At 39.5% G+C, this 138,892-nt stretch overlaps 15 protein-coding genes, 1 long non-coding RNA gene, 1 other non-coding gene and 2 pseudogenes across 24 annotated transcripts in view; 7 read left to right on the forward strand and 12 right to left on the reverse strand.

The window, feature by feature from the left end:
* Positions 1-1,384: 1,384 nt before the first annotated feature.
* Positions 1,385-8,268, reverse strand: LOC110051722 (uncharacterized). Its single transcript, XM_020757783.2, has 5 exons — positions 8,095-8,268; positions 7,493-7,548; positions 3,461-4,675; positions 2,507-2,756; positions 1,385-1,854 (listed from the first exon to the last, which is right to left on the reverse strand). The coding sequence occupies exons 2-5, from the start codon at positions 7,536-7,538 to the stop codon at positions 1,593-1,595; spliced, it is 1,773 nt and encodes a 590-aa protein (XP_020613442.2). The 5' UTR covers positions 7,539-7,548; positions 8,095-8,268; the 3' UTR covers positions 1,385-1,592.
* Positions 8,269-10,616: 2,348 nt separating this feature from the next.
* Positions 10,617-16,849, reverse strand: LOC110051783 (uncharacterized). Its single transcript, XM_020757855.2, has 5 exons — positions 16,525-16,849; positions 16,341-16,418; positions 12,465-15,980; positions 11,697-11,946; positions 10,617-11,442 (listed from the first exon to the last, which is right to left on the reverse strand). Exons 2-5 carry the CDS (start codon positions 16,387-16,389, stop codon positions 11,187-11,189), a joined length of 4,071 nt encoding a protein of 1,356 aa, XP_020613514.2. The 5' UTR covers positions 16,390-16,418; positions 16,525-16,849; the 3' UTR covers positions 10,617-11,186.
* Positions 16,850-18,573: 1,724 nt separating this feature from the next.
* Positions 18,574-21,985, reverse strand: LOC110051674 (chymotrypsinogen 2-like). Its single transcript, XM_020757732.2, has 6 exons — positions 21,865-21,985; positions 21,746-21,766; positions 21,299-21,613; positions 20,157-20,264; positions 19,403-19,743; positions 18,574-18,678 (listed from the first exon to the last, which is right to left on the reverse strand). The coding sequence occupies exons 1-5, from the start codon at positions 21,905-21,907 to the stop codon at positions 19,403-19,405; spliced, it is 828 nt and encodes a 275-aa protein (XP_020613391.1). The 5' UTR covers positions 21,908-21,985; the 3' UTR covers positions 18,574-18,678.
* Positions 21,986-23,206: 1,221 nt separating this feature from the next.
* Positions 23,207-25,992, reverse strand: LOC149106380 (uncharacterized). Its single transcript, XR_016209592.1, has 4 exons — positions 25,151-25,992; positions 24,203-24,313; positions 23,819-23,959; positions 23,207-23,339 (listed from the first exon to the last, which is right to left on the reverse strand). It is a non-coding gene; the product is annotated as an uncharacterized LOC149106380 (long non-coding RNA).
* An 83-nt stretch (positions 25,993-26,075) lies between these two features.
* On the reverse strand, positions 26,076-36,971 carry LOC110051704 (casein kinase II subunit alpha-like). Its single transcript, XM_020757764.2, has 13 exons — positions 36,462-36,971; positions 34,683-34,800; positions 33,518-33,619; positions 32,729-32,779; positions 32,334-32,393; positions 32,141-32,224; positions 31,535-31,645; positions 30,961-31,014; positions 30,492-30,539; positions 30,041-30,141; positions 29,230-29,335; positions 28,360-28,402; positions 26,076-27,828 (listed from the first exon to the last, which is right to left on the reverse strand). Exons 1-13 carry the CDS (start codon positions 36,554-36,556, stop codon positions 27,680-27,682), a joined length of 1,122 nt encoding a protein of 373 aa, XP_020613423.1. The 5' UTR covers positions 36,557-36,971; the 3' UTR covers positions 26,076-27,679.
* Positions 36,972-37,001: 30 nt separating this feature from the next.
* LOC110051705 (schlafen-like protein 2) lies at positions 37,002-42,123 on the forward strand. Its single transcript, XM_020757765.2, has 8 exons — positions 37,002-37,221; positions 37,809-37,908; positions 38,609-38,683; positions 39,058-39,128; positions 39,899-39,995; positions 40,184-40,342; positions 40,671-40,741; positions 41,592-42,123. Exons 1-8 carry the CDS (start codon positions 37,049-37,051, stop codon positions 41,641-41,643), a joined length of 798 nt encoding a protein of 265 aa, XP_020613424.1. The 5' UTR covers positions 37,002-37,048; the 3' UTR covers positions 41,644-42,123.
* Positions 42,124-42,573: 450 nt separating this feature from the next.
* LOC149106381 (bolA-like protein 3) lies at positions 42,574-45,892 on the reverse strand. Of its 2 annotated transcripts, XM_089297333.1 has the most exons (4): positions 45,806-45,892; positions 44,009-44,135; positions 43,391-43,479; positions 42,574-42,749 (listed from the first exon to the last, which is right to left on the reverse strand). In XM_089297333.1, the coding sequence occupies exons 1-4, from the start codon at positions 45,890-45,892 to the stop codon at positions 42,681-42,683; spliced, it is 372 nt and encodes a 123-aa protein (XP_089153459.1). In that variant the 3' UTR covers positions 42,574-42,680. The 2 variants fall into 2 exon arrangements, with proteins under 2 accessions (XP_089153459.1, XP_089153458.1); XM_089297332.1 differs by lacking the exon at positions 42,574-42,749 and having other exon boundaries at positions 43,277-43,479.
* A 41-nt stretch (positions 45,893-45,933) lies between these two features.
* LOC110051739 (UDP-GalNAc:beta-1,3-N-acetylgalactosaminyltransferase 2-like) lies at positions 45,934-55,899 on the forward strand. 2 transcript variants are annotated; one of them, XM_089297330.1, is made up of 14 exons: positions 45,934-46,048; positions 46,606-46,735; positions 47,008-47,108; positions 47,268-47,356; positions 47,632-47,733; positions 48,194-48,289; positions 48,671-48,784; positions 49,312-49,417; positions 49,767-49,968; positions 50,529-50,607; positions 52,531-52,580; positions 54,102-54,261; positions 54,350-54,406; positions 55,031-55,899. In XM_089297330.1, exons 1-14 carry the CDS (start codon positions 45,940-45,942, stop codon positions 55,157-55,159), a joined length of 1,524 nt encoding a protein of 507 aa, XP_089153456.1. In that variant the 5' UTR covers positions 45,934-45,939; the 3' UTR covers positions 55,160-55,899. The 2 variants fall into 2 exon arrangements, with proteins under 2 accessions (XP_089153456.1, XP_089153457.1); XM_089297331.1 differs by having other exon boundaries at positions 47,659-47,733.
* Trnaa-ggc (transfer RNA alanine (anticodon GGC)) lies at positions 49,556-49,628 on the forward strand. The gene has a single exon. It is a non-coding gene; the product is annotated as a tRNA-Ala (tRNA).
* A 206-nt stretch (positions 55,900-56,105) lies between the features above and the next one.
* LOC110051738 (uncharacterized) lies at positions 56,106-58,467 on the forward strand (annotated as a pseudogene). The gene is made up of 3 exons (XR_016209594.1): positions 56,106-56,145; positions 56,442-57,820; positions 58,234-58,467. The product of XR_016209594.1 is annotated as an uncharacterized LOC110051738 (transcript).
* Positions 58,468-59,238: 771 nt separating this feature from the next.
* LOC110051695 (putative G protein-coupled receptor CG31760) lies at positions 59,239-71,721 on the reverse strand. The gene is made up of 10 exons (XM_089298348.1): positions 70,597-71,721; positions 66,751-66,913; positions 65,717-66,055; positions 64,946-65,014; positions 64,729-64,838; positions 63,724-63,938; positions 63,151-63,289; positions 62,656-62,761; positions 61,677-61,823; positions 59,239-60,997 (listed from the first exon to the last, which is right to left on the reverse strand). Exons 1-10 carry the CDS (start codon positions 71,391-71,393, stop codon positions 60,629-60,631), a joined length of 2,454 nt encoding a protein of 817 aa, XP_089154474.1. The 5' UTR covers positions 71,394-71,721; the 3' UTR covers positions 59,239-60,628.
* A 4,060-nt stretch (positions 71,722-75,781) lies between these two features.
* Positions 75,782-76,876, reverse strand: LOC149106382 (beta-2 adrenergic receptor-like). Its single transcript, XM_089298626.1, has one exon. The coding sequence runs from the start codon at positions 76,827-76,829 to the stop codon at positions 75,930-75,932; it is 900 nt and encodes a 299-aa protein (XP_089154752.1). The 5' UTR covers positions 76,830-76,876; the 3' UTR covers positions 75,782-75,929.
* Positions 76,877-79,135: 2,259 nt separating this feature from the next.
* On the reverse strand, positions 79,136-80,378 carry LOC149106383 (uncharacterized protein KIAA1958-like; annotated as a pseudogene).
* A 940-nt stretch (positions 80,379-81,318) lies between these two features.
* On the reverse strand, positions 81,319-83,406 carry LOC149106384 (melanocyte-stimulating hormone receptor-like). The gene has a single exon (XM_089298043.1). It carries the CDS (start codon positions 82,554-82,556, stop codon positions 81,642-81,644), a length of 915 nt encoding a protein of 304 aa, XP_089154169.1. The 5' UTR covers positions 82,557-83,406; the 3' UTR covers positions 81,319-81,641.
* Positions 83,407-83,483: 77 nt separating this feature from the next.
* LOC110049675 (putative G protein-coupled receptor CG31760) lies at positions 83,484-96,238 on the reverse strand. The gene is made up of 10 exons (XM_089298042.1): positions 94,963-96,238; positions 91,926-92,103; positions 90,506-90,844; positions 89,370-89,438; positions 88,701-88,810; positions 88,077-88,288; positions 87,087-87,225; positions 86,123-86,228; positions 85,366-85,503; positions 83,484-84,636 (listed from the first exon to the last, which is right to left on the reverse strand). Exons 1-10 carry the CDS (start codon positions 95,778-95,780, stop codon positions 84,442-84,444), a joined length of 2,304 nt encoding a protein of 767 aa, XP_089154168.1. The 5' UTR covers positions 95,781-96,238; the 3' UTR covers positions 83,484-84,441.
* Positions 96,239-98,324: 2,086 nt separating this feature from the next.
* On the forward strand, positions 98,325-100,972 carry LOC149106385 (uncharacterized). The gene is made up of 2 exons (XM_089297356.1): positions 98,325-100,512; positions 100,911-100,972. The coding sequence occupies exons 1-2, from the start codon at positions 98,325-98,327 to the stop codon at positions 100,970-100,972; spliced, it is 2,250 nt and encodes a 749-aa protein (XP_089153482.1).
* A 1,644-nt stretch (positions 100,973-102,616) lies between these two features.
* On the forward strand, positions 102,617-113,921 carry LOC110049706 (calretinin-like). Its single transcript, XM_020755520.2, has 11 exons — positions 102,617-102,759; positions 106,314-106,387; positions 107,491-107,583; positions 108,042-108,125; positions 108,585-108,641; positions 109,113-109,190; positions 110,489-110,544; positions 111,136-111,169; positions 111,279-111,326; positions 111,987-112,058; positions 113,665-113,921. The coding sequence occupies exons 1-11, from the start codon at positions 102,654-102,656 to the stop codon at positions 113,788-113,790; spliced, it is 828 nt and encodes a 275-aa protein (XP_020611179.2). The 5' UTR covers positions 102,617-102,653; the 3' UTR covers positions 113,791-113,921.
* Positions 113,922-115,593: 1,672 nt separating this feature from the next.
* On the forward strand, positions 115,594-124,219 carry LOC110049689 (calretinin-like). Its single transcript, XM_020755498.2, has 11 exons — positions 115,594-115,845; positions 116,616-116,683; positions 117,910-117,999; positions 118,111-118,194; positions 118,677-118,733; positions 119,147-119,224; positions 121,565-121,620; positions 122,205-122,244; positions 122,330-122,386; positions 122,824-122,895; positions 123,358-124,219. Exons 1-11 carry the CDS (start codon positions 115,737-115,739, stop codon positions 123,625-123,627), a joined length of 981 nt encoding a protein of 326 aa, XP_020611157.1. The 5' UTR covers positions 115,594-115,736; the 3' UTR covers positions 123,628-124,219.
* Positions 124,220-125,044: 825 nt separating this feature from the next.
* Positions 125,045-138,892, reverse strand: part of LOC110049688 (putative ATP-dependent RNA helicase DDX27) — a 21,138-nt gene continuing 7,290 nt past the window's right edge. For 3 of the 5 annotated variants that reach the window (XM_089297583.1, XM_089297581.1, XM_089297585.1), the window contains 17 exons: positions 137,762-137,867; positions 135,403-135,515; positions 134,548-134,608; positions 133,919-134,069; positions 133,193-133,292; positions 132,314-132,455; positions 130,822-130,958; positions 130,207-130,305; positions 129,531-129,613; positions 128,545-128,639; positions 128,261-128,346; positions 127,124-127,244; positions 126,924-127,006; positions 126,147-126,264; positions 125,898-126,012; positions 125,667-125,729; positions 125,045-125,178 (listed from right to left, as the gene is read on the reverse strand). In XM_089297583.1, the coding sequence (XP_089153709.1) occupies positions 125,163-125,178; positions 125,667-125,729; positions 125,898-126,012; positions 126,147-126,264; positions 126,924-127,006; positions 127,124-127,244; positions 128,261-128,346; positions 128,545-128,639; positions 129,531-129,613; positions 130,207-130,305; positions 130,822-130,958; positions 132,314-132,455; positions 133,193-133,292; positions 133,919-134,069; positions 134,548-134,608; positions 135,403-135,515; positions 137,762-137,867 (1,689 nt within the window). In that variant the 3' untranslated portion in view covers positions 125,045-125,162. The remainder of the gene's footprint in view (positions 125,179-125,666; positions 125,730-125,897; positions 126,013-126,146; positions 126,265-126,923; positions 127,007-127,123; positions 127,245-128,260; positions 128,347-128,544; positions 128,640-129,530; positions 129,614-130,206; positions 130,306-130,821; positions 130,959-132,313; positions 132,456-133,192; positions 133,293-133,918; positions 134,070-134,547; positions 134,609-135,402; positions 135,516-137,761; positions 137,868-138,892) is intronic. The other 2 variants (XM_089297584.1, XM_089297582.1) reach the window with 1 other exon arrangement.

The following is a 138,892-nucleotide window of genomic DNA, read 5'->3' on the forward strand; positions in this document are numbered from 1 at the left end:
CGTTCACCCAAGAAAGTCATCGTGATAATCTCCTCGGGTCGACAAGCCTTGAAATGTTCACAGCGGGTGTTCTTGGCATCTAACAGTATATGTAACTGAGCGCTATAATTCTCTTGTTAGCAACCGACGGTCTAGGGTAAGAGAATTGGTTTTAACTTTGATCACAGGTATCTTGGAGGATACCAATAGGTTTTTGAGTGCAGTTCTGAGAATAAAATCTTTGAAAATGTAAAAAATAAATCACTGGTCAATTTTCTTATAGCCAAGGACACTGCATGTAAGAAAATACATGAACAATTGTTTATCTTGCCAAATTAAAGACTAACATTCGCCGAAATCATTTTCATTCTGGCAAGGTCATTACCTTGGCTTTAAATTATTGCCAATTCTAGCGTACCGCGTGTTAAAATGTCGTTTCACCCTTGACAATTAAATAAATTGAGGGTACAGTGTTACAGTTGTTAGTGGTTGCGTCTTGAGACCTGATATTTGATGGTTCGAGCTCTGGTTTCATGCCAATATGTCTTCGGGCAAGACAAACAATAGCGCTGCTGAGGAATGGCTGTCAGAGAAACACATGAAAAGTCTTAAACTCAGCACTTCACCCACATGTAGTAACGTTTGGCTACACAAATCATACGCTGAATTTAAAGGTTGTTACGCTCATAAAGATTAACAAAACTGGTGCCGTTCTGTTCGGTTATTCTGATCTTGAAACGCCCTCATTAACGATTCTGTCATGGAGACGGAATCATGTAAATTAACTCATTTGATCTAAAGTTAAGCTTGCCGTGAAAACAGGTCAGTGCAGAATATGCTTAAGCAACGAGATCTTGAAGTAAAAGAGTTTGGGCGAAATTAAATATAACCAGTCGCCATTCACGAGACGAACATCACTACAAGACTGTACGCTCTGCCTTATGCGCCTGCTGACGGGCAGAGAATTGATGATGACTTTCTGCTTAGTTAGGTTCTAAAATTCCAGTGTCGTTGAATATGTGCAAGAGTGAACCGAGGGATTCTTCTGCAGGCTTTCTATCCTCTCATCTGTGCCTCCCAGTATCATCTAGTTTCTGCCAGCGCGAAAAAAAAGAAAAACACAAATGAGTGGCGAGAAATCATCTTAAATTTTCTGAATTCCTCCGTTTTTCGTGCGTACCTTCGCCTCGAGCTTAATACTGTTAAGATCACCCTATATGGGCAAAATTGCCTCGGAGCTGTGCCGGTCGCAAAATTCCTATTAAGCTTATTTGGAAAACAAGGTAGTTCATACTTTTTGAAAAAGTTTAAAACGCTTATAAAACTCTCTCATAGGACTCTCTCACGCAGAACTTGTTTTATTTGCTCCCATATTCATAGTTACTATGGAAAAAGCAGAGACTAATTAAAATTTACACAGCTTTAATAATGGGTCTACAGATTTAACGAGTTTACATTGAAGCGATCGATGTTTTTAAAAGTTATGGCTCAATATTCGAGCCCTTCTTACGTTTAGCGGTAATACACGATTACATTCTTTTTTTTTTTTTTTACTCTCATCGACTTGTTAATTAAACGCAGACATGTTAATATTGGCGAGGTGGTCTTGGGTCCTACAATAGCTTTTTGTCTCGAAGTTTATCGCAGTAGCTCGGGTCAAAAGTCCCTTTAAACACATTCTTCTTGTACTCTCCCTTGTAATTTCCAGACGGCTTAAAGCGTCCCACAACGAAGACGCAGGGCATTCCGTTTTGCTGACCAGGTGCCATTCCTATCCCGAACTCGGTGCTGTCAGACCACACCAATTGAGTGAAATGCCCTGTTGACATGCTAAACTCTCCTCGATTGAAGTCATAAGCGCATACCTCATTATACCTGAATAGAGACAAAGAGAAAAGATATAGTGGCTGAGCCAGATACATCACGAAAAATGCAATTCCTGATGGCACGATGGAGATGCTCGCGGGGTGTCATGGCACGTTTAGAGAGTATGTAGGCTTTTGGTGGGAGATTTAAGTCATTCTGAGTCGATCTAACAGTCTTAGCAAGCTTTGTTTTAACATCTTGTATGCATATATGACAGTAAATTGTTCTTCCTTAATAATTTTGTTCCCTTTCGTTGGTGTCTCGCGCTGCTGCAATAGACTAGTAATACGTTTTCACATAGTTTTTGGTTGCCACATCTAAAGGGTGGTTTTTAGTGTTTTTATTTTTGGATCTGGTGTAACACAGGTTCAAACTGTTAGACTAACCGATAGTTGTAATATGCAAGAATACAGATTATGGTATTAGACAGAATACATCTACGTCAGATGTCTGACTGACGCATCCTCTATTTAAATTAAATGTCTCGTCTTAGGGTAGTCAGAATAACTTGATGGTACATCATGAGGCGTAAAAGGAAGCGGGCTACAGAACTAGACTGAATTTGACCCACGGCACGAAAGGAGCACTCCTCTCGGTAACATTTTTTTTTTGATAGTCAGGAGAAAGAAGAGAAAATACATTACAGTAAAAATGTTATCACCAGTTCGTTATGGCCTCCTTTGCAGTAAGAGGTACTCCATATTGCTTGCAGCCCATGGCAAGGTTCTCTCCTTCGTCCAGGTGTTTCACAGCAACATAGTCATGTTGAAGTGATCCCATGCTGGCGATCTTCTCGGCATACTTTTTAGCTTGAAGACTAAGCTCGGGGCTTAACTTCATTGGGAGTGCTCGATGTATCTTACGGAAAGCGTTGGTTGTGGTAACTGCGTCATCTTCAAACTCCTTATCACCTAAAAATATATGTATAATTATGTGATTATATCATACCAAATGACGTCATAATATTTCAAAACTCAAGTGGAACCACGAGCGACAAGCGACCTTGCATCTATTGTCTATAGGATTTTAGGGCATGGACCGAAAAATGTGGTCACAATAACACCAAAAATTTACCAGGGCGCGCTGTAGTTCTTGAGATCACTTTTTTCGCTTGAAGACGACGAGTTTCTCGAAAATTCCGCGCCAAATTTCCCAGTTGGCATTTCAGAACTTGACGGTTCCGGTTTCTTGGAACGTTTGCGGCATTTTGTAAGTTCTCAGTCCCTTGAATTGCGTCATAGGTTAAATCATGTTCGTGTTCTGTACTATCATGGACCACAGCTCTCGACCAGTTAGCCCCCAAGAACGTTCCAATTAACGTAAACTATGAGTACTTTAAGACTAAGCCGTCAGAATATTTTTTAATTGGCCAAAGAAAGTATTTGTTTTGCCATTCTGTAACTTTCAGTTCAGGTCAGCTAGCAAAGCAAAAACTCAGCCATGACTTGGTTAGTTCGCCAGTTGGGTTTCAGGGTTTTACAACTTCAGAGTCGTTGCCTGTTTTGGCCTCGAGCCCTAATTGGCTTATTGGCTGATTTGATGGCTTTAGTTTGGAATTATGACTATCATTATTTTTATAACCAGTGTTTACCAAGCGTTCTCATCATTCGCTTACTTTGCAACTGCATTTCCTTTTCCCCTCCTTCAGCCTTCATGGGTGAAGTAAGTAATTTGGCACTCGTTTGTTTACTTCCGAATCGTTCTGCTTGTCCCGGCTTCTGGCCTACTTCTTCCAAGCCTCCTTTGTTGCCAGCCTCGGGTTTATGGAACTCCCCGGAGCAAGCTACAGATGTAATAACAGCACCGTTCGCTCCTTTAGTGGTTTTCCAGTGACAATTGGGCCCGAGATTTTCGTGGAGCCCCAGTTTCGTTTGTTTATCAGTTATCAGTTTCGAAGCTTCAGCCACTTTGCTGTCGTTTTTCCCGTTTCCGTAATTTCGTATTCCAGGTATGTTGAAAGGGAAATGTCCAACGTCAATGTTTTGATTTTCCGACTCAGGCTTTATGTTCGAGGCCACGGAGATGTCAGTCTGGTTTTCTTTTGGACTGGTAGTTTTGTAATTCGTCCCAACATTTTGCCCATTCACTGCGATTGTGACGATTTTGTTGGGGGCATTTTCTTCAGTAGGGTTCTCTTGGTCACCGTTGGCCAAAGAGTTATTTCCCAGGCCTATCGTTACTCCGCTGGGTGAGGTAGGTCTAGCAGGAGTTTTTACTGTTATGGCTACACCTGGCGCCTTAGAAATGGTGCCGTTGGTCAGCTTTTCTTGGTCTTTCCCTTGGTTGAGACCTTCTTTCATCTTTTGCGGCAGCTCCTGAGATAACGCTAGTTGTGCGTTAGAAGATTCTTCTGATTCACTCATTGGATGTTGCTCCGTACCGTTGACTTGCTTCTGTTCAGTTTTAAGCAGGTCAGTAGTACCAACCGATTCTTGATGTTGTTGGATGGCTTCCCCTTGCTGATTGGACAATGGCTCTGGTCCCTGTAACTTGGTAATCGTTTGATTGACAGCTGCCTCTTTTTCTTGAGTTCCTTGGGGGGCTTTCTGATCCGTGGCTCCCACAGCTGTAGCATCTGTGATGTTGGCTTTAATATCGCTTGCTCTGGGTCGTTCATGAAACAGAGGACTTCCGCTCAAGAGAACAAAATCTTGAAGTGGAGTGGGGACCGTTTCTCGCTGTGCACCGGTTGCTACAACATGCGTTGGTGAGTGGTGTCTTGCACACGGCTTATGCTGGTGTTTAGAACCATGTGCAGTACTTCTGTCACCGAGTAAGTCGTTCTTCTTGTGGTGGTGTCCTTTGTGAGGTAGGGTTAAGCCCTCGATCACTACAAGGCCCAAAACAGAACCAAAATACTAATATTAGAAGGTATAGACAAAAGGGTAGGGAAATATTCTTTAAACAAAATGTGTATAAGAATTTACTGAGTAAATGCTTTGTTAAAATACTGTACAGATATGTTTCTTCGCCTGCATTAACAAGATGATAACATGCTTACAACATAACAGCAAAGCGCCTTAGTAAAGTCGTGCTGTCAAACTCATGGCGTGAAGTAAGTTATCTTCTCTCCGCGAAGGAAATTTATTTCCATTGGTAATTTTATGAAAGAGCTGAGTCATAGCTTTAGCTTTGCATCATCGACATTTATAATGCCCTTAGATAGCTAGAGGGACTCGAACAACTCGATGATGCACGCAAAAGCGTGAAAGAATTGTTAGTTAACCAAAGATTACTAGCTCGGCTTTGTCTTATCAACGACTAAACTGTTCTAGACCTTAATTTAAGGGGGTAGGATACCCTCAAATGGACCAAAAAGTTTGTTTAAATATGGTGAAGAAAGATCAATTGTGTGCTATTGCGCTCAAGAAGAGAAATTAAATTTCTAGAGTTTTACTCAAAAGCGTTGCTATGGAAACCAGCCACAGCCTTTTGAGGTAGTGTTTTATAGTATTGACGCCAACACTTCCTGCTCTTTTACAAAACAAGATTTGACTGTCAAATAAGCATATCGTGTAAGTTTCTGTTTTGTTCTGTGCAATGAACCTAAGTTTTGACAGTTAACTCTTATCTTCAGTGCTTTTACAGGCTTTATTTGGAAATAACCTTATTTTTTACCACACCCAGTGGAAAAATCATGTCATGTCACGTGACAGACCTTAAAATGTTACGATTTTTTTGGTTTGTAACATCACGACACTGTTGGTCTTTGATGAGCCCAAGTTTCGGGAATTCTACTTAAAAACCTTGCAAAGTAGAAATGTTGGCGCGAAGTCAGTCGATACAAAAGTAAACTTTTGAGAAAAATGCACTTTAAGTTTCTTACACGAAGTATTAAGCATTTAACGAGCCACAAATAGCGGGGGGGTGCAGATTGGATCTCGGGGGAGGGGGTGCAATGGTTGTTCTATTTTGTAAAAAGTTACCGCAGTTGTGGGAAATATTCCTTTTCATAAGGGAAATGAATGAGCCTGTGATGGCAATTTCAGGCAAAGCTTTTCACAAATAAATATACCAATCGAGTTGTGCATGTCTTAAAAGTTTTTTCTAAATAGTCTCGTTCATATAAGTTAAAAATAATCTATTTTTTTGGTCACGTTCTTATAGTAAACAGTCGTTGCTATGGCCGTTGCTACGTGAAAAACTTATACCACTGTGTACTTTCCTTAAATTTCACACTCATATGGAAGGAAATTCGGCAAGACCGTTTCAGAGTTTTTTTTGACAAGTCCTCAAGGGTCTTAAGCCTGGTATTTCCAAGAAATTGAATTTTTCATGAACATCGCCATAATGTAAGGTATCCTACCCCCTTAAGGAAAACGGAGAAGCGATATTATTCAGACAGCTACATAGCCTGTGTGTGGGTATTACATCTGTACTTATTCCCGTCAGATTTGTCTTGTCCAATACTCTTCACGGTCTACACAGTTTGAAACAAAATTTAAAGTCCCGGGAAAGCTCGTATTCTGATTTACTGTGCATCTTTTATTATTGCGTTCTTTCTAATCGGGTAATGCAGAAAAATTTTGTTATTTATCTTTCTGTGGACACCAATTTGCCCCCCCCCCCCCCCAAAAAAAATTATTCAGGGACGAATGACGTCATCTCAATGCTCGTCCGTGTGCTTTCTTTCGAGTTTTATGCAATATTGCGAACTTTCGTGCGTCGAAGCAGTTTATTGTACCTTACTGTAGCGGATAAGTTGTTTATTTAAAGTTCGAAGTCTGTGTTAATGGAATTTAAAACCGTTGCAGACATGGCTTCACGAAATTTGTACGACTTCTCGTACGAACAGAAAGCTGTAGTTTGGCTGCATGTTGTGTACCCTCTTCTCTTTTCAATTCGACCAAAACCAACGCTGCTTTCTGCTGAGTAGATCAAAGGAGGAACTGTGTAGTTTCACTTCGCTGGCCTAGATTTCTGTGCGCAAATTAAAGTGTTTACATAGGAAAAGTGTTCAACTCCCACAGGATTGTGTTGGTACACAAACATGTTCTAAGTTTCATTGTTTCGGAAACAAAAATGCCCTGTAGGTGTTCCCCAAAGCCAAGGCGAATCAAGGTCGTGTTCGTAAACAGAATAATCGTCCTAGTTTTGGTAATAAAAGCACGTCGTCTCGCATACCGACGGAACAGGAATCGTTTGTGTCGATTTACACGGTCAGTATAAATTATGGACTGTGGGTTGGGGACTGCGGACTACGGACTAGGTATAAAACATGGACTCAGGTTTAAAACGCGGACTGCGGACTAAATGCGGCCTACCAGCTGCAGTCCGTGTTTTTTTGCTGACCGGTCCTAACTAATATTACGTAATACATGTATAAACGAGAACAAACCCTCTTGAATGCACGTGCTTTGCGATCAATTCATTTGTTTTCGCTCCTGCTGGAGGGAGGCCAATTTCAGTCTACCTAGCAGCTCAGGCACAAAATGCTGTTCCTAGATTTTTTGCTTTTATAACATACCAAACCTACCAAAATTCGAACGCACTCTTTAGTCTGCGATTACTACAAGTCCAAAACATATTCTTTTATGTCGTTTTCCTAGGCAATCGCTATATATGCAAATTCAAGGGACGTTGTCTATTTCCTATTTGGCTGTAAAACAACACATATAAGTTTCAGATCAAATGATGTAACACTCACCGCACTGCAAAAGTATAAACGCTGCTATGGATCTCAAACAGCTCATTTCGTTAACTCTGCAGTGAGAAGATATCAATAAAATTGAATCTTTTATAAAGCTTTTAGCTAGACAAAATGCAGCTTAAATTACTATTAAGCAGCACTCCCTTCTGCTCAGTCAAAAGGGCTCTAAGATGAATCTGGTCCTATGAGAGACCGAAAGGTCAGTTTACGAAATATCGGCTTGTGGCGACCGCGATAATGTGGAGAACAGCAAGAATTTCCGATCGACACTTCGCTACGATCAGCGTGCGTGTTAGAATTGCAAGAGTTGATATTATCCGCTGGTTATCGAAATTGTTTGTTGATCAAAAAGCTCAGCGAGATCAACTTTGTTACATGTATCGTTTCACCGCCCGTCTCATGACCGGAAAGTAATGCTGGAAATACGTTCATAAGTTCAATTCTTCAGTTCGAGTTAGGATACAAAGTGCCGATGAACAAAAAAAGATAAAGGATTTAGTTTCTAATTTAGACAACGTTAAGAAAGGAAAAACCAAAGTACTGTTTCCTAATACAAATAAATGGTATTGCCTCAGTAAACAGTTTCTTGCAGTACAAACCTGTGAATGTCAGCGAGTAAACACGGCCTTGTTTACAACTGGCAGTGAAGTATAAACGGTCGTTCACGTCCTCCTATTGTTTCCTTTCTACTTTTCTGAAAAATTTTCCGAGGGTTAGGATTATTTTTCAACAGTAATATAAAATATGCATCGTACTAGATGCAAAACTCTTGAAGACCTACAAGTTGAAACAATTATCTCATGCCTAGACTAACAAGATACGGGTATGTCAAGGACTTTTTAACGCTTGAAGAATTCTGGTACTTTTCAAACCTGCCAATTTATCCTGTTTAACACTCAAGCAGTTTATTCCAGTGATATTGCAGGACGAGTCAAAAATTGGCCACACAAAATGAAGGAGAAAAAAGAAAACACATGATATACCATACAAATCTGACAATACACGGACCTTGTGCTTCTTTTTTTTTAGATGGCGAAGAAATTATTATCGTAAGGGATTTTAATTTTAAAAAGAATATGGGATGCTGCGTTTACAAAGGCACTTATGGTCGGGGTACATTTAAAGTATATCCCATGATTTCTGACTATCTACGAAATGTGAAAGAACTTATTGAAGAGGTTCTGTGTGAAAAAAACAGGAGTAGTCCGACAGTTGTCATATATGATCCAAGTCTCTCAAGATAGGGGGCTTTATTATGACTAAAATGACAACGCATAAGTCTATATCCGTGATACGGTTAAATATGGCGGGAGTTTATTAAAATTTGATCGTTGGATTTTACTGTGCAGTTATTCTCCAAACTGGCGCTAGTGGTCGGGGGTACTCTACAAAGTTTTGTACTGGGAGGCTCCGCCCCAGAGTCAAACCCTTTACCCTTTTGTATAAAACTTTGAATTTTATACAGCAAAGGTACCCCTTTCACCTAGCTAAAGAACACTGCAGCCTTTCTCCAAACCCTTGGAATGAATTTAATAAACAATACTACAGGAAAACATCAAACATTGCCAGAAGAGATGTTAACCATTATTAAAGGACAAGTACCATTTACTCAGTTCCCCTACCCTGTTGTATACCTCAACTGGTGAATTCCCTACTCTTTTATATACCTCAAGTTCGAAAAAGGTGCCCCTTTCAGGCGGGGTCTCCCCGTGTAGTCTATTATAGGGAGAAACAAGCGATTGGCACGAGACCATTTTCATTTCGATTTCAAGTTTCTTAACCAATCATATGAACAAATTCAACTAAATCATCACTAGTCCTGGCTCTCCTCTGGGAGAATAGGGCCATAAAATTCAACTCGGAAAAGCCATGCCTTTAATGGCTTTAAAGTTACTAGCGTTCAAAGTTGGTGGGTCTCTCAGTCCCCCTCCCCCCATCACCACCGGCCTGAACTGATACTTCCAAATCCAACTTCAATTCGACCAACGATAGCTCGTGACTTTATGGCGGATGTGTGTTGCTGAGAAAAAAAAAAACTTCAATTGACCTGGGCGTGTGGAGAAGACTTTCTGTTGCGGCTTAATTGACTATACTACGAGGTCGAGGGAAAGCAAGATGTGACTTGATGCTGCGTCAAGACGAGGTACGGGCAATATGGCAAAAAAGCAAGATGGATAAAACCTGCATTACGAGCGGATGATTAATAACGTGAACCAGGGTTCAGGATATCAGTGGTAGAAAAAAATACATAAACCGGAGAAATATGTGACAGTCAGTAAGAGTAAAATGATTCACACCGAGAAATTAATTTTCTGGTGAAAAAGGACTAACCTTGAGTGAAATTAAAATTATGTCCTGTGGAGTTGCTCCTCCAGCGACCTAATCAGGACAGGTGGTCGTGTACGAGTGTCGGGGCTAGTGTATGAGATAAACAACTACGAAATTGCTACTGAATCAGTTCTTAAAAACTGGCGGCGTCCACACTACGCCGGAGAAAATTGATAACGCAGCTTTATTTCTACGGTTAGGCCTATCGTCCACAATAATCCGTCACGAAAACGGAGCTTTTCGAAAACGCTGTTCAAGGAAGAGAAATTTGAAAACGATGGCTTTTTCGCTGTCGTGTCGACGGAAAACATTTTGAAAACGGAGCTTTTCGAAAAGAATGTAGTCATGATTATCAAGTGATCTCCTTACCCCAGTTTTCCTCAAACGCAAATCGAAAATAACCTGTGATTGTTGCATTTTTAAATTCCTCCAGCGAAGCTGAGGACGGGTCCGTCCTTAGAGTCTTTATGCATTATCCTTTACACGTGCTTGTTTGGGGATAATAAAGCCTCGTGCCTGCTCATGCGATCACCGCACACTCGCGCAGTTCTTTTTTCTTTTTTTTGGGGGGGGGGGGGGGGGCGGAGGACTAACAGGCAATTCCCTCTATGAGACCGGCGAGCCGCAGGGAATCATGGTAGTTGTATTCCTGAAAAAGAAATACCCAATCCAAAAAGATGAATACAACTACCATGATTCCCTCCAGGCACGTCTCATGGTGGGAATTGTCCATTATGGTACAAGGATTGTAATAACAACTTCTGCTTCCGTAAGAATATCACAACAGTCACTATACCTTTCATCTCCAATATTTATTATAAAGCAAATTTATTCATTTCATTTCTTTTACATTTATTTATAACAATATTTCTTTACACTGATTAAGAACAGGTTTGAGCCACTCAGAAAAAAATACAGTTTTCTCATAATTGTACTGCAGGCTGCAGATTTACAGATTGCATCTGGATTAAGCATCAAACTGGAAAACATTTTTGGATTTTTAAGATTCTGATAAGCAGCACTCAATTTCAAAATGACTATTTAAAATAAAAGTACCGCGAAAAGAAACAAATAAATAAATATCTCCAAAGCAGGCCTAATGTCATTAGGTGCAGCGCCCGCTACGGAGAAACTTCAACTGACCACAAAATTTGTTTAATTACAGTTATTTTTAAATTTACACATTTCCTTATTAGTCTTTTCAGGCAGCCTGGGAAATAATGCATAAGAAGGTGATTTAAAACCTCTAAAATGAGTCAATCTCAATCATTCTATCTGCTGAAAGCGATCTTACGTTCTTACGACTAGATGCAAATTTATGGCAAACTTAAATTTTCAGCTATGAACACAGATGTTGTTATAGCTACTTCTTAACGTTATTGCAATATTCTTCGTTGAAGTTTCCTCTTAGCACTTGGTCCCGAAATTCCCCCATCATATTACCCGCGATTTCATAACGCCCGACAACATAGATACATGGCATGCCATTCTGTGTTGCCTTTCCCTGTCCTATGCCAAGCTTAGTGCTGTCCTTCCATACCACCTGGGTAAAGTGGCCAGTGCCAGAACTGAATCCGCCATCAGGAAATCTGTAACCAGGTTTGCAGACCTCGTCGTACCTTAATGTGGCATAACAAAACAAGTCTTCGTTAGAAAATAATGCTGAAGTATATGAACAGTTACACTCTGAAGCCCCTCTGCGAATGTCTTAATGTATTTTACTTCTAGAGTCTGTGCATGTGGTGTACTAGCTATCGCTCAAGGTACTGCGTTCTGTATAATCATCGTTAATTTAACCTGGCAGAAGTGCTGGTAAAGTAATCTTGACTAGTATCAAAGAACTGAAAAATACTATAAATGTTTCAGAACATACCACATCTTAGTCGCAGATTCTCCTGTCAGGGGAGTGCCATTAGAAGAGCACGCGTATGCCAAATTTTCGCCGACTGACTCTCCTCTTTCTGCCCGAGAGGAATGCAGTAGCTGTCCCATATTTGCAATCTTCTGTGCATATGCCTTAGCTTGGTTAGAAAGATCTCGACTTAAAGACATGTCTGGAACTCCATGTGTCTTGCGATATTTGTTGTGCGTCTTTAAAGCTTCTTCCTCAAAATCTGAATCACCTATTTTGAAAGACATGAATAAATGTGTAATGATTATTACCCTTACATCACTAGTTCACATGAATTCTGATTTCCTGGTACACTATAGTTCCTGAAATAAATTGATTTTAAAATGCCGAATAAGGAAACGAATTACTAGATAAATAATATGTACTAAACAACAGTCTTAAAGATCACACGAAAAAACATAAATTGGATGGAAAATGCCTAAATGAGACGAACGAACATTTACATGCACAATCACATAAATTTAAGGGTTTTTGTAAAACTTCTGTTGTTTTCATTCTTGTCCAAACTGTTAATTCCACGACAATCATCAAATGAACCAGTCTGGTAACAATGAGCAGCTCAGGCTGGTCGAGGTCATTCCTCGCTACATGGCGATGGTTTCCTCTTTTTTCCTCGCTTTTTTTTTTCTTTTTTTTTTTTTTTTTTCATTTTAGTTCGATAACGTGCACACATTTTATATTATCTCTAACTACAGTTATGGGAGAATGAGGGAAATGGAAAATGCTTACCCTGTGGCTCGTTAGAATTGGTACTGCTTCCACCAAGGGCGCCGCCTCCACCAATCGATGGGCTAGGGGATGGACTAGGTTGGGCAAGTGTTGGTCTATACCTATACCTTGGCCGTCGTCCTTGCCTTGGTCTTCTAAGCCTTTGTCCCCATGCTGGTCTATTAGGACGTCTCAGGTTATATTGCCAGCTCCAAGGATATCTTCTCCGACCATTCACTTCAGGTCCCCTTTCCGGGGTGCTATCTATTCTGTGCTCCACGTAATGGGTCGTTTTTCGACTGTTCAAAAGTGGAATACCCTTTGCCATCTTTAAAAAATAAACAATCTTTTGATTTCTGTTGTCGTGTTCATTTTCTTTATTTAGTTGGCTGTTCTGCCTTTCTTCAGAAGGTTCTCTTGTGTCGTTTCTTATTCCCAAAAAAGGCATTAGTTTCTGCCCTTCGATTAATTCTTTAGAATTGTCCGCTACCGGCATCACGTTACCTTCTTCTGGGGTTCCAACATTAACTTCATGTGGCTTATAACCTAATCCAGTTGGTCTTGGCGAGTTTTGTGAGCTTTCTACTGGTTTTTCACTTGTATTAGGCCTACTTTGGGCATCACTTGGCGATATTTCCATACTTTGTTCTTCTTGGTGTAAACTTGCATCGTTGATGAACCTGTCTTCATGATCAGGTTTGTTATCGACTTTATTCGATGAAAGCATGTGATCTGATGTTTCACTTTGCGTTGTTGAATCCATGTTACTACTACTCAAAGGCCTAACTCTATTTGACTCTGAGACGGGCGGCAATGCTTCATCTGACTGCTGTCTCTGTTCTTTTTCTAACGACTCATTTTGATCTGACGTGTCACTAGAACCAAAATTAGTCGCAGTTTGATGTTCCGTGCTACTTTGCAATGAGTCTACGGGCTGTTGTTCTTGGTTCAGGTTTGCACCGTTGTCTGAATCTGTTGAAGACACCCCGTTTGATGTATCTTTCTGCTTTGTTCCTTCCATTTGGCTGCTTCTCAAGGGAAAATCTTCTCCTGCCTCACTACCTGCCTCAGAGCTTGATATAGATGCCTCGACTGGCTGTTGCTCTACGTTCTGTTGCAATTCCCCATTTTCATGGCCAAACATCTTCGGATTACTACCCTCCCGATCGGAAAGCGAAGACTGCTCCTCTTTATCACCTTCTCTTTGGTTTTCTGTGTGTCCTTGTGACTTGACTGAACTGTCACTCGACGCAACGTTTGTGTCAACCCCAGGCGCAATGCTACTTTCTAGCGCCTCCTGTGGTTGAGGCGAGTCAACTCCGTTTGCAAATGTACTTTCATGATCCGGCAGTTTATCAAGTGTTCCTTTCTGTCTCATTGCCTCAGATTCTTCAGAGCTGCGGTCATTTGGTAATTCCTTATTCTGATGACTAAAAGCCGTCGAAATGCTTCCTTCCCCGTATGGACGTGAAGACGATATCTCATTAGTAGCTCCATTTGGAATAGACGCTTGTCCTAGAGAGTTGATTGAACTGGCGCTCGATTCTTCATTTTTATTACGTTCATGTTCAACACTACTTTGTGATGTTTCCTCCTGTTCCTTTTGTGGGAAAGAATCATTCGTAGAGGTATCTTCGTGTTGCGGTGGGGCGTCCACTGCACTCGCCGGGAACATTTGTTGTGATATATCTTGCTGTGTTTCTATTTCATTGTGGTTAGTATTTGAAGCCTCAGGGTTGGTACGCGATCCTTCAACTGACTGTTCTCTCTGGTCTTTGGTCAAGTCCTCATTCCGATTACTTGACTCTGCTGGGCTACTACCCTCTCGAAATGGAAGTGAAGGTGGTGTTATATTTGATGAATCATGTTCTTCTGATTTTTCAACAGAAAATGTATTATCAGGAATAGCACTTTGCATAGGAGTTGCATGGTTACTTTCTCCTTGCGATGGTCCTGTCGTTATCTTGCGCGTGAGCTCCTGATCAAATGAACTTTCTATTATCTTATGGGGTCGCAGTTGATTGATAAATTCGTCTACTCGAGAATCCCCTTCATTTTGAGTAGAACTCTGTAAGGGCATTGTCATGGATTCATTCGTTTTCTCAATCGGTATTTTCCTTGACTCAAGAGCGACGCGAGAGTTCTGATCCCCTATGTTAGCGTGATTATTCATATTCGGTGGCCCACTTGCCCCTTCCGTGTGCTCATGATTTTGATGTAAAGGTTGCCGACCAAGTTGTTCGTACGAGGTATCTACTTTGCCGTTTTCAGCGTCTATGGCAGTTGAAGTTGGGATGAATTCACTCTGTAACTGTATGTTTTTATTTCCGAGTTTGGAAATTTCTTCGTTGGTCCCGAAACCATTTGATAAAGCAGGAGAGGTCCCTGACTCTTTTTCAGATGGTTCCACACCTTTGGGAAGTTCATCCATGCTTGGTTGGTGTAATGAATTCGCTGGCCTCTCATATTCAGTAGGTCCAGTTGTAATATTTGAATGAAATTCGTGGTGTTGTTGCCCGCCAACGCGATATCCCTGCTTTTCTACAAATCGTCCTTGATTATAAACACTTGAAACTAACAGGTTTGACTCCTCGTCATACGATTTGACATTAATTTTGTCGGACAGTTTGTTGTTAACTTGCTCTTCCCCAGCAAACGGACCAGTACCATCTACGTTACCAGCAAAATTCTCTTGCGTTTTACCTGTTACCAAGATTTGGTGCACTTGTTCCACAGGACGATCACTAAGTGGATTCTCGGCGGATTTCCCCCTATGTTGATAATGGTTATTTGCTTCTTTGTAATTTCCAGATAAAGGGGTCGCCTTGAGATGTTTCATTTGCGACAAATCTCCTGATACTTCGTGTATTTGTGTGTATTTTGCATTTTCCAATCTTTCACTTTTTGAGTTGTAGGGGGATGCATTCGAAGAAGATTGTTGATTTGCATCATAATTCTCTGTATTTTTCTGCACTTCTTTTCCTACCTCACTTGATGGAGATGTTTGAAAGTGCTGATTCTCCTTTGGTTTCTCGTTAACAGCAATTCCCACCACACCCTCCCCTGTATGAACTTCCTTTTGAATTTGGACACTGTCTTCCTCCTTGGTGTGGTCATTGCTCTTATCGGCTTGCAGCTTGGCGAAACCTGTACCCTTATTTCGGTCACGCTCTTGGGTCCTATCAGACTCCGAAACTGGTGTACCGTTCAAGAGCGGAGCCCCAGTGAATAGTGCCTCGGTGTAGCTATAACCGTCATCCGATGGATATCCTTCCGAAGATGTTTGCAGCGTTGCCGCAAGATCAGTGCCTGGTTTATTATGATGATGATGGTGGTGGTGGGTTCCTTTGGAAGGCTCGCCGTTTAGTTTGTCTGATTCGCCTCTGAGCTTAGAGGAAAGAATCATGCCCAGCCCCTTGCGATTATGCTCATCCTCGATGGGGTTTCCCATAAGTAGTACATAGTGAGACTTATATTTCGGTATAGACTCCTTTTTGCTGTGCTTCTTCTTTATGGACTTAGAGAGTGTATTTTTCGCTGCAAGTGTAAAGCAAACGCACCCACTGAGAATCATACATTTTGCTACATTATGGTCAGGGTCGAAATTACACTTTATTAAGAATTTTAAAAATTAAAACCAAACGTTGACGTAACCTAAGGGAAAAAGATAACAACGTCCTTTTCTGTGAGTTCGCAAAATAACGATGCATTGTAAATAAGTAAATATTTGGACAATATAGATAGCTTGACGATGGCAGTCAACTTTAAAGACGATGCCTTAATTATTTTTATGCTACTTATTAGCCACCAAACCATTTGCTTATGTAACAAGAGGAAGTAACTTTTCTCCTATTTCCCTTGAGGAAGAAGTACTCCCTGATTACTTTAGAAACTTACCAAGAACGAGAGCCATAAGAGCGAACGCAAGTTTCAGCCTAAACATCATGGTACTTTTGAGTACTGACTGCAAGGAAACTGTGAGTAAACTGCTGTTAAAAAGCTTTCATCGCATATAAAAGCAAGAATCAGAACACAACTCTCGAACATTTCTACGGCTCGAAAATAATTCTTCCGAACTCACCGTCCAACGCAAATGAGGGAGAAATGTAGATTAGAGAGTTATCATGGGGAGTTGTCTTTTTCAGCCTTGTGTCACCTGAAGTGCCTCAAGCTGTGAACTTCAGTTTTGTTGAAAAAGAAGAAGAACTATTTTCTTATTTCTTGTGTTCGTTTTCGTTAGACAAGACACCTAAAATCGACAAACGACAAACAAAAGCTATCAGCGAATTTTTTTCACGGTAGCTTCCTCTGCGTGTATTACTTCATGTTTTGTTTAATTTCAAAACAGGTAAGGTCACAAAACTCAAGTACTGCCATTAACCTTGACAGCTTGACAATTCCTTGCTCTTTTCTGACAGGGCACTCTCGCGGCGAGTTTGTTACATTTCTCGTCACAGAGGTCCTAAAAGTAAGATTGACACCTTCCCTCGTAAGCGAATGTCCCTAGCTTGAACATCAAGATGAAAATATAAAGCGAATTGCTGAAGGACAGAAAATTTTAACTGGCTTTAAGACACGACGACAACATCTGAAAACGTCTACCCGACTTTTTCAACTTGACATCACGTGCACGAGTAACCAATCACGGCAACGCTCTTCAGTTTCATGGCTTCACTGCACTTGCAATCCTCGACAACACTAAACTATTGTATTTAGGGTTTCAATTACTGAAAAAAGTCCTTTGGGTTTTGACTTAAAAAGTTAATCAATGCTTACACTATTAATTTCATTTTGATAAGTCAAGTTACGTTTTTTTAATCAAAGAGCAAAGTGTTGGTTTGAATCGACGAAACAAAACACGTATTGATGTCCATAATATTAATTCGCTTTGATTTTAAAAATACTTACAAGGCTAAAAAAGTTCATCGTAAAAACAGAACTTTTTCGACAGTAGGTCATCTTCAGAGTAATATGATCTCGTGTCGAAAACGTTCGATTTTTACTTTTAACTTTTTTAGCCTTGTAAATAGAAATTATTTTCCAAACACGTATCGTTTAATGATAATGGATGTTAAAAATAATGAAAACCGATTTTGACGAGGATATAAAGTATGTGTGACCACCGAACATATCTAGAGTGGACTTAAAGAAATATCGTACCCATTCTCTTTTACGACAAATGTGCAATCAACGCCTCGTGAACTGATTAGAACCATGCATAGGAATAGGTCAGAAGTGGATGAAATTCAAACTATCAAACTATCTTAGCAGGCATGACGGGGGATTGCAATTAGAGGAACATTGCTTCTGCAGATACCATCCTCAATTGCGTAATGGTTACCTGAGTTCATTTAACGTAATCTTGTACCCTTATAAAATAATAACTTGTTACCTCGTTACCCTGAGTTACCTTGTTATTTTGTTATCCGGTAAAACCGTTACGCTGATACCTTATTACCTGTCTTATTCTGTTACCTTGTTACATTGTTACTTTGTTACCTTATTACCTTAGCGAAATGTTACCCTCTGGTTACCTAATTGCCTTGTAACCTTGTACTGTTACCCTGTCACTTTGTTACTCTGGTACCTTGCAGTACCTTGCTACCCTTTTAGCCTGTTTCCTTGTCACCTTGGCCCTTCCAGACTTTGCTACTTTGTTCCTTGTCACCTTGTTCCTTTGATGCCTTCTAGCTTTGTTACTTTGTTATTTTGTTACCTTGTTATTTTGTTGCCTTGTTAAAAGAGGCAAGGGCGGCAAACGTTGGCAAGGCAGGTAAGGTCTTGGGATACACCTAATACTATTCTCATTTTAATATGTAGCCGGGAAGCTCTGGCCTAGTTTAAAGACTGATATATTCTAGTGGTCGAAAAATTAATGTTCCCATCAAACCTTCGTCGATCATTCAGCCTTACGATGAACAAGACTTTGAACAAGGCAATATGAACGAGAAAAGCCCAAGCAAAACGAGCAAAACGTTCTACTCGATGTGTGTCATGGGGAGATTATGGAATTTATGCTGAAAGTCCCCCTGAGAGCAAACTTCAGAAGCTTCATAACCGTGATATCAGATTTAGGAATGCTGAAACGGAAGTAAGCACGTGCCCGAAAATAACAACTGCATGACGCATCTTATTATTATTTTGTTATTTTATTCTCTATTACATCATTCTGAAGTGAACATTCCGCTACTCGATATGACGTTTCAAATCTCCAGGCTTTTTGTCTATGGATTAGCTGAAATTCAAAATACAAAAACGGTAAACGCATTGACACAATAAATTCACAATACTATTCACTACCTACTTTGAGACAACGTCTCCACTTACAAGCTCGAGTTAATAATATTTCAACATTGGCTATTGATAAAAAGTCCCTTTTGGTTTTATAAACAATCCTAAATAATCGAACTTGACCTTTTCATTGCGCAATATCTCTCTTTTATTATATTAATCATTTGCAACATTTTTGGTTGTACTATCTAGGAGATACGCAGCTAAACAAAGAACGATTGAAACACTTCCTATACACAAGCTACTCTGCACACTACAAGTCACGTGATCTACCCTTAAGCCATCGGTGACTTACTCTCTGGTAGATAGACTGGTCTGCAAGGGGCAGCGGTTTGATTAATGCTTAAGTCGAGAGAAGTCAACTTTCTTAGAACCATCTAACTTTTTCATCTAATTTGTACGATTCTTTCTTATTCTTTTCAGTGACTATCATTTATTCTACAAAAGGAAAGAAGTCTACATAACACAAACTGGCAAGGACGGCAACATGGAGTCATTAGCTACTTTAATACTAGGTATGAATCTACAGAGGTTAACACTGAAATCATGGCCAGTGCACTTTGTAAGCAATACGCCAAGACCTTCCACAGTGGTAAGACATTAAATTTATCATTGCGACAGCATAAGAGCATGGGAAGCTTTGAGACCTTCCTTACTCCCTCCCTTACTTAGCTGCTGATGTAGCTGTTTATCCAGCCAGTAAACTTGCTGACTCTAGCGTTAACAGAGTAATGTCCCGGATGACAACCACCTGAACCCCAGCTGACCACACCCTGTAAGATCCATCTGCCTCTAGAATCCTTGCACACTATTGGTCCACCGCTGTCAGTGTTGCAAGTGCTGATGGGGCTTGAGCCGCCATGGCCCGTACAGAACATGGCGTTGGTTACAGGAATACCAGAATCTTTGTTGTCTTCCTCGCACTCTGATTGGCTAACTGTGGGAAGCATGGCTTGTTTAAGAGTGTCAGCTTGACTGTTCCAGTCCTCAGGGATTGTCAAGCCCCACCCTGCGAAAACAAGAACAACAACAACAACAACAATTTGCGGTATACTAACAGAATACACTGACCGTTCGTACAACTGACACTACAGTAATATAGGACAAATGTAATGGCAAATATCTCGACTATGGAACTAGTCTTCTACATCGGAACACAGCTAGCTAGAGTGAAATGAACTCTAAAGCGCACAGAATTTAGCTAGAGTAAGAGAAATCTAATGGCTTCTTCAATTTGAATTCGCAAAAAAAAAAATAAGCGCAAAAAGTGCACTTTGGGGGCACTTACTCGTGGAGATGTATTATGAATTGTTATTATCTCATCACTTAATTATAAAACAAAGCGACAAGGGGAGATTACCACGTAACTTGTCACGCTCTCATTGAACGATCAGTTGCTTAGCAAATTAAAGTAATATTTACCAGTGGCATAGCACTTCTTTCCAGCCGGAATGTTGTAGCCTTGATAAGGAAGGCAAACTAAGCCCACTTGACGATTCAAAATGGCGGGACGGTTGAGCTTGATCAATGCTAATTAGAAACAAAGATATATAATAGAATTGAAAAAAGCGTTTTGCAATGGTCATGAATGCTCTTGTTCTGAAAAGTCGTTTTCAACTCCGCGAGAAGAAAGAAGAGGTGAGAGAAAAAAGCAGATTTTTTTCGAGTATAAGTACAAGATGGAATACTATACAAGTACGACTTTTCAATTCTTGTTTGCAGGCTTTATATTATCAGGTCACCTATCCAACTCATCCCACGAGTAACCCTCTCTACTTAAAACCAACATGAAGAGTGAGGGCTCTAGAAACGTCACTAGTTTGAATTCGAAAATCGTATCCTTACTCAATCTCTTACACGTAGTCCAATCTAAAGGTGCCTAATCGAGAGCTGGAGAGACAAGCCGTGCGTGGGAATTGGAAGAACTAACTCCGCTCACACTGGGGATCTCACTCATTCATCCACTCATCCATCCATCCATTCATTCATTCATTCATTCATTCATTCGTTCGTTCGTTCGTTCGTTCGTTCATCTTCCATTCAGTCAGTCATTCATTCATTCATTCATTCATTCATTCATTCATTCATTCATTCATTCATTCATTCATCCATTCATTCATTCAGTCATTCCTTTGTTCGTTCTTGCATTCGTTCACCTTTTCATTTGTTCATTGGTTGATTGATTGATTGATTGACTGATTGATTGATTGATTGACTGATTGATTGATTGACTGACTGACTGACTGACTGATTGATTGATTGATTGATTGATTGATTGATTGATTGATTGATGGATGGATTGATTCTCTCATTCATTCATTTTTTTGCTCGTTCGTCGGTTTTTTTTTTGTTTTTTTTTTTTTCAGAATATACTTCCGCTAGCTAGGTGACGAGTTTGATTTTTTTGTTAACCTGATTCTCTAACATCTTCAGTTTACTACGATATCAACATTTCCCACTGCATAGAAATTTAGCCATCAACCAGATACCAGAATACATTACTTCTATTAGCGACTAGAAAAACTCGATATGTTGTCATAAAACTAGCTACTGGCTTCACTTACCGATATCATTATTCACCATGGAAGGTTTATCGTACTGTGGGTGTACAACGATGTTTGCCACGTCAAACACCTGCTCGTATCCTTCTCGTGTGCTTCTTCGGTGCTCGCCGAGAGTTATTTTAAATTCACGGTAATTTTCCGGCTTCTGAGCATGGTTTACACAGTGTGCCGCGGTTACAATCCACTGGGGGCTCACCAAGGCGCCTCCACAGTGATGTCCTCCAAGGTGATTTATCTGGACCATCCAGGGCCATGAGTTGGGGAGCGCATTATGACCACTAATGATCCTGGTCTTTGGGCGGACCCCACAAGTGGCTGAGGAAAGTATTTAGTCTTATATATTTCCCTTTGTTTTCATTAACAGTCATATACAGCCATAACATAAGGAATATTTTGAGGAAAGGACAACAAAACTGAACGACATGACAGAAAAAAGGAATTTTGTACCTTCGATGCTGGTTAGAAGTCCTGGATAAAGGAAAAGATAAACATATGTAAAGAAATAAAGAGAAAATTAATATTTACAACTGAAACAGTAAATGTGTGCATCTTTAGACTCGTTATACCTGAGCCACACAGCAATACAGCAACACCAACAACACCAAACATCTTTTCATTCACGTTTTTGTTCCTACAAGAACGCCGCGCCGTGCAAAGGTTTTGCTAAATGTTCTTTAACTGGGAAACGTTTCTTCGGTTTTGATACAAACGGTTTAAACAGCTTAACAGCTTATAAAAACATCATTTCATTGGTGTTGGTAGGCTGATTGTAAAAGAAATTAAAAATCTGTTGGCGGGTTGTCAAATATCATGACATGATAAAACAATTTTATTACATGACTGAGACAATCACTTCATTGTGATTGGCCTAGAGCGGGTCAATTTATAGTTAATTACGATTTGAAATTCTAAGAATTTTTAAAACTCCAAGTCACGTATTGTATTGTTTTGCAGCATGTTCTATACCGCATGTTCTATGTTGTGTCTGTGTCAAAAAATCTAATTCTAGGTAGCTGGCATGTAGTACAAGCAGAAATGTTGGTGTTTAGACCAGCTGGAAAATCATGTAAAAATTGTTTGCAAGGAAAACTAAATAGAATGAAATTAATAAAAAAAAATGTAATCCCAGCGTTTATTTGGGATAAGTCTGGGATACCTAAGGCGGCGGAAACTAGGAACAGAGGAAAGGATTTTCCGGCATGACGAAACCTTTTACAAAAGAAAAAAGACATATTCAAAGAGGTGGCGTCACTAAGACGATCTTTTAATTCATAGCTGAGAGTTAAGAGTGCCTTTAAGGCTCCCTATTACGGTACCATGAATTTTTGTCACCGAGGAGATAAAATCTCAATATATATCGTTATAGTTTCACGTAATCTGTATTTTGTGGTTTGTATATATTTTTACTATGTTAAGGAGTTTAATGTTGTCATTATTTCTGTTTTTGCCTGTACTTTTGTATGTTTATTCCCGTTTCTTGTTGTTTACTAGGTCGGGTACTGAACGTACTTCAATAAAACTCAATAAAGATTCAAAATCATATACGGACGAAAACGACAAGCGAACAAATGCAGGTCGGTCCGGGGAGGTATCAAAATTTTAACTGTCAGCAGAGAAATGGCGAGTTTTATAATCATTAATTAAGATTTGACGTCTGCTGGATTTAGTTATACATAAGAAATGGACTGAAATTTTAACTGAAAAGGTGAGAGACACCCAAACGTTAACTAACGACTGAGATATATTTTCGGTACCTCTACCAGGGCCCTCCACTAAAGAAAGAAAAGGAAAGCGAGGAGTGAACTGGGGTGTGGGCTTGCAGAGGGAAGTTCAGATCCCCTGTCCCTACATAATTACGCGCTGCGAACATGCTTACACAAGTTAACTTATCATAAATTACTACAAAGCGATTTAAATTTTGTAATTTTATTTCAGAGGCATCGTGATAACTTTAAACTCCTAGTGGGAGAAAACATCAGACTGACATCTTTCCCTCTCTACAAATCGTATCTAATCTTGATTAGCCCCGACCAAGTCATTCCTGCAACGGAAAAACTTGATTGTAAACTTGGTGACATGTATAGAACGCGCTGTATAAGTTGTTGGGCTACAGCATGAAAGGTACATCATTTGAGTGAAAGTACTCAGATACAGTGGCTTGTTCCCCTAGCTTAAGTTAATTGGAAAAGTCTGGAACAGCCTTGCAAAGCGAGAAGGAACAGTGTTTTCAGACCTCGGTTTGAAACGTAACTCAACATTTTGTTCATTTGAAATAATCTGACGACTACGACCATGGATGAGCACAAACGAAAACAACAGAAAGAACAGATGAGTGGATGAACAAACAAAGGATTCAAGGAAGAGAGGAAGGAAGGAAGGAGCAAACGAACGAACGTAGGGACGAACGAACGAACGAGCGAACATACGTACGAACGAACGAACGAACGAACGAACGAACGAACGAACGAACGAACGAACGAACGTATAGTACGAACTGCAATGGGTGTAAATACTACTCACTTTACATGGGGCACGTACAGCACAGTTGACCCTCAGGGCATGCTGGGTGAGGAGAGCCCGAGCAGTCACCTCTGGTACAGCTTGTTCCACAGTATCTGTAGTCATACCCAGGCTCACAATTGTCTTCTGAGTCATTTACAGCTGAGAATAGACGAATACACTGTCAGAATAGGTTATTCAGTTAAAGCTCATCTACTGATTTTTGATTGCCAGTGTTCAGCAAGTGAGCATAAACATATATATAATCTTCGTAAATAAAAACACACAGCTTTAATAAACGAGTGAAGAATGGACAGGGAGGATTCATCATAACAACGAGCGACTTAGATCTAACTAAAATAAACCAAACATGAGACCGTCTCTTAAAAAGTCAAGTTTATGTACCTCCAGGCTTGGACTCAACAAACTCGGCGAGTAGGAAAATGGCAAGAAGTGAGAAAACTACGAACATCTTCGTGTTGTATTTGATCCTTGGAAATCACACAGAAATAGAACCTACAATGAAGCAGAGTAGAGATTCTGAAGGTGAATTTTGCTTGAGTTTCTGGTCCCATCTTTCCTGGCCATAGATGACTAAATCTGTCAAAAAGTCTTCCTCGCCAAATCAATTTAAGACAACTTTAACTGAATCAGTACGTTCCACTGTAACAATTTTGACTTTACGTAGGACCAGAGTCAATGAATAATAGCATCATTTAGTGAAGTCCAGTTTACCTGGACGATAGAACTAAAATATGAGATAAAACGAAATAGAAATGTTTTTCTTTTAGTGGTCAGTGGTCAGTTATCGGCACAAAAAAAATATTTAACGAGCTTAACGTTGATAAATCATAACATCATTCTGGAAAAATATTCACGACTATTCAGTAGTCAGAGTTCGAAACTGGATTGCTTGAATCTAATGTATGCCTACTTGATAAATTCAATATACGAGTATTTCAGGTTTCTTTATTGATGAAAAACTCACGTTTACTGACCAAATTATTACAAAAAAAGAACTTGAAAACTGAATCAACTAATCCGGCTACCATTTTATAGTTTCCACAAAACGTGAGGGCCTGCAACTACATATAATTTACCGCGATTTTCTATATTTGGCGCCCTTTTTCTATCGATTTCATCCCTGTGTTTTGATTAGGCAAAGTGTTAGTGTTTCTCAGCTTAAACTCAAGTACTCTGCGTATCGAACGTTCCTTTCTTTTCCTTTTCTTTTCTCACTTCGACCCAATTTTCGCGCAGCTTGGATGTAGAAAACGTAATTTCTACGACAATTTGTACGGGAATGCGTTCTTCACAGGGCCAGAAACCAAGGAAGTTGTATTTTTCACCCACCTTTAGAAAACGAAATATCTTGATTAGGGTTCCAGTTTGTTTCAAACTGGGAACAGCTGAAACCGAATATTTAATATTTTTGTGTGAGTACAGCTGTCCTCACATAGCTGAAGAGCGAGCGAATCTAAGTTCAAAGCTTTTTTTTTTTTGATTTGGGCGATAGACTGATATGACTTCAAATAACGATGTCGCCTCAGGTGTAAGTTTTTAATAAGACTCGTGTACAATGTGTCAATCAAAGTAAAACTTACCACACAGTTGTATAATTGAGGATGGACAACAACTTTAGTGGCGCCATCAAGTCGCCACAGCTGGGTATAGTGACGAGTGTTTGACCGAACATCATGTCCTCTGAAGTCTCCTAGACTGCTGGTAGTCTATTTTTCTCTCAAAATTCAGCATGGGCAATGAGGCGAGACGCTTTGGCCCAAAAGGGAGTGGGACGAGACATGGGTGCGGCACGCAGGTCTCGCCTTCTTCCTTACTCGGCGATACCATACCGCCCATGTGCCGTCTTCTTCCCCACTCGGCCACATACCGCCATTTTGCGTTCGCGATGTGGGATTTGCTTTTTTTTTTTTTTTTTCACTGGGAAAACGGGATTTGGGTCATGAAAAGAGGACTGGATTTTGGGGAAAAGTAGGCTTTTAAGTCACCCGCCCCCCTCCGTTAAGAACCCTCATAAAACCAAGGCTGTTTACACATAGTAGCCTATGGTTTACAGCACCTTTTCCGCGTTTGACTAAATTTCAAATGGTGACTGTCTTGTGCCTACTGCGAGTATGGGTTGAGGTCTAGGGCGGGTTTTGTAAAGTATTAGCTCTTGGGGGTCCTATAACCCTACCCCCCCCCCCCCGGGACATACTAACATGAAGCAGCGCTCGGGAGAATTTGAAATGAAATAGCAATAAGAAAAACACAATAATGACAGCACACTCATTTTGTTTATTTTCAGCTACGTAGAGGACCAAGTTCAAAGATCTACCCCAACTTACTTCTGTAAGAATATATTTTACAAAGATATCAACATACAATACAAAGACCCAAGTGGCTAACTACCAGCACACTGGCCGCCGCCATGCAGTGTACTTTTCTCGTCTTCACAAACACAACAATACTTGGAAGGTTGCAAATCACAATGTCAACAGAAGAAAGCGAGTCGATAACCAAGACACTTTACAAGATATATGACAGTCACATTAATAAGACTGTAGCTAAAACAATAATTTACATCGCTCAAAAAGAAAACTGAGTATCAACTATGGAAGTTCTTATGAGCGGCAACATCTGCAAGGACTACCTCCTCACTCATTAATTAACCCTGTTTCCAAAGAAATGTGGGATAACATGTTATAAGTTAGCCTTTTTGAATCAAATTAGGGAAACGAAAATGTTCTACCCTCTTCAACATTCTACATTTAAAGTTTGGGAAAAGGATGAAATATCTTATTTAAAATATGTTTGTAAAAATAATAATGGTACTTTGACAACATTGCCTCATGTTGTCACGGGCAAAATTGATGCAACTTTGACAAGAACTTTTTGCTTTGCACAACAATGTCAGGTTTTACGTCCCCTATATCTAGGCAAGCTAACTAGAAATGTCAAATAGTTTAAAGGGCTTTATCATCTTTAGACTCGTATGCAGACACTCTCTGGGCACGTCCCGGGAGTGGAGTAGGGGAGGGGGGGGGGATGCTCCCATGTGAAAAGGCTTTGGCTTTTGGTCTCACTTAGGGTGTCCAGGACAAAACACGAAGGTATCTTTTAGGGTTACACATGGAGAAATACCTGGAGTTTTAAGGCAATGCTTTTACAATCTATCTATAGGATAAAGTTTTTGATAACATTGTTTTTATCATTACTTAAATCATTGTAACCTATACTTGTCTCTCTGTGTTAAAGTGGTGTCTTTTAGGGGTCAAATGAACTCGAACCACACCCACGTGGACACGCCACGCGTTGAGGAAAGATTGCGCGACAAGCTCAAAAAGTGACTGCATCGGTGGCTAGGTCACGCTACTTTAAGCGAATTGTTCAAAGAATATAACTGGTTCTAAATCAAACAGCTGAAAACTATATAAAAAGATGACCAACTACAATGGCACAAATAACAGAAACATTGAGTAAACGGCTGAAACAGAATTCAACATCGTAACTAAAAAAATCAGAAATCTAGTCTGTTCTTTAGAAACACCTACATGTATAGTATTCACTCGCTTTCATCAGACTATTTTCATTATTAAACTAGAAAGGCAAAACACCTAGAATTGCCAAAAATAGCTTGACCTAGACCCTTAAATATATTGTTGAAAATTGCACCCATCTACATGTACATTTACATGCACGAAAAGCATTTTTTCTCGGTGAGAAAAGATGGACGTTAAGCCCATGTACCACATCCTTTTGAATACAGTTGTAATCTTGTTGAAAAATTGCACCCATTGAGGCAAACTATCCTTTTCTCAGTGAAAAAGATCCAGATTAAGCCCACGTACCCACATCCCTTTGACTACAGTTATAATCTTGTCATGCAGGGGTTGAATTGGGCAGGGGCGATGTTGGCGAAGCTGGGATGGGCGAAACAATTTGTTGCGTCGGTGTTCCACTGGACTGCATAGGGACTGGAGAGATTATAGTCTGTGCCAGTCTTTGTTGTTCCTGTCTCACAACTGGATCTGAAAAGGTGAAGTGAAGATGTTACATGTACTACCAACTAACTTGCACATTGACAGATCACTCACCTAGTTTGATACACAATTCTCCTGCTCCTACAAGACCATAATTCCCAAACACAAACAAACAAACACGTCTGCTTTATAGACAGGTCCATTTATCTGAAGTGACAAACATTAATTAACCCCACCTACACACCTGTACGTTAAAAAGACTCTACAAAATGTAACAGAGCCCACAGAGAAGCAGATTAATACAAACTCTACCCACCGTTGTACCAATATCTGTTTTACATACATTGTATTATAAGAGATTTGACTGTGAACAAACCACACACAAGGCCATGTTTGTACATTTGTGTATGTTTTTAAATAGAAGGTATTCACCATTGTCTTTTGAATAAACCTTCAACAAATTTGTTCTACAATTCACTGCAAAGACAAACTTGGGGACCCAGTTCTCTGATTTTTGACATTTTCTTACGATATATTAATGTTTCATTTATCGAATAAATGCATAATAATGCAACTCACGGAAATATGGATGTTCCATGGCTTCTCTCGCAGTAAGGCGCTCCTATAAACAAGAAGCACATGTGTATCAAATCTTCTGGCAGTAAAAATGATCGCTGCAGTAAATTTCAACTACAAATTAAGCTGAGCACGATTTTCACAAAATTAATGCATTCACTTGTAAAGCTACAGGCTGTGCAATAAGTGAAAGATGGTAAATTTGCAGTTGGGTGAATGAGTGATAAAGATGAAAAGTTGCCCCGAGCATGAAACAAAGAAAAATCTGAGTCCCCAACAAGACTCATCAAACCCACGACCTCCCAGATACCAGGCAAACAAGAGCTAGAGACTCTTTGTGAGCTTGACCAATTTACTGGGTCCATACGTGACACTGCACTTATCTGCAAGGATTTGGTACATTGGGCCTGTTAATAACATTACAAACACGTACAATATAATCAATGAACACTGTTGTATCTTCAATAATATATCAACGCTTCATTAGAGTAAAAGTAACTGATCAGGGCTGTCATCAATGGCTGTAACCCGAAACGTAACACCTGTTATGGCTGATCATGTTTGATTTTCCCCTGATGCTGCAGGTGAAATTGCCCATTGTTGATAAAATTTACCCACAACGTAACAAGTTTGCTATGAGTGTGGAGAACAAGGCTACAGGTGACTCAAAAGTTAATGACAGCCCTACTGATGCTGTGAAACACCTAATTACTAACAAAGTGTCAGTGATACATTACTTTAATTTATAACTCTGAAATGAAGATGAAAGTGGTTGTTAATTTTTTTTTTTTTTAAATATAAAGAAATTATAATTTATTATGAAAATAAATGAGGAGTTCTCAGCATGTATTGCCTATTTCAATTTCAACTTACCGCTATATCATATCTTAGGAGCTTGTCCAGCAAGTCAATTGCTTCAGGACTTACTAAAAGTTCATTTTCTGAGTGAGTGAATCTTTCCCACCTTTTCCTTGAATGTCTATGATAAAAACACAATGTTCAAAACATACATGTACATATAACAACAGCCTTGTTATCCAAGATATCTTAATTTTACTTTACATGTAGTGTATAACTATAGCTGCATGCACTGAATGAATAGGAGAGGGAGGAGCAATAACTACCAGGTATTCCACACTCCCATTTTAATACTGTTCAGATATCATATGATACAGTACATTTATCCTTGCCTTGCATGTATTTAGTGTAATACTGCATTTAATTTAACATTATAACCTTACTTTTTTTGCAAACGATTGTTTTCACTTGGCCAGCAACATAAGGATAAGGATAACATAGCACATTTTAACACATTCATTCAAAATATACCAACTGTATGTGTAGATGTACTTGTACATACAGTCAGGCTTTAAGCCAGGATTTGAAAAGTGGGCGTCCAAAATGTGCCATGCCGTATGGCCTGCTCAAATGAACAATTTTATAAGGCAACATACGAAAAATAAACGGATATTCTTTAATAAGTGGCTGTCTACAGGATGCCTGGACACCCATCTGGCTAAAAGCCTGCATACAGTTATGTTTCAAAAAGACAACACAATTTACAAATAAAGTCAGGAAATTGGCAAAACACATATGTACATGTACACATTATATTAAAATAAATGTCTCCCAATGTTGGTACACTGTACTAAGGTTGAAAACCTTTGATAAAACAAAAACTCACCTCCCTAAGATGTCGTTGAATCTTGGGTCTAATTCTATATGGTACTTCTCGACATACTCAAAAAGCTCATCTGTTCCTATAACTTTGGCAATTCTGACAAGCTGAAGTAAAGGGATAATATTACGATTATCTATTACTGTAGCTTATTGTTGGCTTTAAGTAACATGGGTACATCTACTATAAAAGAAGTTTGTCACACTTTTAATGTAGTGTTGACTGAAGACCAATTTACAAGCAGCAATCAAAGAAAATGTTCTGCCTATTTTGTACCAAATACTGCACAGTGGCACCACCTTAGTAAGTCTGACTTTTATTTCTTAGAGAGGAAAAGCCACATAAGACCTTAGGCATGTGGAAGAGAGTTCACCTTGTACACATAACCGAAACACTTGAAGACAAAACTTTAACAAGAAAGAGAGGAAACATCATACAGTAAGTTAGTAACACTAACTTGATCATAGTTGTCATGTCCATGGAAGAAGGGTTCTTTTCTGAAAATCTGTAACAAACACAATGTCTTAAAATAACAGGACACCATAAGAAGGAAGCGAGACTACAGACTTTAACCATAGCAGGGCTATGCTCATGATGTCCAATTCCCTCTACAACTGTATGAGACATGCCTACCTGCAGGGAATCATGGTAGTTGTATTCATCAAAACAAAATATAATACCCAGTCCAAAATGATGTACGTCATTTGCATTTGAAAAGACTCCCTGCATTAGCCCCAGTTTCAAGCTAATTCCAGTCTAATACTAAGAATACAAATATTGTCTATTGTACACCATGATTTTGTTCTGTACAAAGACAATGTACCCTACATGTACATGTAAATTATGCTTTTTTTTTCTTTCTCAGTCCCCTCATCATGTCAATAGACATTACAAGAAGAAATAAATTTGTCACTTCTGATTCTCACCATACTAGCCAGCATGCAGCCAAAACTCCACATGTCAAGGGAATAGTCATACTCCTGAAAACAAAAACATTAACATGCATGTCTAAATTAGTTGTCAGAAGCTAATCAACAAGTAGAGTGTACATGTATCTGTACAGCATGTCACCACCACAGTGTACATGTAGCAACAAAACAGTTATCAAAATGCAGCAGGACATGCAATTAAAATGAGCTTACATGGTTAAAGATTTAAAGACATGTTGCACTGCCCCACTTTCCAACCTTAACAGAGCACCTTAAGAGGCACACTGCTCAGTACTGTACACATGGCTGTGTATGACCTTGCACAAGAAAATCTATACTCAGTCACATGTGATACATGTGATACATGTATGTTGAACCTGTTGAACATGAAAGGTTGTTGAAAGGTACATGAATATGAACTGGAAGTTTAAGTCTTTTTTTGAGACAAGCATCTTGTATGAAGGCTACAGATTTTTATCACAAGAATGAAAATGAACTGTAGACTGTCTTTTGACTTGCACTCGACATGTTGTATGCCTGAACACTTGTGACAGACACACATAGCACATACTTGATGATCCACCAGTAATTCAGGTCCTTTGAAGTATCTGGAAGCCACTCGTACATTGTACTCTTGACCTGGGTGATAAAACTCAGCTAAACCCCAGTCTATTAGTCGTAACTGGTGAAAATAAAACAACAAAATAATTAATCAAATCAAACAGAGAAAAAGAAACAAAGCTACAATGTACAGTTCTAGATAAATTGTATTTGGGACTGACAAAAGTGTATAATCTGTATGTATATTTTTCCTAAAGGACCATAATACTATCTGTAGATCTTGTTTTGCATATCAAAAATGATTTGAAAATGAGAAACTATTACAGAAAATACTGTAACTGAAACAAAGTGAACACTTCTCTCCCTTCAACGAACACGGACTGTGATACATGTATATGATGTATAGCCCTATGTTTGATGGTAGTTTTAGTTTTGATATCTGAGTCTTTGCAATGCATGCACAGTACACTGAATGATGGTAGAGGCAAGGTTCCATTGTATATAAATCCTGTAAGCAGTGCTTCTACCGGTAATACTGACACACACAAAAAAATCAAGATCAGTCAAAGTATTACACTACAAGTTATACAAAAAACTTTGTTTGTAAACAGCGTACCTGTCTCTTTTCATGATCAATCATAACATTATGTGGCTTGACATCTCTGTGCATTATCCCCATACTGTGACAATAGTCCAAGGCCTGAAAGACCAAGAGACAAGTTCCACAGATTATTAAACATGGACTAAAACTTTTCAAATTCACCTAATGTATGTAATCTGTTCTTAAACTAAAATGTTCTCAAACTAACCTTCAGAAGTTCATATAAGTAAAATCGGATGTCATAATCAGTAAATTTCTGGTACAGTTGCTGTAAAGGAAAACAACAGAATTCTTAAATTATGAACATCTATGTAAACAAGGGTACATTATACTGTTATAAGTATTACTTGTATGTTCATGTAAGGACATGTATTGTATACAGGTACATTCAGGTGTATAGGTTGCAGCTCAAACTTGATCTGAATGCAGATTTCATTGACAAGTTTGATTTCTATTTTCCTCATAACATTTCAGATTAAGATACTGAACTTGAAACCAATAAAAATAGAATCAGACTAGCTTGACATGCTGCAGGCCTAAATATAACTATAAATCTATATATTAGCCACAAAAAGCAAGGTATGTGTAGAAATTAAAACTCACCTTAAAATCTGTGTTGTTAACATACTCAAAAACTAATGCTGGTGTCCTGGACTGTAAGTGACGAAAAAAAAAAACATCATAAAGATAATAACTGCATGTACATGCAGCTGTAAGACGGAGAAAAACATGGTTGCCACAGACTCACTCTGTAAAACTCCCTACATATAACTCTTACCTGACTTTTTTGTGACAAAAATAAAATTTCCCTGACTAAATAAATACAAAAGGTTACATATAGTAGCAGCATCTAGCCTGCCCTTGCAGCTGTCCTTTCTAGCCATCCATTAACACTGATAAGTTTTCAACAAATTTTCCTTCTTCATTACGGAAATCACAGTGACCCCAACAAGTTTTTAATTAGCTATGTTACATTATTTCAATTTTCCCTGCCTCAAAATATTATTTCCTGACTTTTCCCTGACCTTGGAGAGTTTTTGTCTCTGACCAGTCTGTGGCAACCCTGTTATGGCAATTTCTATCTTGTCTGTCTCAATTGATAATTCATAACTTTTGAAGACTCCTACTTGAAACACAGTACGGTATACAAGTGATCACTATGGACCAGTGTTTGTGAAAAGAGGATTGAACTTGAAAGAAAATGTCTATGAACTGTGTATTTACAGATTTACATGTATAAAAGATTTACCACAAAGATGTACAACATGACAAGATAATTTGGTGGCAGAACACTTCCACTATCTTCTTGAGGTGCTAAAAAAACAAAGCTAGGAATATATTTACTTATCTGCTAGTAGGTACATGTACATTACACCAAATGTATTGACATACCACAGGGTCTTTTACGACATCAAGAAGATTAATAATATTGGGTCCTCCTCTCAGGTTTTCTAAGATTTTTATCTCTCTCTTTATTTTCTTCTTTTTAACAGGCTGCAAGGAAAACAAGGTTCACACAAATGAATGTTACAGTTCTAATCAAAAATCTTACATGAAAACATGTACACGTACATGTATGCCAAAGCTGGTTTTTAGTAGATCGTTGCTTTTCATAATAAAGCTAAGAATTTGGAAAATGTTGCTTTTTGAGGAAAGTTGAACTGTACAACCCCTATGACCTCTCAGTAACGCTTCTTTCCGGTACTGTGTGATTAATGTGCTGAAAAACTCTGTTACAGAAAATTTGTTACCATTTGAGTTCAAATCAGCTAAGAAATCTACCTGCTCTGTTACAGATCATTACTCCCAATCATTACACATGGAACTGAAAAACTGGTTTCCATGTATTTGAAATTATTGGGCTTGTATTGATTTGCACCCTCGGGAGGTACTCCCAGAAAAATTGGGTGGGGGTGTGCAGCCCGCTTCCCAACACCCTTACCCTATTTATGACCAAAATCTGTAATTTTCCCTACCCTATTTATGACCCGATCAAAAATTTAATATCCTATTTACGACTGTTGTGGCTGACACAGTTGCCCTTTAAACATAATTTATGAAGGGCTTTTGTTAATAGTCTTATCAATAATAGTGAAAAGTAGCTTCATCTAAAAAAATATACCCACTTCAAGACAAGAGTGCAAAACCATACCCTTGTTATGAACAAAATGGACAAAATCGATACCCTATATACATGTATGACCAAAACAGCTGAAAATACCAGGCCCTTTGGGGTTGCACATACCTACATGTATATAGCCCATCTAAAGGAATACCCCCCCCCCCCCACCCCCCACCCAGGTATTGCACACAGGAAAACAAAACTTAAGCAGGCTACAGTACATTGTAAAACCCAACAACAGACTCAGTAACCAAGTCCAAGCTAGTGTATCACTTGGGTCACACTCAGTGGTGAGTTCTATCCAGACTGCACTGTCCCTGCTCCCCTGATAAATTTTACATGTATTTCTCTTACAACCACATGAAGCACATTGATTTGAACATTACAAATACAGTACATGTATTTCTCTAACAGTTGACCACAAAGACAACTAACCTTTAAAATTTTAACTACCACTTTCTCAATCTCTTCATTTGAGACGTTTATCGCTTCAAAGACTTCACTATATTTTCCTCTACCCAGTTTGCGAACAAGTTCATAGCTATCTTGTTGCCTACACGAAAGAGTTTCTTCATTAGGTACTGTTACATGTAGCTTGTGAAACAGTAGCAGTTACAGATAAACATACCTGCATTAGTAAAACTTGAGCATGTATATGGGTACTGTTAGCGTTGATATTTACTCATACATATAAATAATAATAATAATTATACATTTATATAGTGCTCATAGTGTGAAAAATTTGAAAGTGCTTTACATAAAAAGAAGCTAACAAACTAAAACAAAGATCTATAAAGAGCATAAATTGTGCTAAAAATACAAAAGCAACATACATAAGCAACAAACCCAGATGCAGTAAGGAGTTGTTAAGTAGCACCTTTTGTTAGGAAATTGTCCGAACAAAGCATAGTCTCAACATCTTACTGTGCCTACATATGTCGGTTTATGCATATCAGTACCATAATTTATGCTTATGCGCTAGTAAAAAACAGCTTTTACCATTTACTTTGTGACTGTGATAATTCAGTCACACTATACTAGCAAAACATTGATGCCAACTTTCCAAGAAATGTTGTAAACAGAACTTAAACGTGGTAGCAGTTTCATTTGCTCAAGTAAATGTACATGTATGTACAGTGTACAATGGTTTCTTTACAATATAATTTTACGTGTCTCATGTGTGTATCTATTACTGTTGCATTTAAGTGAGTCAAGGGAAAAGTAAGGTATAAAAATTAATTACATGTAAACAGTGGAAAACAAGTACATATACGCAAATGAATAAAATAATCCTACAACTGCATTGCATCATTTACATTTGAGCTGTATTTAATAATTTGCTTGATTACATGAGGCAAAAAAAAAATGTTTCGTGTTTATAGTCATTGAGACGTTTTCACAAAGAGAAATTGTTTTCTAGGCCTCTTTGAAATGCAGGACTTAAGAAGCTAACTTCTGTTGAATTTCATTAAATATTTATTTCTTTCAACCCACTGAGTTGGGGAAGTGATAAGTAAATCAGTAAGAGGTACACAGTAAATCACAACACAGGACCACAAAATATGACATGCCAGTAAACTTAGGGCTTGGAATTCTACTTATTTCTCCTCAATAAATTAAAACAAACAATGTTGACGAAAATCGTAAAGGATTGAGCACTATGGTAACCCTGCATAAAAATATCAGAGCTTAATTACAGCACTAAAACAAAATAAGGCTTAATTATAATTTAGGCAAAAAGGAATATTTTTACATTCAAGTTTTAGTCAACAGTAAAACAGACTGATACACTTACGACCACGTTAAAACAAACTAAAACCTCGCTGCACGGTCTTAAATCATGCCCATTTTTTCATGTACTAACACGATTCTGAGCTAGACGTCATTCATGTTTGGAATGACACATGAAGTTTGACAACAGAAGCATTACCAGCGCCGAGCCATATATATTTATACTTATATATAGTGAAGAAACGATATACAGGGACAGCAAGAATTTATTATTATCCTCAGCTTGCAGACCGTTTCTTCACTCCCGCCTAGTTTCAACAATCAGCCACGTTGGTTGTCTTGTGCATGTCCAAAGACATGGCCAGGCGTTCGGCTCACCAAGCTTGAATTAAACATCTTACATTTGAACCTTGTTGTAAATGGCATATGTTTACTACACTCATTTATCATTTAATTAACGAACTAAAATGTGAAAATACTCACCCCCATTCTATAACATGAGATTCATAATCCCAATACTCTCTTGGCCGATGCACATTTACATCCGAGTATACTCTAGCACGAGCTGTGTTAGCCATAGTTTTACACAGCGTTTTCTTCTCCGCTGTTTTCAAAAGATAATATGTTCTTTGACTCCAGCTCCGATACAGTGGCCAGAGGACTGAGCGACTTATAGTTTCGGGGAGTTTTCGCCTTTCCACTCTTGGCTGTAAGCACTGCACATTCGTCTCGAGCGAACACACCGGCGTTGTTCCAAGGCACCGGCAATATTTCTCTTTGTACAATTTGCGGCGACAATTCTAGCAACGCTTGTCGGCTATTTTCTAGAAATTACTTTATCAATCACCGAAGAAATATTTTTTCAGGATTTCATACGCGAAATCTTGAGAAGAACAAAGGCAAATACCACAAAAAAGGCCAATTCCAACGTTAGATATTGCAAGAATATGGCGGCGGTTCGAACAGACACAAGGAAATCCTGAAAAGCGGGTTGTGGTCAAAGCGAGGCTAGTCCGGGGCCTAGGTCGGGTAAAGAAATCAATATGGCGGCCTCAGCGCCCTGATACAAGATGACACGTTTTTCTGAAATATCTCGCCGTTTTTATATCAAAAATTCAGTTGTTCCGTTTGAAGAAGATTCTACACACGAGTTTAAAGGCCACAGGAACATAAGTGTAGAGGAACTGCCGCCATGGTGTTATATTCCGGGAACTGATAGGCGATCACGAAAGGCAGTTTCAAGGTAAGTTTATTAATCTTCCCGGGAATCTTATAACCTTTAGATCTGTCATAAACGGCGGAAGTTTGCATTGGAGAAAGATTTCCTTATCTTTTATGAAGCAATAATCTCCCACTGATAATGTCGCGGAATTATTTATGTTTTAAAGTGGACTTGTCCTTCGAACGCACGCAAACCGGTCGACCGTCACGTGATCGTGCACTTTTCAATTCTTTGAACTGGCTTTTTTCTTTTTTTTCTTTTTTTTTTTCAGAGAATTCTTTTGTCTTGTGTTTCAATTGCAATTTGATGCGTGCGCTTCAGAATCTGTCAAATACTATTCTGATCTATTCATAGCGAAAAGAAAAAGAAAACTATATAAACCTAGCAAGCTGGGAGAGTGGGATAAATTACCAGTAGGCAAACAATTTTGTGAATTTTGTTCAACCATTGATATGGAGAAGATAGATTTAATTAAAATTACATGGATATGCATAATTTTACCATGTATGTGGCTTTTTGGAACTCTTGGATATTTTGTGCACGATAATCACTGAACATATATACGTTTGCTTGAAATACAATAGTAAATGGTTTTTGTTGAATTTCAGAAACATTAATGGCTTCCTGAACACAGGAAAGGGAGGAACCATTTATCTTGGAATTGTAGATGACGGTAAAGTGAAAGGATTACACTTGACACAATACCAGGTGAGCTACTGTGCATGCTCAGTCAACAGTTACTGATCAGAATGTTTGTGGGCTCATATCACACATCCAGACTTACATGAATGATAGTGACCAGGAGTAAGGACATGCTGGTCTGGGCTGGAAAAGAACCTCATTAAAATAAATGTCTACAGTTCTTTAGACATAGACTGCAAGCAGTCTCTTTCTTTTCTTAGCATGCAATAAGTTACAAGTAAGTGTGTGTGGAGGATTTCAGGAACAAAAGACGTCACTTTCTTGGAGAAAGAATGGGTATCAAGGCCACAAGCTGCACATTTTAACTGAATGTAAAATGTAAAATTTATAGTAAAATTTGTTGCCAGTCAGATAGAAAAGTATATTTGAACAGCTAAAACTGTTCTCTGTGCATGGGCATGCATACTGTACCATAGAACAGTCTCGATATATTGATATTCTAACTTGGTACTGAGGCTTAGGGGAAAACAAAAGAAATAATTTCTTCATCCCTCAACCTTGATTCTGAATTCTTTTGTCTTATTCCCCTAAGCGTTCGCACCAATGCAAGTTAGAATTTTAAGTATCATAATTGGCCAATTACATATGTATATGTATTAACTTAAAATTGGGATTGTATTATACAGTAATATACATGTATAAACATTGGTAATTTTTTTGGCAAATGGTATTTTACAACTTGTAATGATGTGTTAATTATATGCAGAGAGATCATGTGAGAATTGCAGTGAAAGATGCTCTGAGTAGATACACCCCTGCAGTCCCTGAAGAATATTTCAAAGTAAGCAGTGACTGTGTACTCAAAGAAACAGAATTTGAACACTTGCACAAATGTTGTAAATTATTGATGGGTCAGGGTTATTTATAGTTAATTTTTAATACTGTCTTGTGGATAGACACAATTTTCTTGTTAATAGTTACATTTTCACAATTGGTCTGAATGGGATTACATTATTTTCAATGGTCAGACTTTACACTCTAGGCACAAAATTTCTGTACATGATCATGAAAAATTAATAGTATTTGTTACTTTAATTAATAATTTTTTTCATTGTCTTTTGTTTAAATAGTGATGTATTTTTTTTAATTCCTTGGATGTGCATGTTATTCTTTATATTAAGTACATGTATGTGCTTCCTTGTCTTATATATCAAGGTGGAAATTGTACCAGTAATAGGCACTGATGAGGATATAGATTCTGTTGCACTTGATCTTGAAAATGATAGGTGAGTACATACATTACTTTAGCTTAATGATCCAAAACTAAAACTGCTTATTTAACACATGGCCTACTGCATGTAGGAAGGTGTTGATAACTAACATATTTTAATTTTAACCATAAATTATACACATACATATGGGTTATTGACCAAGTGTGAGGTCAAGATGGCTGGATATTGGCCAAATTCTTTTTTTGTAAGTTTATGGACCGAGACGGAGTCAAGGTCCATAAACTTGCAAAAAAAGGATGAGGCCAATATCCAGCCATCTTGACCGAATAAGCTTGGTCAATAAAGGATTTATCATACGGCTTTCGGGAAAATTTTTCTTCCAGGACACAGCGGGTAGTCCCAAGAGGGCAAGATAGCTCCATCTTGCCCACTTGGGTAGCCAATCACAGTGCAGGATTTGATTCATCTTGCCTGGTCACAGACCTAGCAATATAATAAATACCTGTACATGTACCTTGTGTGTGTCCTATTAGTTGGTGGCTTGCAATGTTTATCTTTCACAGTGGTGTGAAGGTTCAAGAAGTGGAAAACAAAGGATGCATCAAAAGCGAGTTGACACTCATTAACGTGCTGTACTCAACATATGTGTAAATCACTAAATGTTTTTCATACAAAGTCCTCTCATCACAAAAGATGAGATCCTCAAGTGTTGTTCTTGAAGGAACATGATGTTTCTCAAGACACTTGAAACACAGTTGATCACATCAGTGTGCAAGTAGACTGAATGAAAATTCAAATGTACGATGTATGTCTTTTGTATTTAGGTGTGATGAAGTCGACAGTAATCGATTAAGGCCTCATCTCTTGAGGACATCTGATTATTGCTGGTGTGACAAAGATGCTATGAATCATTTTGCTGAGGTACAGGACTTAACATTTCACAGATGCATGGCATTGTATGTACAGGTTACTTATAGGAGCATGTATCGTGACTACTCAGTCCAGTTGATTGAATTCACAGTATACCATTGTGTGACTAACACAATTGCCAGTATTACCATCTACTTTAACACACTCAGAATAGTGTTCAGAATTATATTTCTTTTCAGGGATTTGTTGCTTCTTTCTATGTGGTGGAAATCACGGTCTTTCCTTGGAGGGACCAACAGCTGAAAACAGAAAAGGGTCAGCTTCACCTTAACCTACATCCAGTGTTTGAGGATGAGGAGGGAAAATGCTATTTTAGAAGACAAGCAAGTTTAGTGCAGGTATTTATATATATCTATTGGGTTTATGGTGAGTTATTTGCTACATTTAAAGCTCAATGCAAGCAGTACACACATGTATGTCGTACAACACATACTGCTCTCTCTTAAGTCAACTCTCCATTTGTCCTCAAGATGGAGAAGCACAGGTTCATTTTCATGAACAGAGGAAGGGGGAGCAATTATTGTACTACTCTACAGACTTTGTTCTTTTGCTCTTCTCTGGCCAAGATGTTTAATCAGGCTTTGTAATCCTTCAAATACACTGTTAGTCTTTAGATGAGCTGATGACCAAAATATTTAGAGTGAAATAACTTTTTCTTGTCCGTAGTATTCCATACAAGAAGTGGTCGAGCTCACAAAACAAGAGATCAATCATCACTTCAAGCCTTTACTACTAAGGTATGTTCTTTTAACAACAAGACGTACAGTTTTTAAAGAGAATCTTTTCCTCTCCACTTCATGTTAGTAAGAGAGATGGTCAATCCTGAGTGTCATAAATTTCTGTTGATACATTGGCTGAATTTGTAATGCAGTTAAATGCAATTTAACGGAGTTAACAACAAAGAGCTCTTGCGTTCCCCTGGTAGTCAGCGGTGTCGACACATGTGCGCATGTGTTGGAATTCCACATGCTCGTGGATCATAACGTGGCGTACATACAGGAGGCATTTTCTGGCATTTTTGTGCTGTGGCAGCTCATCGCCCAGGCAGTTCCCCTCCCACCATTTTCCCTCTCTCCTCCCACTGTTTCAACAGTGTGACGGGTGCCTGTTCCTTTTACTGCATGGGGGCTCATGGCTAGGTTGCCAGGATTTGCCAGCCATGGGAGAAGTCTTCATCTTGGAGCTGGCTGCCAATAGTGGAAACTCCTGGATGTCTCAGGCACCCAACCTCCCTTTTAGCAATGCAGTTGTCAACTAGGGATGAATTATTCAACTGAAAAAAATTAGCCATCTGAGATGGGTAATTTGTCTGCATAAGACCGATAAATCCTCTTAGTATAAATCTGGTTGATGATGAATTACTGTAAGTAGCCAAATTTATCTTCAGCCGATCTGTCTGTCAGCATGTCTTCAAGATGGTTTATTTGTCCGAGTCTACTAATCACACAAGCAACCCACAGATGATGCACTTTTGTTTCTGAAGATAATCAAAGGCACCAGAAGATGTAACCATTCCATTAAGATTTCAATTTCAGAATTTGCTTGATTGACTTACTGCTAACTTGGTTTTTGCTTTTTCACTTTTAGCATCAGAGAAGAGATGAAAACCATCAGAGAACAGCACAGTTTAAATAGCTAGATTTCGTTGACTTTTGTTATAAGAGTTTTCAAAGAATACATGTAGATTTGATTGACTAAGAGTTATAGGAGTTTTCAAGTTACAATTCAAGATATTTGTACTTATCAGAGTCGTTTATAAGGCCAGTTTTCATTATTTATTTATTTTACAACAAATAATAATGTACATAAAATGCAAATTTTTTACACTTCTAGGGATTTTTGTATTTTTTGGAATACCAAACACTTAAGGCCATTTTCGATATATTTTAAAATTTTAACTTGGCTCCAAAGCTTTGGGGAATAAAACAAAACAAACCACATTGAGGTCAAGGGATTAATTTCTTTTGTTTTATTCCCACAAGCCTCAAAGCCACTTGAGTTAGAATTTTAATATACCAAAATTGGCCTATTGTCCTATACATTTTTGTCATACATACAAGTTGAAGGTATCAAGAGGATCTGTAAACTAAATTAAAATAAAATATACCCATCATGGTGATTCTTTCTTGCTGATCAGCCATGGGACTAGCCCAGTTACAACTTTCATCGTTAGTGTTTATCACTACAAATTATACAGTACAACCTACCATTATTACCAGCTGTGTAAGCTAAGTGACCCATATACTGGACATGAAATGAAGTCAGGTCACTGCATAAGGGAGGTGTCCAGTTAAAATCCTTTTGTGCATGTCCATGTAGGGTAACAACTTAGATGTACAAGTAGTCACCACAGGCAAGTGTCAGCGAGTCCAGAGGTCTCCATTAGGAAAGAGGAATTAATACTTTCTCAGTGGATCATATTTTTTTTCAAACAACAGTGATATTTCATCCTTGGCACTTGAGAGTTGTCTGCCTTTGTACAGCCCAAACTCAGTTAGCTCCTGGTCAAAAGATTTTATGAGACATACAACAGTATCTTGCAGTTTGTATGCCACAACGGAGGCCGCAGCAATGTAACCTTTTTTTATTATCATTTTGGCAACACTGCTTTGAACAGTGTATCAAATGAATGATATCCCTCACAATTAGGAATTTTAAAATTTACAGTGTTGAAGGTTATTTTTCTCCAGGAACTGTGGTAAAAATCCTCAATCCATGCATGCTTTTTACTTCATCTCCAAGAGCCTAAGGGTAATAACCAAACAAACAAACAAATTAATACAATCCATCTCCTTTCAACTGCCAAACCTACCGGTGTGTAGCTGTGACTAGCAGTCAGAGTTTAATGTACATCTACCAAGGCTGTTGCTGTGGTCTAGGAAAAATTATGCAGAGCCCAAAGGTTCCTAACCATGAAATCCAGGGTGTCCAGCACTTTTTTATATCAAAAGAAGTAAGTTTGTCCAGTCACCTAAAGGTAAAAGTTAGTTGCCTGTGGCACCTGGGTGCTTCTAGAGCACAGCCTTGATCTACACGTACATGCAACTTTGGTATAATATTGACAATTAATCACTGAAGTAGAGGTGAATAGTGAATATTTACCTTCAGTTACTACTTTAAATACATAATTTATAATATACAACACTTTCACCAACACTGAGGTGAATAATATTACATTTTGGCAAGCTACATGTAGAACCCAATGCACCAGGATGCCAGGAATGCTTGTTAACATGTTGGGGGGGATGGCATACAAAATCATGTCAGAGGAATACAGCATGTGAGGGTTATGTTCCTAAAATTATTTTATGCAGCAGAATGCTGATCATTATGTACGAACATAACAACTGGTTTATTGACTGGATGTACATGTATAAAATACTCACTTTATTGACAAGTTGATGCTGTTGCACTTGTCTCTTTCCCCTAAAGTCCTCAGATTCAACAAATATTTCATACATAGCCCCACATCCTCCTGAAGAAAACAAGAGGAAAAACAATGGCCTTTCTTAAGAGGTACACAATAATTAACTCCTCTGGTTTCTGTATAAACGGTCTCTTTAATTGGTGACAAGTTGCAAGGGGTGCAAACAATACAGTATTCTAGTTTATGCAATTGGGGCAGCCTGTGTTGAAAAGAACAATATTTACGTGTTTCATGTACATTGTGTATGTATACATGTGTATTTATAGCTCGTGAGAGGGTACAACTTGAAAAGGCCATTACCGCACCTTTCAATGATATGCGCTGGGCTTCCAATCACAACTGTGGGTTGTGATTAGAAGATTTCAATCCATTTTGTTTGTTTGTTTATTTCAATGTTCACTGGTTGTTTTTGTAATAAATAATATGATTGACAGCAGACGGTTTTGAACTTCAGAGTTTGCATATCATGCAGGAAGAGAAAATCTACACAGAAAACTAAACTTTTTCCTTTCCAATCATAGAAATATACAGTATATACAATATTTAATTAAATATTATAACAGGGATTTTCACCTACCTGAAATGTCCTTGACAGCAATTTGAGAGGCGCTGAAACTTTGCTTTAAAATTTCTGCTAGTTTCTTTTCACCAGCAGACTCTGCCTGCACCTGGAGGGATCTCAGGAAAACATGCGGTCGCAGACACTAGAAATTAAACATTTAATGAAAACTATTAATTATCATATATATAATCTGGACCTATACCCACTCAGGGTTATGATCAAAATCAATCAAATCAATTAATTAATATAACTTTCCGAACATTATATAGAAGATGATGTCTGCACATCAGCCAAGTGGCCTATCAGACTAGCATTTATATACCTCTGGTGCTGGTTAATACAGATGAAGCCACTAGGAGTATTTCTACTCCCCCCTGAATGAGATCCTAGTCCATCACAGGGCTTAATTCCCTGAATTAAATTTGTTGATACCCAGTTATACAACTGACTGGATAGAGGCACTATGAGAGTAAAGTACCTTGCCAGAGATTACAACACAATATCCCTGGACAGGACTTGAACCTCAACTGCTCGAATCTGGAGTTGAGCAAACTATGCCATGAGGCCACTGATGCATGGTGAAAAGCATGCATGAAATCAGTTGCAGTAGCTGAGGCATGCAGAAAATAAGAACTGGTAAAAGGAAACCTCTCAAAACTTACAATATAAAGTTTAGCGTTTGAGTGAAGTGCTGGCCTACATGTAGACTGATCATGAATCAAATTTGTATTACATACTATGTTGAATTAATATTGCATTTTGATTGGCTCTCACTTGTGATCTACATGTATCAGAGGACAGATGCATAGATGATGTCAATTAACATTTTTTTAGTTGTTTCTTTATTATATAAAACATATAGATTCCTTGCTGTAGTCCACCTGTCCAGTAACAGATCACAGAAGACATCAAAATGTGGTAAGAACATCAGTGACTCATGGCTCGTATGCCACTTATATGTTCTTACCACATTTTGATGTCATCTGTAATCTACTACTTAACAGATGTACAGCAACATAGAATCTATTTGTTAAACAGACAGCTAGACAGTTAATTAGTATGCGTAATCAAATCATGATGAGTAAATTTAGGGAATAATTTCATGCAAGTTTTGTCAAAATTATTCAAATAGTTTCCTGTACCTTTAGGCTGGGGGAAATTATTTCAATTTTCACAAAACTTGCATGAAGCTATTTTCTTATTTCAGTAGTATAGTATTTGATTACCTTTTAATATGATGGGTGACAAATTACACTTACAATCGTGGGTTTTTTACTTCTTTATAATTTGTATCGAGAAATTTCATGCCAAACAATGCCATGGCAATTTTGTAATTTCACATGTCAAATTATACATTAACCCTGAAATTTCGCGCCAGAATTAAGGAGTAGTTTCTCACCCATCACCATGATATTGTCTGTAAAATATCCATAATTCCCCTTATGGACACAGACACACTTACGTTTTGAGGGTACAATCTACATGTACGGTATTCTGCCCTATGGTATTCCCAATATTTCCTTATAAGCTAAGATCTAGATTTCAAAAGATCGAACAGTTGCACTGATTGTATGGGCGTCTCACGATTTCTGCCTCCTCTGCGATCTTACATCGCATTTTTCTGAATATCTTTGTCCGTTACGCAATAAAATCACGCAAGGCGAGGATGCGAGCTGAATCGGGCAAAACCTGTACTGCGTTTAATAGTCACATTAGGGTATTAAATACGGTTCAAATGTTTGCTATCAAACTAAAGAAATAATTTAGACCTTCCGACTGTTGCATAGCAAGAAAATATTTTGTGTTACTCACCAAAAGTCGCGCTCCTCTCAAGGCAGACCAGCTCATCACAGAGGCGCTACACGGGAATAGTTCGAGATGTGGTACACGAATAATCATGTAAGTACCTAAACGCTGGTCATTGACAACGCAGACTCGTTTCTCCGATGCCGGGAAGATGGCAGCTTCTTGTGATTTTCTTGAGCATTGCTTGGCAGTTGATCCTAATAACAGAATATCTCACCAATGAAGACGACAGTGGAAGGATTGAGAAAGGTACTTAAATATCACAATCAAATTCTAGCTCCGTTTTGGAACATCTGGGTCGCTAAATCCCCATTTTATAATTATTATACAGTTTTCTGCTAGCTTTCTGTTGTTATCAAAATAGTACAATGTCAGTCGATTCCAAGAGCGCCTATCCAAAATAACTTTTTATGCATGGATATGCACTCCTGGAATTGACCGATACATAACACTGGATATGTATACATGTAAGTTTGATATCAGCCTGGTTTGGGTAAGGGGGATGGGGTGTGTACCTGAGAAGATCCCAGGCGTGTGTGGTAGGTGGTATTTGAGAATAAAATTGATGGGGGGGGGGGGGGGGGGGGATAGAAGTTTTTTTTTAGGGAGAGGGTGCTGGAAGTATGGTTTAAATGATCCACATTTCATTTAGCAGTTCACATTCTAATCAAGGATATTCAGAGATTGAAAAACATATTCTCATGGTTAAGTGTTTCTTTGTTCTACTTTCCCTCCATGCTGTATTATCCAGTAAGAAATATAATGACAAAATAGGAGTACAGTGTAGTTGTTGATTTTCTCTGAAGAGAGCTCTGCATTACCAAGTTATGACGTGGTGATTGGGATCTTATCGGCAAGAGGCAATAGTGAACCCCGTCAAGCACTCAGAGAAACATGGGTTGGACATGTCCTAAACCACGCAGTCTTGCAGAAAAGGTGATCTCAAGATTTTAGCTTCATAAATACCTGTACCGAGTACTATTAAGAATGTGTGCTGAAAGCAGGCAAAAAACTGTCAAAAAGATGTCAAAAGTTAATCAAAAACTTTCGCAAGTGGCAACAGTACGATGCATAGCACTTTTATTTGGAAGGTAAAACGTGTATCATCTTTCACTGTAATCACAAAGTAGTGTAGGTGGTTCACCCTCCTTTCCCTTCCCCTTTTCAGTCATTATTTACTGTGTGTTTTGTTTTAAAATATCCCTCAGGGTGTTAATCAAATTCATTGTTGGTGATGAGTCATGTCACATACCACCTCAGGACAGACTGGACCAGTACTCTTGTGAGCCTGATACCTTAGTTGACCCAGGTGCCTGACATTAATCTTTTTTTTTTTTGCATAAACAAGTGCTACATTCTTTAGTTATCAGACGTGTTCTTACTTTGTTTCAGTCAATTAATATAAGAACTTTGGCAGTTAAAGATTGAAATAACCATTAAGGATAAAATATTTCAACTCTTTTCTCAGTGCTTGATCAAGATATCATAGCGCACAGGGTCCCTAAGGGTGCTGTTGGATTCCACATTTACCAAGGACTACTGGGAATGGACTTTCGAGTAGGTGGTTTGTGTTGCCGTAGACATCTCAGATTGTGCCAGAAACTCATGGTCTTTTTGACAAAATTATATTGTAATAAGCTTGGTGGGCTTTGTTATGAATAAGACCTTTCTAGAGAGGTCCAAATAAAATAGCACCTTTTTGTAGACAGAGGTAAATTGTTGTTTCAACTAATAACAATTCTACTTGTGGGTGTAGGAAGACCTTAATTGGTAGCCTTTGCAGTGCTCTATTCATTGGAAATTAACAGTGACGTGGTTCTGTTTAATTGAAGGTGAATTTTCCCATTGTTGTTACCCAGCTTGGAGTATTTGACAGCAATTCAGATGGATTTAGAGGTGGCTTAACAGCTCGTCTTTATGACAGGATTTCACAAGTAAGTGATTTGATTATGACTGTGTTGTTGGTAGACAGATAACTGTATCATATGAGTGCCCAAAATGGAATGTGCACATAACAGAAAGATTATTGATAATAATAAAACGATATTAATTCACACGTCACACTACATACAAAAGCACTATGGTACTGCACACTTTCAGGGCTGTAGCCAGTGTGAGGCAAACTGAGGCACTTGCCTCAGTCATTATTTTTTTTGTTCATTTTTGTTGTTTCTATTCATCATAAAAGCCCTAACTATCTAGATGGACATTGCCTCAGTCATATTTTTCTCTGTCTACCTCCCTGATGTCCGATGTACATGTAATCTTGCTTTGAAAGTTAAAATGGTCATGTTGTCAGAGTAAAGTGGTACCCTTTGCACATGTGTATTGATATGGTCGTGTAGTATTGTAATTTAACCATTTTTAATTATTGGATGGAATTATATTTTGCAGAAAGAAGTCTTGAGTGTTAACTTCACCCCAGAAGACCCTGGAGAGTTAGTCGGGGGCAGCAGATTCAAGGCAGTCGATCACTTTGTCCTGCCCAAGGTAAGCTTCTGAGTTATGTACATATACATCATGATATATTAAACAATATTAGATTATGAGCTGGAGATTTCTATTATGTGATAGCTGATGAGGGCACAGCCCAAGTCAACTATCACACATAGAAATCAAGAGAGAATAATCTATAATTGTTTTAGTGTAAATCTATTGGTCATTCAAAACTTTATCTAAATCCTCTTCACAAACACTTCAAAAATGGCAAGAGGCTGCCATCATTTTGTTAGCAAGGGCACACTGCTATGCTGCGCACTATCTATGACAGAATAGATAGTGAGTAGCATAGTCAATCAGAGAACAGCATTTGCGATGGAGCACTGGTAGATTTATACTAAATTATGACATTTATGTTTCGCTCAACATCAGGGGTTTGAAGGTTCCATTGTTGCAGAAAACTTCAGTTCATCTGATCCAAGCAGTAACAATCCCATGATGCATGGTGGCCTGGACAATGGTGGAGGCCTGATTTCTTTTCACAGAGTTAGTGAAAATTTTTGTTGTCCTTGTTGTTGTTGTTGTTGTTGTTGTTGTTGTTTTGTTTTGTTTTGTTTTTTGTTTTTTGTTTTTTTCTTTCTTTACGATATAAATTAAATTACGATATACGCATATAAATTGCGATTTAAATGCCGTTATATTCCTTGGCGTTGTGCTTTCTATTCCCAGAGGGTCTACCTTTTGAACATTAAAAGTTCAGCTAGTGCGGTACTTTGTACTGTTGCTGTGCTCGTGTCTACTTCCCTCATTTGCACTTTTATGAAAAAAGCCGAAGCGCAGAAAACACCAATCTGTACTTTTGGTGTCATTCTGAGGTTGTGGGTGAGCAAGACGTAGAAGGTCCTGTCTCCACATTCAGATAACAAGTTTCAAGTTTTACACGCGCTTTTTACACCAGATTAGTTGAAGTGGTTTCAGGAAAAAATGGCTTCACTAGCTAGTGATAGACAGAAATTCCAGATTAAAGTGCTCTTTTTTTCATTTTTCTCGCAACTGTTGTGTTACGTTTCTAGATTAGTCGATATGGCGTTGAACAGGGGGTGTTTCCTGGGTACGAGGAGAGAGTCTTCGAAGAGAACAACCAGTATGGTGCTGGAACGTTTTTATATCGTGCTTACGGTAAGAGACCTGATCAATCACGTCTTCACATCTTTCTTCGCGGTTCAAATACATGATCTTTCGTACAATGTATATTCGCTTGTATTCTTCACCATCTACGGGTATATTACGAACTCACAAAGTGGCCAGCTCCCAGTTGGCTTGATAGCTCAGTTGGTAGAGCACTGCACCGGCATCGCAGAGGTCATGGGTTCGAATTCCGTTCAAGCCTGAATTTTTGTATATAACTGCGATGATCAGCCATGTCTTCAGACATGCATAAACGTATTAGTCTGGTAAATTAACCTAACTGTCGAGGCAATTTTGAAACATTAAGCCCTGGAAGTGATCCTATTTGAAACTTTTTCAGTCGCAGATGGTGACTTCTCAAAAGAAAAGTTAGAGGAAAGAAGGAAACTTGCGAAAGAGAGAAAGGAAATGTGGCGCGGAGTACTGTTGCGAGAAGAACAAGAACTACAGCGTGAGCTGCGGGCGCATGATGACATACTGATGGTGGATGTTGTTGATGTTTACCGCAATCTTCCCAAAAAACTGCTCAAATTTTACAACTGGTAGGAAACTTTGACGTTTAGAAAATAATTCCATCTCTGGTTACCCTGGGTGCTAGAGGCTTTTTCGGTTTTTATCGTGACCCGCAGGAACATCGCGGCTTCACCGCTCTTATGCGGGGTGTAGTCCTACGGACAAGCGCATAAACTTTTTAAAGTACCAGAGACGTATGGTGTACACTATCGTGCTGGGCGCACCCGTTTTTTAGCACCTTATCAGGCTTGTCCGTCCGTCTGTCCATTCGTGGACGAAAGAGAACGAGACGAGCGAGAGAACGCGAAGGGCTCGGCGGTCGGCCCCCGAAGTGCTGTACTCTCCGAGCGCCTGTCTTCTTGAGAAGACGCCATGGCTTATTACATTGTTCATGCCTTCAGTAAATACTTCCTGAACTTTGAGCGGCAACTCTGTCATTACCAATTGATGAAGTTAGTAGCCGATAAGTAATCCCAGCTCAAACAGAACGCAAGGAATTTGCTAGAGAAGGTTTAGAACGCTTGACTATAGTGGCTGTTCTAAAGTTTGTTCTCTTAACAAACGACTCTTTTAAAAATTGATTTGTCAGGACTGTAAAGAATACGCAGTTTAACTTTACTCTGAAGACAGACGATGACTGTTTCGTTGATGTGGAAGCAATCATCAAGGTAAGGGTTTTGTACTTTGAGAAATGTATCAAACCCGAAAGACCGTGTTTGATCGCATTTTGAAACACTGAGAAGAGCGTTGAAAATACGACGAGTAGCGGAGTATTTTTGACGAACTTCGAGGTGTTTTAAAATGTGTTCAAACACTGTCTTGAGTGTTTGATATATCTTCTCAATCGAAACTAAAAGTAAGCAGTAAAACGGAGAAATAAAATCGTAAAATGAGTTTTATAACCAGCCCGGCTGCCAAGACTTCTAGTGGATTTAATTCAGTTTCCCTCTTTATATCTGTTCGTTTTTAGTGCAGAGTGCACTATTGGGATGGTTATGGGGGTTGCCTGCCGCTAAGGAACTAAGGCGCTATGGCGCTATGGCACTATGGCGCTATGGCACTATGGCGCTATGGCACTATGGCCCTATGGCGCTAAGGTGTAAACTTTAATGTTTGTTTAATTAATTAATTTCAATTAATTAATTAGTCTAGAGGCAGGGAAGTAGTGGGAGTAGGGTGGGAAAGGTACATGTGTACTCTACGTAAAACACATTCCATCGCCGTCGCTTAACTTTGAACATCGCAAAGCTATATATTTGTTTCAAGTAACCCCTTGCTCTCCTTGTGGTACCATTCTCCTTAGAACAAAACTAATTTGCCCTAAACGCATGCGTAGATTAGTTAGGGTTCGTGGCCTCTATATTAGGTGAAGGATACATTGCATACGGAATCACGCACAAATGTTGAGTGGTTTTCCTTATGGTAGAGCTCAACATGTAAGACGCATGCGTTCTAGCATTGTTAGTGTTATACACTATCTTTACACGCAGTATTTTATATATCGTGTCATGTGACCAAGGACGGCAGTTATTTTTCAGGTAGCGCCAGTTGTCCCTTTTTATTGCAAAAGTGAAACGTTACTGTGGCTGCGTAGCTTTTAGAATTACAAACAGGTCGGTTCAACAGATATCATCTGCTGTTTTCAATCTACAATAGTGTGCTTGTCAGAGTTCAAATATATTGCTTCTCCTTAGCGACTTGTTTATTTCTTGCCTTAATTGTGTCTGTAAGAGAGACCAAAAAGTTCTCAAGTTAGTGGCGTTAATACTCCGCAAATTGTGAATTTGTAACAAAAGAAACCAGAAAAATGCTCAAATATTGCTGCAGACGCCGTGGCACCTAATGAAAGCGCAAATTAATTTAATCAGTCTGTGAGGAGACTCATTCATATCGGCCAAGTAGCGCTGTTTATCTTCAATACTTTTCGTTGAAAAGCTTCTCAGCCATCAATATCGTTGTGTGTTAATTTTGAATTGTTTTATTGTTAACAACAAAGGTGGCAACAGAAAAAGAAAGTGGTATTTCATGACTATCTGATAATTAAATTAGTTCTTGTTCATCGGTAAAAATTTGCATTTTTAGTAAAACATCGTCTCTGTTCCGTTTCTTCATCACTACATCAGATATTTAACTTTCTTTCATTTATCTCCAAAAAACAAGGACATCTTCCGTATGTTTTGGAGAAAACAGGGGTTTCATATTACATGGCTTTGCGAGGAAAACAAAAGTATCAAGTTACAAAGTTGGCGTGAAGAGCTAAATTGTCACGTTTGCTGCTTCAGCGTATTGTTGAATTTAAAATGAACGAAAATCAACTTAAAGCACCAGTAGTAATTAATTTGTGCGTAATGTTTGGACCTTGAATGAAAATACAACCTTGAAACATACACACTGCAAAGGGGAAAAGCCGTAGCAGACTACCAAGATAGACACAAACCGGAAGTGAACCGAGTAGGGGTGAGTACTTATGGGACTACTGTACCAGAGCTATCAATTGCGCTCTGCACTATCTGAGATTGTCTCACTAGTTAACCATTTTATGATTGTGAACATATGTGGGATAACGTAGATTTCTCGATTTGGCATTCCAGGAACTCGGTGACAGGAAACTACGTGGAAAAGAACGTATCTGGTGGAGCAGGTGCGAATAAATGTAAATAAGGCATTTACATAATGTTTTCTTTAAGCCTCAATGGCCTAAAATCGCCAATATAGACCACTTTCATAAATGGTGGCCAATTATAAATTCTGTTACAAGTATTAAAATTAGCCTTACTAACCTCATATTGAAGTTGGTAATTCAAAAGAATTTTTACTCTGAAACGAGGTTAGTAAGGCTAATGTAAATGCTTACAAAAGAATTTTAAGTTGGCAGCCATTTATGAAAAGAGCTGTTAATGTATATTATGTGTAAGGTGCTCGCTTTGAAAGCCTTGTCACGTGATAAAATTAGTACCATCGCCAGTTTTGAGACGTTGTTGTCTAAATGAAATTTTTATGGCGCTTTGAAAGTTTTAAAATTGAAAGAGATTTGTATTGAAAAAGGCTTCTCGTCTCTTCTTCGCGAATCCTACGAATCCTTTAAAGTGATAGAGCCATAAAATCTCGATTTTGAGCGTAATTGTTGTCAAATTGCCATTTTGATCACGGTTTTTCCTCCAGGAGCATTATGTATGATTGGTCACGTGAGGGGTTGTGCAAAGGGCCGACTGTCCAGTGTAAAACTATGACATTTTAGGCAAATAAAAAGAGAAGGAAAAAAGCGTTTGGTATTTAGTATGTTTTGACCGATTTATGTAAGAGTCGTAAGGGGATTGAATAATTTAATACCTTTTTTTTAATTAACAATATCTGTGTTACCTTTACAATACTTAGATGTAATATACTTACAATACAATGGAGTGCAAGAAAAGTAAAAAAAAAAATACGTAGTTACATTCTTTACTATAAATTGCAGGAACGTTGCGCCATGTCCAATAGCGTACAGAGAAAAGTGAATACAGCTCTAAGTTACACTTTTCCATTTATTGTAGTAATTGACGTTCTGGTGAATCAGGCCTAGTTGATATTTGTTTTTCGATTTCAGCTTTGTTTATACTACTGTTAGACAAGCACTAAAAAACAGTTGTTCTCCATTTAATACTACAACGGTATATATGGTAGTAAGATAGTGGTTTGATACTGACTATTTTTTTGATGTTTCGTTCAAGACGTTTCGGCTGGTGCTTGAGCCTTCATCAGTTGAAAAACTAACGTTAGTACGCGTGATTAAAAAAACAGTACGTCGAAAGCGCGCTGAGGAAAATTCCGCGTGAAGTTTCAAGAAAACGTAGCGCGTGACTTATGCGCGTGCCAAAGACTTGTAGACTTCTGGGATGGCGATGTGGTCATTTCCAGATTGCGCATCCTTGAACAAAACATCAAAAAAAAAAAAATAGTCAGTGTCAAACCACTATCTTACAATGTTAGCTCCTGACTACCAATACTCAATTTTTAGCCATATGTAGTATTTCGCAAGTAGTTAGAGGTGATTAGTTAACCCCCTGGGGCGGTTCTATACTTCAAATCTATTGCCACGAAGCCAAAGAACATGCTGTAATGTAAATAGCCTGTGTAGCAGGTAAACGTTTTGCCATTTTAAATCACGTGTGTCTCTCAACAGGTTTCGTTCTGATTGGCCGGTGGAGCGTGTGGGGAAATGGCGGGAACTTGACTACACGGCTCCAGTGTACCCGACGTTCGCTTGTGGCGCGGGGAATGTTCTGTCCGCTGACCTTGTGAGGTGGCTGGCGTTAAATGCAGTTCACCTCAAACAATATCAGGTACAAGCGGAGCATTTCTACAACTAAATTAAAGTCAAATTCCCTGTACACCGTGCCGTGTATTTCATCTTATTTATCATCTTTTCAGGGTGAAGACGTGTCGGTAGGAATTTGGCTTTCAGCGGTGGGACCAAACTTTGTCAACGTAGGTTTACTTTGTTCATATCACTAACAGACATGTTCACTAGGTACTCTAGAGGTGTATTTTGTAATAAGCTTAATAGGATACTTAATTAGAATCCTTTGATACCATGTTTGGTACAATCTTGAAATCTCTGTACACCTCCTAAGATCAATGACAAGGCCTTGCACTGTTGCCAAATGAATTGCAGTAAGCACTGTGTACTCACCTACATATCACCATTGGGTTCTGGCTGACAATCATTATCTGTCCGTCCGTCCGTCCGCCCGCCCGTCCGCCTATATATTCGTTCGTTCGTTCGTTTGCCTGTCTGTCTGTCTGCCTGTCTGTCTGTCTGTCTGTCTGCCTGTCTGTCTGTCTGCCTGTCTGTCTGTCTGTCTGCCTGTCTGCCTGCCTGTCTGTCTGTCTGTCTGCCTGTCTGCCTGCCTGTCTACCTGTCTGCCTGTCTGTCTGTCTGTCTGCCTGCCTGTCTATCTGTCTGGTCGTTTATTTGTCCGTCCGTCTGTCTGTCTCTCTGTCTTTCTGTCTGTCTGTCTGCCTTTCCCTTTAGGGCACGCTATCTTTCAGCAAAAAAGAAGACGTGTAAACCTTAAGTAAACCATTTTATTATTGATAATCTTTTTACAGGATTACCGCTGGTCTTGTGGACGTGAGTGTGATACGGGAACCTTTACCTCTCCAGAAAACGATCCCGAGGAGCTAAGAGAGATGTGGACTGATCTGCAGACGTGTGGAGACCCCTGCGGTTGTTCATAGTGCATCATTTGGATTCCTGACTTGAGAACGCCCCAAGGCACAATTTGAGAACTGCAAGCATGAGTAAAGTCTATCGAAAAACAAGATAACAGCACCTTTAGAGTCGATTCTATGAAGAATTTGTTTCCAAAAGGACGTATATTATTTTAATCATTCAACAACTTGTCTACGAAGCGCTTTGATATACTGTGGTTGTTTAATAATATTATTGTTAAGGAAAAGCACATTTTTCCCAAAACTTTCGTTTTTCTCCAGAATTCTGTCCAATTGACCTATCTAAGTCTCTAACTAGCACAATTTGTGCCGATAAACGATCTTATGCATTTTCATTCCACTGTCTTATGTCAATCAAGTTTCGCTACTTACTTGTAAATACTTTGCAACAGTCTTTGATACACTCGAAATATGGCTTACCGTAGAATGTCTGTCGTCTGCAGATGAAAGGTATAACCAAGGGCTTGCTGACTAAATAAGGGCATCGTGACAACTGCAACAGCGCGGCATAAAGTTCAGGTTGCCTTCCCCAAGCCGGGTTTCTTTTTTGCGTATTTTTTCTTCTGTCTACGTTTTGATAAATGTGTCAATAATTTCAAGTACAAAATATCTAAAAGTTGGATCCCCCGCTCGTAGGAGTTCAAAGGACTAGAGTAAAGAGTTAAAATTATCCAGGCTACAATGCTATAGCTATATCGATGAATCGACTATGTTTGTACTCAATAAACTATACTGTTCCTACATGATAGTCGACTACAGTTTATTACTATAATTAGGCCCGGGTCAAACGCCGTACTTCACATGAGCCGGACTTAATGGCAGTTTGGGTCGACTCAAATAACTGAAGGAACGCCTGTTTAAGTCGAACGTCAAACTTCAGTCGAACCGAACTGCTACACAACCTCGCTTGTTATGTGGCTGTCATTTTTCAAAAACGAGTGTTGCTCTGTCTATGGCCAATTCCCTGTATGATGCACCTGCAGGGAATCATGGTAGTTGTCATCATCTTGGACTGGAAATTTGTTTTCATGAATACAACTACCATGATTCCGTGCAGGCACGTCTCATAGGTGGAATTGCCCATTGAAAGCTTACAGCCCGCAATATATATAATTCATATAATTCTACCATGTCTTTTAATTGGAAATTGGTAATGATGACAGGCTTGTCGGCGGACAATAAACACGGTAGCGTCTATTTTACTTTCCAATACCCGCAATTTATCCAGTTAGACATCATTTGCACCTCGGTGCTTACAGTTTCCCTCTTTGTTTGCCATTACGTACAGTAAATCATAAGTACTTGGTAGACGAGAAGAAAACATCCAAAGATGGCGAAGATCGGCGAGTATTTTACCTCCATGATGATGGAAGTCTTCCGGTTGAGATAGACCGAATTGTTACTGATTTGTACACTAATAGTACTACTATTAAATTCAGAACGCAGAGGGTACTTCCTACCAATACACTGGGTTACACCTCTTATGCTCTCGATTTTGGTGGAAAATCCACTGACAAGACCAAAGCTGACCCAAAGAACGTGCTCCTGTTCTACGAAGATTTCTCTAATTCAACACTGAGAGACTGGAAACGGGTCTGGGGAGATTGGGCTGGCAAAACTGGCCGATCACTGTTTGGATATGGTGAGGTTGGACTGTACCTTAAAGAAGGGAAAGAACGGGGCGACATTGAAGTGCAACTTGATCTTATGGAGACAGGTACGGGCACTGTTTATCCTGGTCCATTTTTACGAGTTCAGGAATTCGGGCTACAGCACACAACAGTTTGGTGGTTTGCGTACAGGACCGATGACAAGGAATGCACTATGAGACCGTTTGTCCACAACAAAGACGGAGGATGGAAGTACAAATGCCAGCTTCCACAACCTCTTGTTAAAAACAAGTGGTTTCGTTTTAAGTACAAAATTTGGGGGCCAATGGTGTGTCCATACAAAATATCGCTGTACAAAACACATGGATGATTCCAAGGGACACCATCGGATTCGGCTGCCTCACAGTTGACAGTAGGATCGGATGTACGACCTATTATGACAATTTAAGAGTACTTTTGGTCGTCGAGTCCAACCCCACGGTAAGCCCTGGAGACACATGTCACCTAACACATTACAATGCTTTCCCTTATGGAGATAAAGAGCGACCTGGAGACTCTTGCAAGCAGATTCACGACGTAAATCGTCATGGAAGACAGACATCTTCGACCAAAAATGGCGTCTACTGGCTCAGGACCGGGATTAATGGCGATGAAAGCATCTCCACCTTTTGTGACATGGAAAATGGTGGATGGACTCTTATTGGAAAGATTAGCGGTAGTGCAGGAATTATTTACCAACGGTGGCTCGTGGAAAATGTCAACACAGAACTCCTTAAGTCACCTAATGCGAATTCAAGAGACAAGCTGCCTGGGCTTACTGCCTGCCAGGGCTTACTTTGCTTGCCTGGATGCCCGCCGCCTTCCTGTCAGGTATTCGTCTGAAATCATGTTATCCAGCAGTGAAACTCCGTTGGGAATAGGGGCCAAATGGATTCAGTGGGAATTGCCAATGGGCAGAGAATACAGTACTTGGTGGAACTATGGCGTTGGTCCGGCTAGGGTGAAGGCAGCAGACACACACCAAGTAACCGTGACAGCGTGGAACGGCAAAACCCAGGTAACGAAAAAATCCATGTGCGTGTGTCTCTTCTAAGCTTGCTTGTTGGTTTAGGAGTTATGCAGGCTGATTTTGATTTTTGGCTCACGCATTGCTTCGAAGGCTTACACGCTTTAAAATATTGATTGTTATAGCCCTCCCAGAAATACGTCCAACCAGAACGTACCACCCTCGCGAATATTCCAATAGACCACGAGTAGTCCCTCTTTCGCTTGGTCCCTCGAGCGAGACCGTAAATAGACGTCCTTTTTTCTTTCTCGCGCTTTTGTTTTTCGTGTCACTAACAACAGGCTAAGCGAAAGAGGGACTACTCGTAATCTAATTTTCCAATAGCCCGTGGATTTATAATCATGATTTTAGTTCAAGGTACGAGTAAGTGATTTACGTGGGATTCCTTCTGGTCATACATCTAGGTTTGCTACCAAAACAAGTATGGCATAATGCCATTGCAGCAGCACGGTAGTTCATACCCCTACGCATCTTATAACAGGCGAGGAAATACCAAGGTAAACGATTACTGCATGGCAGTAGGAGTTTTGGTGAAGGGCTCCAATGCAAATGGATGGAGCCAGAACGCCAACGGTTATGACAGTCCCCAAAGTGACTCTGATTGGCCCAATACACACTTGCTCGTGTGGCTTAAGTAAAGGGACCTATAAGGCTCAACCTCGTTCCCAGGGTCTCTCTTCTTCCGGCGCCCTGGAGCGACAGAGCGGCGCTCTAGGGGGCGGAAAGAAGAGAGACCCTGGGAACGAGGGTTCCATCAGGAACGAGGTTGGTATAAGGCTCTGTTCACACTAATCCCTCACGAAAACGGAGCTTTCCGGAAACTTCGTCAAACGAGAGGAATCGAAAACGCCGTCTTTGCGTTTTAGTACGGACGGAAAACATTTTGAAAACGGAGCTTTTCGAAAATGATGACGTCACGATGATCATTTGATTTCTCTGCCCACGTTTTCCTGAAGTACAAATCCAAAATTACCGGTGATTGTTGCGTTTTCAAATTTTTCCGGCGTAGTGTGGACGGAAAACACTTGATGCGTTTTCAGAATGAAAACGCGGTTTTCAAATTTCTCCGGTGTAGTGTGGACTGGGCCTCAGCCATCAGTTACAAACAGCGAGTCACTTTCTGTCTATTTTACGGTTCAATGTAGAAACTTGACAGACGTTTAATTAAACGGTTTTTTTTTCTTAGTTTTGAACTTGCATAGATAAAACGTAGCAAACTCCCGTTTGGTTCTTATCTATTACCGGGATAGAATGCAACAGAGTTAGCTAGATTTGTACAGAGATGAATTTCTCATAGAACTAAAGGACTGAATTTTCCAGGATGCATTTGTGAGCAATAAAATATGTTTCATCCTAAATTTTTTTCTTTTTCTGTTCAGGCTTTGGCTAGATGATGTACGACCTAGGAGTTTTGCAATCAATATTTCTCTTAATATTTTATTGGCTGGATGTCAACAAATGCTGGATAAAATGTATTTTTATGATACATACATTTTATGATACATATATTGTTTGTACATCAGCTAAGTCCTTAGCTTTATAATTAGCTATAATTCAATGCATAGTAATATCTCAGCTCTAACGTCGATGTTGTTGTTGTTGTTGTTGTCGTTGTTGTTGTTGTTGTTGTCGTTGTTGTTGTTGTTGTTGTTGTTGTTGTTGTTGTTCAAAAACGTGAAAGCAATCGATGATGTGTGGGATTATAACTATATTGTGGTTTAAGGTTCTTAACGGTATAATTCTTATCCACGGATTCCTCGCCATTGAAGCTACGTCAGATTTATAAATATATATACCTTTTGTTAACTCTATTTACAAGTCTTTCAAGATAGAGGCCTAACAAACATAAATAAAGTATGTAAACGAAGTGAACTTTAGTTATATCATCATATATATATGATCTTTATCTCAGGCAGTATTGGTTACATTTGTGTTTTAAAAACACTGAAATACTCTGTACCTCAGCACCTCATTTGAAGTGTTAAAGGGGGAACATCGCAGTTTTACGTACAATTTTTGTTACAAACAAACAGAGTAAGTGTCCATATAAAGACAGAATAGGTCGATCGTTGAAAGGAGCCTCTGACAGGTACAAGAATCTCGTTTATAGGAGTCTCCTGATTCTTAGATGGATAGTTCTCAAACTAAACTAATTTTTTTTCATATTTTCCGTTTTGGCTTTGTAGCTCAGTGACCTGGATAACTCTATAATCGTGATTATTCAGATTTAGAAGAAGGAATGAACTGGAGGAAACAGGTTAAAAAACACCGGGAAATGGACTTCCACGAGCACAAGATCACATTGGGTTGTAAGCGGTCTCTGGGTCCTTCTGCTGTAAATCTATTAAGGCATCTTTAGACACATACGATGGAACACACAGTCAAAAGATTTAATCACCCGAGAAAATATAGAGGGGACAAGCTGAAGCGACAGTTCCCATTCTACAAAGAGGGACCTGCTGCTGCATATTGTCCCTGCTATAAATTCTTGTGTCGACACGTTGTTAGTTTGTGTCTGCTAATGCTGCTGTAAAATGTTTCTGCAACCCGTCCTGGCGTGTTTTACCACTTTATTTAAAATGTTCATTGAGAATAGCATATATATATATATATATATATATATATATATATATATATATATATAACTTGGGAAAATACGCATCAGTTCGTCCAACTGTTCCTTTAAGATCTGGATAGGTTTGTTTTCTAGACGGGCTAAACTGTGTGTTGACTTGAACGATGCCTTCGTTGCGTCCACCGGTTGGTGTAGAGATACAAAGTCAGCTGGTGCGTCAGACATTACGACTGTACGTTTTGGCCCGAAAATGTTCTACTGTGCACTGAAACTGAATGAAATAAGGACGTCGCCGGATTTAATTCCAGGGGATACGTCGCGTCGTGATTTTCATTTAGATCTGGCATCAGATTCGCGGTCTGCTCTGATGATCCGTCCGCGTCACGCGTGCTGTCCTTCAGCGTTAGCTGCAACTGCAGTGAGTGGCGTTTTGTGTCTGGAAAACCTCCGGGCTCTTTGCATGGTAGGGTAAAGGCACTCTTTCGGCGAACAGGGCCTGCTTTAGAAGATATCTTGCGGACGGGATGGTTGTTGTCTGTCATCAAACGAGACTGGAGGAGAGCCAATTTTTCGCCTAATCGCCGCACTTCGTCCTTGTAATAAAAAAACAGATGTCAGACTGTTGCCAACTAACTACGAATGGGTGACAGTCAAGTCCAATTATTCTTCTGGTTCATGTTCTCCATAAAGATCAAAATCAAATTTGTTGTTTTCACTGTTGGTTTTGAGGACCGCTAAGACACGTTTGTACCAAGATGCATAACGCGCATGGTAAACGTACAAGGTATAGTCTGCGTACGAGCCAAGTGGCCCATCAGGCCGGAGCTTATCCGGATTTCTGTAGCATGAAGTGAATAGGAATATTTCTCTCCCCCCCCCCCCCCCCCTCCACCACTGCATGGGATGCTAATCCATGGAAGGGTTACCCCCAGCATTAATTTTATCGCTACCCATTAGTACACCTGGGTGGAGAGAGACACTGTTGGAGTATAGCGTCTTGCCCGAGAACACAACACAATGTCCCCGGTCAGGGCTTGAACCCGGACAGCTCGATCCGGAGTCGAGCGCACTAACCATTAGCCACCGCGCCTCTACGCATAGCGCACATGCTAAGCTATTAATATTATTTAGACCCAGTTGCTCAAAGAGAAAACAATACTAGCACTATACTGCGTTTCTTAGAAGTGTGTTTTGTACATCTGGTCATGTTATTTCAGCATTAATTGGAAGGTGATTACACGCTCGCTCGGTTGTCTAATTTGAATGATCTACCTTCAGTACTTGGTTCTCTTTCTTCAGTAACTCCTCTTGTTTGTAAGCTGTTCTTTCCACAACTATTTCGTCTTCGGGTACTAGCATGTTGTTATGTGATGAAAGAGTGGCATTCACTGTTCGCTGCATTTGGCGTACCAATAAAAACTGAAAACAAAACTGGCCTCAGGACAACTACTAACTAAAGAGCGTAACACATGGCTGTTTATGCTGAAGCCCTTATTGCTCTCCTCTTAAAGAAAGAGAATACGACAAACTCTAAAGGGACTGAAAGACTTCGCTTTTCTTTTTGCGCTTGATAAGGACATACCGTTAGAGACTGTGTACAATACAGTGAAATCCAGCGTGTAAGAACTTGCATTTTTTGAAGTCTGGCGAAATAGGTTCTTGTATTTTGGGGGTAGTTATTTGCAATTAAGGCTAGGTAGGTAGGTACTTGTTCTTAATTTCTAAGAAGGAGATATAGTTGTTGATTACCAGAAAAATAAATAAACTCGGATTTTGACCGTAAATATACAGTATTTGTTCAGAACTGTATTATCATCGCTATATAAGTCTAAGACAACTGATCACAGAATATTTAGTGTTGCCTCTGTAATAACAAGAGTTCATAACTTAACTGTAACCCATATATAAGAAACTTGCTTGATCTAGTTTGGCTAAGCAGGTGCTTATGTTTTTGGGTATTAGAATGGCAAATTTCTGCCAGCAGGTTCTTAACTCCACTAGATTCTTGCAATTAGGTTTTTACGGTAGTTACCAGGTCGGAGATGGATTGGATGGATTACTTATAAGGGAAATATCCTCAAACAGACTGAACAGGTAGAGAAAGAGGCCCCCATAAGGCTCTTCTCATTATGGTTGCTTCCTTGAGTTTCAACCCCCCCCCCTTCCCCGGCCCCTCCCCCCTCCAGCATATTTGGAGGGGGGAGAGGGATTTGGTCTGTGCATGCAGTCCCTATAAGAACAATTAGCGTACCTTGTGGATGAACATGAGAATTAACACGGTGGAACAGTTCATGTGAATCAGGACAAAATCCAACGCATACATCATGTCTGGGTTAGTGTTTCCTTTCGTTGTAACTCTGATATCGACAGAAATAAATGTCAGTATTAAAAAACATGATGTAGAAAAGTAAAAGATCTCTAACAATTGAATGTTTCTAAAAATTCGAAGTCATTTGTTTCTGAAGCAATTCGTCTCCACTTGAGTTTTATTTATCAGTGATATCGTACTTTCTGTTTTTGTATACCTCCGTCAGTTTTCACTATAATTTGACAAGTCTTGCACTTCTTGACAGTTCGGTTTCCTCAAGTTAAGTTCAATTTTGATGAGGATTTATCAAATGCATATTAACATGATTAACAGCTGCTTTATAACAAATCTACACAACCACAGTAGCAAAACCTCTGTGAAAGTCGAAAAGCCGCCATCTTGGATTCAAATGTCGTAGAAGGGCATGGGAACTCTAACCTGACTACCATGAGGAAACTGGTGACGAACATAGCGTTATAAATGGCCCAACTTATGAACTTGCTCTCATTGTAAGCGGCCGGTGCATTCCGGATTTTATAGCAAAGCCACATTCCCCAAATCAACACCACTATGTCCCCTGAAATAAATGAACGCCATTAATAAAGTTGTACAAAGCTGGGCTCGTCACGCGATCTTACTCACTCACGAAGGAGGAGGAAGATTGCGTGACGAGTCCAAAGTGCGTCTACGTAAGAGGCTACGAAAAACAAGGCTAAGAGGTAAATTTAGTAGATAACAGAAGTGCAGACGTTGCCACGGCAAGGATCAAATGGTTTTGGCGATGTAATTCTATAACAATTTTGGAATTCGATTTGAACCACAGGCGACTTTCGTGTTCACCCGGCTTTATGAAGCAACTGCGTATTTCTCATCACTTCATTGAAATATTACAATAACATTAACGGTGCATTTAGTTTGCGAGCTGAACACAGCATTATTGGGAAAGTTCCATAAACAAGGGCGAAGTTGAAAGTTACATTCACTCGCCGACATATTTTTTTGGGCTCTTACCGAATATAATTGTGAGATCAAACCAATTCTCCACACATCGCTCGTACTTCAGGTCATCGGCTGTCACTGCTGTCTCAATAATGGGTGGCTGCATGACTGTCCAGACAGTCAGATAACTGGAATAGAGTAGCACCAGGAGGCACAGGCGCTTTAGCAACACTCCGTCAGAAAGGGCAAGTTTCTGGGCTGAGCGTACACGAAAAATTAATGCGACCCTGTGGGTGACAAGTGGAAACGTATGCTTAGGTATTCAACCTGGTGTTTGTACTATTTAACTGTCTGTCTGTCTGTCTGTATATCCGTCTGTCTGTCCGGCCGTCTGTCGGTTTGTCTGCAATCTTTCTCTCTGTATGTTGGTTTGTCTTCTGTCTTTTTGCCTGTGTTGTGTGTGTTTCATCTGTTTTTCGATTTCTTCCGGTCTGTCTGCTTGTCTGTCTATCTGTCTGTCTGCCTGTCTGCCTATCTGTTGTTACATGTTTGTTTCTTTTGGTTTGTTAGTCAGCTTTCGTTAAATTAAAAGGTTAATGTAAATAAAGTCATTGGAGGGGAATTAGGGTGATGGCAAGTGGCGCCTTGCTGGAATGTGGAATCCTTGATCTTCATGACAAGGGATCTTCGCAACCAGTTTGAATGCCGAGAAACTCTTGCTTAAACCCGAAAATGGGTTTGCATCGCTTGTACGAGCGTGAAAGAGCCTCATAAGTGGTAGCATTCTCGTCCCCAGTGCTACTCGTCTTAAAATGTCATTGACGAGATTTCTCCGACCACGTGACCAAGAGAAACGGAGGTTCTGGGGACGAGAATGAAGTAGTAGCAACGTCGTTCGTTCCGCAATGCGCATCGTTTCCAAACTCGCTCGCCCCACCAAAGCGCAAAGCCAGATAGCAGCACTTAAGTGCGAGACCCAAACACTAGAGCCGGCTAGCAGGCTACATAAGTGCAAACAAGAGATCATGGTCTCTTGATGTAAACGAATACGGTACGAATTTTGAAAACAAGTCTTACCTCCATGTTTTCAGAGCCAAAGGTCCGTAAACAAGAACGAATCCAATATGGCGCAGCCACGGTCGGGCAATACAGAGGGTATTGGTGGGTTGGAAGTATGAAACGATAAGCTGCAAATAGAAATCAAGGCAATTTATGTAAATGATGAACACGGTGAAATTATAAGAGAAATGACAAAACCAATAAGAAAGCAATGATGTTTCTGATAACATCTCACCGTACAATACGTGCATATGGCGCCCAATAAAATAACTTCCATGAACTTTGGACTGGAGGCCTTAAATATCTGAAAGAAAGAAAGATGCCTGCAATTTGGTACCCTCGTTATTGCTCGCAAGTGTTTACACGAACACAGTTTGGTTTCACATAAAATTTGTATTTTATTCTTCTCTCCTAGCTCTGGATTGAAACGAAGTTTTTGTTGTTGTTGTTGTTGCTGTTGCTGTTGCATTGTTGTTATTGTTGAGGTTGAGCCTGACAAAACTCGAGACCCAGTCCTGATCCTGCGTGAGTTTCCCACGAAAAAAATAAATTATTTATATTGAATTGACCAAATATTACAAAAATTAAGGGGGAAACGTAATCACCGTTGCCACACACATCACTTTTCAAAATTCCCTGACTTAATTTCCACGATTTCTCCCTGATAAAAAGAACATTTCCCTGACCAAATAAAGACAAAATGTCAGATCTACACACTGCAGCCGGATAAGGTTCCAACAGATTTTCATTCTTCATGAGGAAAAACACACTAAATGACCCCAAATGTTTCTTGCAGCCTTCAATGGCATTTAATCAGGTATGTTTAATTATTTCAAACAATTTCCCCTGACTTTTCTTCAAAATGTCAATTTTCACTGACTCGAAATAAACTTCCCTGACTTTTCCCTAACCTTGGAAAATTTCCTTTTCCCTGATCACTTCCTAACCTGTAGCAACACTGGTAACGTGATTTCATGACTGATTATACAAAGTACCTATCGCATACCCTGTCCTTCCAGTGCAGTCCCACGTACACCGCAAACGCTACCGTCACGCCCATGATAACGCCATTGAGAGCACACAACGTCAATCTGATCACGATCTTCCGGCTGTAAAGGCATGGACTGTCATCAACGCACTCGTCACACCCAGTGCTGCAACGAATGCACTCGAACCTATCTTCGTAAGAGTTCGGTTCTCCTCGCAACTTTCGGTCGTGTTCGAACTCGATAAGGGTTCCGTTGAAGGCTTTTAAAGGTGCACGACGTTCCGGAAAATAATAGCCGCGCCTGCACGTGCAAATATAGCTTCCTCTTTTGAATCCTTGGTTAGCGATAGTTTGACACTGTGTCAGAAAGAAAATACCATCAATCTTTCTGATAAAAGCATACTTTTCATAAACGCCTGTCCAAAGGGGAAATGTTTGGCGACCAAACATGATCAACCATTGTTTGGTGACCAAACATTTTCCCTCTTTGGAGACCTTGTTATATCATAGTTACCATGGTTATACGCTTTTGATCGTGTTTGGTCGTGTTTGATAAGATTTAAACGTCGTCAAACATTTGATCAAATTACTAAAACATTTTGCTCTTTTGGACGTTGATCAAATATGTTTGATATCGTTTGGCCACTCAGTTCAACATCAACATGTTTGATAACCAAACAATGTTTGATCGTGTTTGGTTGCTAAACATTTCCCGTTTGGACAGGCTCTCATGTACTTTGACGGTCGAATTCGAACTGCGTTGTGCATTGTAGAACCTTCGGTGAATGTTCCTCACTCTTGGGGAGTAAAATAATCTGCGATCCCTTTCGAATTCGTTTCTACCTCTAAGCATATCATCAAGAGAAAATATCATAAATATGGTAATAGAGGGGTTTTTAAAATTGAGTGTCGCAAAACCAAAACCAAACCAACTACTTGCCAATTAGACTTCTCAGCCAAATTTCAAACCGTAGTAAAACTAAAACCAAAACCAAAGTAATTGCGTGAATACTTTCGACACTCAATTGAAAACCGCTCTATTAAGCTAATACCTTCGTGGATGGCTTGCAGAGGTGAGTTCCCATAAACTCCATTAAATTACCCGGCGTATAGTCTATTCCACCGTTTTCTCCATCATCGGCTTCAGAGGAGTCCTGATCATCACACTGGTTGATGTCAATGTCACTGAGCACAACATCTATACTGACCACGCCACTAAAGAAAGATCGTGCGGCGACATTAAATAGAAGGGAAAATACATTTTACCAACTCTTCATGCTTATCTTGTTAACTTGTGTTTAATTTTTGGTTCCGGTATATTTACGTGAGAGGTGCGGTGATCTAATCAGGTGTTGGCTTCACCGAGTGCCTTCATAGTGCCTTTCTCCGAACGCAGCCTAACGAAAATGTTCATACCCTGTAGAAGAAGATCAAGGTGAGAGGGTGAATTCTCCATATAGGCCTTACACCCAAGGTAATCCCTCTAAAGGTATTTTAGACATGGTATCCAGATTTCTTCCGCAGATGTTACAGAGAGAGTTTTGTTTCCTGGGGAACCTCAGAAATAACTCCTAACCAAGGGATTATCAAGGTAAGAGAGTGAATCCCCCATATAGGCCCTCTAACTAAGATAATCCCTCCTAAGTTATTTTGAGACATTGTACTCAGTTTTTCCGCGAATATTAAACTTTACTTTACTGTTTAACTTTAATCATTTTCTCAACAGAAATACATACATATTCATATATATAAAGCTGAGGGGGAAAGCCAAAAACAGGAACAAGTTCCCTTACTAATGGCCACCCAAACCACAGAAAAAGAAATTAAATATAAATATAATAGTAATAACAATAAAACCGGTAATAATAATAGTAATAATAATAATAATAATAATAATAATAATAACAATAATAATAATAGAGGAAATATTAAGTTAATTTAGCATCTAACTGATAAAAATACGTCTTGCAAAGTCGTTTAAATTCAGAAAGAGACTCAGACTTTCTGACATGCAAAGGTAAAAAGTTCCAGGCTTTGACTGTTCTATGGAAATAAGAGTACTTCAGAATATTTGTTCTTGAATATTGAATTTTAAATGACAGGTCAGCATTTCTCAGATTTCATGCTGCAGTGTCTCTGGAATTAATAAACATGGATAGGTTGATATTTAAAAGACCATTTAAACACTTGCAAAAAAAGATCAAGTCAAGTAGAGTCCTTGTAGACTTAAGGGTAAGAAGATGGAGAGATTTTAAACGTTCCGTGTAAGATTTTCCTTTGATCATGAGTCGCGTGGCTCGTCTCTGAACGCTTTCAATCATATCCTGTAAAAAGGCTTGGTGAGGGGACCAGATCTCGCAGGCGTATTCGAGATGAGGTCTCACAAGATGGATGTAAAGCTTGCGTATCACAGCAGTCTGTGTCCGATTTCCGCATGTACGTTTAATTAGCCGCAGGATCTTATTTGCAGAGTTTACTTTTGTATGCTCGCGTGTTGCGTGGATTTTTTCGTGGAGGATCTGTTTATGTCGTTCCGTTTCGTTTCAAACGGCAATGGAAAACCCCCAACGCTGTGGGAATATCTTCTTTGATATTTGATTACAAACAAGGGAGCTTCGGTTCTCGGTATGTTTTAATACATTTCGAAAGTTTAATAGGAGTTTAAGACCAAGTTTACCAGAGGACCAGGCAGGGGTGATACATGCCATCTCTCCTTTTTGGATGAAACTTTGCCAGATTGAAGGTACGTCCCAACAACTCTAAAAGACAAAGTGGGCCGGCTTTGGGATTTTTCCCTTAGGAGTTAGACCACCCCCCCCCCCCCCCCTGGTTTTTTGCCCAAAATCCCAAAAATGTCACTAAAATAAGCATCAAATTTAGGCACCACTCCTGCTTACAGAATGCATTTAATTTCATTAATATTTTACACAAATATAGATTGGACCTATCTTAGTTCACACCAGGTGTTTCAAGTCATTTGAAGTTACAGGTGCCAATCAAGGATTGTCATTTCCTGCCCATGTCACGCAACATTTAGCTATAAGGCAAATTAGCTCAAATTCTGACTCAAATATTGCTTAAATCCAACTTTCTAAATCAAAACTAATTTCATCACAGTTTAGAGTCACCCTTGGCCTAATGAAATCAAGAATAAAATCTTTGGCATCTGTTATTTTTTGGTAACAAAAGCTGTTTAAACAATGTGACAAGAGGCTAGTTTTAACAAAGAGACAATGGCGAAATCTAAAAATATTAGATATTATAGAATCAGTTTATCAAAGTTATTTCTATGTTAATGTCATAAACAAAGTCTTCGAATATTATTTAGGGCAGTGGAAGCTCGATGAATGCAAAACTCTTTGCAATACCGCTTAACCGTCGGACGTACAAGGCAGGGGGGAGGGGGGAAGGGTGAATGCCATCCCCCAGTAAGGTTTTTTCAACATTTTGAATAGACGATTTACTCTAATGGGCTGAAACTTTCAGTAGCTGTTCATTCATCCTTCACGAACATTTTGATATGTCAATTGCGTGTCCATCATCTTTGACGTTCCCATGGCAATATTGAAATAATATTGAAAGTAACTCCAAAAATTAATGGCACCACTTATCTGCCTTGGCAGGCCAAAGATATGTATTTATTGACTATTGGTACTTATTTGTTATTATCTGCAAAACACTTTTCACTCGAATCGACTCGGTAGCGAAAACAAGTATCTCAATATGGCAACCTGGTTGATATTAATTCAATCCCTGATAATTTACATTGTAATAAAGAGAAACGTCAATCATGGCCAGTAATGGAGGAGACAGTTTCATTATCGAATGCAAGCGAGAAAAAACGCTATATGACTTTGTTGAATTGATAACAAGAGTTCATATGTAAAAAAAAGCGTGGTAATATAAACTACTTAAAGTACCTGTCTTTGTAAGTCAAATACGTGACAATTTGCTCAAGACTGATATTTACCTTTCGGTTTTTCCAATTTTGTGATATTTTTTAACCTTCGAAAATACCTCTTAGAACCCTAAGATTTTATTTAATAAGTCTGTAGTAAGTATTCCTAAACTGGGTTTCTCGCTTTCACGATGCGGTATTCAAAAATTGTGGCATTCAACCTTTTGCGGAATCCCCTCACGATTAGACCTGCACCAAGACTTGACACGCATTTCCTTATAAACAAGTAAATATCAGCTGCAAACAGCTTTAATTAAGTTTCACCTAGGTGAAATGTTTTCTATTTTATTTTTAAGGGAAGTAATATTGGCTCTCTCCTCCTTTGTGTTCTTTTTTCCCACCCAACAGGATTAATTGCTAAGACATGCTTTTCTTTTGCAGTCCACTCTTTAAAATGCTCCCTTGTCTTTTATTGCTACTGATGTTACAGTAACAATAAAAGATTCTACCATGACAATTTTAGCTTTGAAGAGGCTACAGTACGCAGAAAGCTAAAAATTTTCATAAATTACCATGTATATAGACATAAAAATAAACCATTACAAGAGAGGACACAAAAGTGAACAGCGGAAAAGAGAACACATGCAAAAACGTAACGTGATAAGTTCTTTCAAGAGACTTGCAAAAGGGAATCGGTAAAATGGCTTACGTCGTTTCAACTGAAATAGCCACTTATACTTTAAATCAAGGATATCACTGGGTTCTTGGCGTTAGTTTAAGTGAACGATGAAAAAAAGGCTGTTAAAGAGACTCAGACTCGCAGTCACTCACAGCAGTATCAACAACCGAAAGCTAGGAGTCCATCGCACCAAAACACCTAATATTTGGTAAAAAAAATAGCAATCGAAGTTACCGCTCAAGCTTACTACAAACAGCAGTTGATTTCTATACACATCTGACACACATTAAAGGATAAGTGCATAGTAGTGTAAGTACTTACAGAAAGTCATCCGTTTCATTGTAAAATGGAGCAAGATAGGTCACCATCCAAACTTTGCCACCAAAACAGTCAAAGTAGGGACGCGTCCAGGCCCCGTCCTCAAACGTCACGTGCGGGAAAGTGCGTTTTTGAAGCACATCTTTGGTGGTTGTGTTGAAACGTTCTTCGTAATAACTACTAATTCTCGCGGGTTTAAAGCTGAGCGCCTTGCGCTTCGGTTTGTGCCACCAAATGGCGTTTTGATCTGTGGTGTAGTCATACCCTTCACTTGCGCTGACTATATCAATCACATGAACGCTTCCGTTCAGTTCGGGATCTCTGAAAGCGTACGGGCAAAACCTTGTGTAATTTTTATACAAGTAGTTATCAAAGCAAATTACCGATCCGAAAACGGGTGGCGAAAACAAAACGATGGAACGTACAAAGTCGTACAACAGTGCGTCGTTCGCTGCAACGGAATAACCGTTTTCACCAGGAGAACGCCACAACGACGTTATCAGATTAGCTATTTGGACGGTCAAGAGCGCTTCCTTTTTCCACCGCCGTTCGTCGAATGTTATGTTCAACAGATCAACCTTGTCACAACCTTTGTTTTCGCGAAGCTGCTGCTCGACATCCGCAACTCGGCGAAGAGCCTCGATTACAGACTCGATTCTGCGCTTAATATGCTCGTCTTGTGCAGTTGTGGACGCGTCTCCCGCAGCGCTAGCACCACAGAAACGTTGTAGCCAAACATCGCGAGTGGAAATGTGATGAACTATCATTGTCACAAACACAACGAAACGTTGAGACATCATCGCAAAACTGAGAGCAGGTTGCCTCCTGATCTAAAAGAGGCGAGCAGAAAGGAGAAATTAATCCATTAATACATCGTGTGAACAACACATGGTTCCAAAAGTAGTTTTACAACTTTGCCTGCGCCAGAAGAATATTGCCACTGGATTGGTTGAGGGAATAAATTCTGAGGACCTGAGGTGATTAACCTGAATTATTCAAAATCCATACAGTGAAAGGCTGTCATCATTTATGTTATTTCTCTGTGATGCAGTTTTAAGTATGGTGTCTTAGTTCAAAGAGTGTTTTAATTAAAAAAGGTCGCATTTAATTTATGGTGGTATATTTATATTCTACAATATCTACAGCGTAAAATATACCATTTGCCAAGCTTTTTTTTCCTTTACTTTTAATACATCCGGAACGGGGTTCTCGTAGGCGGACTGAATTAGTCATTGACAGTTTTCCTCATTTTATGCATGAAAACAAGTTGTTCACAATTTTGTCTCTTCACTCTATGTGGTTAAAGTAATCTACTCAAACTTAATTGTAAGTCTTTCCGCAACTTAAAAACATGGCAGCGCAGTGATCAATACATTTAAACAATTTAAAAATTGCGAAGCTAGCTTCGATGTACTTGTTTTTCTTGTATTTTATTCAGCTTTATTCGTACACGTATTTTTTTTTTTAATTCATGCAGAAGAGTAAAATAAGAATTCTTTGAATTTTGATAATAATACCGCTTCATTTAAATTAAAAACTGTTTTGACAATTGCATCTCTTTACCTGCACACTTTTCCCATTTGTTGCACGGACGAGCCTCTTTAGCACTTAAATTAAATAAATTTTGTAATTCTCAGTGTAGCAAACGGATTATAGCCTGTTGAAAAGGCATATTATGGTTTTCGATTAAACGTTTTAAGTTAAGACTTTCAAACTGTCACTTTCGTAAGTCCGTTACGTTTTATTGGTGCTTTCAGGCCATGTAGGGTTCAATTTGAACGACAATAAACAGCATGAATTCACCTGCTAAGAATTGACAATTAAAAAAGATCAAGCTTTGCCGCTGAATAGAAATGCTTTTAATAACTTTAATCACACGAAACTTCCTTCGAATTCGGTCACGCAGATACGATTTTTCCCTTTGCATTGACCCGCCGTCTCCCATTTTTCTGTTGAACAGTTCGCCATTCACGTTGAATTGGGGTCGGAGTGCAGGTGTTACTGCTCTTAGCAAGTTTTCTCGTGTTCAAACAAATTATTGATGACTTAATTAGAAAATGTTGGCTCTGGTTCAACGACCGCCGAGAAATGGTAACATTTGACTGTATATATTTGACGATCGCGAGGTTACGCCTCTCCTCATCAAAATCATTCCGACCCCTGAAGTAAATTGCGCAACAAACGAAAGTAAAAGTTTCACTTTTTCACTTCGAACGGCTTTTGTTTAGTATCAAGTCCGTCCAGTTCAAAATCAACACTTCTTTGAGTCAAGATAATAGCAAGTTTTCCGACATTTTCATTTTATGGCTCGGAGCATCGTCCGACAACATGAAGGCTAGCCATTTCCAGGCTTTCAGTTAGTTGAGGTGCAGCGCTAAAGCGGTGGCGAGAGCGAAAGAAAGGAGAGACTTTCTTGCGCCATTTTCGCGCTATGTCACAACTGAACTGAACACTTGACTGAGGCTACTTGAAGGCTGAAAGGAAATCGAAATCACGTCCAGTTTTCTGTCTTATTTTAGAATAAATCTACTAACGTCCTATCACGAATACCGTTTCTTTATTGCTACGCCACTCACTATCTATTCTGTTGTACATAGTGAGTAACCTAGCAGCATGTGGTTGTTAATAAAATAGCGGCCACTTCGATTCTTTGCGTTTCCGAAGTGTCGACCTGTCTTGTTGCTTAAATTTGAACAACTGGTAAATTTATACCAAAGCAATTCTATTTTTTGCTCACGATTTCTATGCGTGATAGAAATCTCGAGCTCATAATCTAATTGTTAAATAGGTAAAACAATGACAAACTTAAGATTTTTTAGGTATGTTTGGTAAACTGTCTTTCGGATTTAATTAAATAAATTTTGAAAAGAACGTAGGTGTTTTCAAATTCTGACAATTATTTTTACGTCACTTACTATAATTATCACTTCACGATGGCAATTGATTATGAAACTCCCATAGTCAAATGATAATTAAACGAGCTTATTCCGTCTTAATGAACTAAGATGAACGATAATAGTTCGAACAGAAAAAGTCACTTTAAACTTTTGCTGCAGTTTCAGAGCCAAAAAATGCCAACTTTGTGGAATATAGAAATTTGTTGCTCTTTTTACAGCACGTAAGTGAATGGAATTTTCGTTTGAAAACTCTGTTTAGTAAAATCAAATATTTCAATTGCGGGATAAAACTAGCTATATTTTTTAAAAATACTTTCTCTCTAAATATACTTTATTTTTTACATTAGAGTTAAGAATCCGCTTTAAAAAGAAAACCAATACCTACTAAGATCACCCCACGAGCAGCTCTATTTTCGGTTTTCAATCCATGAATTTATACTTTTAGTCTTTTTTCAAGTATATCTACGTAAACTAGTTTTTAACCAAACCAAGTAAGACTTACCGGTCTTATCGTTACACACAGAAACAGGGTTTGTTTACTTCACGCTAACGTGTTGCAAACCATTTTAAAATCCACGAAACCTCTATTAGTACATACCACACAAATGCATGAATAGTGCTTTACACAAGTTCTGATTAACTCGGATGTAATTAACACAGTATTGTTCACCTCCACTGAGGTAAATAATTCAGTGTTAACTCTTTATGTTTTGTCATCACATACAAAGTTTCCACCTTAACCAGGTGCTTCATCTTGCTTGCTTACTTGATTCATGTCCACCAAAACTTTTATTTCAACGGTTTTATTTTTGAACTTCAAAAAAATTGAAAAAGAAAGTCATATGTCACAGCTGAATGTCTCGTTCCGGCTAAAAAATCAATTTCATAGCTTAAAGTTAAAATAATCTTACCGAAAACAACGCTCGGGAGTGAATTAGCTTGCGCAATCAAGTGGTGACAAGTGGAATTAAGAGATAATTTCAGGAGAATACCATTGGAATATCGACAAATTTCGATTACAATCGTCGGTTTTTTGACTTGTTTATTGTATGGAGACATTTCGCGCCAAACGTTGCCAGCTGCAAATTAATTTTGTAATTTGTGAAATTATAAATAAGCGCTAAAATTTGACGCCCCAAAATCAAGGGGTAATTTGTCACCCGTGATGTTACAAATTTAAGTCAGCTAATGAACTGACAGTTCTAGAGGCTTAGCACATGAAGGGAAAGAGAGATAGTCCTTGTTTGTGAAAAAAAAAAACACTCTCTCATGTTGTTTGGTAGATCACTTCCAGTTTCGAAAAATCCGAGACCGGTCTGAAAATAGCCAATCCCGTGACGTGAACAGCCTATATACAAGCATTTTCATCCTCGAAGAAGACATCCACGCAACGCACGTGCAACGCGCGTGCAATGCGCGTGCAACGCGCGTGGTAACATTAGCCGCAGGAGAACTGGATGCCACATCTAAAAATAATTTGAGGGTTCAGTCGGATTGCCTTGAGAATAAGGCCTATGTAGAGCCGGGGATTAATTCTCTTGTTTAGAGCGAAAAAACGTACTGCGCGGCTTTCTGGGCATCCCTAGCCCTACTTGCGGGCTCAGGTAATAATGAAGGCCGCGATGGTGGAAAGAAAGGTGGACTGCTAATAAGGAGCGTGATGACGTCGTTCGGTTGATTCATTTATACTTGGGCAAGCATGATTTTTTTCCCCCACTGCATGCTGAGAGGCTCTCTTGCATATATGGACGTAATATGGACGTAATATGTAAAGAGTGTTTGTGGAAGAAATGAGTGTTTGCACCGAAATTCTTTGTATACTGTGGGAAAATAAAGGGTTGGAAACCTTCTTTAGGTTAATTTTGTCCGCAAAAGTTAGTAAGTAAGTAAAAGCTTTATTAATGTGCCAATGTATTTAGTTTTCACAACTAATTGGGGACACAACAAAAAAAATTAAAATTATTTACAAATAAGGAATAAAACATTTATTCTCCAGGAAAACAATACACCAGCTTTCCATTAGTGGCGTTAAAATGTTGCTGCTTACTGGAGAAATTGGGGAAACATATAAAGTTCGTAACTTCGACCATTTTTCGAACCAAAGCAAAGCAAAGCGGGTGAGAAAATGCCGCGAATAAACGAATTTTCACGCCTCCGGGATTCATCATCATCATAGTTCCTAACTCTCCTATGGGAGAATAGGGCCATAACTTTCGGATTATGCTCGGCTGAGGACTATAACACATTTTCAGGATGAAGCGGGCGAGGTGTGTTTTGCCTAAACGGTAATCTCTTTTTATTTTATAATTTTTCCCGATCTTTTCCCCATAGGAGGTCTAAAAGGAACTGATGACTAGCTAATTTTATTTAGACCCTATAAAGGGCTCTACCGTCAATTATTGTATTGTATAGTGGTCGTCAATTATTGTAATCTGGGTGTTATACACCGCACATCTGTCTCACTGTGTCCTTCACTGCTCTATTCACTTCTCTGATCTTCCAACAATAAAGAACCGGGTTCATCGAGGAGTTTAAGTAAACCAGAGTTGTCGTAACTAGCCAAGCCATGTAATAACCTTTTTCTTTTACGTGCATTGCAGACACGATACAAAACGGAGCATAGCAAACAATTAATGCCAGCTGCACCCAGAATGTGCTAGAAACTGTCTTTTTGTATCGTGCAATATCCAGTGGAACTCCTCTATTTTGTTGACCAAGGTGAGCCTGCACTTGGAATCGATGTTGTCGCAATTTGAAGTGAATCTTGGTGTAAGAGAAGATTGAAGTTACCAGACAAAGCAGTATTATGAAGAAAGCTATATCCCAGACAACACCAGGATTGACCCAGAGATGCATCGATCCTAACAAAGCACCACCAATCCAAGAACACATTGTAAAAACGCGAATTCGCGTTAATGTTACAACTTGTCTGTATCTCAGTCCCAAAGAAAGGGCAATAAGTCTATCCACACTGACCGCGGTCGACGTGAGAACTGACACCCCACACAACAAAACGCTTAAAGCTGAATTTACACCTCCAATGAAATAACCAACGTTCAATTTCATCTTAAGAATAATGAAGGTAGCATGAAGTGGATGAGAAACAAGACCAACACAGAGGTCAGTTACTGCCAAGCATCTAAATAATAGTTTTGTTGGTGGATGAAGAGAAGTCACTTTAGGCAGAGCAGTGAGGATCAAAATATTACCCAAAGATGCGGTAATGAACAGAAAAATGTTTAAGATTGAAAGGAAAACAACTATGCCAAGGCCAGTTGGCCAAGTTGTTGCGTTTGTGTGATCTGGCTTACTTGTGAAGTTGTGTAGCTGCTGTGCCATCGGTTACGGAAAGAAGTTTTAGTTGAGAAAAGATGTTCTTCAGCTCGCTATTTCTGGATATTAACTTTGTCAAAGTCAAGATGTATTTCGTACTGCACTATTTAGCTGAATAACAATGTCAGGATGTAGAGGTTTTAGAATTTTAAGTGTCGTCATTTAGATTTTTGTTTCCTTTTTGAGGATCTAAGAAGTCGGATTTCTTTTGTATCTTATCGGTAGGGATGCATGATCTAACCAATTGTGACAAATATTGAACATGCTAATGTAATTGCTCGCACAGCAAGATCAACAGTAAACAAAATTAAAAAAAGAAGTAATATATACATACCACCTTGACAAGTCTTTTTAACGTAAAGGCGTATCTCCGAGAAGGAGATCTAGTCCAACCTTCTCTGATTTTTCTACAACTTTGTAATCACTACCTTTTGATTTGGAGGTAACAGATTAAGGAAAGAAGCTTTTTAGGGGCCACTATGGTGTTTGCTGTCTTTAAAATCAATATACAGTGGAAAGGTATTCGCCCATTGGCCATGTTGAAGCAGTTGTTTGTTCCAGCTTGCTGTGTAGTTCTCTTCCATTGTGAAGTTTGCCATCAGTATAGTATGCATTATTTTAGTAGTGATTCTTCCATTCTTTCGAGGACAGATAAATGTCAGGTGCGAAAAACTCAAACTGTGATTCTTTGTTCTCGATGTTTCAACCGAAACATGTCAGGTGTAGTAAGTAACTATTTTTAACTACTAAGAGTATGTAGCTTGATTACAAGTAAGCCGTTTGTGAGAGGCTTGATATCACCATTTGGACTATTTCCTAGGGCGTTTTTGTCGAGTCTTTTTAAGCTGTACGTATCAACCTACCAATTAAGCCATAGATATGAAACATGCTAATTTGATTTCTCTCAATAGCTTTACATGCAAAGCAAAATAAAAACAGTACAAGTAATTTGAGTAACTCGAAGAGTTGAGAGTCTTAATTGTAACACAATAGAAAATTGTCAGTGATGAGAAATGGAAAAAAACTGCTTTGAGCTTATCTGCGATTATTTAATCCTTAGCATTTGAGTTATAGAGACGTCAGATCAAGACAATATGTTTTTTTGTTTTGTTTTTAATTTGAAACGCCAAGAAACTATGATTAGCATGCATATGAATTTAAAGGTATGCAGATCAAGGAAAGAAGGTTGTTTTGTGTTTTGCTCTCAGAATCTAATCTCTTTCTTAGCACTATCGATTCGTTAAATTTATTTTGCCAAAACTCGTCAATTTACATAAATTTACTTGACATGTAGGAGGCAACGTGGCCGAGTGGTTAGGGTGCCTGACTTGAAATCCAGAGGTCGCGGGTTCAAGTCCCGCTCTGACCACTAAGCTGGAGTTGTTTCTAGGTAGACCCTAGTTCAACTTCTCGGTCATGTTTGTAAATAGCCAATTGTTCTGCCTCTAGTCAGTTAGAATTTTTAACCACGTTATGTTCATTTGCATTTTTATATTTGTTTCATCACTTTTTTTTTATTTTACTTATGTAGAACCCATCTGTTTGATGGTGTCTTTCACTGCTTGTCTCACTTCTCTTCTCTGATCTTCTCATGAATCGAGTTCAAAATGACCGAGTGCAACATGACTAAAAATGCCATTTGTAGTTCTAATACATAGTTAAGAGAAGATGGTGGGGAAGAAAGTGAGTCCCCCACATAGACCTTACTCTCAAGGTAATCCCTCTAAAGTTATTTTTAGAGATGGTAACCAGTCCTCTCCTGGATGAATTTGCCATGCGTGTTGCAAAGAAATTTTTGCGGAGGGTAAAAATGAATACAATGCAAAGCAAACTTTGGATGTCCACATGAGTAAAACTCGCGTCACAGGATTGGCTATTTTTGTACCTCACTGGGATTCCTGAAGCAGGAGGTGATCTAAAAATAACTTAAGAGGGATTAGTATAGGTAACAGCATGACTTGTTATGTAGAGGTATTTGGCAATAATACCGCGAGTGATATTTCAAAATTGTCCAAAATACCACGAGCCGCGAAGCGGTGAATGGTATTTGGAAAATTTTGAAATATTACAAGCCGGTATTATTGCCAAATGTCACGAACAGGTCCTGCTATTATTTGTTTATAATAGAAGCCGAGAAATTTTCGGGAACGCACAAGAGACCTTTATTTCGTTACGGTTGAAAAAACAAACACAGGCGTCTGCATTCGTAACAATCTTTTTACGTCAATGAAAAAAATAATTCACAGTATTTTGTGGAACAAGTTCAAACCACTGAAGGCAAACAACATGAAATAGTTCAATGAAAGTTATTTTCAAATCACTGTTTCTGCCGTCACTGCAGCGGTGAAGCGAAACCACAAGTTAAGAAAAGGTACGGGCATGCTTCTCCCAGCGCTGCTTCGTTGAAAAACACCAACGCCAGCTCCGTAATTTATCGTGACCTGACAGCCATGAAAGTGGTGGACTACTGTTTGGCTGGCGTCGCTGTACGGTTGTGCTGAATGGGCAAACTGGAAAGAACTGGACGGGAATTCTGAACCTGCTGGCCGACAGGAGAGCTGATGACGGATGAGATCTGTCGCCGTTTTGCTTCGTCGCCTTCCTCGTAGTCTGCCAGTGAACGCTCACTTGTGTGGCCTGTTACACCGATGATAGTACTTCTTGGCTGATTGGAGGCCTTCAGCTTCTTCACAAGAGTTTTTCTTACCGAATGGTTGGTTAACTCTCTTCCCTCTACATCCAATTCCGCTTCCAAGGCCATATTCTTCATGAAGGAGTCGATCTTATTGACACCCACCCTCTGTTTCTTGTACCACACTTCGGATTTCGGTTTTTCAATAATGGCGAGGTAAAACGGGCCACTGTTTCGCATTTCTTCAGGTCTGTGGGCAAGATATGCTTTGAAGAACTGGACTGGACAACAGGGACCACCAGTGGTAAACATCTTTGACTGGATGGCTCTTCGTTTCTTTCTTAGACGGCCTTGCCGGGTCTTTGTTGGGTTTTCTTCGAATGTTACGTACTCTGTGCCTTGGTTGTCCTTGCCCAAGCTGAAATCTTCGACAAACATTTCATGGTGCTCTTGGCAACCTCGAAGACCAAAATGAAGGGTGAGCAGATACCACAGAGTATAAAGGAGTGACTTTGGATTTTGTTCGCCAAGTACACGATTTTCCACAGCTGCTCTTCATCTTGGACGGTAAGTGCTTTAGATGCATTAGGTCGTTTTCCGTGACCTTTTTCGCGAAGAGCTCTTGCTTTTCCCTCCAGGACTTGCCTGCACTTGACGAATTCTCGGTCCTTTGCCATGGATATTTTGCTGTCATTTTGTTTGTGGTGTCTGCCGAGGGCAGCTAACATAATCCTTAGGCTGTCCGGCTCATAGCCGGAGCCATCGCTTTTGCGAATTTCGGCAAATAATCGCGACAGACATTCATCCAGTTCTTTAGCTTCGTATTTGACAATGTCATCGTTAAGACCCTTGCTTTCTGCCCACGACGTCCAAACATTCATCCACGTCTTAGCAGTTTTGACTGTATTTTTGTTTACTGCTTTTTCGGCGAGCTTTTCCGGGTACCTTGCCGCCATTTTTTGAAAACAAAAGCAGAAAGTAATTGTGTTCAGTGTTGTCATGGTAACCTTGTTATCCATTTTTGCTGTTATACCAGTATTACGCGGAAATAGTGATACTATCAACCAATCAAAACTCCAAAATTTCTCGGCTTGTATTATAACTTTAGTAAAAGGCCTATATAGCAGATGAACACTCTTATCCTTCATCCTCTCTTGACACATTAGAAAAAGGAGCATTTCTCAAATGCTAGAAACCGTCTTCTTCAATAGTTCTACATTCAGTGGAATTTCCTTTTCCGTTTGTTGTTTTGCGGAAATACTAATGTCTTACATAGTTCTTATTCCTGGCGTGAAAAAAGGTAAATCTCCGTGTACGAGAAAAGTAAGGGTGCCACTAAGCCTAGTGCCGCGATGAAATAGAATACAGGTCTATTGATCCACGTGAGCTAAGGACATAATAGTTATAAAGAGCATTAATTTTGCTTCGCAATTTCCTGATGCTTACTTCTCAAACAACAAATCTTTTGTACACAATGTACAATATTTAGTTCTAGCGGGCATTCTTAAAGTCCCACCTGAAATAAAATATAATTGTATCCTGACAATTTATTTGATCTTCTTCGTCAGCTTTTTAAGGCTGACGCTGCTACAAAGCTGGTTAAAAGCATAAAAAGTAATTTAACTCTACAAATAGAATAGATCCTACAAAGTGATAACAACGTGACAGGATAGTTTCAAAATGTGATTTTAGAAACACTTCTCTCAATTCACCTCCAATAGTCGTGACTGTGTGGGCTCGGGACTTTCGAAGATCGTTAATGTTCCGAACTTTCAATTTCCGGTATCGCACCCGAAAAAAAAACACAACACAGTTTCATTCCTCGTTAAAGGGTTAAAATCCAACAAGTTTTATTCTTGTACCCAGAGAAAAGTTCAGCGACTTCCTGTCGCAGCAGTTGACTTTTGAGGAGGAGGGGGGGTGGGGGGTGGGGTTGAGATATCCTGCAAGCATAGTTTCTCAAAAAAAGTTCATGGAAGCAACATGTAGAGAAAAAAATTTCACGCACGTTCAGTGAGCCGAAAAAAGGCGTGCATACACAGGTCCCGAGAAAAACATTTCCCAATCACCCCGTTCCCTCAAAAGTCAAATATTCCCCGTACCTTGTATCAGTTGTTAATTCTTATACATCGCGAGTTATTTGCCAAATTTTGCCAATTTTTGAATCTATATGTAGCAAAAGTAAATTATCTTGATGCCCAACAGTGTCTGATTGCGTTGTTTACTCCTTGCCTCACTTCGATGATCTTCCAACAGTAGAGAATCGGGTTTAAAGATGAGTTCATGTAGATTAGGGTTACCGCACATAACCAAGTCATGTGACTGAAATACTCTTTCCCATTAATCCTTAATAAAGCCACGATACAAGAAGGAACATAGCAAGCAAGCAATGCCAACTGCACCCATAATATGCTAGATACGGTCTTCTTGTATCGGGTAATATTCAGTGGAGTCCCTCCTCCATTCGGCTGCCCTTGGTGAACTTGTACTTGGGCTTGGTGATGTCGCAATTTGAGGTTGATCTTCGTGTAAGAGAAAATAGAGGTTACCAGACAAAGTATTACAAGGATAAAGGCCGCAATCCAGAGAACACGATTGTTCCAGAAATATACTAACCGCAATAAAACACTTATCATCCAAGAACATGCTGTGTATGCCCGAATTCGTCTCAAAGTTACAACTTGTCTGTATCTCATTCCCAGTGACAGGGCTAATAGTCTGTCCAGACTTATTGTAGTCGATGTGACCAGCGATAATGCACACAACGTAACACCTAAGGCAGAATTTACTTCACTAATGAAGTAGACAATGTTAAAATTCATCTCTGTTATATAAGACATCAAGTAAGTGGAACGCAGTGGATGCGAAATAAGACCAACACAAAGATCAGTAACTGCTAAGCATCGAAACAAAAATTTGGATGGAGGATAAAGAGAAGTCACCCTATGGAGAGCAATTAGGATCAGAATGTTTCCAAACGAAGCGGTGATGGATAGGAAGATGTTCAAGGCTGCAAGAAATACTACCATGCCTGTTAACCATGGTGGCGTTGTCCGGTCCAAGTTGCTTGTGCAGTTTCCCTCTATGGTGAAGTTCACCATTGTCCTTGACTCGAGCGGTGCCTGCTTGCACTAAAGTGTGTTTTAATTTCAAAAAGATTTTAACTCGGTAGGAAGCTGATTAATTTACGGTATGTCAATTATGACCATTTTTATTCAGCATTTTAAAGGCATTTTCAACAGACGGTGGCCATTGGCTTAAACAAACAACACTTCAATAAAATAGGACGTATCTAACCTTCTTAACAACAGTTCCTTGAACCTTACGTTACTTAAAGCTTCAAATATTGCAATCGTATGAAACAAAAGGGCGCTTTTCGAGATCGGCTCCTCGGTCATTCGACAAAGGAAATAATCCAGCGTAACATTAAATTTATAGTTCAAAAAACACCTGCAACGGCTATGCTACATATTGTAAATACACTCACCTGATGTTAACTAATTGTATCCGCTAGGTTAATAAAGAAGCATTGAGTAATTTCCAAATACTTCATACTCGGCACTTTTATTTGCGAAAAATATAAAATACGAAACGTTTTTACCTTCATAAAAATATCGACCGACATTTCTGTCTCAAAAGCACATGGTTTTCAAAACTCAAGTTTTAAATGGATCCCTCCTCCATAAGTATATTGATCAACCACATCTCCACCTATACTTTTTTGTTTTGGCTTTTGTTTTGTTTTTTGTTTGGTTGATTGATTGTTTTCTGTCAATTACGTACTGGCATGAGTGCATGGGAGAAAAAATTGTTTTTGAAGCAAAAACGGAAATTGAAGATTGAAGGCATTTCTCTGGGCACATAAAGCATTTGACGTTTATCAGTATTTTTGTTACTGTTGTTGTTACTGTTGTTGCTGCTGCTGTTGTTGTCGTTGTTGTTGTTGTCGTTACTTTCAAAGTAACAATATCAAGGGGAGTATTTCAGTTACCTCAGTATTCTGCTAGAAATAAACCTGACCAAAGTACTAACGAAAAGTAGCTTTAATTTACTTTCATTAAAATTGTCAATGTGCAATTTTTTATTCTTGATATTTACAACCATTAAAATGTACTGGATCACCTCTTATTCATTTACATTGTACATAAAAAAAATGTACTGGGAAATAGACCAATTTCGATATATTAAAATTCAGCCTAACACAATAGACCTCAGCACGAGGCTCTGGGGAATAAACCCCACAAACTCTGTAGTTATTCCCCAGAGCCTCGTGCTGAGGTCTATTGTGTTAGGCTGAATTTTAATATATCGAAATTGGTCTATTATGTGGTGAAGACAGAAACTGGAACAAAAAAGCCCTTTGAGGAAAATTGTTAAGTGACCTAGTCAACCATACACGAAATAGTCGTTGGAACAAGAGTGGATGCCAGAAATGAAGAGTTTAATGCAACAAGTGCGATTGCCAATTTGGACATCATTAATGCTTTTATGCAGACCTCTATGGCGCTTCCACGGTTTCAGAAATTAAGAATTACAATTGTGCGGAAAAGTTGCTGGATGACAAACATTGCTATTCTGCAAACAAATTCTATACAATTTAAAACTCTCCAACCGCCACAAAACCTCGTGCTCTTTAGAAGCAACACTGCTCGCCAAATTAAATTGGCAGTTTTTATCGTGCATTTCCTTTTCCTAGCACCATTTTGCTTCACGGACATATTCTGTGATTGACAAGGTCACTTGACTGGGTTGAAATTAAATTGTGAAAGGACTTAGGTGCCTATTGCTACCAATTGATCTCAGCGTCTTGCCAGTAATATAAAAATTTACCTTAAGCTCTAAAACAAAAGGATTCAAAATGAGCTTTTTAAACTTCTTAGAGATGTGTTAGATAGGCGGTGCATCCAGCAACCCGTACCGGGCGATATGAAAAGTACATCGAAACACCGCCAGGCAATGACGAGAAAATTAGTCCCTAGTCCTCTCTCAGACGTGCGAACTCAGGAACCTGGAAACCGGTGATGAAGACATTTTTTTCAGCGTACTATCGTTAAAGTCATCCATGGTAGCGGCGCGAACTCGACAAAGACTGTTGCTAGCACTCTTTAAATGTTTATTTTTGTCCTTCATGAGACAAGAATGCAGATAGGCCACCTTTAGAGCCAGTCTCTTGACTTCATCCTGCACAAAAAGAAAGTGATTATTCCGGGATATGTCTACGTGAAAACGAGCCCTGTATCTCGCAATATTTATTGAAGGAGAAAAGGGAGATTGATTGCATGTACATAAACATAGTTCATGGCTTGACAGTAGATCAGAGCCTCGTGTAGTATTACGTACACCTTAGTTTTACTTGAGGTAAACTCCAAATTCGTGATCATGGATCTAGAACTCGTTTGTTACAAAAATTGTGCGGGTTATATAACGTACGCTCTGATAAGAAAGCTTCGCACGCACCATTATGACTACGTTGCACAAATTTAGCTCAGAACAATTGCCAAAACCTTGCATCAGGCTTTAACAAGGCTTAATGCAGTCACTCCTCTTTTACACCAGCTAAATAATGGTGCAACTCAAAGAACTACTTTCGTATTTGCGTCAGGCTTTGTCAACGTGCTCGTGAGTTCTTGTTCGTGAAAAACATATCATCTTTCGCTTCCCACAACCAAAATTCAATTTGTAAGAATGCATCTATGTACTTCTATAGGTGACATCTATTCAATTGTTCACCTTAGCTTGCCTACTATGGCTGACACCCCTCTTTCTCTCCGTGAAAATTTAAATTTATTCGTACAATGTACGTTGAAATCGTCAAAATGGTGTCACATTTCTTGTGCTCGAAAAGGTATTCTCATCAATATCACTGTATAAAAAGAGAAAAAAATACCATATGCATTAAATGTAAATTACCTTTAAATCTTCGTTTTCTCTCTCCAAAGTGGCCGCATCATTCAAGCAACTGCCGTTAGGGGTCTGGATTGAACCTCTCGGATGGCCAGTTAATCGCCGACTGATCTCTTGTCCACTTATCTTACGTAATAACACGAACTGTTAAGAAATTAAAACCAAAAAAATCAAAATTGATTTAAATAAAATATTACCGAAACACAATAAAACATACTCTGTTAAAAGCACTTTTAGCAAGTTTAAGTATCTTTTAACACATTTGAGATCTCATTGGTCGATTGGTCTACAGTAAAAACTGCGTCTAAGAACCTAGTGGTTTAAGAACCTGCTGGCAGAAATTTGCCATTTTAAAACCCAAAAATATCAGAACCTGTTAAGCCAAGTAAGATCAAGCAGGTTCTTATATGTGGACAAAACTTTGTAGTCTCACTCCCTGGTTAAAGTGCCGGCTTGTCATAATTTAACTGTGACCCAAATTTTCTTGTAATTTAAAAATTAATTACAAGAAAATACCCAAAAGAGTTGTGAATACATACTGGATATTTAAGGACCAAACCCAAGTTTATTTATCCGGTAATTAACAACTATATCTCCGTCATAAAAATGAAGAACGTACTAAGCCTAAATTGACAATAACTACCCCAAAATACAAGAACTTATTTTGCCGGACTGCAAAAAATGAAGGCGATAACAAGCGGGATTTTACTGTATTTAGATGTTTCAAGTTACATCATTTTCGATGTATCAAAATGAAACTTGCCTTTGGTATAAACAGCAGCAATATCGTCACGGTAGCCGTCATCTGGATGAGAATAAATTCCGTCGCGAACAGAATGTCGGGATTGGTGTTGTTGACTGTCAGAATCCTAAGACAAAGAGATCAAAAGCTAACCCCCACATACATATACATAGCTAGTTTCTAGTCAGCTTTTAAAGGGCGTGTTGCGGAGACATAGAGCGGGAACATGTTGCAGTGACAGTTTTCCTCTTATGACATACCCGTTTTGGCGAGAAGGTTCTGTTGCGGGACAACATTTTGTTGCCACAGAAGTTGCATGAAATTTAGCTGGTTCGAATTCGTACATTAATTATGAAGCTGGGACAATATGACCTTAATTTTCAATGTCGCATCGTGTGCAAAGTTCTTAAAAATTGTCTTCGCCACAAAATATTTTTATGCCTCGATCCGCTTCGTATTTTTATGCCTCGATCAGCTTCGTATTTTTATGCCTCGATCAGCTTGCGTACAGTCCCTGAAACATGCGACCTATGCGTAAACAAGAACGAACAAATGAACAAATGAATGAAGGGTGCGTGTGTGCAGACGATTCGTTAGCTGGGGTTATTCTCTGACGGACTAGCATATCATTCAGGGGGAAAACTACTTAATTCATAACGTAACCAGCTCCCAGTTGGCTTGATAGCTCAGTTGGTAGAGCACTGCACCGTTTTCGCAGAGGTCATGGGTTCGAATCCCGTTCAAGCCTGATTGTTTTCTCCGCACTTTCTTTCTCCGCAGTTCAAAGTTAACATCTGTCAGATTCGTACTAGTATTGGAAATCAGTATTAGAATCGTATTAGCTCAGACATGTCCAGTTTCTTTACCTCCTAACTACTAGGTCTATCACCTTTCATACCATAAACATGGCCAAACGCAATCCCTGATTCTCATTTTCAATATGGTGCGTACGCGTTACTGAAAACGGGAAATTCAGATTTCTCACCTCAACACGCCGACAAAACACGTGATAAACATGGCATTGTAAACTGCCCAAGAAATGAATCTGGTTTCGTTGTAGGCTGATGGAGCATTTCGAACCCGGAAGCACAAAAACATGGAGCCCACCAAAAGAATAAAATCGCCTGTGAGAAAAATAAATATGGAAATAAAAACTAAAACAAGTTTTATACGTTACTACTGCATCACATCCTTCTTCATCTTTCCCTGTTATATTCAAGACAATTAGTTACTGCTAACTAAAACCTCGATGAACTTATAATATCAGTTTTTACTGATGAAATTATAACCACAAAAGGAGGGAATGCACGACTTCATACAAATACATCTAACTACGATCTAAGTTTAGAATTGGCTCAACGCTTTCCGATTCAATCTTGTGTAATTTTGTCTACACGCATATGCAAAGAATTAAAGTCCCTTTTTCAGTGTGTCGTCCGGGCCCAGAACTAACTTGAAACGGTTGCCATCTTGCTTTCGGATGTCAAGCGCAAGATTGTATGCTCTCCCCAGATTGTGCTCGCCATGTAAGACCAAGATGGAGAACGTCTAAGAAGGCCTAATTTGTAAGTCGCAGACATGTAACATGCACGTCTGTCGTTCGCCAAATCCCACAAAACTCTGGCGTTAAAATCAGGATAAAATAATGAAGTACCCATGCAAAACACCACGCAGAACCGACTGCTTTCACAGCTTATGACTTTGTAAATCGAGTCAAGCAATACCGGTAAGATTCCTCCGGTTTGTATTACATTCGATAAAGCTAAACACGACATATTGAATAGCCACTTAAAGGTCCTCGCGATAAGCACGCAAATCAAAGTTCAATATAAAGAACAAAGAAAACTGAATACATGCAAAGAGTATTGCTGTTGTGATATTTGGTTTTTACTATTTTCCGTCTTCACTCCATTTCGTAGTTCATTGTTCTTTACAATTTTCGGCAGAAAAACTAAACACGTAAATTACAGCTTACCGGACACACTGACGTATGCCATGACGTCATCATAGGAGCACTGTGTAAATCGCAGATCGCTTTTGCCATGGACCACGTGTGGACGCATGAATAAGGTCCAGACGATAAGATAGATGATAACTGCGGTACACAGTATGGCTAGGCGACTCGCCATCATGCTTTCTGTCACGTCCACCCGTCTTGGAGAACGAACACGGAACGATGTCGATACCCTGAAAGCAAAAACAGAAAAAGGCGTGGTAACCAAAAGCCCGTCGTCAAAGTTCGCGTTCCTCAGGCTAAGCAGAATTTGGTTATTTCACGTTTTTGTTTTGCAGAGGACTGCAAAGAAATGTACAAAGATTTATAATGCACGTGCACAGCCATTGTTCAACTCATTAAACCTTTTGTTTGGTGACGTTCTCGTTGCCGTCGTCGTCGTGGTTTGCTTACGCTCCCTAAAGCGAGTAGTGCTACTTCCAAAAGGATCTATTACTCAGTATAGACAGGAGTCCATTACTGGACTGCGGAAAATCATCACTTCAAAATAGTTTTCACATCATCCTTCTATACTCAATGTGTAAACAACTTACAAACGGACAAATAGACAAAGAAACAAATTCAAGTTAAATAAACTTAAGTTACCTCCAAACTTTCAAAGCAAGAATTCCATAAACAAGAAAAAAGCCGCACTGGTAAAGCCAGACCTCTACCGTACAGGATAAACTAGATGGATCCACATAAGCTGCTGCTAACTGGGAAAATAAAGTTTGCGATTACAATTATACTTGATAAGTTAATAAATAAATCTTTATTAACTTATCACTACTCACGATGAATTCGATAGCGTCGATCCTAGCAGTATGCAGGACACCTATCATATATGAACTCAGTTAAATGACCTTGCTCTCCATGAGTTCTCGTAGCTCAGTGGATAGAGCGCCCGCCCGTTGTCCGGGAGGTCATGGGTTCGATTCCTGTCGGGCACCCAGAATTTTTCTTTGTCCCACGCTCGTGTCATGTTGATTAATTCACCTTCACATTACAATTATACTTGCGCATGAACGAAGACAGACATCAAAAGTGAAATATCTTGTTGAAAATTAGGTAAAGATGAACCCTTTTAAATTAAAATTCTCGTACAACTCGGCACTTAAAACAACGCAAACACAAGCAAGGATTCTCTTCAAGGAGAAACACAAGGTCTCGCATAGTCCATGAGGCTTAGCGCACGTATATGTGTCACGTCTAGTCACGCCTAGAAAAATGTCACGCTTACAAGTTCTAACAAATGTCTAAAATCTAGCATCTTACCGACGAGTACATGAGGACGGCGCCAAGAAGGAGAATCTCCAGGAAAACTGGACTTGCCACTTCAAAAACCTTTATGAAAAGAAAACAAAGAGCTTACGGGCACTTGTTGTAACAATGCCATGATAGCAAACAGTGTTCGCAGGTTCAACAAACAGTGAGGACTACTACTTGCTCGGAAATATTACTGACAGGAAAGTGTTCTGGTGGGGATATCGATTTGACAAGACCATAAACACCTACAAATTAGGCCTTCAGTTTTCCGTCACTGACAACTTGGTGATTCTATTGCTAGTTTGCCATTTGCAAAATTAAGTTTTCTGAAATTTCGGTTAAGAATTTGCTGTAAAGAAGAATATGTTCATTTTGAATTTTTCTCGAAGAAACCGACAATTTGGCTAACGCGCGCGTGAGGCCGAGAAAGTCGCAATGCTTGAAAACTGATGGGATAGGATAGGATAGGAAGCCTTCATTTCAACACGATGAGTTTTAAAGCTAAAAGCTTGTGGAGTCGTGTATAAAATAAAAGAAAGACCTAATAACAATGTGATAATAAGTAAAAATTTTAAAACTACTAACCCTATAAGAACCTGCTCTATATTTACAATATTTACACGTTATAAAACGTTCAAATATAAATAAAATTGTCATCACGATGCCGCACAGTTGAGGCGGACACTACGTTGAATTTAAAATCTTTAAAATAACATTTTGTTTTCAATCGTTTCAGTTCCCTCTGCTTTAGCTGTGAAACTCCATGTCGCAGATGGTAAATATTAATGGAGCATGAATTCCACCTCGGAACGGCCCAACGGGAAAATAGGACTACCACTTCACAAGTTCCGTTTGTCGCCGAAGTTTCCCAGAGGACTAAACCGAACTGTCGAGTTCCATTATATTAGCATCCCGACCTAACTCCAACCTGAATCCCCGCGATTTTTTTTTTTTTTCAGAAAAAAAAAAGGAAAACAACCTTCATTGATTAAGTTAATATGAACGGGGTAGACCTAGCCTGCAACACAGGCGGATTAGCGGGTCAGAGAGCGAAACACGAGTCGTCTCGCACTCGTGGTCGCGCTCCGTAATCGTGTTTCCCGTTTCGCTAGGACCACAGAAGCAATCTCGACGAACAAGATTACCTTGCTTTCCCTGTAAATTAAAACCAGAGCTCCGATAACTAAGGCCAGCAGCGCTGCCACACCATCAATAGTGATAAGAATTACCCTTGGGGTAATTTTCACTTTATACACACACGGGCTGTCATCCTCGCATTCCTCGCAACCCTCACTACAAGGCATGCACTCAAACTCATCGTCATAAGAAGACGACAGTCCTTTCTGTTTCTTGTCATATTCCTCTTCAATGATGCTGCCGTTGAACGCTTTTGAGTCGGAGTCGGGGCCTGAGTAATAGTAGCCTCGTTTGCAAGTACAGCGATAGCTGCCTCGTTTGAAACCTTGGTTGGCGATTGGCTCACACTGGAAAACAAAAGGAACCCTTTATAAGTTAAATGCCACGTCGCGAGGTGTACGTTGTTGTAACCTGTTAAAACAGTTCAACACCTTCTGCAATATTTATATGGCGCTTATATCATTAACTAGTATTGTTTCTTGGCGATTTTCTTGGTCATGTGATATCAGGAGCCATAATGGCTCCTGGTGATATTTATCATTTTTCGCCCAGGTGAGATGAGAGGAGTCTGGTTGTAATTCCTCGGTCTGCCACACCATATTTACCACAAAAACTTGACCCATTTTTTTTTCTCACGAATTCGACAAAAATGCACCAAGGGCAACGAGAATGCACGCACTTATAAATTTTATTTACACTCGAAATTACAGAGTAATTTTTTTTCTGCTAATTTCTTCGAGCCACCGAATGTTACAAATTAAAATAATGAAAGAGAAATTTTAACAAAGCTAACAAATTCATGCAATATTCCATAACAGCATTAATTTGCGGAAGGTGTTGAAATCTGTAACAATGTGATATTAATTTCTAAGTGTGTTCCAGGATTTGGCCCCCTGGTAACTAAACGTATTAAGACCATATGTAGTTATACATATGGTCAGGGTGAAAATATGAGTTCCTATTGACAAATAAGTGCTGGATCGCATAGTAAGCAAGTCTTTTAAGCTGTTTAAAACGTGGGCATACATATACGTGTATCAGATACAGCCTCCCCTCTACGTATACACTCCCAGGCCGGTTTCCAGTCGGCTGTAGAGCGCTTTTCAATTGACGCTCGAAAGTAATCAGGCAGTTACTTTGGTTTTGGTTTTACTGCGGTTCGAGATTGGCTGCGTTGGCTACTTGGTAAATAATTGGTTTGGTTTTGGATTGACAACACTCAATTGAAAACCGAGCTCTATTAGCAGGCTACAAAACCATAAAACTCTCTTGGTAAATCACTCAATGACTGGCCTCACGGGGAAACTGAGAATTGTTTCCCTGTTTGCTTGGTGGTTATTAATACTGAGACGGGTCCATCTTCTTCCCGCCACCTGGAAGAGAGACACTGGGAACGATTGGACAATTTGAAATTGCGTTCAGCCTTACCTGTGTCGATTTCTTACATTTGTGCGTGCCAAGAAAATCGAGAAGCTTCACAGAGTCTGTACTTCCAGTTCTGTCACTGTTTCCATTCTTCCCTCCGCTGTCCGTCAAAGACGAGTCCTGGGCATCACACTGGTTTATATCGATGCTGCTCAACTCAACGTCTATACTTACTACACCGCTAAACAAGAGAATTAACCAACAAAATGAACATTTATAAGATAGGACGAAACAAGCCACGCTATTCAAGAGCCTTCTAACAAAATGTATCGAGGTTGGGAAGCTAATCCGTTGCTACAGAAGCGGTTTACGTAAGGACGGGTGCACAGGCTCATTAAACACGTTGGATACGCGGGTTTAAAAGTCCCGAGTGCGACACGCGAGGACTCCACGACCACATTGTCCAATTGTCTGAAAACAGAATACGTTTCAATAGTTGTCACATTCAATTGCTGGTAAATCGATCGATAAAAATTTTAAGAATCTACTGATCTGCTAGACTCGTTTTCTTAGCTGAAGGTCCGTCTTTAATCTGATATGGTTCTTAAGGACGTTCGCGCTAATTGTTTCTACGCATCCTTACTTCGCACGTAAATTCACACGCCACGCCATGCATGAGCGCGCGCGCTAAGTAATAAAATGAACAATGATAGGGCAGATGGCCATTGCTATGGCTTTTCCTGGATTTAACGATCTTGGTCGTTCGGTGACCCCTATTTTTCTTTTGATGGATCATTTTCTCGACCGATTTTCTACGTTTAGCGAAAAAATGAAGAAAATCTATCGACTAGAAGTTTGAATTTTTTGCAAAACGCACCATCGAATTCCGTTCTTTTTAGCTCTACGTTAATCTGTGCGACGGTTTCAAATACCTTTTGAAGGGTTAAGTTTCATGAAGACGTTGGTAGCATTTGGAATTATTTACGCAACAGACCCACTTCTACAAAATATGACTATGATCGTTTGCCTCCATTGACTCACCTTCGATATTTTTAATTATAAACCCCTGTAAACTATGCTGAATTACGTGCGCCAGTTTTTTCAAAATAAGGGTAGTTTTCCACACGCTTTACTGATCTCTGAAAGGAAATCGGTGACCCCAATTTTTTTTTCGCATTACTGACATAAGTAACTCATTATCTGACGGCAGCAAAAATTTTTAAAAAAATCTATCGACTGGAAAATTTTCGTGCGAACGTCCTTAAAACATTTACGCATGGATATTGCTTCAGTTTTGAGCTGGTTTAAAGCGCCGACAAGTTGACAAGCTAAAGTGAAATATAATCGAAATTACACGAAGTACCACACTGCTGTCAAACATTAACAATGGGTATTATCTTTGCAACAAAAGATATAAATCAACTTGTCGATCTGAAATTGAAAACACACTTCTTGTATACATAACCTATACTTCTTGTATACAGCTTTGTGTTCTCAGCTGACCCACCGACAAACAAAAAAAAAGTTGAGTCATGGGGTACTTGTTCCGCTGTCAAAACAATCACTATTACACGGAACAACCTGTCACTCGTGCAATATCACTATTTGTTTAAGGCTGTCCCCATCTCAGGTTTTGAGGTTTTGTTATATCAACCTGACTTTTGAACACTTGAATACCGATTCAACTGAGGTTTAGCGCGAGATAGCACAATTTAAATGAACTTAAGGTAATGGTTTGCAATGTTAACGAACATGACGCCTTTCACTAAAATCGAGCGCGCGGCATCACTTGCAATTAACGCGAAATACAAGTTCACAAATAAAGAATAGATTTCTCAGTGAGCTGTTGAAAATAAAAATATATATATATATAATGAAGCTAGAACGTTCGTACAATTTCGATTTGACTTCAGTGTGTATACGTAACGCTGAAAGAAAATTTCAATTTCAATTGAGCAACAAAAAGAAAATGCAAATAGTGGGCTGGAGAGGAATAATAAAATATCTTTGTCAGTGCTACTCAGGAAAAGAGTAGCTGCTATCCAACAAATTACCTTTCACATTTTCTCTCGATACATTAAATAGAAGATGATTTATTACAATCAAATTAGACATAACACATGGAAAGGGCATGGCAAAAGTCCGTGGTTTTCTACCTGATTAGATTAGTTTTCCGCAAGGCTCTCGGGTTTTTTTGCATGTAAATTTGAGTTTTTTATTATAATTTTCTACCTTGGGATTTTCTATGTAAAAATTGACTGAATATGTTAGACTTAAAAGCACGGGCGAAAAGCACTAAATTGCGTGCAAAACTAGCGAACCAAGAAAACTGGGGTTACTATGTACAGCGTAAAAATGCTCTGAGCTTACAGCCTTGAACACTTGTCAGTTTAGATGTCATATCAGTTTAAATGTGCTGATCGTCAGTTGGTTGAATTCACAGGATAAAGTTGTAATCCACGTCAGAAAACTTTCGGCCTCCCGTGATGATCAGATCCTACTTTCCCATTACCTACTAACTTTGAACTCAAAATAACCAGGTTCAAAGAAGTTACCAGTTCATCAATGACGGGTAGAGTAGAATAGGCAATGACGTGAAATCTTATCACTTCCGCGGTTTCCAATGTCCCTCGTATAACCCGCTTATCGGTTTCCTTGCACGTACTAAATCTTGGTTTCGTTACTAATGAATGTCATATATAAAAGCAGGTCTCAGAAACGAAAACAAAAATACGCAATGCATCTTGAATTTTCAGAGGTCGGTAAAGTATGGTACATTTTATATTATGATTAATCAGTAAACAAATGACAATCGCGATGTTACCAAGCACAATATCAACAATATTTTTTGAAGGATGGGGTATTTCAAGTCGCTTTTATCCCTGAATTATGTTACAGTTGCAACGTTATGTCATTATATCGCATGGGCCGCGAGGTTTGATTTTTGAACTTCTTGGCCGCGCGTACGTAAACTGTACGCAACAGTGACCACGGACACAGCGGACTACTGTATTCAGCATGTTAATTTTATTTCTACAGCTAAACACATCAGTCTAATGGCCAAATACACAATAAAGGGGAAATAAAATTGAATACTCACAGAAATTGGTTGGACTCGTTAAAAAACGGGGCGAGAAATGTTATCATCCAAATTTCACCACCGAAGCAATCGAAGTAAGGCCGAGTCCAGAAACCGTCTTCCTCGTACTCCACGACCGGTACTGATACATTGCGCGAAGCATCTGCCGTCGATTGGTTCAGACGGACTGTGTAGATTTCTGTGTCTAATTTCGCCTTTCGGTTTAAATTTATTTTGCGTGGTTCCCTCCACCAAATGGTTTCGGTGCTGTTCAGATAATCGTGGCCAACAGAGATGTCTTTCACATGGATGATACCATTGTACGCTTTGTCTCTGAATGCGTACGGACAAAACCCTTCGTAGTCTCGATACTGGTCTCTTTCAAAACAAATCACTGAACCAAAGACGGACGGCGAAAATCGAACGTTCGATCGAACGATATTGTAAAGGAGCGTGTCATTTTCCACCATAGAGAGGCCATCAGATGTTTTCACGCGCCATAATGAAGTCAACAAATTGGCAACCTCGACAGCAAGTAATGCTTCGCTTTTCCAGCGTGCGTTCTGGAAAGCAATGTCAAGAATCACCGACTGATTAGAAGAACAGTAGGCATGATTATTGGTCATCCCTCTTTGTATCGTTTGTAAAGCCGTCAAAAGGCTGCTTCTGTGTGACTCCGGGCTTTCAGAGCCGGAGCGACTAGAACTCCTGCTCTCCACGCCATCTTTGACCTCGTCCGCGGATGCCCCTGAAAAAATGATCCCACGGCAATACTGGTCAAGACCACCAATGAAAATATACTGTGTTAAAACCCAGAGCTGAAGTTTGTAAGTCTTCATATCACCCAGCTGAGAAGACGTTTGTGGCCCAATGGCCCAAAAGTCATGTCGACTATTAAACAACGATTGAAACGGAAATCTTTCAGTACTGTTACGGGGCAATCATTAAGTCACACATCCAAATGAATAGGTTTTGTAACGCTATCCAGTCACGCCGCTTTTCTCTTGGGCAAAGAGTGATGTTTCTCAATTTGAAATCGCTAGGGAATACAGCGCAGCTGTAAATTTTCTCGCTTAAATGCATATAGCCTCTTAGCATATTTTATTTTCTGTTACAGGATAATATTTCAATCTACTCTGATCTGCTCTTGTGATCAATAACAACATTGCCGCCAAGATTCTGTTTGCCTTATGTGATTAAAACCCTTTCACAAGACAACAACCGGATGTGTTCGTAAGAAATAAAACAACGTTCTAAACGCCTAGGCTTCCCCCAACAATATAAATGCAAATATAAAAGAAAAATTACAAGGGCAAAAGCAGATTTTGGAGCCTTCCTCGCCAAAGCTGAACTATCAAACTGAAATAAGTAATTTTTGACTTCGCGAACAATAGGCAGTAATGTCTTTGCAAAATGAGTATCGTACAAAGAAAGAGTCAATTAAAAATCACTCCCGCTTGACTGAAACCTTTTAAGAGAACTACACGTTGTCTGCCTGGACCTTCATGTTTTCCTCGATAATGGAACATTTCTGATAAAATGTCAAGTAGATCACCTCACTTCTGCCAATTGCAGACAGCTCGTTATCAGTTACATGATAATAATGCTTTTGAATGCTAGTTTAATTCACCGTCACGGAGACCGGAGATGTTCTTAATGCTTTATTTTCACTCTTAATAGAAGTGATTTCTTTTCTTTTCTTCTCTTTTCTTGTTTTGGTATCTCAGTTTCTTTAATTTTACTGCCTCCAACTTCTTTAACGAGGGTCGTACAGGGAGGTCTCTGGCACGGTTCACGTACGAAAAAAATAGAGGATCACGGATCACGGATATAAAAATTTCGTTTTCCCCGAATCACGAAAATAAGCAAGTAAGATACTCTTTTTAATGACCTGTTCTTACACTAGAAGCAGTGTCTGAAGAAAGTAAAGTCGCGAATGGCTAAGTCAAGGCTCCATATTGCAAATCGCATACCTAAGAGTCACTCTCGATAGACGACTCTAACCATTCGGAGGACTTGCGTCTGAAAATCACGTAGAATAGAGTGGTAAAATCACGAATAACGGTTAATAATTCAGGTTCTTCACGGGTCACGCAAAACCTTCAGGTCACGAGTCACGAAGAATAATTTCCTAAATTCACGTTTCGCGGAAAATAAAATCAGCTAATCACGCATCACGAGAATACCCCTGTACGGCTCTCTTTAATGTCAGATTTAGAAACTTGCAGAGGAGGCTCGATTGCACAGCAACCTGGCCTTTCAGTTTCCAACCAAGAAAGTTCTTCATTCAGTTACCGCCCGTGGCTTACTGAATCATAGATCATTTGAGATTCGAGAGAATAAGATGCTTCCTTGTTTCTCGTTACGATACACCGGCACGAAGATAAGTTGACCACGGATTCGGGCCACGATCGGACGTAGTCGGACGCGGTATTGGGCAGCAGCACGAATACAGACTTGACGTATCCGGTCTGGTATAATTAAAACCGCTCGGTTGATTCCCTGGAAGTCTTGGTATCGACCAATCTACATTATTGCTTCTCGACCGCCTTCCAGTGATAAAGCGCGCCATAATTGATTAGGTTCCTGGGGTGAAAAGAAAGGACAATCAGCGAGCCGAGACCACAGGGGCCCATACGAGCGGCATGTCTGTTTGTATGGTCGAAATATAAGGAAATGTATGGGAACATTGACCAGTCTTAAGGTGGCCGAACACAGTTTTCGTGCGCGCTTTTGGCGATGCAATTCAGCGCGCGCACAAGGATTGCAAAAAACAAACATGCCGTCAATAGAGCGATCATTTTATTTACTCAACACCCGCAGTATCTGTGCTATTTTTCTCTATAATTGAACGCAGTGTATTGATGGCTTTAGTCTTTTATCACAAATATATGTTGGAAAAGGTAAAGATGCAAAGAACTCAGCATATCTCAGCTTTTTCTTTGTTACTGTAAGAACCCAGTTAAATGCAGCGCATGCGTAGTAAGTCAAAAAATTGCGATTGAATGAAAATTTGCACTCTCGGAAACTGACGCCTATTTCTCGAGAACCACTCATTAGATTTTCACGAAATTTGGCACGAAAATACTTTAGGAAATAAGTAACTGGAGTATTGAAAATAATTGAACTTTAACAAAGGAAACTCTAGATATATACAGATTTGTATTATCCAAATACGTTTGCAATCAATTTAATCAATCAATCAATCAATGTATCACGGTGTAGGATAAACGTAGGATAAGTTTGCCACCCATAGTACTATCCGAGGAAATATCCGTCTGGAAGACTGAAAAAAAATCAGGCTAACCAGCCCGAACCAGCTCTGTTCTTAGCTGTAGTTTCCAAGAAGAGAGGCCAAATTTATATCTCCATAGCAACAAAAAATGGGGAAAATAAGGAAGCCCGCTTGGGGAACGGAGTTACTGGTCACTGTTCTATTAAGGGAGTCTTCCATTCAAATGTGTGCATGTTACGTTTCTCATCGGAAACTTGAACACTTAGAAGACTTGAAATCTCTGGAGTTTTGCGAAACCTATTTTCAACTGTGGCTTAAAATCCAGGTCAAGAACACAAGATCGTTTATCGTTTGTACCGCGTATAGACCACCAAATACTCCACTGTCATTTTTTGACTCTGACTTAATTGAAACCTTTATTTATGCTTCGTCGTTTAATGTGCCTATCTACCTGCTTGGAGATATGAATTGTCGTCTTGAGAGAGACGACAATCCCGAGACGAAAGCCTTACTAAATTTTTGCCGCTCCTACAATCTCTCACAACTTATAACTAAGCCAACACGAGTAACGGAAACCACCAGCTCAATTTTGGACGTAATCCTAGCTTCAGATACTAAGCAAGTTCACAATGTTATGGTTCTGGAAAGCTCGATCAGCGACCACGACCTAGTCTACATTACATTAAAACTAAAGAAAGAGCGCTCTAAACCTGTATATATCACTACCAGAAGCTACAAGCATTACAAGGCCGACACATTTCATGATGATATTGCAAAAGCACCGTGGTCAATAGTTGATGTTTTTGATGAGGTCGAGGATAAGCTTCACGTATTCAATCTGCTTTTTTCTTCTATACTCGACGAACACGCTCCGATTAAAACCTTTAAAGTCCGCGGAAAGCCAAATCCATGTGTAACTGATAACATTCGTGCGCTGATGAAAACAAGAGACGATTGGCGCAAAGAAGCAAGAAAACGAAATGATCCTATGGCTTGGACGGCTTACAGAAACTTAAGACAGGAGGTTAAAAGAGAAATTAAAATTGCTGAACGAGAATTCTTCACAGAACAGATTCAAAGACACCCAGGCAATACAAACAATATTTGGAAAGCAATCCGCCAAATAATTCCTAGAAAATCCAAATCCCAGCGAATCTTCAGCAAGGACAACAAAACTGTTGCAGATGAGTTTAATCGGTTTTTCGTTTCTGTTGGCCAGAGTTCCGTTGAAAAAATCCAGTCATTGGCTAATGAATGCAACATAACACTCAACCGAAATTATTTTGTCCCAAGACAATATCCTTCATGCGAGCAGTTTCATTCGAATACCGTAAGCAGTGGCGAGATTGAACGCATAATATCATCAATGCCATCAAACAAAGCCCCAGGGATCGACAAGATTTCTGTTCGTGTTTTGAAGGACTGCCTAAACCCGATTCTTCCAGTAATTACGTCTATTATCAACACTTCTATTGAAACATGCAAATTTCCTACAGCTTGGAAATTAGCTGAAGTGACACCTCTCCATAAAGGTGGAAACCACGAACTGGCAAATAACAACAGACCAATTTCTCTTCTACCAGTTTTATCAAAAGTGTGTGAAAAGGTCGTACATAATCAATTCACTTCTTACTTGCATTTAAACGACAGGTTAACAAAGACCCAAAGCGGCAACAAAAAATGGCACTCAACCGAAACATCTGTCATAGAAACAACCGACACTATTCTTAAAGCGATAGACCAGAAGATGTTGACTTCGGTAGTGTTCTTAGACATGAGTAAGGCATTCGACAGCGTCAACCACGAAACCCTAATTTTGAAGTTGCGAGATGTAGGCGCCTCAGACCCAGTTATCCAGTGGTTTGGTAGCTACCTTAATGATAGACGACAAGTGGTTCGAATCCATTCAACATTGTCAGAGCCCTTGCCCATAGTCTGTGGCGTTCCGCAGGGAAGTATACTGGGACCACTTTTATTTAGCATTTACACAAATGATCTTTCTTCAGCACCACAGAATTGCAGTGTCCAGAGCTATGTGGACGACACTAAGCTAGTTATATCCTTCAAAATGAAAGATACTGTAAACGCCTTTGCTGACTTAAGAGTTGATTTGCATAGAATAGGCCAATGGTGTTCCAACAACCATTTATTGTTGAACCCAAGCAAAACTAAACTCATGGTGTTTGGCAGCAGGCAAATGCATTCCAGACTGGACACTCCCAGCCTCACCTTCATGGGAAGAGAACTCGTACCGGAGCACACCGCTAAAGATCTTGGGGTGATTTTGGACAAGAACCTGACCTATGACGAACAGATTACCAAAACTGTCTCCTCCTGTATGTCTTGTCTCGGTCAAATAAGCCGCACAAAGCATGTTTTTGACAAATGCACCCTACTAACTATTATAAATACTTTAGTTTTTAGTAAACTTTTTTATTGTTCGAACGTGTGGGCGAATACATCAAAAAGTAATATAAATAAATTACAAGGTATTCAGAACTTTGCCGCTCGAATTGCGACCAGTACACACAAATATGATCACATCACACCAGCTTTAAAAGAGCTTAAATGGCTACCAGTCGCGACTCAGTTATATTTCAGGAGCGCTATCATGGCCTACAAATGTCTAACATCTCGCGTGCCGGAGTATCTGTCTTCCCAGTTCAGTAAGCGAGGAGAAATAAGCGGACGTGCCACAAGAAGTTCACAAATGCTGAATATTCCTCTTTTTAAGTCTGCCAGTGGTCAGAGAACGTTCTACTACAGAACAGTCAGTATCTGGAACTCCATGGATAGCTCTCTAAAAACTCTCGAGAAAGTATTTGCTTTTAAGTTTTATCTTAAACGTAAACTTATTAAGGATTTTATAGATTCCTAATTCTAGTTAATTAATCTTAATGAATCTTAGTGTTTTTAAGTAGTTTTAAGTTATTATTGTATTGTCTTTGAAAAGCCTCTAAAGGGAAAGTCAATAAAGTATGTATGTATGTATGTAACTGATGTTGTTTGATATGCGATATGTGACGATTGTTTACAATACCCAATACGCATACAAGATAGACTCAGTTCAACGTAGTTCAATGACACTTCTCTGGGTCTTCTCTGGAAACATTTCAAGTTGCATAGAATGAGAAGTCTTAGCCAGTGAGCAAGCTCACCTTTGAGTCACGCGCGCGAGCAGCGAAGAGCAGAGCGATCCGGCGGGAAGGAGTCTGGTGAAGGAGCGCCAAGAAAGTGAGCCTCACTTTCTCGTCCGGCGGCTACGTCGCGCGTGCTTGTGCACGCGCTACAACGCGAGCCTGCTCGCATGCTAGAGAAGTCTGCAGTCAGTGAGCTAAACATTCTTTCCATTTCTATTTTGCACGCCCATTATGCTTGCCACCATTTCTATGACTGGTGACTATTTGGATAGTGCATGCAACATTTATGGCCTTGCAATGCAATCCCCCGCTTGCTACAAGCTAGTTTAAAACGACCAGTTTTTTTTTTTTTTTTTTTCATTGTAAATAACACTTGCCACGGCTGCGGTTTTGGATTACGGATTGTGGTTTCCGGATTGTGGTTTCCGGATTGTGGTTTCCAGATTTCGGGTTTCGGGTTTCGGGTCGCGGGTCGCCAGTTGTGCTCCAGGGATACCATACATAGTATGAGAAATGTGTTGAAAATATGTTTATATTTTCTTAACTGAATCAATACCTTTTTTCCACAAGCTTCGTGACATCGGTTCCATTTAGCCGGCCAACAATGTTATATCATAAACTCTAGTTCATCTCTAACAACATGCAGCAGAACCACAGCTAGCCTTTGCGCAAATCATGAACTCGGAACAAGAGATTAATGATCTCTTGATTCGGAAATGATGCTTTACTGACGATCGTATGAAAAAACCCTTACGCATTTTTCTTTTCACTAAAATTCACCCCAACTCAAAGAAATTTTAAACGTTATTTAATCTTAATTAATAGGCTGAAGAATAAAACATTAGGCTGGATTATAGCAGGAAACCTCACTTGCCTGGACTAGAAACTTATCGCCACACTGTCACCTAATGTGATGTTTTGTCCTATTAATCATCGCTTGTAACGTATGTGACAGCCTCTAGGTAGAGAGACAACAATATGGTGAAGGTAACATCAATCTATATGTTAATTTAAGAACTTGTTATTAGTCAATCGACAAGTGAGGACTAGCTCAAAAAAGTCATGATGATATTTGTGCTTTATTGTCGCATCCAAGGTGATCAAAATGGACACAATCATAACCAATTAACCTTACAGGAAATAGCAAAATAATATATATCAATATTATTCAAAACGACTTTGGCTCGGAAGCTTCTCGGACGCCTAGGTTGACTAAAACAATACAGCGTAATTTATGTGAACTGTCATAAAATAACGCACCTACATAATTTATTCCACAACGCTTTAAGACGCTACGTTTAATATTTACGTTTCATTTTAGCGACAACTCCGAGACGATGGCGAGCGAGTGTGGTGTCCAGCCGTTTGTGACTCATTTCCAAGGAAAGACGAAGCTTACTTCCTGTGATTTTCTGAAGATTTTCAGGGAGTTCGATAAAGACGGTATGTTTTAACTTACGAGGTTTTTTTTTTTCGTGCTGTATCTTGAAGCGCGAACAGTTTTCAATAGCGCACTCGTCAGCTTTTGATGTCATTTCACCTGTTGAAAATACGGTTGTTATTTTTCTTATCTTCGATCGTTAGCGGTTTTTATTCGGAAAATTTAGCTACCTGAATAATAACAGTAACAATATTTCTAAACTCAGACAGAGCTTTCTTTAAGCTCGAGAAGTGACCTCTAAGAAAGGCTGTACTGTACGCGAGTCTTCTTTTACGAAAACAAAAATCCATTTGGCTTCTTGGCAGGAACGAAATTTATTCAACAAATATCTATATGCATATATTTTTAAACATCCCTTATATAAACTAACAGCCACGAACGCCAAGCGTTGACTACAATATATTACAAGGTTTGACAAGATCTGACATGCATATGAAATAGAAAATGTTATTTTAATTCGAATTTGGCTGGTATCTTTATTTCCTCGATACTCAAGTCATTAGCAAATATCTGAGCGCAGCTTCACCACTTCTTCGATCTGAATGAAAATCTTTTCCAACATGGTTTGCAAAACCAAGGCGGCTAAAGTAAATAAAACATAAAAATAGTATTGCACTCAACTTTCTTTAATTATTTATTTCGCAGAATAAGATATCTACCCGAGATATCTTGAAAGATGTCGAAACTTCGACGTTATATTTGCACGTTTATTGTTGTATAGTCAATTTAAAAAGAAAAACAAGGCGTTCTCTTTTAGCCGTGTTTTCTAACAAAATATAACGTTCCGTGTCGCTTGCCTTAAAACCATTGTACTGGCTAAAAATGAGGAACAATTATTAATTTTTAATTGGAGTCGAACAAATGTGGAATTGAATGTCTAATCCATCCAAAAAATCTACGACACAAGACTTGGTTCTGCCTAATTAACATCTATTTTCGGTTGTCTTAAATATTAAGAAAGTAGTTTCGTGTTTTTCTTTTTTTGTTTCTGTTGCATTGCCTCGCCCGTTAAGTCACATAAATAATAAATCAAACGCTAAACATAATTTTCTCAGTGAACTGTAGCCTTGATATTCTTTCCTTTCTTGGGGCTCCGAAACAAGCGACCTAAAATATCCGCCGTCCGTCGAAAATTCTAAGATATCTGGCTCTTCATAATATCAAATGTGTGCTATTGCTGACGGCGCAAACGATACATTTTTTGCCCAGTGCAAAGTCAAAAAGGTTCTTAATAGTTTTCCTCACACTGTCTAAAACGAGATAAAAGCCTGTCAAGAGCGCTAAGTTATTTGTGGCGTTTTGCATTTTATGAAAGGCAATGAAGTCTGTCGAAAATTCAAATTAGCACCTGATTGGAAGAACGCTAAATAAAGTTTATGAAGCGTTTTTGCTTCAGTAAAACAAAAGCAGCTCTGAGTAAATACTGTCCAAAAAATATTCAAATTGTAAAATTTACATAAAGTACAGTCTGCAATGATAGCATCGCTTCCAAAAGCTACACAGCTTCAAGCTGTTGACCATTTTAAAGAATTGAATGGATGAAAACGAACTGCTTATCTATGAAGCACACACTCGCGTTATAAGGGAATTTTTCTCTTCAGTATGGTACAAATTTAACTTATTTCCCAAAGGCGCATGCGTTGTAACAGATATATCAGTGCAGTTCGAGATACATAGAATAGAAAACTTTTAATTTTTCCCAAAGGTATAAATGAACTAGGACTGAGAAAATCTTCACTGTTAACTGTTTGTAAACCGGTTTATATCGAGTATGGATTAAATTCCTAATCGTTAGTTTTAGAGCGCCAAAGTTCCACCTTGAACATGTGTGCAAAGGTAATGAAAGGCATACTGTAAGTTGAAAAGATCGAATAGTAAACAGAGCGTTTAGGGTTTCAACGACTTAATGAGAAGTTTACTCTGACAGGCGAAGCCATTGAGGGGTGAGTTATCTAATGGTTTAGATTATTAATTCATGTGATATTATCATAAGCGTCATTTCAGCTGTCGCGGCCAAGTGAAAATTAGCTAGTATATAGACTGCACACAGTATAAAATAATAGAGATACTCATGAGAAGACCAACATCAGTAACATCGTGCATATGGCTATTGTCTTCGAGATCATTTTAAGCACCTGTAACTTCCTTTACGTTCTTTTTTTATCTTCAAATTTTCTTGTTTGGTACTCGGCTCGCCTGTGGAGCTTGCACTCGAAGTACAGACGATATATTAGCCGGCCTCACCCAGTCGTGCGCGTACGGATCTTTTCTAAGGCCCCATCCACACTAAGCCAAGGAAATTTTAAAACGCAGCTTTATTTCTACGGTTATGCCTTCCGTCCACACTAATCCGTCACCAAAACGGAGCTTTTCGAAAGCAATGGCGTCACGATAATCATGTGATTTTCCTGCAAGAGTTTTCTTCAACCACAAATCCAAAATGAACGGTGATTGTTTCGTTTTTAAATTACTCCAGCGTAGCGTGGACGGAAATGCGTTTTCAGAGTGAAACCTCCGTTTTCAAAATCCTCCGGCGTGGTGTGCACTGGGCCTAAGCCAGATGCGAATGTCAGTTCCTGTTCAAATGATATAACTCGATTAAAAACAAACGCATCATACTGCAAGTGATGGAGGTTTTTTAAAACGCCCCGCTGCTCAGACACGTTTTTAACTTCTTCCCAACGTGATCTCAAAGAATAGAAATAAGCTGTACCTTCATTCCGAGGGGACTACCTTATGAAAAGGTCAGGAATGCCCGCTGGAACATTTGAATTGAAACCCGAATTAAAGGAGATCAATCTGGGTGTGGCTCAAGTTTTATTTGACCCCTAAAAGGCTGGTTTTCACTAGCGACGGAGTCCTAGTCGGAGTCGTTAGAGCGCTTACGACCTAGTGAAAATCAAAAATCAGAGTCGTAAGCGGAGTCATAAGCTCGACGGAATCGGAGTCGGAAGAATCAGAACGTTTCCATCTCTTCCGATTGCGTTTACGACTCCTTCGCTTATGATCCGTTGAAAACTAGATTGTCGAAGTCGGAAGCAGTAATGGAAGAACCAATCAATCACAAGGCCGGAAAACGAACATTGTGATTGGTTTATTCTTCCGCTTCTGCTTCCCACTCCGACAATCTAGTTTTCACTGAGTCGTAAGCGACGGAGTCACAAGCGGATGCGGTGTTCTGCTTCCGACTCGGTTGGTTTGATTTTCACTAGATCGTATCGCTCTACGCTTCTGATTACGACTCCGACTAGGCTTCCGTCGCTAGTGAAAACCAACTACTACCAACTACAACTTAAAACCTGAAAACGGAAACGACAGCTATTTCTATCATTCTTCGAGTGCATCGTAATAGATACCCTACGGCGGACGGCTAAAAATAGTGGCGTTTCGTCTTGAGCACCCTAAGACGGTCCCCTGAGTGAGGCCGAAATCCCTGATTTACACCCCATAGCGCAGATCCTCCTCCCCCGGCCCCCAATTTTGCCAAGACATCTAGAGTTGGAATAAAAAAACTCTCCATTGACCCTAATACCGGTGTTGTGGTTCCACGTTCTAGGAAATGGTTTTATCGAAGCTGGAGAATTAGATGAATTCCTTAAAGCTCTCTGGAAAGAAGGCCACCCTGGAAAGGTAAAGACAAAACGTTTATTATGTTCTTTTCTCGCCATTGCGTTTTGACATATCGCTTTAAGTATCGCCATTATTAGGAATAAGACGAAAAAGTTAAGCCAAAATATTACTTAGGATTTTAACTGGAAATGCGTTTGCTATGCGTCGTTTGATAAACGGAGATGTAATTAGCACTTGGCGGTCTACAATCTCCAATTATTATCATCTTCCCTTTGTTTTAGACTGGTTATAATATTATAATGAAAGCTGCCACTCACAGAGGTTTAATTACTGACGAAAAATACAAATAGAACTAAGCAGCTGTTTTAAAAGCATTATTTTAATCATTAAAAAGCCACTATTCCACACCGTTCATTTGGTCTGTCAGTGTTCGATAAACTTGCGCTTGTAACACACGAGAGACACAAGACAGGAGTTTTCACGAATCATGTACTCCTTGGGTACATTTATCCATTTCATGATCGTTTTACATAGTTAGATGTGTAATCCGTGCACGATATGTAAACATAACCAAGTTTAAAACTAAATTAACTCGCCAAATTTTTAAGTATTTTTTTCTTCACGGCCTCCATGAAAAGCAGTTTTTATTTTATTTATTAATTTTTTTGTCGCGGGGGAGGGGGGAATTTATTCTGTTATTGTAATTAGGAAGATGGGTCGGTTAGTTGGTTGTCATAACTAGACTAATAATGGAAATACCGTGTATGAATAAAGTTATCGTATCGTGTCGTATCGTACACACGGATCATTATTAAGGGGGCCAAATTTTTAGTTACAAGTAACCTGCTCCACGCCTCCGGTCTGTAGGGACAAGCGAAAGGAGAACGAAGCGAGCGAAAGAACGAGAAGACGCCCAACTTATAAGCAATAAGCACCAAACTTCAACATTAAATATTGTTTAGATGGGTTATGCCGTTACTACAGAAACCTGTTATGTTAAGAAGATGACCATAACTTGTTCACCGATAACTGGGCATTCGTTTCATATCATTATGTGTCAGCATGGCCTGAGATGGGGGGGGGGGGGGGGGATGTGTTGATCTCACAAATTGCACGTGCTCTGAACCATCTCTTAAGCCACTGATTGTTATTTTTCCGTTCAGGATGAGCCAGACCCAAACGAAATTGACAGTATGAAGGAGACAATTTTGCAGAAATTTGACGACAATTTTGATGGAAAGATCAATTTGGAAGAGGTGCGTTCCGACTCCATGGTGATTTGAGTACGAAAATTGTACCGCAGTCTCGATCTCTCCAGAATTCTTGTTAACCAGTAGACGTTAAGCCCCGGCCAAACGATCGCAACATATCGCGACATTAATTGTTGGGCGCAACATGTTGTGCGTTTGGCCAACCTGTTGCGATGTGTTGGATGTTGTTGGCGGCTCAAGTTTGAAAATAATTTGTTCCCTAAGCATCCCATGATAGCTATTTGAAACAATATAATTCAAAATTGCCGCCGTATCGCCGAAGACGTCCATCGGGTAACATCACTTAGATTTTACTCAGTTTTAGCTAGGGAATTTGCAGTCACGTGACACATTCGGACCGATCACGTACGAGCGAGAACGTTTGATGGATTCTAGTTATAAGTAGCCCAGTGGTCTGTCCCTGTATATTCTAATATTGCATTTTTAATAAACAATTTTTACAGCTTGCAAAGATTCTTCCAACCGAGGAGAACTTTTTGGCACAATTTCAGCACACTACTAATTTGACAAGCGTCGACTTTTTCAAGGTTTGATGAAAATACTTATAGCCGGCATGCATGGTCCGTCCATACGTCAACATATCGGGCAAATGTGAATACTTTATTCCATGTCATCGATACAGAATAAAATGATAAATTTAGTTAACTATAAGGAAAACACTTGAAAGTCTGCACTTACAGGTATTGAAATTGAAAGTATTTACGTTGAGAGGCAAATGTTCTTGAATTGCGTGGGAATATTTATAAATAAGGGTTCAAAAAATCAATTTTCCATTTTGTTTCTATTGTGCCTTGTTTTATACACATGACGTTTCTTTTCTGTTTATTTCCTTCATTGTCATTAGAATCAGTCTGCCGTTTATTTATTATTTTGAACGGCGGAACTTTCTCTGTGCCAATTCAGTCTTAGGTTTCCTTCATCCACTCGGGTTCCTTCCCGCCTATTTCCAATTCTTTGTGTGCCATGTTTTTTCTCGACTTTTTAAGGTGTGGACTCATTATGATTTGGACCGTTCAGGTTACATCGAGAGCAACGAGCTTGAGGTACTGATGCTAAACACAGACGAAATGTTTGTCAAATGTTATTGTTGTACCTATTATCCCAGTTATCATACAAACAGCGCGAAAGGGTCAATTCTACCTTTACTTTGTCGACCCGTTCAACTCGTTTGTATGCTTTTCATTATCGACAAAAGAATATGACCGCAGGCTCAGCTCAACTCCACTGACAGTTCTTGCCTCGATTTTGGATTAATTGCCTGATTTTTAATAATATATGCTTTTCAGGAGCACACAAAAGCGAATTGGTCAGAATTTGTAAGTTGTTGAGATATCAGTAGGTATAGTATATAGTAATCCCCTAGACCAACCCTTCTTCCAGGCTCTCGCTACCTAAATCGATTTAATATTCCGTCTTTTTCTACTAATTAGGATATCATTCCAAAGATATCAGGGAGCTTAAATATTCAAGTTAACTTTGTTGTTTATATATAATTATTCGTTATTCTCCATTAGGGATTCTTAGTGGACTTGCTTGGGAGAGAGGAAATGTCGCTGGACCCGCAAAGGGTCTGTGACTATAAAAATGCCATGGTAAGTCGCTTGAAAATGAACCAGATACCGTAAGGATTCAATTTAGCGCCCGGAGCGATAATTCCCTTGAGGTGGTTATTGGAGAGGGGCACGGAGCGCTTAGGCTCTCATAGCTACAACAACATTTGTTTCATTATTCCCTATCAGTATCTTCAATATTACGTTCATATTAGAAAGCAGACTACACAATTCACTTGTCGTAAGTGCATGTTACGCCTATTGAAACAGGTGCCCATGAATAAACGCCACTCAAAGCGGAGCGCTCATTAGAAAGGGAATGCTTGTTTGAAGGAGGGCGCTAAATCGAATTACTACAGTACGCTTGATTTGGAATTCGAATTACAAAAAGTTAGAAAAAGCTGATCATGGGGTTTAGAAGAAGTCAATTTTTTTAGTACAGTAAATATAAAAAATATAAGGAGTTATTTCTGGCTTAACTGTCGGAGGAATTATAACTGTAGAGTGGTCCTCAATGTTGACTGAGTGCAATTTCCCTTGCATTAAGCGAACGCAGAACTGTGTATGTATGCTTTGGCCTCTTGCCTACCGTTTTACAAGAACCTCTTTGAGCCCAACGTTATCCTCGTCTCACAAATGAACCATTGTCTCATTCACTTCTTTACGCTCCTATACGTGTAAGCAGTTACGATCGGACTCTGAAATACAGATGTCATACAACACGTGCGCCGGCCTGAAAAACTTGCAACACTATTGTCTATTCCAGATTGATCTCGTTTAGTTGAGACGTGAACTGCTAGCGCTCACCTAAAGTATTGACCTGAGACCTTTTAGAACTGTGAACAGTGTTGGGGTGGAAAGGAGTGTATAGCGAACTGACTAAAAAAGAAAAAAAAAAAAAAGAAAAAGAAGAAAAGCCTTCTTAGCTTCGCCTCTCCCTTCCTCCATCTACCCTTATCTTAAGAAAACCTGATGCAAACTGCTGAACTAGTACTATGAAAATAAGGACGATTTAATGGCTAAATTTCAACAGTAAGATTTGTTCGTATTCTATAAGGTAACCCTAGAACTTAAAATGAAGAATCTTGTAACTATGTTTATTTTTCTTTCTGGTTGCTGTTGTAATTCTTTTCGTTTTTGAATTTTTATTTAACGATTATGTATTTAGGTAACACCATTTATATGAGAATACCAATAAATTGTTGTTGTTGTTGTTGTTGTTGTTTCAATGGTCGAAATATTCATTTGAATTGGCCATTAATCCTACCTCTAGCTAGTTCTTATAGTTATCAGCGTAAAACCATGCCTTGACCATTTTTTGGCATTTCTTTCTTTCTTAGCTGGATTTGTTTGATAAAAACAAAGATGGAAAGTTGTCCCTGTCTGAAATGTCAAAGTAAGTAAGTGAAATAATTTCATTAGGGGGTCTGCAATGCTGCTAAATTTTTCGGGGTCTGTGAGCAATGCTAATAATGATCGTCAAGCGAGATGCAGAAAACGCACAAGGGAAAAATGGCCGGGTCGCCAGCAAATATGATTTAGAGATCATGTAAAAGAAACTGGACCAAGAAGCGTGTAATCCGCTTACAGTCGAGTCCCCAGTAACTGCTCCTGATCAGTGCCAAACAAATTGCAAGACGACAAATTCAATATCTTTGTTACCAGCAAAATTGATATCAACTCAACTAACGCGAAAGATTTTTAAATTTAAAAGCTTATGAAAATCCCTAACATTACGTGTTTCCCTTTGTTTGCCTCGTTATCAAAATGGCAGATTTAAACAGTCGAAGAGCGGGGCCTAGGCTCGATTACATCCGCTGATTCGAGTCCGATTCGGTTCCTACGTTCCTCCCGAGAATGCAAGCTCCTTCCTCGAAAAGCGGCTGGTAATCGAGCCTAGTCGAGAAGGGCCAGAATATTTTTATTTATAGCTTTTCGTGTTTCAGCTAGGTTCGTAGGTTTATTCTATTTTGTTTGTCTTTTGTAGGATACTCCCTATGGAGGAAAACTTTCTGAACAGGGTAAATATTTCATTAGACTTCATTTTAATGGAATTTTAATTCATAATTTATCGGAGCTTTTAGCAACTCACTTGTCAGGTTCAATATTTTGTTTCCTTTCTCTTCGTAGAAAATAAATGACGCTCAGTTCGATGACATATGGAACAAGTATGATCAGGTGAAAAAAAACACACTAAACAATAGATCAATTTGGCCTGAGAACTCTGTTGATCAAAAGGATCGTTTCCTATCGCTTCTCTCGGAAAGTCGCTAGTCTTCGAGGGTCGGGGCGGAAGGGGTCGCTTCGGTCGCTTAAACGCGTATTTATCGTGTAAACATGCACATCAAGGGAGCATTATTTATATAAAACCACGCCTAAACTTAGCTAGATTTTAGAAATAGTTAAGGTACTTCAGAGCCCAAAAAGGTAGCTGGTTTGCGGCTGTTGAAATATCTTTATTCGCTTTTCTCTTTTAAACAATTCTGTTGGGTTTTCCTAGATCATAGCCCATTTTATGTAAAGTACATTTTTAAATAGTGCTTATGGACGTCCCTTATGCAAGAGTCCATCCTGCCGTTATATCTTGTGTTTCCCAACGTAATTATTTTTCCAAAATAGTCGAACTAAATTTGAGGTTGCTGCATTCGGAGCGTTGGGTAATTACTTCATGATTTGCAATACTAACGATCGTTTAATTCAGCGCTATTCTCCGGGGGAAAGGGGGGTGTTGGGGTAGTCACTTAGGGTAAAGTAACTACTTATGTAATTGTTATGGTGCAAATCTGAAAAAACGAATTCCGCATCTATTTACATGGATCTAAATGTTTTGGTTTGCAGGATGGCAGTGGTTTCATTGCTGACGATGAAATTGACGCCCTCATCCACGATCTCTTGAAGAGGAATAGCGAAGTAAGTTTGTGTTTTTTTTAAGCCTGATTAAACAAAATCATGGCCACGAACCACTCGAGGAACGTCAGCTTCGACGCTTTAAAAATGGAGCCGTCTGTATAAGGGGGTTGCATGGAATCAGTCATCAGTGAAATTTTCACTGATTTCTTAGCTTTCAGTTAGCCCTCGGACGTACAAGCTAACTCGTACCCCCACCGTGGTACAAGGGGGCCCGGGTGGATGAAACCCCTCCCCTGGGTTTTCGTTCTGTTAAGGCACAGCGAAATAAATTTACTTTGATTAGATATCCCTGAGCTTGCGCTACAACTTGATACCATTTTTGTTATAGTTCTGACGTCATAGTTTAAGTTTAGAGTTCCATATAAAAAGAGATAGTAGCAGGGAGAACGTTAATGCCCATTATCTAGTGTCACACACCCTCCTTTCATTAAAAATTATAAAGTAAAACCTTAGTGTATTTTATGGAAAAATATAATTTGCTGAAAAAAAGGTAATAAGTAGACTATTACTACTTCCGGCGCAGTAACTTAATAGGACAGAGTTGAACTAATTATAATATTTTAAAAAATGCTTGATTTACACATGACATGAAAGCGGAGAGAATTCCACTCTTTGACGTAACGATTAACAATTTCTCAGCAATCATTAGCTTTTGCAGATTTCAGATCTCGGCGATCAGTTTAAAATGCGTCGTCAGCCGCCAGCTGAGGGTTAAAACCGTACTCTGACCAGTTCTGAGCTATGAATCGTATCCAATAAACACTCTTACAATTAAATGCTGATGTTTTAGTTTTGCAACGGTTGCCTGGACGCAAACGAATCAGGGGCCTGTTTCTCGAGAGCCCCGGAAACTTTTCGTGCCCGAAAAGCCATTTTTAGTTAATCGGTATCTAAATACAGAGAGGTGTATACTCCTGAAACTTGTTGTACGGAATGGAACCGCTGTTTTAAGAATATGTGAACAAAACAGCTCTGTAATAATAAGGTTTGAAATTTTGCCACGGCTTTCCGGCTGCGAAAACTTTTGGGGACTTTCGAGAAACGGGCCCCAAGTACCGTAAAACCGCACGTTAAAGCCCTGGGCTTATTTAATTTCATAAGGGGTTTTGGGTGGGCTTATAAATGGGGGGACTTATATACGGGGGGGGGGGGCATATAAGCGGAATAAAAAAAATGTTTCGGGACGACGAGATAAAACGTATCTGAGAAACAAATTAAAGCTAACATACCATTACATTTAGAGCTCTTACCCTATTTACCCTATTACGCTATTATTACCCTATTAGCCCATAACTCTCGACTAGAAAGTTTTAATCTTTGTAAAGAAACGCCAAAGGGACGCACTTATACATTAGATGGGCTTATATCCGGGGGGGTATATCCCAAATAGTATCTTTGTAAGCAAATAGAAGGACTTGTATTCGGGCGGGGGCTTATAACCGGGGGGCGAGCTATCACATGAGATTTTACGGTAAACAGTCTCGCCTTATTTCCCACGCGGGAAGACGGAATTAGTAAAGATTATTGGCCAACCTGAAACTGGCCATTTTGTAATAATAAAAAGAACGATAACTAAGTTAAACGTTTCTGTTTCCAATATTTTCAGGGAGAAGTGGAAGTCGAAGATATTAAAAAATTCAAGGCCGTGCTAATGGAATCTTTTGACACCAATAAAGATGGAAAGATTGGGAAAGACGAGCTAAAACTATTGCTCGTTGCACAGAAGTCCTAAGAGACAATTTCGTCCACTAAACCTTGTAATAATACGATAAGTAAAGATAAATATAGCTGTTCAACTTTCTGCATGGCGTAGATATTAATTAATTACTAGTTTAATAAAGTGCTTTGGTTTTGGCCGACCAATTTGTGTATCGAATTTTTATCTATCTCATAGCCATCCACTCAACCATTGAGTAAACCAACGAAACTGAATCGATAAACGAAATAACCAACTCAGGGATCAACCAACCCACCACTAACGTACCAACCAACTGACCAACCAATCAACCACACCCCCACCCACCCACCCACCCACCCGACCGACCAACCAGCCAACCAACCAACCAACCAACCAACCAACCAACCAACCAACCAACCAAGCAACCAACTAATTTGCCAACTAATCTACTAAGCGACCAACCATCTACCCAAACAACCACCCATACAATCAACCGACCAAGTACCAAACAACCAACAACCAACTAATACTCCACTCCACGCCAGTCCATTTCACTGCACTCCACTGTGCTTCTCTCCACTTCCCTTCGCTCCACTCCACTCCACTTCATTCTATTTCCATGCCGCCATTTTTCCACGCCGCTCTACTCCACTCGACTTCTGTCCACTCCACTTCGCTCTACTTCACTCCACTTTGCTCAACTCCACTCTACTCCACTGTACTCCACTCCACTCCGCTCCACTTTGTTCAACTCCACTCCACTCCGCCCCACTCTACTCCACCTCTCCACTTCACTTCGCTCCACTCCACGCCAGTCCACTTCGCTTCGCTTCACTCCACTCTACTTTTATCTACTTCCCTTCGCTCCACTCCAATCTACTCCGGCCACTTCTCTCCACTTCCCTTCGCTCCACTGCACTCCGACTCCAATCCACTACACTTTACTTCACATCTGTTCACTCCACTCCACGTCGCTCACTCCACTCGACTTCTGTCCACTCCACTTCGCTCTACTCCACTTCGCTCTACTCCACTTCGCTCTACTCCACTCCACTTCGTTCTACTCTACTTTACTCTACTCCACTTCACTCCATTTCACTTCGCTCTCCACTCCTCTCCACTCAACTTCCCTCCACTCTACTCCACTTCACTCCATTTCACTTTGCTTCACTCCACTCCACTCCACTCCACTTCGTTCCAATCCACTCCATTTCATCTTCGTTCCAGTCAGTGTACGAGCGCGACATGCGCGCGAGCGGCGAAGCGAATTAGTTATTTGAGTTTGGCGGGAAAACGCCGTTGCCAGCCTAGTCCCTCACGGCCAAAGTAGCCCCCCTCAGCGTATGTTGAAGCGCCTCTTGAAGCTCATTGTGATGCCTTCCACAGCCAGACACATGACTCCTGCAGCCCAGCTGTAAAAATGGGTACCAGCGAAATTAATGCTAGGGGTGGAACCCCATGATGGACTAACGTCCTATCCAGGAGAAAGACAACTGCAATAGAAAATGGAAGTGAAGCTGCTTGGCCCGACATAGACTTAACGTAATTACTGTCTTTACAGACAGGTAACTGGAAATAGGTTTTGGATTTTAATCCATAAAAAAATTTCATAAATTATACATTAAAGCGTATTATAGATTTTTTTAATTACGCTTATATAAAAATTGATTTTGATTCAGTTTATGTGCTTTTTTTCTTTTTTTTTTTTAAAAAAAATCAAATAGAAACACTGCCCGTTCACAGATTGATCGTGTGTCCCCAAAGCGACGACATAAAGTTTACAGGATACAACCCTTTCCCATGATATAAACCGCACAAAAAAAGCGGCTGATATTGAGCTTTTAGCTCATCAAGTTCATCCAATAACAGCAGCCAGAACAAGTGATTTGTTTAAATTTGGAGATCTTCTGTCGTGGTCAGCTGGTCAAGTGGTGTTTGTTTACATTATAAGCTGCCTTGTCTGTGGCAGGGTGCTGCGTTGAAGGGTTAACTCACGCAAGATGGCTTCCTCCCGCTCAGGAATGAAGCCGTTTGTCACCAAGTTTCATGGCAAAACTCAGCTAACATCGACTGAGTTTATGGAAGTGTTTAGGAAATACGACAAAGATGGTAAGCTACGCTTAAATTCTGTAGAATATTTTTTTGCGTTAACCGTGCGACAGCTGCGATGAAAATATAGCTAAATACAGGATCTGTTTAGCAGATCTAGTCTGAAAAAAAGTTTTCACTTCGCGTTGAATTCGTTTAGAGGTTGTTGATATTTTTCGCCACATCGTGTTCAATTCAGGTAACCGCGCAACATAGAAAACTATTTGGCAAACTCCGTTCGACATGCAAGTGTCTTGGGGTATGAATGCAGCTTTATCAGGAATATACCTCCCATATTCTTTCACCTTCTCACGGATATTTTAAATAATTCTCCATTTTTTTCCGATTGCTAAAAGAGTTAAGTATCGATTCGTAATATTACAATGTGCCGATGTACTTACAAAGGCATACATTGTGTAGTATAGAAACCTTATTTCAATTCGCGATCATTGACTCTCTTCACCGTTCGAAATTTGCATATGTCACTGCTGTCGTAAAGACGGGTGGATTTTCGAAATTTGTTTTGGCTTTTGTTTTTGGCGATTTTGAATAAAAAAGAAAAACATCGATTTTTTTGTGAAACGAAGTGATCCCAGAAATCCTGCAAGCAATATTTAGTTATTTAAAAGCGAGGTTAAAAGGCAATTTATTGTTAAATATACCTCAATTCATGTATGAAATAATACAGATCGGTTTTCCACAACGGTTCATTTTGTGGCGAGGTTGATTTCGTTGAAAGAAGCTTCTCAAAAACATTCTCGACAAGGTTTACTCTTGATTTACAATCACAGGTAATGGTTATATTGAAGCCAGAGAGCTGGATCCTTTTCTACAAGAACTGTTCGAAGCAAGATATCATGTAAGTATTTATTATTTTCTTTATCGCGGACAGGCGTGTGGCTTTGAATATTCTCACCAAAAATGCCGTAATTATGGCTCAAACATATCCGTAACGAAGCTTGTCATCCGCGGAAAGCTCACCATTTAAAATGATAATAACACGAGTTGCGAATAAATTATTTATCTGAAGGCCATTGACAAATCGAGAGAAATTATTCATTGGTGGTTAATGATTCAAATAATTATTTTTTCGTGTGGCACGGAAAGGAATACTTTCAAAGGATGATATTACTGTGGACTGGAAATGCCTTGAATTTTTTTCAAGGCGGGATAAATTCATACATGTACAGAATACACGTTCATAATTTAAAATACAAATATTAGATTGTTTCACTGGAGGGATGCAGAATGGAAAATTCTCCGTTAATGTATTTATAACCAATAGTGTTTATTCTGATAACGTATAGATAAAGCAAAGGCAGGAGTTTCGGCGGCCTGCTGGGAGGTGAAAATAAAAAGAGACCATTTTAAAATTCTAATGCTCGTGAAATTGAATCTATTGTTGTCTTTTGTAAAATATAAAGTAGTAAATATAGTGTGCCAGTTAACAATCAGACCACCTGTTTGTTAAACGGGCGGTCACTGACACCGATTTACCGAAAATCAAACTCAAAGAACGCGAGTGAAATATTTTGAATTGTAAACAATATTTAAAAGTGTTATCGAAGCCCAGCAGCAGTGGCCACCGGTGAATATGTTACGTTTACGGAGAAGGGGTGGTACCCGGGTGAATGGGCAGCGGGGGTACGGGGAGTCGGAGACGAAAAGACGGGAAAGGGATTGCGGGGACCCGAGAAATGTAGCGCGACGTTCTTTGGGCTCGTCACGAAATCATCCTCGCGGAGGGGCAGGAAGATTGCGCCTGCGTAGGGGAAAAAAAGAAAATTCGCAACATTTTACACTAATTTGCTATAAGAGACAGAACAAACACACGATACGAAGGTAGTGGTCACGACCAGCGATCGGGCGTTTTGGTTTAGTTTAGTTTAGTTTTTATTTGTTTGTTTGTTTGTTTTATTTTATTTTATTTATTTTTTTTATTTTTTTTTTCGCGGTGGTGGAAGAGAGAGGAAAAACAAAAAAAGAGAACGTCTGATCGCCGGCAGTAGAATGGTATGGGTAAGTGGGAGGATCTACAGGGGGAGTTTGTTTTTTAATGATGATTCGATGATCTCTCTGCAACAGGGTTTGGCTAAAGACAAAGTCAGAGAGATGCGAGAACTTATTCTAGAGAGATACGACAAAAACTATGATGGCCGTCTGGAAATTAACGAGGTTAGTTTGTAAACCTGATGACTCTAATGAAACTCTGTTGTCTCTCGTAAAGAATGTTGGTAACGTTTGTTCACTTCCTTTCTATCTTTCTTTCTTTCTTCCTGGTTTCAGGTAGCCCAAATTCTTCCTACAGAACAGAACTTTCTTCTTCAGTTCCACCGAGAGTCAAAAATTTCCAGCGTTGAATTTATGAAGGTAGGAATGTAATGCAATGTTCAATTACTGGGTAGAACATTTTATTGCCAGTTTAGAAATTGTGACACTCTCCGTGTTATTTTGAGGCAGAGTTTCAGAGCTAGCAGAGGTTGAAAAAAGGCCAAAAGGAAATCAGAAATCAATAACTTCTGAAACCGAATTCAGTTAATCAAGGGTACGAACTTTTGATCAGTCAGCCCTTTCAATGATGTGATCGATACGGGTAAAGATTCTGTAGAACGGTCAGTCACGTCACTACAAGTAGTCAGGTTCTGGCCCTCCCTATGTCACGCAATGCTGCGTTGTGTGATGTGCGTGACAGAGGTCCAGAGGTCACTTGATTCGCAATCGGCAAGACCTCATCAACTCACGTACCATTGCCCCCTCTTAGCGTACCTGGTGTATTAATTTTTTTCCTTCTGAACTATTAATCTGCTTTTGAAAGTAGAATCTAAAGCAAAAACTACGCGCTTTCATTTCAGATCTGGAATCATTACGATGTCTATCGTGAAGGATACCTAGAGAAGAAACACTTGAGGGTTTGTTAAAATTAAATGTACCCTTCTTCATCAGTCCAGCGACTTATCAGATTCAAAGTGTAAAACATTCCATGGGCTTGATAAAAGACATCCTTGCCTTTGTTGCAAGCGTTCCTACAAAAAAGAATTTACCGCATTTTGGCAGCCCGAAAATTGAGCAAAATACCAGAACGCTTGCTACGCAGGTTAAGCTATAAGGTAGACGCTAACGAGAAGCTACTTTTTCAGTTAATTAACAAAGACTCAGTTATCTGAATTGAGCTTGAATTCAATTCTAGAGAATGCACACATAAGCGCCATACCATAGCCACCTAACGAGCTAAGCGAAAGCTGTCTTGCCAATGAAACAATTTAGAACCCAGAATAAATTCAAAGGGAAAACTTTTTTCTTTTTTTCTCTGACTGCGTTACAGGGTTTCTTTAAAGACCTGTTGACTGTTAATAACCCACATGTCAGTCCACAAAGAATTGAAGAGTACGTCAATGCAGCGGTAGGTAACCATGGTAACAGTGAAGGACTGCGTAATAAAGGTTGCCGTATGTACTAACCAATCTTGTCAGTTACAAACTTTTTTTCAAATTGAAGGACATCTCAACATAGCTTTCTTAGGTAGAAAAAACAACAGAGAAGTAATAAAAAAATTGAAAATAACTAAGGATCGTCAGGAGAGAGGAACTTGAAAAAGAAAGCGACAATTGTTTTTAAGCTGCATGTGTAGTCTTCCGTTACGCAGCGCGACAAGTTGACAAATAGCACGGGCAGCTTACTTTCACTTTAAGTGAAAGCCCTTTATTTCAAGGTGATTTTCTTAACCGTGGAGTTATCTCGTTGACGGTAAAGGACTCGTTAAAAAATGCTCCAAACTAACTACATGAAACGCTAGCGGTTTACCTTGCTGCTTTATTTGACTGAGAAAATTATTTCATTGTGATTAATTTGCACTGCAGCGCAAATTGCAGACGCGTTTGTAGCTTTCTTGGTCAGATCATAAATGAGTAATCGTTTGAAAGCACGAGCAATTAAAGATTTTCACTCCTTGTGATATTTGAAATTCTTTCAATTTGCACTCGCCTAGTTAAAAGCTTGGCAATTTTGGTAGAATTTTCAAATATAACTGGCCGTGTAAATCCTTAATTGCACTCGCATTCACAGGCCTTACGCTTTATATGAGAAATGGGTTAAAATGTAAAACAAAACGCTGGAATGATAGATTCAGGACATTCAGGACTGTTCAGTTCGATGGACGAGCCGTTACTTGCTAGCCAGGCGTAAACAGCGAAGGGGTAGGGGAGGCGAAAAACGCAATCTCCCTCCTTTTTTTCCCGCTTCTTCCCCCTCCCCCATGTCCCCGCCGCACGAGCACCGGGGGGGGGGGTACTTTGGGAATTTCTGGGTGGGGATGTCCCGCTGGGACCCTGGAACCCTTAGCCTATACCAGAGCTAGTTCAGCTGAATTTTGCTACCCTATACTAGAGTAAACTCCCTAAATCCCCCCATCTATCGACACTGTTGAGGCTGATTACGTAAATTTAAACTTGTCGACTTGATTTTTTTATATTTTTGAGTGGCAATTCCTGGTTTCCTTAGTCTAGATAAAATCTTCAACCAACTAGTCAGTTTTGTGAAAAATTACACCCTATTCTAGACCCAAACGCTCTGATTTATATACCCTATCCTATAGTAAACTGCTTGAAAACCATACCCTTCACAGCGGCACATACCTATATAGCCCACATATGGCTGTGCCCCCCCCCCCCCCGGGACGAGCACTTAGCATCCATCTTGGCTTTTCTTTTTACATGTAAATAACTTTGCACGGGACGAACCAATTTCGGCCTCAAAAGATGCCCTTTAAATACCTGTAATAATGAACCCAAAGCAGCAATATATAACACCGTGAAAATGACTGCCAATTATGATCCGCAGAGGACGTGCAGATATTCATGCAGACGGGCAAGGTCTCTGAATGACATCGCCACAAGGGTCGCGACGGCCTGTCAACACCATTTCTCACTCACGAACAAACATTTCTCATATTTCAAGTTATCATCTACTCCACGGCCGCAGGCACGAAATCAGATATTCCATAAAGAATTTCTCAAAGCGACCTTGACAAGTGTAAACTTGCGTGCTACATATATAAACAGGTGCGCGCGAAAGCGATGGCAATGCAAACCAAAATGATCTTCCCTTATTACGTAAAACAGATCGCGAAATAACCAACAAAGCTAACCGTACAACAACACACCTAAGTTCTAGCGATTGTTCCGCACTTTCTTTCTTGCGCACGAAACCTTTTACTCTCATTTGAGACTAAACAAAAGCGCCGAGTACCGCAGTTCTCGCCCGCAGTTTTCGTCTGGAAGTTGCCAAGCAACCGACTGTACTGTACGCTATGATGGCTTGATATGTGCTTACCGTATAGTATTCTTTGATTGGTTGACAAAAGTCAAAGGGGTCAACAGTGTGGTTCAGGGAAGATTTCTCAGAAACAGTACTTTTAATCTGCCAGTGATAAAATTGGTGCTACAATCACTGGCAGCTTGTTGCCTACGATTTCTTTTCTTTTGGTTTTCCTTTTGTTTTGGTTGCATTCGTTCTCTCTCTTACTCCCATCTTACAGTGTTGTTTCTGAGAAACTAGAACGCACTGAACAGGGAGTTTGGGTACATTGGGCTTTTTACCATGACATGGGGAAAAGGAGGGGGGTCAAAAATTCGTCAAACGACTGAAAAGTATGAACCCTTTTGCGTGTTTAGAATATGTACATGTATCACTAGAAACAAAACTGTGTTTTGACAAGATTCCAAAATTGTTTTACTTGTTTCAGCTGGAATCATTTGACAAGAACAAAGACGGAGAGATAGAGTTATCAGAAATGGCTAAGTTAGTGTCACTGTGCAGTTGGCTGGTCGTTCTTTTTTATTTGTTTATGGTCACATCAACACGAACGTAGAACAGGGAACAAATCTTTTCAACTGATACCAGGATACAAACAAAGCCAGTCTCGTCCCCAGATCGAGCCACCTGGCCCCATTTAGCCTCGAAGCCAAGGCCCCGCAGGCTAAGAGGGACAGAAGTCTCTGGGGACGAGAGTGAAGCGACTTAGTTCAATATCGTCACTTCTTTTATTTTGAAAGCATTTGTGGCCTTTCCGGGTTTGATGAGCACTTTCTGAAGGAGTGTTGTGATGGAATGGTTATTTTAGCGTAATGGGCAACGATTAGTAAGCAGGGGATTTTAATTTGTTCAACGATAGAATTCGCACAAATGGTTCTTTAGAACAAGGTGTTTAACCAAGCTCAACAAACACAGCACTAAAGCCATTATCTAAGCTACGTATAAAGTCGCGGGTAAACCACTTTAGTGTCTGTTGGGCCAAGCATTATAAAGCGGAGGTTTTCCACTGTCTTGTTGAGACCTGTCTTTATTTATTGTTAGTGACAGTTTGCTATTTTCTTCATCAACAGACTTCTGCCCGTTGAAGAGAATTTCCTCTCAAAGTTCCAGGTAAAATAATCTCTGCTTTCATGATCCCAGCAATGCAACCTAGTCAATATTGCCTCTCAAACACAATTATACTTTATACAAACAGATCAGGCAAAACCTGACAAGACAAGAATTTGAGAAAATCTGGTACCACTACGATCAGGTAGGTGAATTTATGTTATTACACTGGCAGTTACAATGGAGATGTATAATATGCATCTTATCGAATCTTAAACGTCCCTCTTTTTAATACTTGCTTGTTAATTTTAGCTGGTTTTGTTTATTTTTCTCTATTAATTTCCATGGTTTATTATTCTTCAGGCTAGCTCCTCCGTGAGGATATTCTCAATCAAACCTTAAATAGGCCAATGCCCTTCAGAGTTGTCCTTTGCCTCAGCATCAAAACGAGTCTTGGTGCTAAACGATTGTTATGAAAATGCTGTTCATCTATAAGTTCTATAAGTTTAATTTCATGCAAATCAAACTCATTTTCATGAGAAACGTTTTGCACGAGGAATCGTTCCGGAGAAAGAGGCAAGAGGCAACTCGGAAATCAGCCATTGATTTTCGATTTTTTTTTTCTCTCTGCCTACCACACAGGATCACAATGGAAGCATTGGCGGTGCTGAGCTAGATGCTCTTATACGAGACTTGTACATCAAGAACAACAAGGTGGAAATACCGCTTCCTTTCAAATACTGTAGTGTAAACGGTTTCTTAGCAACGAATTCCTTCTTATACGCGTTCCTCTAATCAGACACCTTTATTCTGCTTTATACTTGCCTACAAAAAGGTACGGAAAAAAGGTTCCGTGAGGATGACGATGATGGTGTCGACGGCCACTTTTGGCCGAAAATCTGTAAATCTGATTGTTTATATTACAGTCGTCGGGAAGTAAAAGTAACAGCGCGTTGCTATGACCACCTTGGAAAATCTGCGGCTATGTTGGTGAACATGCAGCCTTCTTAACTGAATATGTGACATATTGTGATTGTTCAGTGAAAACCGGACAATTGAGGATTGGTTTTGCAGTTTTCCCTTTTCTGTCTGTGCCTGATTGTTTGTTTGTTTTTCTGTTTGTTTGTTTGTTTGTTTTGCCTGTTTGCGTGACATAGCTTCTCCGATAATTTCCAGGAACCACCGGACATGAAAACCATCAATGACCAGCGTGACATGATTATGAAGTTCGCTGACCGTGACGGCGATGATGCGGTACAGAAGGAAGAATTGGCCCTGTTTTTCTCGGTGGCGCAGTCTCGAAAAGTTCAAGATATCAAGGTTGACGTGGAAGGGCGTGAAGCCGAGAGAAGAGCCGAGAAAGCAGCAGATCAACAAGAACAAGCGAAGAAACAGGACGACAGCGGTTCCACTGAAGGAAGTACGGGCTGTTGTTGGCTACTGTGATGAAAGAGTAAATTAAATTTCAGAAAATTTCAACCTTCGAGTTTCTGTAAAGCGCGCTGCTCTAGACAATTAATGACTTTTAAACCTCCATGACTAAAGAAACTGGCGTTGGCATAACGATAAAACGAATATTAGAAGAATAAACAGTAATAAATAAGGACAATATTAAAACTTAATTCTTCCGCGGTAAGAGAAATAATAACTACGCTCTACACTTGAACGCGACGCTGGGTTGTGCAACGAGTGTTATGATTCACACGTAGACTGTTCACAGCCCTCTATTTTTTGTTTGATCGTTGAACGCGCGGATAGAATCGCGAGAGAACTATTCGCCAGTGCAAGACGGGAGATTTGACGGGGAAGGGGATGGGGAAGTTTGGTTGGCTTTGCTCGCCTTCCCGCCCTCGCCTCCGCGTGCCTCGAGCTCGTTTCGCTCGCTTTTTCTTTCGTTGAAAAATAGGTTGCGAACAGTCTGAATTCAAACTCAACTCACAACATTTTTAAAGAGCATTCATTCCCTTCTCAGCCTTAAAACAATCTGTTCATGTTTCAATGGAAAAAATAAAATAAAGTTAAATGGTTTGAAACGTAACGTTTCGTAATACTGACGGCATTAAAGTGACGACCAGGCGCATAACAATTGCTTCTTTATTTTCTTAGTGTGTTTCTTTTAGCTCAACTTCAGCTTTAAGAGTTATTGGTCGGTGTTTTCTTTGGCTAGGGAAACAAATTCCAAGTGAAATACAACAGAGCAGATCGAGGAAACCAAGCATCACTAGATATTGTTTCGTTCAGATATGGATTGAGCGGGTAACATAATGACCGGTTCGCTACATGATCGCTCCCAAAAGCGTACAGCGATCGTTGCGAACACATCGACACCACTCCCCAGCCATATACTTAAAGGAGCTCAGTCACGGTAGTTTGGATTATTTTGGCTATGTTCAAAATTACCTTTGAATTGAAGGAATCCTGAAAATAGTAGTTTACTAGGATAGTAAAACACCAAAGAGATAATAATAACCCAAAAAGGAACACGGATGGAGGAGATTAACACGGATTACACAAAACAAACTTGAAAAATTTTAGGCTAAACTTTTCAAAAGGCGCAAACCGTGACGTAGAAACCACTCTCCAGCGACCGTTAGTCATAAGGAGCGCCCACGTTCACAACAACTCCAATCATGCAGCACTCAGTCAAAAGCGCGGGAAAAAGACGCGCGGTTTTAGTGAGTATACCTGATTGGTTGACAAAAATCAATCCGTACAATAATTCCTACTTTCTTTCGAAAAGTTCAATTTATTGAAACACGGCGATTTTCAGATAGGCTTTCTTCCAAAACCATTACAAATAAAGGGTCCAATACTCAGGGCAACAAGTCATGGGAACTGAATTGAGAAATAACAAGACGTACTCTGTGGCTCTACACCTTGACAGCGAGGAACTCATGATCTTTAATTTCTCTCCGGTGATTCAATGGATTCAGTTTAAAATAAAAATTTATTCAGTTTCGGCTCTTGCAACTGTACTCAGGTCATCTTCTCTTGTATCTACAACAAAAGGACAGAGACGAGTAAGTAAGGCATGAATTTCTAGCCAATCCATTCCTGAAAAGCAATGATGTCACCAAAATAAAGCTAATCCCGCCAGCTATGCAGGTTAGGTTGCTGTAAAGGCTTTCAAGACCTTTGCTTTCTTACCAGAGACTTGGAAACCAAATGGGAATGACTGGCTGATGGCAAGTCGTAAAGGAACAAAAATTAATTTGTAGGTTGTATAGTTGAGTTCCAGTCGTATCCTGTTATAGTGTCAAACGGGCTAAATTTGGCTTCAATGAGTTCGGAGAAGTACAGTTCTCGAAGCGTGTGCATTGACGTGTATCACAAGTCAAATTTCATGAATGGAAACAGGGATTTCCCATTATTTTTCGACACTGAGTGGACATAAACCCCTTCTCGTCACATAGGACCACTTACGACACTATGTATCCTACGACTTGGTTCGCTCTTTGTAAAGTGAACGTCCAGGTGAAACAAACCTTTTCTTTGATTTAAACCTTCCTGGACTTTTCTTGAACTTCTTTGAATCATCGGGTCTTGAGCTAAATAATACAGTAAAAAATAAAGAGCTTTAAACATGGGTATTTACCTGTCATACACAAAACGTCCATGTTTTGAACAGCGCGTGACTAGCCTAGAAGACTAAACTATTAACCATTCGTCTATGACAAGGCCAATGCAATGGCAGAATTCTCTTAAAAGTAACAAACCTCTGTCTGAAGGTTTTTAGCGCTTTTTTGCTTGTATCCGTGAGTTCTTTGTCAAATGCCTTGAGCCGTGAACCACCAGCAGCGGCAGCACTCTTCGTTTTTGATGATTTTCCTGCTGAGGCGAGGAAAAAAAGTTAATATTTACAACAACACCTTTGACAAGAACCAGAATTACCACAAAATCACAATTTCTGGCGCGCAAGATGTGGTATTTCATGAATAGGAAAGAAAATTTTCAGATATACAAACCTTTAGAGTTGAAATCGGGTTTGTCCGGCGGGAAGGCGTGCAAGCGTTTCTTTTTTTTCGACCGCTTGACCTCTCGTGCGATGAATTCCATCTCTTTTCGCTTCTTCTTATCCTCTTCCTAAAAACAAATATCATATAGTACCCTCTGTAAACAGACGTTAACGCATTGATAACAGTTTGGGGTTACCATTTCCGGCGTTAAACGAGAGCAGGGCAGGGTAGGTCGTGCCGTCTAGTGGATAGGATGTGAAAAAAAATTGTTTTCAAGAAGCCTCCGTAACAAGAGTTGCCGCATTTTGGGCGCGCAATAACTGCAGTTTTTGTCCCCGCCTTCAATTTTCGCGCGGCAAAAATGCAGAAAGCCCTACATGGTCCGTACGGGAACGATTGTTCCGCAGGCTACCTTTTAAGGCTGGGGGTTGAGTACAATATTACTTTCTTTGGATGGGTTGCTAGTACACCACATACTAACCTTCAGCAACACTTAATTTTACTCATGGGTGAGGAGAGAAAGAGGCGATATGAGAGTGAAGTGTTTTGAGCTTACAGTGGACTTAATGAACTAAAGTCCAAAGCGTTAACCATTAAATCATTTAATAATGACAGCACCACATTGTTAAAGAGACTTGCATGGAAATAGGGTATACACCTAACGTGGTTCGTTGATATGCTGTTTTTACTAAAACCGGAGGATATTTTAAGTTAGAAGCAATTGTCACATCTCCGTATCGTAAAGTAAAAAGGAAAACAACGGAACTCTGAAAACGGCAGCCTCACGTTTTCATTTGCGCTGACTGCAATCCTTCCTTTCTTGTTTTCATTTTTGGGTTTCTTGCTGGCTGGTCCGTTTGCTGCTTTGTCTGCGGACAAAAACACATATACAAGGAAAGTGAAATTTCACTTCTGAGTCACAACTGATTTGCGCAAGTTAAAACTGTCCAACACTTCAAATTCAGCTGATCTAATAGATCGTTTACCAGACTTTCTTTTTAGGTCTGCCTTGCTTTGAAACCACACCCGCGGAGACCTGGAGAAGATCTCTTCTTCGTGTTCAATAAGGTTCCGTGCTTTATTCATCTCCATCTCTGAGATTCTCAGCTGAAGGGGGAATTAAAACAAACTGAGTTAAAAGGGAATTTTAAGTTGAAAAATAATCGGACATCAGGTCAACAGAATAGTGTGATGTTCCAGTATTGTTCAATACATACATACATACATACATACATACATACATACATACTTTATTTGCAACTCCCCAAAGGGGCTTTTCAGTTACAAAAGGAATAAAAAAGATAAAAATACGTCAATTAAAATGAATAAACAAACTGGGTAAGGAATCTAAAATTCAATGTTGGCGAATGTCATTGTTGGCGAATGTCATTTTTTAAAAATTTTTGAGCCACAGAACCGCTCAAAAAGAAGTTATCCCTTCTCTCGAGGCTCGTCTCCTTTCTCTAGAGATGCGTCTCGTTTCTCTCAAGTGTCGCCGCGTTTCACTCGAGAGGCGTCTCGCGCCTCACGCGACTTGTCTCGTATTTCTCGAGACGCGTCTCGTTGATCGCCGTTTACACTGGCCTCGATCTTTTTCTCCAGAGAAAAATCTCAAAGCCGAAGGAAGCAGGCCTAGCTAAACAAACAATGGATCATGAGTGACTCAGAGACCAAGTCGAATTCATGTTACTATAATAAATATTCTCCACCCTGATCGGTTTATTCGGATCTTTGGCATCTAAGCAATTATGGCAGTTCACTTAACAGATACGTTAACAGATGAGATCATTTCGTGTAGTTAGTATAGTTAGTTGGCGGTCCCATGGCACATAAACAAAGGACACTGCGAGAACCGACAAGCCGGTTTATAGTATGACGACGTCAATATCAGTTTTGTCATTTGAGTTTGCTGTTTTGCGGGCTCCCCCTTCACGGACATGTTTTTATTTCTCTTGAATGCTGGAGGCTACGGCGAGAATCCGCTGTACACGTATTCGAGACTAGGTGAAACTCTGGTCCCCAGATCCCTTATGGACAGAACCACAAGAGATCTGGTCACAAGATCAACTAAGTGCTTGTTATCCTTGTGAGAGGCCAGCCACGCCTAATCACTACATGCCTACCTCTTTTTCTTCGCTTTCTTGTTTCAAAATTTCCTTCAAGTCCTTCTCGAGTCCTTGAATCTTGCTTTTATATTTCTCAATCACCTCTGGGGATAAAAAAATTAAAAACTTGCAGATCAGGTCTAGGAACGACTTTAACTCAAAAGTTAAACATGCCAAAACAGTCAATAATTTTAGAGACAGCATTTTTGAGTGTGTAGGACATGAAGCCCACAGCAACATATGAGCAAGTTAACTGGAGAAAACGAATAACAACAACAACAAAAATCAACTTCTTTTCTCACCTGTAGGGACTATTCTACTTTTCACTGGTGTCTTGGCTAATTTTACAATTTCCTTCAGCAGTTTTCTTTCTTTTTCTCCGACTAGCGAAACAGATCTGCAAAAGGGAAATGGGCATAAACAGCTAGGAAATGAGCAAAAATAAGAAACAACACAGTTTACAGCGACAACACAAAGGTTTACTCAAAAGTGTTTTTCTCTTTCAAAGGACTTCTCCCTAATGATGCTTTGCCTGCCACAATACTGAGATAAGAGAGACAAGAACATGACCAACATAACATTTAACAATTGCGCTAAATGTGTGGACGTGTGTTTTAAAATACTGATACAAGGCCAGGAAAATTCACTACGTGCCGTTTCACCCTCGCGAAATTCCACCATGATTCGATTCCCAGTTGCGAAAAATCGCTAGACTGAGTTATCGTGTTTGAAAACTGTCGTATGAGATTTCGTTTAAGTCATAGAAATATTGCAGGTATTTTGTTTGAAGCGCTGATATTCCACCTACATTTCAGCGAGGCGTCATGGTCATTCGCGTCGAAATTACGACGAAATATCAGCGAAATTTCGGGAGAACAATGCACGAGTTTGAACGATACTGTATTGACAAAAGTTTTTTGTGTCTGGCCTCCAATTAATGGTTAATTTCGTCATGACATTCTCAAAGTAGCTGGAATCCACGAGACGTAGCTGATTGGATCCACAGACAATATCGATCGGATAAGAAAAATCGTAAACACCGCTGGCACTTCTATCTACGTTGTACTAGCCTACGATCAGAAATCTTGTTTGCGTTTCACGCGAGCGAGGAAACCGCGGGTTACGGGACCCACACAAGAGAGTCTTCCTGCAGGCCATTCACGGTCACACCAGGAAACGAACACCACCGATTTCCCCTTGGCTTGCAGTGATAGGGACAGTCATTTAAAACGTTAAGTATTACATGTCAGCTTGCAGTGCACGGTAGAGACATTAATTAACCACATACCTTCCACTGCGTCCCGCCCGAGCTGTTCTTCCAACTCTGTGAATATACTGCTTCAGCGTCGGCGGAAGGTTGGCGTTAATGACCTGTTAAATCGAGCAATAAAAACAATTACAAAACTCTATTTAAGTGTCAAATGTATTTAGCACTGTAGAATTCATTACAAATAGAGCCTACGAATCCCAACTGGTGGGAGGTTGGCCAGTTGGCTATTTACACAACGCAGTTGAGGAGTTGAACTTGGGACTACCGAGAACAAAGTCAAAAAGCGATAGGGTGGAGGATCCTCCAGATTTCAAATCCAGCACCCTTAACCATTTGGCCATACCGCCTCCTAGCCATGCAATTCACTAATCACAAGCGCACTATCCTAAGTGCACGAGACGAAACGCCGCGTCAGACTAGCCACGAACATTTCACAAGTATTTGGCAATTGTTTGCTTCTGCACTATCCTAAGGTTGAGTAAACAGTAACTATGCCAGCGTTGTTACACAAGACGGAAGCTCTTCCGAGTAGCTTCAGTGTCACTGACCAACTCAGTAACACTCTTGTTCTCCAAATACACCTTGATAAATAGGATTTTGAGGTGGGAGGAGTGGGGGAGGGCCAAAAGTGAACACGGTTTTAACGATGTCCATCTACGGGTTCATGGCGTCTGGTCTCCTAGCTTACACTTACCGTTTTCACTCCTAAAATATCCAGTCCTCTAGATGCTAAGTCCGTAGCTACAAGAATGTCAACTTCGCCGGCCTTGAATTTCCTTAAAGCTTCCAGCCTCTGAAAGAATAACAAGGAAAAGAAAAAGGGTCAGAGGCCATTGAAGAGGTAAACTATACCAGTCGTTTAATCAGTTTTTAAGCATTTCAACACGAACACAAGGACAAATGGTCTCTTGGTCAATTCCTACTTTTCAGATGCACAAAAACTCTTTCCCTCTAAAACGCTAGCTGCCCGCTTGTCTGGCAAAACAGCAGCCCTTGATTTGGAGGAACTACCGACCTTAAGTAAACTGAGAAAAACACCTTTGTGACTAGCCATGTGTGCCTAAAGGCACGCGTACACGCGATGGAAAAACACGCTAAGGTCAAGAAAATGGGATAAACGACATGAGAAGTAAGCTTCTCCCTATTCCCGCTGGCAGTTTCTCCGCTCGTGTTATATGCAGCTCAGAGGTAATGTGAGAGGAAAATAATGCCTCTGAAACAACTACAAAGGAACGCTAGCAAAAATGTCACGGAACAGCGCTGTAATTGTGCCAAAGTTGAATAAATGTAACGCGAAATCGTCACGCACCTGTAATTGTGTCAAGTTTCCATGGAGCTCTTCCACGTTCAATCCCAGCAGCCCTAAGATTATTCTCAGTCTGTGAGCTGACGTTTTAGTTTGCAAAAATATCAGGCAATGTTCGTTGAACGTTCTACTGCATAGTGCTGCAAGCAATGAAGTAACAACACGTCAATATACAAGGTTTTATCTTTACTTAGGCCTCTGCTCGGCATTTATGCCGCCAAAAAGGATGCTTGTTCATCATTAGTTACAAACGGAAAAGTACGTATAAGCGGATGTGAAGCAAGAATAAACGAAAACGATACAGTCTTATTCATATCTCTATATACGGGAGAACTGCAGCCGAGAATAACAAGCCAGTGCGTTTTCGGTCAGCGGTGACCCAGCGCCTCGTTTTTATTGTGCTTATGCGTCCAAGTTCGATAATAAATGGTTTCTGAACATGCCTACAGAGTTTGACCGCTTTGATTAACGCTGGTTCATACATTCTTTGCACTGACCAATAGGATCGTGACTTCAGGGAACGAGATCTCTAGTTTCCCTGTGCAGTCCCTGAGCTACATTCTTTTGTTGCCATGCTCACTTTCATAGTGACGTGAAAATATCGCGTTCAGTCAATGGTGTTTCCATTTTCTGTAAGTTTCCAGTCCTTCAGAGTAACTCACAACACACTGGACGTTTCCAGCGGGCTACCATAATCCGGACAGGATGTGAAGTTTATATGAAATAATTCATATATGAACAGCGGTTGTAGATGAAAGTGAAGAATGATCATCGCAGTAAATTTTACTGAAAAAATCAGGGCTTCAACGGGATTCGAACCCGTGACCTCCGCGATACCGGTGCGATGCTCTACCAACTGAGCTATGAAGCCACACATTGGGAGCGAGGTCAACTTATTGAGTTCATATCTTCCCGTGAGTAGTGAAATGATGTGAAGTTTATATGAAATAATTCATATATGAACTGCGGTTGTAGATGAAAGTGAAGAATGATCATCGCAGTAAATTTTCCAATTTAAGCAATTGGAAAGAAGAAGCCTGAAAAAAACAGGGCTTCAACGGGATTCGAACCCGTGACCTCCGCGATACCGGTGCGATGCTCTATCAACTGAGCTATGAAGCCACACATTGGGAGCGAGGTCAATTTATTTGAGTTCATATCTTCTCGTGAGTAGTGAACTTCACATCATTTCACTACTCACGGAAAGATATGAACTCTATAAATTGACCTCGCTCCCAATGTGTGGCTTCATAGCTCAGTTGATAGAGCATCGCACCGGTATCGCGGAGGTCACGGGTTCGAATCCCGTTGAAGCCCTGATTTTTTCAGGCTTCTTCTTTCCAATTGCTTAAATTGGAAAATTTACTGCGATGATCATTCTTCACTTTCATAACCCGGACAATCACGTGTACTAGATGAAATAATATTCTGTCATCGTTGTTGAAAAAAATACGATTTGCCTTCAATGAGATATACATATATGTACACTCTGTACCTGTGATAATAGCTAAGCGATCTTCTTCTCTGTTACTCCTGATCCTTACAAACTCCTGGCGCAAGTTATGAGCGACGTCGGTATTATTGTCAACAAACAGGCGCACGGGCTGATTCAATGAAAGACTGACAAGCTCTTCAACCTAAAAATACCATAGACAGAACTTTAACACAAGTATTAACCGTTTCTAATGTTCATAACAGCCACATCTATAACTAAACTTTGATAGTCAACAACACTTTAAAGGTTTCGAGTCTTTCAAGGCCTCAATGATGGCTTCAATGCAAGCCACTTGTAGGATATTCCATAGCATGCCACTCGAAAGCGTTGCACAATCAGTACAGTTGGACCCTGCTAATTCGAACTCGCTTATTTCGAAATCCCCATTATTTCGAACTCAAAACCACTTCCCTTCGATTTTCCCTTCAGTCATTTTTTTCTATCGGCTGTTTCAAACTCCGGTTATTTCAAACTAATTTTCGTTTCCCCTGAGAGTTTGAAATAGCGAGGATGAACTGCATGTATATTCAAACAGGAGAGGACAGAAGGTTTACAAGAGAGTTTTTTTTTCCACATACGCTTTATTTCCAAGGTTATCCCTTTCAAGTTATTTTTAGATCATTATCCCAGGAGGGTATACAAAAAGCCAATCCGTCGACGCAAATTTTGATCACGTGGGCAGTCAACGTCGCTTGTAAACACAGTTTCATTCTCCACGAAACCATCCATGCAACATGAAGTAACATTATCCGCAGAAGAACTGGAATCTATGCCTAAGAACAACTTAGGTGGGATTTCTTGGGAAAAAGGTTCTCTTATTCTTCATCATATCTCAATTCAAAGAAAACAAATTTATATTTACAAATTTAACCATTTTACCTCATCTGTCATTGTTGCTGAGAATAGCATTGTTTGCCTTCCACGTGGACTGAGCTTCATAATTTCCTCCATCTGGTCTTTAAAGTTCTCATCTAGCATTCTGAAGACGGGAAAAACAACTGAAATGTTACAGTATTGTTGTATGAAAACCACAAATGGCGCAATTCACAAATTAATTCCTAATTTAAACATCAAAGGTACAAGTAAGGTAAGGTAAAGTCTGCATGCGAGCCAAGTGGCCCATCAGGCCGGAGCTTATCCCGGTTTCTGTAGCATGAAGCGACTAGGAGTATTTCTACTCCCCCCTGGATGGGATGCTAGTCCATCGCAGGGTTACCCCCAGCATTAAGTTCGCCGGTATCCATTTATACACCTGGGTGGAGAGAGGCACTGTGAGAGTAAAGTGTCTTGCCCAAGAACACAACACAATGTCCCCGGCCAGGGCTCGAACCCGGACCGCTCGATCCGGAGACGAGCGCACTAACCATGAGGCCACCGCGCCTCCCACCAAAGGTACAAGTACAATGTACAAAATACAAACAATCTTTATTTTACTTAAGTTTGAGTCAACTAGTATTTTGGCAACATATATTTCAAATGCATGTATACAGCTACGAAACAAATACATGTACGAGGGATCAAGTTGCAACCCAAGGCAGAATATCTACAAAGGGACTGATTTTAAATGTACAGTATGTGAGTCATTTTGTCATCAGTTTGTTTTACCTGTCAGCTTCATCCAGCACTATTATCTCCACGGTTTGCAGGTTAAATGACGGGGTGTTATGCAAGTGATCCACAAGTCTCCCAGGAGTAGCAATCACGATGTCAGGTCCTTTACGTAATGCTGCTTCCTGGCTCTTCCCATCCAAGCCCCCTGGAAAGAGTTTGGGACAGAACAACACAGCAATGACAAGGAATCTGTAACATTTTTTTAACACCGGATTCAGAGTAATACATGAACATGAGTGAAATTAAATAAGTTAAAAATGTTTTTCTCACGCACAGCTGGGGCCTGGGTATTGGTCATGTGACCTGTGGCATGGGCAGTTGTTTCTGTTGCATTTGCCATTGCTGACTTTCCCACCCACCCACCCACCCGAAGATTTTAAGTTCTTATGCAATGCCAGTATTTTTTTTTCCCTGACAACTTCTTGACCTGTGGAAAACTTCCTCTGGAAAGTCTACCTGTTCGACTTTGGAAGGCAAAAACTCTCACAAGCCTATGACTGAAGTGGTTTCTTTAACTATCAAATACGTTCATGGTTGTAAATACACACTCAGAATTCATGGAAAGCAGGCTTATTATCAACTTAAAAGATTACTAATGTTTAGCATAACTTCAAAACACCCACCTGTAGCCAGGCACACTTGGATGTTGGTGTGTTTGGACAATGCTTTGGTTACAGAATGAATCTGTGATAAAAAGGAATCCCACTGTTTAATACTCCATGTTATGCTCAAAATATTTAGGAAGGAATCCACCACAAGTTCGTTTAGCAAGTGGAAAAAAACTTTGAACCGAGATTGTTTACATTGTATTGGAAACTTCTGTGCGATTGTTTCAAATATCTTCTCAAAAGAAGTCATTTCTAACAACACCAAATGTCGAAAACAAATGTTGAAGTTCATTTGAAACCCTTGAAAGTACTGGTGAAATGACACTGATGATGAAATTTTACCTGTGTTTGCACAATTTCTCTGAACTTTGAAATTTATTTCCTCAAGTTCCCGTGGGAAATTGTTTTTGGTGTTATTTCAGGCAAATGTCTTTATCTTTAGCTTTTAGAAAATACAAAAAGGATTTCAATATACTGAACAATATTCTGGTACAGGAGTTTTGTCCACTTAAAACTTGAAGTTGCCCGATTTCCTATCCGATTTCGTCTGAATTCAACATGAACTCATGCCTGCATACTCAGTCTTTCTTAAAAAGATGGAAAACATTTTCTTCCTGTTGCTATATCGAGTTATATAATATTATTAATAGTTAAACAATCATGAAAGTTCAGTAAACTCGAAAAAGCTTCAGGAACACACATCTTAATCGTCTCGTATTCCAACAACATACCACTTTCTCCCAAATTAAACTTACAATCCCATTTCTATAACTTGACAGAAACACTGAAAATGTTTCTATTTCTTGAACTGTAACTGGCAAATTACATGTATTGACTGTATGCTACTTAAATGTAAGTTGTAAGGAGTACCTGAATGGCCAGCTCTCTCGTGGGAGTTAGAATGAGGACCCTTGTTACTGACGCCTGCTGAGGTCGGTAAATAAGTCGCTCCAATATCGGAAGCATATATGCTGCTGTCTTTCCTAAATGTGTTGTTTGAACAATATCAATACTAATTTGATCCAACATTCTGCTACATGTACCTGTACAGTACATGTCTTTTTAGATTACATTTGTGCCTCTACACTCTGAATAAATGTTCAGTTCTGTGTTCAATTTTTTCACAATAAAAAATTACACACATAATATGTGTTACACAGAAAACATTTTCTGTTTTCTATTAAGTCATTAATAACACGAGTGGAAGTTTAGGAGAACAAGAAATGCTGTACTGTGGTGACAAGAGACAAATCGTTAAGGCTACAGCTTTTTCAAGTTCTCTCAAACTTTCACAAGAGTTTTTATAACTTGAAGGAAACATGAGGAAAATTAATGTTTATCTACACTGTATTGAAAACTCTGGAAGAAAAAGAAAGGAAAATCACTCGAATGTTTATTTGTGTTATCAAAAAGGAAATTCTCTTTGCTTGTGCCATCATTACATCAACGGCTTCTACATAAATACATATCTGTGTTTCTACCCAGTTACAGAAGTATGATGTTTTTGTGCATGCTCTCTTAGAGGGTGTTTTCTAAATTATTCATACAGTGTAGATGCATTATTTTCCAAAGATTCTGTTCTACAATCATGTAACTCAAAATTAAGATAAAAACATTCGCTGGCTAATAAATTTCATAACTGTTTCACACAATCGATTGAAAGTTACATCCTCCAAATTGTACTGAGTTACACCTGCCAACTCTTTCCTAGTTAGAGGTATGACAGGATGAAGACTTCCGCGAAGATGTTCCAAACATTTCCCAGGCTCAGTCCCAAGACGTGTTTTGCAGAATACATTCTTATGAAAATCATGAAATTGCCCAGAGCAATTACCATGATGGTCATTATTTTCCATAATTTGAACCTACATGTATTTTCTGGCATTGGTTCATGCCCAAGGTGTTATAATTGGTGGTTATACAGTGTTCATTGGCTCACTGTACTACACAATGTGAATTTTCCTCAAGGCTCATGTCAATACAACTAGTAGTAATTGTAGATTAAAGAGTGCGTTTGAGTATTGGTAGGTTTGGTATGTTAAAAAAGCAAAAATTCTAGGAACAGCATTTTGTGCCTGAGCTGTAAGGTAGGCATGAAATTGGCTTCCCTTCCGCGGGAGCAAAAACAAATGAATTGATCGCAAAGCACGTGCATACAAGAGGGTTTCTTCTCGTTTATACATTTTACATGGACTGCAGTTGGCAGGCCACATTTAGTTTGCAGTCCACGTTAAATACCTTAGTCCATGTGTTATACCCAGTGCGTAATGCTTAGCCCGCATTTTATACCGAAGTCTGTGTTTTATATCCAGTCCGTAGTCTGCAGTCAGCAGTCCGTGTTTTATACTGACCATGTAAATCGACACAAACGATGCCTGTTCCATCGGTATGCGAGACGACGTGCTTTTATTACCAAAACTAGGACAATTCTTATGTTTACAAACACGACTTTGAATCGTCCTGGCTTTGGGGGAACAGCTACAGGGTACTTTCACTTCTGGAACAATGAAACGGAGGACATGTTGGTGTACCAAAGCAATCCTGTGGGAGTTGAACTCTTTTCCTATGCTTTCAATGGGTTTATGTTACATTATTTGCGCAGAGAAATCTTGGCCAGCGAAGTGAAACTACAAATTTCTCTCTTTAATTTATTCAGCAGATCCAGAAAGCAGCGTTGGTTTTGGCCGAATTAAAAAGAGAAGAGGGTACACAACATGCAGTCAAACTACAGCTTTCTGTTCGCAAGGTTTTTACATGCCATTAACACTTACTTCAAACTTTAATTAAAATAAACAACGTATCCACTACAATCCAGAGTAGGCTGCCTCGACACTCGAAAGTCTGCAATATTGCACAACACTCCAAAGAAAGCACATGGACAAACATGGAGATGACGTCATTCGCCCCTGAGAATTTTTTTTTTTTGGGGGGGGGGGACAAATTGGTGTCCACAGAAAGATACATACAAGGAAACTCAAATTTTGCCGCATTACCCAATTACAACTGTGTTCTCTTGAACGCAATTAGCATAATATTTTCATCACATGTATTTTCTTTTAATTCTCCTGTATAAGTGAACAGGACCAAATTGAGAAAATTATACCACCAATTGCCTTTGTAGTAACAAACCAAAAAAGCCACAACGGGCACCAGTTTTTATTTATTTCTATTAGCTACTGGTTGCTAATAAAGAAAATTAATCTGACCTTGCTTTACTAAAATCACAAACCTGTTCCTGTTGCAGCACATGCACAGATGTCTTTGCCCATCAGAGCCACAGGAATAGTGGAGGCCTGGATAGGCGTAGGATGACTAAATCCCAGATCATTTATAGCCTTTTGAGATAAACAAAGAATTGTGAACTTTACTTATGACGTATCCATACATTATGTGTTAAGCACAAGGGGCATAAATTGAAATGGAAGAGGGTATAATTATGTATTACATGGATCGTAAAGCACAAACCAAAGGAAGAAATCCTGAGGTTAGTAAACACTGTTTATCATATCTCAGGGCTCATGAGAAGTGCCGTGTGGTCATCTGGGACAAAAAGATTCTCTTGTGGAGCAATTAACTCTTCACAAACAGACTTGCCTAATGTCAGAAGAGAGGCCCAGAAAAGTCATCTACCACTCAAGTCATAAAAAGGGATTTCAACAAAAGCAAGCATTCACTTGCCTCGAGCAAGCGAAATTTGAGAGTTATTCTTGTCTGAAGGGCAAGCTCAAATTCAGTTTTTTTTTAGCTTTGTAATAATCTCCCACATTAAACAAAGGAAAGCATTTTAGTTAAGTACATAACAAATGCCTTAACAGCTTTGAGTGGGACCTCATGTACATGTACGGTAAAATGAGTCCTGTAAAATTGACCATTCATTTAGAGTGATCTGTCTGAAAGATAATTAGCATAAAAGTCACTGTTCAAACTGCTTTGATATACCCCTTACTAATACCATGTGATAGAAACTACAGCCAATCAGAGGAGAGGAAAGCCATTGAATACATAAATGTACTTCCCATCATGAGTAGATATGTACATGCCTGCACATTGATTATGTTGGCCTCTGTAAATTCTATGGCAAAATTGGCATAAAATAGTTATAAAACACTTTCCAGTGGTATACCATGGAGTCACTTGACAGCCAGGTTAGGTGAGTGGGTATAATAGCTGTATACCTATAGCATGGTATAAATTATGGTTAACATTTATCAAGTAAGGTTTACATGTGTCAAAGCATTTTCTAGCTCTAGACTGTATAGATCTACAAATAGTGTGGTTCGACATGCAAATTGGCCAACTTGATGATACTGTAAGTTCAATGTTCAAACTCAAATCCACCATGCACAATGTTATAAAATGT

The sequence above is a fragment of the Orbicella faveolata genome, unplaced genomic scaffold, assembly GCF_042242905.1.
Source record: "Orbicella faveolata isolate gen_17 unplaced genomic scaffold, um_ofav_v1 contig_3, whole genome shotgun sequence".
NCBI lineage: Eukaryota > Metazoa > Cnidaria > Anthozoa > Scleractinia > Merulinidae > Orbicella > Orbicella faveolata.

What these genes read in the sequence shown, in the direction of transcription:
- LOC110051722 (XM_020757783.2), bottom strand. Translation starts at nt 7,538, where the DNA reads ATGAGCTGTTTGAGATCCATAGCAGCGTTTATACTTTTGCAGTGCG. An exon ending in GTTTATACTTTTGCAGTGCG is followed by an intron (nt 4,676 to 7,492) that starts GTGAGTGTTACA and finishes TGGGCCTTGTAG; the next exon opens with TGATCGAGGGCTTAACCCTA. An exon ending in AAAGGAAATGCAGTTGCAAA is followed by an intron (nt 2,757 to 3,460) that starts GTAAGCGAATGA and finishes ATATATTTTTAG; the next exon opens with GTGATAAGGAGTTTGAAGAT.
- LOC110051783 (XM_020757855.2), bottom strand. Translation starts at nt 16,389, where the DNA reads ATGATGTTTAGGCTGAAACTTGCGTTCGCTCTTATGGCTCTCGTTCTT. An exon ending in TCTTATGGCTCTCGTTCTTG is followed by an intron (nt 15,981 to 16,340) that starts GTAAGTTTCTAA and finishes TTACACTTGCAG; the next exon opens with CGAAAAATACACTCTCTAAG. An exon ending in CAATTCTAACGAGCCACAGG is followed by an intron (nt 11,947 to 12,464) that starts GTAAGCATTTTC and finishes CTTTCAAAATAG; the next exon opens with GTGATTCAGATTTTGAGGAA.
- LOC110051674 (XM_020757732.2), bottom strand. Translation starts at nt 21,907, where the DNA reads ATGTTTGGTGTTGTTGGTGTTGCTGTATTGCTGTGTGGCTCAG. An exon ending in TGTATTGCTGTGTGGCTCAG is followed by an intron (nt 21,767 to 21,864) that starts GTATAACGAGTC and finishes TCCTTTATCCAG; the next exon opens with GACTTCTAACCAGCATCGAA. An exon ending in ACTTCTAACCAGCATCGAAG is followed by an intron (nt 21,614 to 21,745) that starts GTACAAAATTCC and finishes TACTTTCCTCAG; the next exon opens with CCACTTGTGGGGTCCGCCCA.
- LOC110051704 (XM_020757764.2), bottom strand. Translation starts at nt 36,556, where the DNA reads ATGGCTAACACAGCTCGTGCTAGAGTATACTCGGATGTAAATGTGCAT. An exon ending in TCTCATGTTATAGAATGGGG is followed by an intron (nt 34,801 to 36,461) that starts GTGAGTATTTTC and finishes TCTTTCGTGTAG; the next exon opens with GCAACAAGATAGCTATGAAC. An exon ending in TTGATCATGAAAAGAGACAG is followed by an intron (nt 31,646 to 32,140) that starts GTACGCTGTTTA and finishes TATTTTCACCAG; the next exon opens with TTACGACTAATAGACTGGGG.
- LOC110051705 (XM_020757765.2), top strand. Translation starts at nt 37,049, where the DNA reads ATGACACGTTTTTCTGAAATATCTCGCCGTTTTTATATCAAAAATTCA. An exon ending in TCACGAAAGGCAGTTTCAAG is followed by an intron (nt 37,222 to 37,808) that starts GTAAGTTTATTA and finishes GTTGAATTTCAG; the next exon opens with AAACATTAATGGCTTCCTGA. An exon ending in TACACTTGACACAATACCAG is followed by an intron (nt 37,909 to 38,608) that starts GTGAGCTACTGT and finishes AATTATATGCAG; the next exon opens with AGAGATCATGTGAGAATTGC.
- LOC149106381 (XM_089297332.1), bottom strand. Translation starts at nt 45,892, where the DNA reads ATGATTATTCGTGTACCACATCTCGAACTATTCCCGTGTAGCGCCTCT. An exon ending in TGAGAGGAGCGCGACTTTTG is followed by an intron (nt 44,136 to 45,805) that starts GTGAGTAACACA and finishes TTTAATTTCTAG; the next exon opens with TGTCTGCGACCGCATGTTTT. An exon ending in TGCTGTCAAGGACATTTCAG is followed by an intron (nt 43,480 to 44,008) that starts GTAGGTGAAAAT and finishes TGTTTTCTTCAG; the next exon opens with GAGGATGTGGGGCTATGTAT.
- LOC110051739 (XM_089297330.1), top strand. Translation starts at nt 45,940, where the DNA reads ATGCCGGGAAGATGGCAGCTTCTTGTGATTTTCTTGAGCATTGCTTGG. An exon ending in CAGTGGAAGGATTGAGAAAG is followed by an intron (nt 46,049 to 46,605) that starts GTACTTAAATAT and finishes TTTTCTCTGAAG; the next exon opens with AGAGCTCTGCATTACCAAGT. An exon ending in ATGTGGAAGCAATCATCAAG is followed by an intron (nt 50,608 to 52,530) that starts GTAAGGGTTTTG and finishes TTGGCATTCCAG; the next exon opens with GAACTCGGTGACAGGAAACT.
- LOC110051695 (XM_089298348.1), bottom strand. Translation starts at nt 71,393, where the DNA reads ATGATGTCTCAACGTTTCGTTGTGTTTGTGACAATGATAGTTCATCAC. An exon ending in CCATATGCACGTATTGTACG is followed by an intron (nt 64,839 to 64,945) that starts GTGAGATGTTAT and finishes TTCTATTTGCAG; the next exon opens with CTTATCGTTTCATACTTCCA. An exon ending in TGATCTCACAATTATATTCG is followed by an intron (nt 63,290 to 63,723) that starts GTAAGAGCCCAA and finishes CATTTATTTCAG; the next exon opens with GGGACATAGTGGTGTTGATT.
- LOC149106382 (XM_089298626.1), bottom strand. Translation starts at nt 76,829, where the DNA reads ATGGCACAGCAGCTACACAACTTCACAAGTAAGCCAGATCACACAAAC.
- LOC149106384 (XM_089298043.1), bottom strand. Translation starts at nt 82,556, where the DNA reads ATGGTGAACTTCACCATAGAGGGAAACTGCACAAGCAACTTGGACCGG.
- LOC110049675 (XM_089298042.1), bottom strand. Translation starts at nt 95,780, where the DNA reads ATGAAGACTTACAAACTTCAGCTCTGGGTTTTAACACAGTATATTTTC. An exon ending in AACGAGTCCAACCAATTTCT is followed by an intron (nt 92,104 to 94,962) that starts GTGAGTATTCAA and finishes TCTCTTGTTTAG; the next exon opens with CGGTGTAGTAAGTATAGACG. An exon ending in AATGTAAGAAATCGACACAG is followed by an intron (nt 90,845 to 91,925) that starts GTAAGGCTGAAC and finishes TTTGTTTTCCAG; the next exon opens with TGTGAGCCAATCGCCAACCA.
- LOC149106385 (XM_089297356.1), top strand. Translation starts at nt 98,325, where the DNA reads ATGGGGAAAATAAGGAAGCCCGCTTGGGGAACGGAGTTACTGGTCACT. An exon ending in TACCAAAACTGTCTCCTCCT is followed by an intron (nt 100,513 to 100,910) that starts GTATGTCTTGTC and finishes CCTCTTTTTAAG; the next exon opens with TCTGCCAGTGGTCAGAGAAC.
- LOC110049706 (XM_020755520.2), top strand. Translation starts at nt 102,654, where the DNA reads ATGGCGAGCGAGTGTGGTGTCCAGCCGTTTGTGACTCATTTCCAAGGA. An exon ending in GTGACTATAAAAATGCCATG is followed by an intron (nt 109,191 to 110,488) that starts GTAAGTCGCTTG and finishes TTTCTTTCTTAG; the next exon opens with CTGGATTTGTTTGATAAAAA. An exon ending in TCTTGAAGAGGAATAGCGAA is followed by an intron (nt 112,059 to 113,664) that starts GTAAGTTTGTGT and finishes CAATATTTTCAG; the next exon opens with GGAGAAGTGGAAGTCGAAGA.
- LOC110049689 (XM_020755498.2), top strand. Translation starts at nt 115,737, where the DNA reads ATGGCTTCCTCCCGCTCAGGAATGAAGCCGTTTGTCACCAAGTTTCAT. An exon ending in TGTTCGAAGCAAGATATCAT is followed by an intron (nt 116,684 to 117,909) that starts GTAAGTATTTAT and finishes TCTCTGCAACAG; the next exon opens with GGTTTGGCTAAAGACAAAGT. An exon ending in GCCGTCTGGAAATTAACGAG is followed by an intron (nt 118,000 to 118,110) that starts GTTAGTTTGTAA and finishes TCCTGGTTTCAG; the next exon opens with GTAGCCCAAATTCTTCCTAC.